The 144,179-nt window shown below is 41.2% G+C and overlaps 1 protein-coding gene across 12 annotated transcripts; it reads right to left on the bottom strand.

Moving 5' to 3' along the window:
• Positions 1-480: 480 nt before the first annotated feature.
• On the bottom strand, positions 481-113,007 carry UBE2H (ubiquitin conjugating enzyme E2 H). Of its 12 annotated transcripts, XM_069588375.1 has the most exons (12): positions 95,251-95,338; positions 94,665-94,688; positions 76,694-76,727; positions 75,042-75,111; positions 69,514-69,579; positions 51,964-52,062; positions 50,613-50,697; positions 44,083-44,157; positions 26,668-26,707; positions 25,318-25,370; positions 9,011-9,139; positions 481-4,792 (listed from the first exon to the last, which is right to left on the bottom strand). In XM_069588375.1, exons 9-12 carry the CDS (start codon positions 26,700-26,702, stop codon positions 4,668-4,670), a joined length of 342 nt encoding a protein of 113 aa, XP_069444476.1. In that variant the 5' UTR covers positions 26,703-26,707; positions 44,083-44,157; positions 50,613-50,697; positions 51,964-52,062; positions 69,514-69,579; positions 75,042-75,111; positions 76,694-76,727; positions 94,665-94,688; positions 95,251-95,338; the 3' UTR covers positions 481-4,667. The 12 variants fall into 12 exon arrangements, with proteins under 12 accessions (XP_069444476.1, XP_069444483.1, XP_069444477.1 ...); XM_069588382.1 differs by lacking the exons at positions 51,964-52,062; positions 69,514-69,579; positions 94,665-94,688; positions 95,251-95,338 and adding an exon at positions 78,093-78,153; XM_069588376.1 differs by lacking the exons at positions 51,964-52,062; positions 69,514-69,579; positions 94,665-94,688; positions 95,251-95,338 and adding an exon at positions 78,033-78,153.
• Between the last annotated feature and the right edge of the window lie 31,172 nt (positions 113,008-144,179).

The following is a 144,179-nucleotide window of genomic DNA, read 5'->3' on the forward strand; positions in this document are numbered from 1 at the left end:
CCACTGCTTCCTTCCTTCCTTGTTGAGGCAGATGAGCCCTGGCAGGAAGCTGTACTGCCTGTGAACCCCGGGCCAAGGGGGTGCCTTTTGCTCAGGATTAGCTAACAGGGTCTAGAGGTTTGGGTTGAAGATCAACATAGGAGCCACGCCTGCTGAATCACACGGGGTTAGGCCTACAGGACAGATGGGTTTTTCAAGTGGTTAGTAGAGAAACCGCAAAGACAGCCCTGTTTATAGCCAGCAGTCACCTGCCAGTCCAGGCGTAGGGACAGGGCTCTGTAGGCATTCTCTACTGCCTACACATGACCCTCCCTTCCCAAACTAACCCAGTCATCTGCCTTGTAAGAAATTCTCAGTTTAAAAAAAAAAAAAAGTCAATGTCTGCTGCTCAAAGGAGTCAGATGAACAGGGTGGGTGTTTTTTAAAAAATTGGGATCAGCAATCACAGGGGCTATTATCTTATTGATGAAGCTCCAGCCATTTGCCAAGGTATATACACATTTTATTTAAAAAAAGTTTACAGTTTTCATTATACACAACTATTAAGAGGTTATAGTCAGAAGAGGCATTTGTCCTGTTGACAGAAGTGCCCACTAGATCATCACAATGCAAGGAGAAAGGTGGAAGGGAGGACAGGGGGCAAGGAAAAAATAAGTGATAAAAAGCTTAGATTTCAATTAAGGGCTGGTAAATCCCTTTTATCTCTTCAAGTATCACACAATATGTACCAAATACAATCAGTAAATAACGGCCATTTCTTCCCAAGCCCACAGCCAAGACGATTATTTGCTGACTTAAGAGAGTCCTGGCCCTTCCTCAGGTGAGTGGAGAACCTGCACCCCTTCCCCAATGGGCCTCCACTCCATCCAGTCCCTAATGGAATCTCCAAGGTGTTCAGTGGCCAGAGAAAATATGAGCATGGATTCAGAAGTCCAAAGAAATGCAGGTCTGCGTCCAATCAGAAATGATTTGATTTCAGTAAGGCCGTGAACCCAGGCAGGAAGTTATGAGATGAATGAAACTCCTAACTTTTGTTAATGGCTTTCACTTTTCTGATTGAGTCCCTAGAACACAGAAGGGTCACATGCCACTTAAAAATCAAACACTAGTTCCCAGAAAGTTGGTGTCTAACACCTTCCCCATGGAGGCTAGCAGAGGCTCTGTCTCTCATGATTCTCAGCCATCCCAACAGGACGCCTAATAAAAAGCAAGCGTCAGGTCAAGGCCAACTAGGGCTTCTGGGAGCCTTGTGAGGGGGAAAGAAAGATTCCTTCGGAGGGAGACACTCTTCTGGAGCTTAGATCAGCCTGTTGGCAATTAGAACCGCTTTTGGAGTGGAAGAAAAATGTTAGGTACTGGAGAGATATATGGCAACTTCTGATAATTATCTCACTAATATGAAACGCTGGTAACCTGCACAGTAACCTCAAGGAGGACGATACAATTGAAGACAAAAACGCATAAATGCCAGTGTTTAGGTTGGCTACCATAAAAAGCAACCCATGAGGCCCCAGTGCTGGGGAGGTTGGAGGCCAGTGGGCCGTGGTGCAGCCATCTCGTTTGTTGTGTTTGGTAAGAGATGGAGCTCGGTCATTTGAACAGGGGCAAAATGCTTTGTGCTGATAAACCACAAGGTAGGATTTCAAAAGTGAGGGATACTAAAGAAGGGAAGGGAGACTGCCGGAAGCAGCTCTGATCTACCACTACCACCTTTAAAAATACGCAGCCTTTCTGAGGGGCTCTGGATGCTTCTCAAGAGTGTTGCGATGGGACAATGTGGAAAATAGCTTTTGGTGTCATACCACCCTTTGCTCCAGACTCACTCAACCATCTGTTATTGGGGGCCTAGAGTCCTCAGAATCACAGCGTGGCCCTCTTCCAGCTTCCTCTCCTACCTCTCTCAGCACAAAAGTTAGTGTAAAAAGGGAGTCTGTTCAGCTTACTAAAAGGCAGTTTCCCCGTGGAAAGGAAAAGCTCCACACAGAGCCTAGCACATGCATGGGACCAAGGTTAGTGCCCAGAAAGCACAGGCTTGAACAGAACGTGTGTGTGGGGGGGTGTTCCACGTGATGCGGGCAGCTATTCCAGGAGCTTCTAGTGCTCACAGAGAAGCCTAAAGGCACCGTCACCACACAGACTTGGGTGGGCACGCACACACACGTGCACACACACACTGCAGCCACACTCATATCAGCTTCTGAACCCCTGCAACTGCCCCCAACGAATCTCCAACTGGGAAATTCTGCACCACCAAGAGACTCCTAGCGCTGGTGCTCACGAGTGCAGGTGAGCGGGTGTCTTTTTGTTAGACCAACATGCATTTAAGCTGGGGAGTAGAGCTGCGGCACTGCTCACGAACCTTCCCTAAACTTGCTTCTACTAGTTTTGTTTGTTTGTTCTCTGACAAGATTAAAAGCAATTTTTACCCGGACATTATTTTTTTTGAAAGGTAATTAGAACACTATTATTTATACAATATTGAAAAAATACAATTTTTTATTGTTTGAACTCAAATCACCACCCAGCACTTTAAGCCTACCCTAAGTCGCACCTACAGATTACGGTTTTAGCACAAGCAAACTGCTAATTCAGCAGGTAAGCAAGTTAGACAGTGCCAGCAGAGACCCTCCCTCCCCCAAGTAATGAGAAGACAACGTGCTAGATAAGAGTTAAAGTACACCATTACATGTTAAATAGTTCATACTACCCTTCCAACAAGCCACAAATGCTAGAGAGAGAACTCAGTACATGAACTAACCACAGCCCTACTTAACTGCACTTTAAAATTTTTTTTTTTTAAAGAAAACCTTTTGCTTCATGCCCGTAATTAACATAAGTAAATTATTTGCTTTTTATTTAGGAAAATAATCATGCTAAAAGCAGGTTGTACTTTATATAGATTTTCAAAGAAAAGATTGATTGTGCTTTCTGAATAAAAAAGATAGGGTATCTTCCAACCTCAATGACTCATATCTTGTGGAATATAGCACTTCTAAACTAAAAACACACATCAAAAAGAAAGATTAAATTCTCCCAGTAGGACATTCAAAAGTCATCTTTAGAAGATTTTAGGATTGGCTAATTCTGCTATTGTCCTATTGGTTGTGGCAAAAAAACAAAAACAAAACTCCACAGAGCTACTGTCTGAAGTTCTCCAAATTCAGCAGGCAACACTCAGATCTGAAAGAAACTCTGCCAGCAACCTGGACACATGGTTAGCTGAGTAAACATTTGATTAGCAGGCATTGAAACTGTCTGATTTCCTTTTAACATATACAGGAGAGAAAATTCTCTTCCTTCAAAACCTGTTCTACATCGTATTTCTGAATCCTTTCCTCCTATTCAGTCTCAGGAAAAAAAAAAGCTGTTTTTCCCATGGAGAGTCACTTTGGGTACAAGAACCTTTATTTGTTCCAATTATTACTCATTATAAATTTAGAATGTGTGTTGGGTCTGCAATACCCATTTCCCCTTTCCACAGGCAGATGATGACCGGGCTGCTGTCAAGAGTGCCAGCAGAAGGGAACACACGATCACAACGTGAGTGAGAGGACCCAGGAGGCACAGCCGCCAGCTGGGTCTTCTTCCCGAGTCTAACGGTCCACTGAGTGGCTGTCCAAGGGGGAGGCCATCTCTTGGAAGGTGAAGATTAAATGTGCAACCTAAGCACGATACACACACACGCACACACACCAAAATTAAAAAAAAACAAACCACCACCACCACCACCACCCCGAAACCTTGAAACAAAACCCCCCACGAGCACCCTCAAAGTTAAAGCTCTCAGTCCAGGGCAGCGGTCTCACAGTGGCCAATAGCACGATGACGGCGGACTCTGCCGCGTGAGAGCAAACTTCTTCCCAGTCACTTTTCTCCTCCTGTCCTGTCCTCTCAAAAAATGGTCTGGAATATAAGTTCTAACCCCAAGAAAAAAGAATCAGATTCAGCAAAACCATTTCCAAAAGGTTCTCCAAAGCAAAAAAGAAACAAAACACTTGTGGCTGCAGGGCCTGGTAGCAAGAAGGGCAGAAATCTACATATAAAAATGTACTTAAAATCCAAGTCGAAAAAAATCGTTTTAAGTTTCAATACTCCAATGAGCTCCCTGTTTTATATTGTTACTCCACAGAAGTGGGGCCACCTGGGGTGCACAGGAAGGGGCAGCTCTGATCCTGATGTGGCTGGCTCTAAACGCTCCCACAGCAGGCCTTTTCCTCCCCAATTTTTTCCTTTCCGTTTTGAAAAAGCACTATTCTATCTTCACGTCGGAGAGCTGGTTGGTTTTGGTTTGTTTCTTTGGAACCATCAATAAAAGAAGCGACTTTTCCCTGTTATTTTGACTCAGGCCTATCTATCAGAGCGGCTATTCCTTTTGACAGTTCAGTAGCACACAGGCTGACTTGGCCAAATGGACTTATCAATGCATGCATTCGGACCGCATATTGCTACCAAAATGGAATGTGGGAATATGCTATGCACCTCAGGTTGAGAAATGACCAAGAAATCAAGATCTAAAGGGTGATATATAATATATATATATCAATGCTATTATTCATAAAAACCTTGTTTAGTAATAAAAAAAATTGCTTTGTTTAAATATGAATATTATAGTCTGCTTCTCATGGTTAGGAAATAATAGTCTTTCTGAAAAGCAGGTGCTTTTTCTACTACAACTCCATATCCTGGGCCTCGTCTTCCGAAAAGTCAGACATAGAACTCTCCGACGAGCTGTCTCCAGTGCCCTCTTCCTGCTCTTTCAGTGCCTCCTCCGTTGCATATTTCTGGATGTACTCTGCAGGGGGGTGGAGAAGAGAAAACACGGTAAGCGACAGGCATGTGCTTCGGTGGCCCCCAAAGCTGCCAAGTCCAAGGGAGCCTCACGCTGTCCCTGTGCTGCAGGCGTGGGGGACAGACTGACAAAGACGGCAGTCATTACAGTCACTAGACTATAAGCACAGGGGGAAGCTGCACACGGAGATGTCTCTGGATGTTATGCATTTTGCCCCCTTGGTAAGAGAGGCAGAGCTGAACACTTGATGGGCAGGGGAACAGATACTGCACCACCATCCTCAAGTCTCCCATGGGCACGTATGAGATAGCTGACCACCCCTGGCATCGGCAGCAAGGCTCAGGACAGCTGGCACACATCTGGGGCCCCGTCCTCCAGCCAAGGTGCTCTCCCTCTCTCCTTGCTGTCTACTGATATGGCTGCACTCCTCCAAACTTGATGGACCAGGGAAATGCAAACCCCACACTTTCTTTTTACTTCCTATATTCATAAACTATTCACCGCTCTCCCCCTCCCCAGACAGAACAGGGCTAATTATGATTTCATAGTCATGTATAAGGAAATCCCCCGTCATTTTTTAGGGTTGCAGTTATGTAATTATAGTCAGCCCAAATCTATTATTTTAGAAGTAGGTTTTAGTCTAAACAGATCCTGCCTGTCAGGTTTTGAAGCAGTGGGTGAAAACAGTCTCTCGATCTGCTCAGGAATGAGCTGCTATCTGGGGACACAGAGAGCCTGAGTGTGACTTCACCACCTATTCATTTATTTACCTGAAGATTTACGCCGTTGTAGCCTAGGCTGCGTCTGCTGGTTCAAAAAATGTTAAGAACTGCTGAATAAACAAACTTTTCCTAAAAGCTCCAGGTGCGGACGGTTTTCAAGTAAACAGCCTACGCATAATATGAAAGGACGGGACAGACTCCCACCCAGAAAAACACATCCTCACGTCCATATGCTGGTTGCTCCCCCTCTGGAGTGGTGGCGATGAGAAGAGAAGGTAAATGGGCCAAGTCTGAATGATTCGATGCAGGGCCAGGGAAAAGTTTTTTTTATATTTTCAAAGGATTGTTTTTAAAAAAAAGAAAAGAAGAGTATGTGACAGAGACCATATGTGACCAAATCTGGGCCTTAACAGAAGAAGTTTGCAAGCTTCTGACTTACACCCCTGCAGATTCACTATCATGAAATTTCATGCTGAAAACAGGATTTCAAAAGTCCCTGGCTAGGTAGGAATCTGCCTTAATTCTTAGTGTGAGAGAAACGTTTACTGAAGTCTTAGAAATTTTATTTTTACTCTCTGATGGGCTGGCTACTTTGTTTCTTTGCAGAAAGCAGTTGCTGCATAGTGACACTGCTCTCGGATGCTGTAATTCCACACTATCAGTGCATTCAAGGAGACCATCCTATATTAAGGGCTTACTGGGAGGAGGCTTTTCAGGAGACAGAGAAATGAAGAGCAAGGTCACTGATGAGCAGACGACACACAAAAAAGCAGTTAGGGGGTTAAGTGTCAGGCAAAGGGATGCGGGAGGAAGGGACTGTGGTCCTGGAGAGCCAGGAAGGCAGTATCTGCCCTGAACCTTCAAGCAGCTCCTTGAAGCAGCGTAGGAGATGCCACCCCAGGGGAAAGGCGTAGACAGCCCCGCCCCAAGCACTGGGGAGGAGGAAGTGGCTGGGATGTTGAGACTCATTCAGATAGAACTACGTTTTTCTTTTAAAAAATCTGAAGCAAAAAAGGCAAAAGGTACAGGTTTGCTACAGTTGGACAGTGGGTACCTAGTTAAGTTATTCTGCTTTTCTGCATGGTTGAAAACTCTCCCTGACCAACTAAGGAAGCAGATACAGTTGGGTATCTGAAACTTTGGAAAGCTCCAGTGGTACCCCATCCTATAAACAGTTCAATGTCTACAAGATAAAACAGCACCAACTAACTATGAATCATGCGCACGGTAAGAAAGGGTACACTTACCTACGCTGACACTGAAGCAGTAAGGGGTGAATTAGCTTCCTAATGGGTAGGTGGAGTGGGGCGGTGAAGGGAGAGACCGAACCGAAGTCTGGGACAGGAAAAGTTCTCAGAAAGGCAAGGGGTAAAAATACCACAGCTGCAGGGAGGAAAATGGGTCTTGAGAAAAACCCAAATGAAGAAGAGAGGAGGTCACGGATTCAGCAGAAGAGGGGAAAAGAAGCTAGACTCCATGAGTTTCAGGGAAGGAACAGAGAAGTTTGAGAATTAAGGGAAATAAACAGCAGGCCTCTAAAGGAGTCCACAGGAGCAGATGAAGGCTTTTGACACGGGGAGATCTCTGACAGTCTGGGGATGGTGGGGAACCAGGAGGAGGAAGAGAACTAACAATGCTAAGAGGAAGGGGATAAATGGAGAATAAGATCATGTTGGTGGGGGGACTGGGTCTGAGAAATAAGACAGGATCTCCTACTTCCTATAGGAGGAACCAGAAAAGATGGGGATATATATATATAAAGGTATATTCATATGCCTATAAATATATATATATAGCTTTAAATATATATATTTGTATAAAGGTACAGGAGGAAGCTGGGGTGCACTCAGATCTGGTAGTCATGATCTTCTCAGGTCACTAAGGAACACAAAGTGAAACTAATGTTTTGGATCTAGAGCCCCCTAAGCTGGAGCTCGCTGCCTGAAGATAGAAATGGAGGTTAGGTTCCTATAGCAGATATGTACTGAAACAGGAAAAGTGCCAGAGGCATGATGACTGTAAGAACTGTAGAAACATGCTCTGCATAGAGATATCTGTGGATTGCAGACACTAAGTGATTCTTATGTCAAAATAATACAGTCTCGTAACAGGATTTTATCTGGTTGAAAAGGAAATACATGTTTTCTTGAAATATATGTTTCTTTGGCTATGTCAATATTCTGGCTACATAAATTAGATATTAATTGGCAAAGCACTTGAGACTTAGGTTAAGTTAATTAGAATAGATTTATTTGTATTTTATTTCAACACAAAGTACCAAATACCCTAAGAGACTAGGGTAGAATGAGAAAACAAAGGAAAAATACTGTTCAACAAACAGCCCCAGAGACCCCATCTGTCTCATACTTTCACATTTGGGAGCGAAGACCCATGCATTCTGGGCTCTCAAATTATTTCTACTGCCATCTCTTGCAAATGTACTCGGAGGGGCTGGTCACTTTGCAGAAGCTCCTATTCTGAGTAGCTCTGCAGATGAACAAGTAAAGCTAAAAACTGGGTAAAAACCAATGCCTGCCGTTTGTTAAGAAGAGCCTGTTTTCATGGACTTTGAACGCCTCTTCTTTCTTGTAGAAATTATGTATCTAGACCTTCCACCATGACAGTTCTCAAACATGTACAGAGGTAAAAGAGTGTGACGAATGCCAGTAACCCTGTGTGTAGCTTTAGCGGCCCTTTCACAACCCCACTTTCATTTTAATGAGATTCGTGTCCCATTCGCACATACGCCTAAGAACGGGAAAACAGGATTCTAAATCCTAAAGGATGAGCTAACTAGCGCCACATATCTCAGCTTCAACAGCACATTTTCAAGCTTTAATAGAAAAATCCACAGCCCCAAAGCGCTGAGACAAATACCTGCAGCACAAGAGAAAAGTACCTTAGATGTAAGCTTCCCCAAATGCAAGCAAGCCAGCATGGGAACAAGAAAAGAGTTCTTGGGTAACTGGGTAATTTTTAATCAATGGGTAAAATGATATAATTATTTTAAAAATCTAATGATGAATTCAATAATTATTCCCCAACTCTCAAAGTTAACTGATGTCCTGAAAGGCCAAGATGAATTCATGTATTTAAAAAATGTGAGATTATGCCTTTCAATTAATACTTTACCCCCAAGTAAATTTTCTAATTTACAAGACAAGAGGAAGCAAGTGAAGGGAAAAGTTCTTTCCGATAGGGGGGGTCACAGGGATTTCTGGCAGGGTTACATCTGCTTCTACCCAGCTTCTACCCAACTCGTAAGTAAGTCTCCATTTCCTCATCCTTTGTTATTTTGCTTTCTCCTCTTTGTTGAAACCTTCAGCTTTCTAAAGGTGTCTCTGGCCCTTGAATCTATAGAGGCTAGTGAGCTCTGCTTCAGCCCAGGGCTGTCCTTTTTAGGCCTAAGAAAAATTACAAGTAACTAAGAAGGGTTTTAAATGATGAACACCTAACAGACTTAAGTTCTTTTGTCTCCAGGCTAAGCTATTTGCCTTACCTTTAATTTTCTGCTTGTATTCTTCTGGTCGATGGAGGTACATAGCTGCAGCGTCACCATTGAGAGGATCTATGGGGTTGGGATAGGCCAACAACTGGGGCAGGAAAGACTCAAATATATTGGTAAGATCTGAAAAACAAACAGAAGTATGTCACATGCGTCAAGTGTGCCAAGTTCACCTAAAATTCATTTGACTTCAGTAGTCAAAGCTTCTTACCTTCCAACATATTTAACTACATAGATATTTTTCCATAAAACTGTGGTCTATTACATGTGACTTATATTACATATCATTTCAACACCAATTTTAAAATTTAGTTTTAATTTGAAGAAACAGATAAAGGTACACTTGATATTCTCTATGAAAGGCAACTGTCCCAATTCTAATTCACTCTACTCTGTCAACTGTGAATTCAGAAATACCACAAGGTTTATTAAAACTTGTGCCCCAACACTGTATAAACACTCTACATTCTTACAAAGTGAACAGTTAATTTCTTAGCATCGACTTTTTCTATGATTTTGGAAATCCCCATTCTGAAAAGTATTCAAGCACCAGGTCTCATGAGAACCGAATACAATTTTAAGGGCCTTGACACTTAATCCAATTCTCCTAACTTCTAGTGGAGGTAAATACAATCAGTTTTTCAATTATTCTGGGCATTGAGGGTAGGAACCTATATGGACCATTTAAAATCATAAACCATTGTAAAACAGATAAGTAACAACTTACTCCTTTTATTAATACTCATTTAAATAAACATTAACTCCCTCCTTGCCAGATTCAGCATAAGGTGCTGAGTGTACAGAGATGACATCCACATACACAGAAAAAACAACAAAACCCTGCAGTTACCTAGCATTTTATGAAGGAAGTAGGCCTTGAAAACTTCTTAACACAGCCACATAACTTTAGAGATGCTCTAACTTCCATCCTATTTGCTGCTCAGTTAGCAGACAGTGAACTGTGGAACCTTAGCACTTCCATCTCTTTGCCCACTCTAAGTTACTCACCATGTTTTATAAAAAAACATTTCTGTTTCTGGAGGGAATGCTGAAGAATAGTAGCATAAGAACTACTTTTCAATTTATTCTGCTCTTTTCATGGACTTTGTTTTAGAGTGGGCACTTTCATGCAGTATTATAAGTGAATGTTTTGTCAAGCCACGTCATTTTAGTGATTCCCAGCCAGGGGTGATTTTGCTTCCCTGCGGCCACTGTAGCAAGGTCTAGAGAAATCTTTGGCTGTCACAGCTGTGTGGGGGAAGAAGTAGGGGAGGTTGGGGTGCCACTAGCATCTAGTGGACAGAGGCCGGGGATGCTGCTGAAACATCTTACAATACAGTGCACAGGACAGCCCTCCATGATAATTATCTGGGACCAAAATGTTAACAGTCAAACACCCTGGTCTAGATAAAAGGGGTCAGCAAACTTTCGTAAAAGCCCAGAGCAAACATTAATTTAGGCTTGGTGGGCCATACTTGGTCGGTCACAGCTACTCAACACTCAGCTCTGCCATGTAGCACAAAAGAAGCCATAGATAACTGATAAACAAATGTGTGTGGCTGTGTGCCTTTACATACAAAATCAGGCAGCCAAAGTTTGCTGACCTCTGCTCTAGAAAAATCCTACAAGAAGCAGATTGTCCTTGTCGCTGTAAGGTTAAAAAGCTGAGCACTCAAAAAACTCTATGACATCATGGATAGACCGGAACAGCATTATGTTAAGTGAAATAATTCAGACAAATACTGTATGGTCTCACATGTGGACTCTTAAAAGAAAAAAGAAGAAACAAATAGCAAACAGACTGGTGGATGCCAGAGATAGTGGAGTTGAGGAGGGCAAAACAGCAAAGGATGTAAAAGGCATACATTTTCAGCTATAGAATAAATAACTCCTGGGAATCTAATGTACAGCACGGTGACTACAGTTAATAACTGGACTGCATGTTTGAAAGTTGCTAAGAGAGGAGATCTTAGAAGTTCTCATCACAAAGAAGAAAAATGTTTTCCTTTAGTATGTATGGTGGCAGCCATTAACTAGGCTTAATGCAGTGATCATTTCTCAACATGTATAAAAACATTAAATCATGCTGTACATCTGAAATGTCATATCAATTATACTTCAATAAAACAAGAAACAGAAAAACAAAACAAAGCCTATGACTGCTCTGTTCATTAGAACTTTCTGCAATGATGACAATGTTCTGGATCTGCTACTAATATGGAAGCCACTAGAAACATGTGGCTACTGAGCATGTGAAATATAGCTGGTTTGACTGTGAGGACTTAGTTTTTCATTTTATTTAATTCTCCTTAATTTAAATAACATGTGGCTAGTAGATCCCATATTGGACAGCTCAGGTCTGGAGAGTGATCTATGGGGAATCCCACGATGGCCAAGTGTGTTAGTCGCACAGTTGGGTCCAACTCTTTGCAACCCCATGGACCCCGCCCCCCAGGCTCCTCTGTCCATGGAATTCTCCAGGCAAGAATTTTGGAGTGGGTAGCCATTCATCCCCTTCTCCAGGGCATCTTCCCCACCCAGGGATTGAACTTGGGGTCTCCTGCACTGCAGGCGGATTCTTTACCATCTGAGCCACCAGGGAAACCCCTAGCACAGTCCTGTTCTCACGTGCAGACACTGATGCAGAGCAGGTTTACCTTCAACCCCAAGTTAGGGACTTGGTGTTACTGATGAGGCTAACTTTCCAAAGAACCACATTACAGTAAAATTCTCACATACCAGAAAACAAATGTGGTATGTTAATCAAAAAAGAAAACAAAAATGACCCTCCAAGATAGCCCCAACCATCCAGCAGGACTTTTCACTGCTGTTTTATTTTTTTTTTTAAAGGAAGCAACATATTTAATAAACCAACTGATGGTACGAAATAATTGAAAACTGTTTGTAAAGCTAAGGGACAGAGAAAAATGCTTATGTTCTAATATTGAATAGAAAAAGTCTGTAGGATATTATGTTCTCTAGAGTTACAATGATGTACACAGTATGATGCATAAGAATATTTTTAAAGTTATGTCAAATTACAACAGGCTTGTAATTTCTACTTTTTATACTTCAAATAACACTTAACCTTTTTTTTAACTTTTAAAAATAGCCATTTGCCTATAAATGTGTACTTTCTACTTTAACTTATGTTTGAAACATTTAATAAAACATGACAAGTCTAAAAAATTTTTCCTCTCTTTATCTTTTAGTAGGTGGGTTATCAAGGCAATGGTAGAAAATGTTAAAAGGTAAGCAAATTAAGGGATTTTGTGGGTAGCTCAGTTGGTAAAGAATCCGCCTGCAATGCAGGAGACCCCGATTTGATTCCTAGAATGGGAAGATTCCCTGGAGAATGAATAGGCTACCCACTCCAGTATTCATGGGCTTCCCTGGTGGCTCAGATGGTAAAGAATCTGCCTGCAATGCAGTAGGTTGGGAAGATCCCCTGGACTGGGCTTCCCAGGAGGTGCTCGTGATAAAGAAGCCACCTGCCAATGCAGGTAGACATGAGATGAGAGTTTGATCCCTGGGTCAGGAAGATCCCCTGGAGGGAGGGCACCCACTCCAGTATTCTTGCCTGGAGAATCCCATTGACAAGAGGAGTCAGGCAGGCTGCAGCCCAATGGGTCGTACAGAGTCGGACACAACTGAAGTGACTAAGCACCAAGCAAATTGAGAAAAAAAACAAGGGGTGCAAACCCCGAGTTTCACAGCTTAAACAAGATCCCAGCACAGACAGAGTTACAATAACACTAACGATAGTGACGGTAATAGTACTGGCAGTAGGAGTGTACACTTACACAGCCCTTACTACAAGCCAGGCCCTGTGAACACCTTACATACATACTCGTTTCACTACAGCCAGTGAGGCAGGCACCATTACCATCTCCATTTTACATACAGGGGAAATGAGGCAGAGAGAGGGGTTAGGGGCCATGGGACTGGGTTTCAAACCTGGGCTTTTGCACTATGCTGCTTCTGTTAGTGGATAAAGGAACATTGTTCTCAACCATGATGGCACAAGATCCCTACATCTCTGGATATCCCCCTCCCCGAAGGGTTTCCTTCTCGTATGTTCAAGGCCAACAGGATGGTCTCTAAGCAGAGCATGTTCAGGAGTTTCTTGGTTGAACTGTCAGATGTTTCTTCACGTAGCCCAGCCCCAGGAAGGAGCTAAGGCCATCCCCAGATATACACGCATAGTAAACTGGGGCCTCTCCTGCCACATGAGCATTCCAGGTGCTGCCCCCAGAAGATTGACAGCTGAATGTTCCTATCAAATGGAAAAAAAAAAAAAACTTGAAGATTTTACTCTTTGTAAGTTCAAAAGTGTTTCAGGACTTGAGAAATATTGCAGACACCAGGTCTCATAACTAGGTGTTTCACGTGGTCCAGGAAAAAGACTTTATACCCTTCCCCACTACTTTTAAGTTTTTCAAGCTATCAATAGATGGCTTTGCCTATGTATTTGTTCCAAACAAATAAAACAACCCTCAATTATTGCTTTTTCCCTCTTGTGTCTGTTGTCTTCCTATATTAATATACTTTTGATCCATTTTACAGAGGTGCTGAGTCACGCCTCTGAAGACAGAACAGAAAAGAAAAGTATGCAGCCCAGTTTCGGGGAAGACGGCTGATTCTAGAGGCCAAGATGCTGCGGCCACAGCCACTGCAAAGCAGCGAAGCACTCCTGAGAGTGGCTGACAGAGCGGCTGGCCACTGAGCGGGCCCTCCCCAAAGAAACATCTCTCAAACAGGCAGATGTGCACAGTATCTTCTTTCAAGATAAACATTTTGGCAGGAGAGACATAAACCATAAACCAAGTATCAAATAAAGATACTCATCTTTGGAAAAATCCATCACAATAAAATTTTTTCCCCCTAGAACTGTAAATAATAAAAAAACTTTGATCAGTTCCAAAGTCTTTTAAAAAACACCGACCTTTCACTTTTTGAAAGGGAGAGAGCCAGACATGGATCACCCAATCTAGAGATTACAGTCAGCTGGCTCCATTACTGGATACCTTAATTTTTAAAGCAAGTCCCAAGATCCCTGAGAAGTATGGTTTATGATGAGCAAACAGCTTTCCTTTTCCCTTGAACTAAATCAGCACTTAACAAAATGTAGTCCATTAGGACTGAGTCTTCAGCCTGATCTTACAGTATTAATGTTAACAATATTACTACCCTCATAGCTCAGTTCTGTTGTTCAGTCGCTTAGTTGTGTCCGACTCTTGGTGACCCCATGGACTGGAGCACACGAGGCTTCCCTGTCCTTCACTATCTCCAGGAGTTTGCTCAAACTCATGTCTCTTAAGTTGATGCAAGAATACTGGAGTGTGTAGCCATTCCCTTTTCTAGGGGATGTTCCTGATCCAGGGACTGAACCCAGGTCTCCTATACTGCAGGCAGATTCTTTACCATCTGAGTCACCAGGGAAGCCATATAGCTCAGTTTAGGCATATACACTAATGGTTCATATCCATATTTAATTATAAGAAAGAGAGTTCTAGAAAAACATTCTACTTCTGCTTTATTGACTACACCAAAGCCTTTGACTGTGTGGATCACAACAAACTGTGGAAAATTCTTCAGGAGATGGGAATACCAGACCACCTGACCGGCCTCCTGAGAAACCTGTATGCAGGTCAGGAAGCAACAGTTAAAACCGGATATGGAACAACAGACTGGTTCCAAATAGGGAAAGGAGTACGTCAAGGTTGTATATTGTCACCCCGCTTATTTAACTTATATGCAGAGTATATCATGAGAAATGCCAGGCTGGATGAAGCACAAGCTGGAATCAAGATTGCTGGGAGAAATATCAATAACCTCAGATATGCAGATACATCACCCTTGTGGCAGAAAGTGAAAAAGAACTAAAGAGCCTCTTGAAAGTGAGAGAGAGAAAAACAGCTGGCTTAAAACTCAACATTCAGAAAACTAAGATCATGGCATCTGGTCCCATCACTTCACGGCAAATAGATGGAACAATGGAAACAGTAACAGACTTTATTTTCTTGGATCCAAAATCACTGTAGATGGTTACTGCAGCCATGAAATTAAAAGATGCTTGCTCCTTGGAAGAAAAGCTGTGACCAACCTAGACAGTATATTAAAAAGCAGAAACATTACTTTGCCCACAAAGGTCCATCTAGTCAAAGCTATGGTTTTTCCAGTAGTCATGTATGGTTGTGAGAGTTGGACAATAAAAAAAGCTGAGTGCTGAAGAATTGATGCTTTTGAACTGTGTTGTTGGAGAAGACTCTTGAGAGTCCCTTGGACTGCATGGAGATCAAACCAGTCCATCCTAAAGGAGATCAGTCCTGAATATTCATTGGAAGGACTGATGCTGAAGCTGAAGCTCCAATACTTTAGCCACCTGATGCGAAGAACTGACTCATTGGAAAAGACCTTGATGCTGGGAAAGATTGAAGGCGGGGGGAGAAGGGGATGACAGAGGATGAGATGGCTGGAGTGCATCACCGACTTGAAGGACAGACTTGAGTTTGAGCAAGCTCCCTGGGAGTTGGGATGAACAGGGAAGCCTGGCATGCTGCAGTCCATGGGGTCGAAAAGAGTCAGACATGACTGAGTGACTGAACTGAATTATTAAAAACACTCAAATCATATTGATCTCTTACCAAAAGCAGCAGTTACCCAACTCGGTCTAGAGCAATGGTTCTTCAGCGAGTCTAGGTCCTGGATGTTCATCCATTAGAATTACTCACGGAGTTTTTCCTATGTACCCTAGGGATTCTGATTTAGGATTGGTTGGCATCAGCATGCGTGTGATATGTGTACAGAAACGCACCACTTACCCTACCCACAACGACCAAATGAGAAGAGTTATGTGCTGGTGGGTTCTTTAGCTCAAGAAAATGTTTAGGTCTTGGCAGCTAAGCTGCTGCAGAGGCTCTAATTTAGGGGCACTCCCTGACCCTTTCATCATTTTTTTCTCCTGCACACTGCTATCACCATCACTTCCTCCAAGTGGAAGCATTCCAAACTATAAGTAGGAAAGGCAGGTCTCTTCCTCTCTGCATCTCAATTTCTTCATCTACAAAAAGAGAAGTACAATATACCACAACTCCTTACAAGAAATACACATCTCTAGAAATGATTCTAAAATAGTCTTTGAACTGAACCAAAATATTTAGATTAAAATATTACTACAAATATGCCATCTTCTCAGAAGAAATTTCAGGTTACCTGCATCCCTCTCAAGTGATACATATTAAAAATTAAAATGAATCACACGCACAAAAATGTACCAATTCTTAAAGTAAAACCACCCTACTCCAGGTGACTCACTAAAAGATGGGTATGTGGCTTAAGGGAGACGACACATAGGAGAGGATGAATCACGTTATCTCATGCTTTATTCTTGGCTGTTTATGAACCAGTGGCTGTAAGTTATTTCTTCTTCCTCTAGTTCCTTTGAACATTAAAATGGAAACTTTTGTAAAGCATGCTGCTATCTTCAGGTTAAAACCTTGTGGACGCCAAAGCTTGACGTGGTCAGCCCCACCAGGAACCACAACCACCAAGCAGGCAGTCCTCTTAGAGACCTAAACGTCATAATCTTTGTTTTTCATATTTAACATCCAAAATGCTGTGACTCAGAAAATACCACCACTGTCCAGCACAGTCATGGACAGGTACCACCAACCGTAAGAGCCCTCCTCCATTCTCCAATGCCACCTCTCATGCCCGCTTTTCTCACCATCCTTCAGATGCCCAAGGCCCTGGGTTCCTTCTTATTAAAGCTGAACAAACAACATACAGAAAAACTTGTTTGGAAAGACATCAGCCACCTGCACAGCAATGTGAATTCTGTGGTCTTTGTATTAATATAAAGAGTGTATTTTACACTCTTATTCCAGGGAGTTCATCATCTCACAGTTTTAAAGAAAATATGTCTATGATGATAACTACCAAACCAGTCTTTTACATTTCTGGTCTTAAACTTGACATGGCCTACAATTATTTCCCTGAATATTCCTTTCTCCTAACACCTACATTGACTGCTCTAAACCTCTGGAAGGACCTTGGTTAGGCTTTCCTCCTCTATTCCATGTACTCAATCAATTTTCCAGACTCACTATTTACCTTAGTGAAATGCCTTTAGTTCCTCTTCTATTTCCCCTGGCATGTAACTATATAAAATCCAATATATCTTTCTGGCCACACTACACAGTTTCGGGATCTTAATTCCCTTATCAGGGATTGAACCCGGGCCATGGCAGTGAAAGCGCCAAGTCCTAACCACTAGACCCCCAGGGAAGTCTCCCAGTCTATCTTTCTAGACCTGCATCAGGACAATCATCTCTGGCTTCAAGCTTCCAGTCTCTAAACGCTAGTCTTTGGAACCAGAGAACATGTCCTTAATACAATCACTCAGGTTATTTCCCATCAAGAGGAAGTTCCTCTTGTTTTTCCTACAGTACTTTGTATTCCAGAAGCATGTTATCCAAACAAACCTATATTTTACTGACTGTCTCCCTCCAAAGAGAAGGACCCTTGGCTTCCCAAGCTGAGAGTCACTGAGTTAGCTACAACTCCCTAACGTGTTTGACTGTTTTGTAATTCAATAGGAAGCAGGGCTAAAAGAAGAGTAAAAAAGGAAAAGTACTCCTTACAATCAGAGAGGTAAAAAGATGGGCAAAAGTCACAGGGAGTAGATTCTGGTGGCTTAGGACTCTTGACTCTGTGACCTCCTCTTTCCATGGCTTTAGGCCGTTATAGTTGAAGCTGATGGCTAAATATGCTGAGATCACTGGGGAATTAAAGCTATATTATCCTTGATTTAGCATTCCCTGGTGGCTCAGATGGTAAAAGCGTCTGCCTATGATGAGGGAGACCCGGGTTTGATCCCTGGGTCGGGAAGATCCCCTGGAGAAGGAAATAGCAACCCACTGCAGTACTCTTGCCTGGAGAATCCCATGGACAGAGGAGCCTGGTGGACTACAGTCCATGGGGTCGCAAAGAGTCGGACACGACTGAGCAACTTCACTTTCTTTCACTTTCTATCCTTGATTTGCCAGAAAAAATCAGCAGCTGACCTTTTAAAACCCAATGATTGACTCTGCTCATCTTATGAAGAATTAATTCAACATATTGCTAAGTAAGCTATGGATTTACAGTTTTATGTTCAAAATAAAGCCAACCATAAAATTCCATTTTGCTTACTCAGGTTTTTTTTTTGGGGGGGGGGGGGGTAGGCGGGTGGTATCTGTATGTATAAAAACACACTAACATACATGTAGTCAATGTTTGTAAGATTGAAACAGGCCAATACAATTTCCAGGTTTCCTCAGGTTATTGAATAATTTGGGGTTAATTAACAGATCTTTACTTTTCTACTCTTGTCAGCTCCTAAGAAGCTATACTACTAATGATGGATTTGAGTTTTTTTAAACTTTAATTTTCTTCTGCTTACAGTCTGTGAATACTAAAGCCAATCAGGAGGCATGCCCTCGGATAGGTAGGAGGACTTGAAAAGAGAAGTGGCTTTGAGATGGAATATTCTCTAACTAACACGAACCTAACTTAATATGGAAAGCCTATTTCTATAGCTGTTTGAGGGCACACATGTGGCAAACTGAAGCAGATTACTACGAAGACCTGCTGTGGTAACGTGATACAGAACCAGCTGGCAACAGAGTTTGTATTTAGTTTACCAAATGCTAACATGCTTTAACGGATTAATATATCCGGCACACCAAAATGCTAGACGACATACTCAAAAATGTATCCAATCACTTTACTGAGAGGGTCTTCTGTGTGGATAAAATATAAGAAAGGTCTGAACTCATTAGATTTATGCATATTCTCGTGTTAGACCATGAAAATGAAAGTCGCTCAGTCATGTCCAACTCTTTGCAACCCCATGGACTGCAGCCCACCAGGCTCCTCTGTCCATGGAATTCTCCAGGCCACAATACTGGAGTGGGTAGCTGTTCCCTTCTCCTGGGAATCTTCCCAAACCGGGGTCTCCTGCACTGCAGGCAGATTCTTTACCAGCTAAGCTACCAGGGAAGCCCATGTCAGTCCATGGGGATATTTTAAAGACAGAAAAGCAACTCTTCCCTCCTCACACTTTCTACACAGAATTAGTAGGAATTAGTAAGAATTAGTAAACACTTGAAGCATTTTTGCAATATTCATGATATACTTAATCTCACTATTGAAAGCATTACACTTTTAAGTATTCCAAGCTAAAAACAAGTATTCCTGTCATATGTGGGAAAGAGCAATGTCAAAGACATAGGGTGCTAATTAAAACCTGGAGGAATACCAGACACATTCTGCCAAGTGTCAGATCGCCAGGTCACCGATCAAAGGTGTAGTTTTATAACATGGAATGTTTTAAAGCATTCTGCCATCTTAGAAAATCATCTTTCATCCACTGCCTAACTGCATCCCCCTCCCAATAATGTCTTTAAACTGCAGAGATCTGCAGAATGAAATGAATGCTACTACACAGATCAGAAGGAATAAAAGAGACCCTTGTTCAACAAAAACATTTCCCTTGTTGTCATATCAATCTCGAAACACTTTCCACCTTACCCAGGTGTTCTTTAGAGGTCATTCATCCTAGTTTAAACCTGGCATGACCCTGCTTACCTTAAAAGATTGCAAGCTAAAACATGGTAATAGGATTTGTTATTAGCCTTCTAGAAATGAGGGCAGTTAATGTATAATTAGCTAGTTGCAGAAGGCAATGGCCACCCACTCCAGTACTCTTGCCTGGAAAATCCCATGGATGGAGGAGCCTGGTAGGCTGCAGTCCATGGGGTCACTAAGAGTAGGGCACGACTGAACAACTTCACTTTCACTTTTCACTTTCATGCACTGGAGAAGGAAACGGCAACCTACTCCAGTATTCTTACCTGGAGAATCCCAGGGACAGAGGAGCCTAGTGGGCTGCCATCTATGGGGTCACACAGAGTCGGACATGACTGAAGCGACTTAGCAGCAGCAGCTAGTTGGATATTCTTAAAGTCATACTAAAACTCATTTTTAAATTACTAGGCAATAATTTAGTTTGTCTTTAATGTCAGAAAAGAACAAGATAACTTCATGGAATTATAAGATAAGAGGCCATGGATGGGGAAACATTTTACCTAGACACAGTGATCACAAGCAAACAAAGAGAAAACAAATCTATAAAGTCACAATCACTTTCTTTGCAGTTATAGCCCCAAAGAAAGAAGAACATGGCTATGGCTGTCTTTTAGGACCATAGCCTGGTTCATGTCCCACGAACCACAAAGCCTGGACTACTCCATGGTTCTAATGCTGACCATCAGCAAATGTGAATGTGGTGTTTTTAATGAATTTCTGCTAAGTTGTTCAACCCAAGAAGGCCCCATTTTTCCATGCATAGCTAATTAAATTCTTGGGCCACAGGCCAACACCAAATCTAAATATCTACAAGCAAACAAAGGAGGTGGCTCATGAAGCTAGAGCACTGTAGAAACCATCAAATCCCAAACTCCAGCATATTTCTTTTTTGTCTGTTGCAGGTGACATCTCTCCCTTAGTCCGAGAAACTAAACTGTTCTACCTGGCCTCAGTCTAGGAGACTCATAATGAAATCCAGCTGCTCCAAAAGCAGGATGACATTTGTGATTCCAACATGGATCAATACTGAGCTCTCAAGCCTGTTCAAACAGTAGTTGCTGGCGAGTCAATCATCCATGCAGACAGATAAATGTATCTCTTATCTCTACAACAACACTAAAACGTCTAGAAATAAACCAAGCAAAACTCTAAAGCAGCCTAAAGCATTATTGTAAGATACAGTTACCCTCAGGTACAATCTGAGTTGTTTGGAAAGATTCACAGACTACTTGATTGAAAACAGGGGTGTAATAACAATGTATGTCCAATATGCAAAGGCTTAAATTCACTTAGCAGCTTAAAGCACAGTACTATTAAGTAAATTTATGACTTAAAATTTTTCTAAATGCCTCGTAAAAGAAGCATTGTTTCTTCTGCCTAATTCTAATCTCGGTCCCCGAAACACTCCTTTCATTGTAGTCAACTTCATTTGTCTGTTATTGACTTTCCAAATGACCCCAGGGGAAGTAATTTCCCAAATGTTGATTTTTCTCACCAGCAAAATAAGAGGAGTATCCAGTCCATTGGCTAGCAACCCTAAGGGTGAGAATAAAATTATAAAATGCCCAATTTTATAAGAAAACTGTCTTCTACATTACTTGTTCACACTTAATCCACAAATAAGTAATTTATCAAGTCAGTCCAAAAATGAGTAAAAGGAAGGCTAGAGACTGAAACATAATTTGCGAGGGTCAGGTACGCACGGCCCAGAAGAGTGAGAGAGAAACTCAAGTTGCATAATGCAGTGAAGGTACCTGACCTTCCAGGAGTGTGGGATGAAAATACAATGATGGATAAAATATATTTTGGAGTAAAAAGGAAGACTGGAAAACAGAAGAGGAGCTAAGAAAGCTATCTATGGCTTAATGAACTTTCCTTTCACCAGTCTTTAAAATTACAGTTGTTTTTGAAACTGAAATCCAGATTCCCTTGGCTGAATTGTAAGTTTTCCAAGCTTTTATCACTGCTGCCTGCAAGAGCAGAAAGAGATGTAAAAAAAGGATGCTATCATACAGGAAGCCAAAATGAAATCAATCTTGTGATGGCATCTGCTACTTTCCTTTTGATGTTGCAAACAGTAACAACAGTAACTCCAAACTCAACAGTAACTTCATATTGATGACAAACAGCATCTTTATAAAATTAACCATATTACCCACTATAATTCGTTCTCTGGTAAGGTACATAAAATTTAAAATTACTAGGTGATTGAACTACAATTATACCAATTTTGAGCTTCTGAATGAACAAACTGCATGTACACTCAGTAAAGGAAAAGCAGGAGAACAGAGGCAGTACATCAAATGGGCTGCCAGAAATCAATTTTCTTTTGCAGGGTTGCGTGCGGTAGTTAAGGGTGATAGAGGAATAAAGGACTAAATTTGCTACAAACATAAACACTGTTTATTATCAGGTAATGATGAGTATAAATCTGAAATTTCAACTAGGAACTGCCATTACAATAAAAATATGTATACATTTTGCACAGTACATACCCGAAGCAAAGTTAATTACAGGAAATTTCACAAGTACCTCCCTGCTCCTTACCATATTTTATAGTAGAGGTGCTGAAAGAAGTTTTGGTTACCAAGCTAAGCCTTTTGCTTTTCAGTTGAATATCCACGTTAACTTGCCAACTTTCTCCTATTAATTGAACTAAAATAAGAATCACAACAGGAGACTCAGTGATTCAGAATTTACCGATTATGAACTAACCTTCGGCCAGAGGATTTAGCAGTTTGTAATAAAAATTCAGTTCAGATCTCAAGATCAGATAAGTCTAAAAGAAACCTCAAGGTCACCTGAACCAATCCTTTCTACCAGTACTTATATTATTAAATATATAAATTGTAGTTACCTGCTCCTAATAAGACTTTTCATAGAAGAAATGCTGAATTTTCTTGAGGAATAGTTCGGATTTCAGCAAAATGTCAAAACAGTTCTCCCGTGATGAGTATCATTTTGACTGTACTCTAAAAATATTTTCTTCCTGGTTTCCTACACTTACCTATGTGTTTGTGTTCTTGTATTATGGAACACTTAAAGGTAACTCATACACATGTAATTGGGAAATCTAAATTTGCTTTGATCAATGTGGTTTAATTCTTGTTACTAAGTGCTTTGCAAGGTAATACAAGAACATATTCTAAAATTTTATAGATGTGATGAAACCTTAGTCATATTGGCCTTATGCTTGAAAGTCTATTATTAACCTCATATATTATGACTGTTGGTGGGAATCTAACATGGTACTATTTTGGAAAATAGTTCCTCAAATGGTTAAACGAAGTTACTATATCACCCTAGGTACATACCCAAGAGAAAGGAAAACATGTCCACAGAGACTATGGGTGGACAAATATTTATAGAGGCATTATTCATAATAGCTAAAGGGCATAAACAACTAAAATGTCTATCATCTGATAAATAAAAATGGTATCTGTGCTGTGGAATATTACTTGGCCATAAAAAGGAATGAAATACTGATACATGCTACAATATAGATGAATCCTGAAAACAGTGCAAGAAGTGAAAAAGCCAATCACAAAACACCATCTATTATATTAATATAATTCCATTTATAAGAAATGCCCAGAACAGGCAAATTCATACCAACAACAAGTAGGTTAATTGTTGCCTAGGGCTGGGGGAGGGGCTGAGAAATGAGGGGGTGATAGCTAAAGGGTACAGGACTGCCTTTTGAAGTGATGGAAATATTTTATGATAAAAATGTGGCAGTGCTATAGTGAATAATTGTGAATATACTAAAAACTATCAAATTATACACTTTAAATGTGTGTATTTTACGTATGTGAGTTAAAGTTCAATAAAACAGTCATTTAAAAAAATCTGTTCTGAGATGTGAGATGCTTGAGAATCAGCGAACCTCTTCCCCAAAGCTCCTCTGGTCAACAGTAAAAGAATTAGTCAAACTGAAGTCCAATTTACTTTACTGTAATTGGAACCAGCTTGCAATATTTAGTTATGTACATTTCTAAAATGTGAATGCAGTTTAAGACAACACATCATTACATCAGATATTCTAGGCAGCCTGCCACGAGACATTTTTACCAAAAAAACCATCTTTAAGGGAATTCATTTAATAAACCTCAGAGTATATGTTCTTTCCTGTTGCCTCATCTCCTTATAAGCTGCCGTTTCCCTAAACTCTCATGTTAAACAGTACTGGGCATGGTTAAGTCACTTACTAATTCAACAAATATTTGAACCCTTACTGTACACGAGGTACTGCCTTAGGCACTTGTACCTATATGCCTACACACGAGACAAAGTCCCTGGTCTTGTGGAGCTTACAATCTGATAGGACAAGATGAACAATAAACAAATTTTAAGGTTTTTAAAATAGAGGGTGCTGCACTATGGAGGGACGCTATTTTAGATGAAGTGGCCAGGAAAGGAGGCTTCTCTAAGGGAGCATATTTGAGATGGGAAAAGAAAGTGCCAACTACACAGAGATCAGGGAGGACAACTCCAGGCAGAGGCAATTATTTCTGAAAGAACTGGGAGGAGGGAAAAAGGAGGATTAACTGTGCTGCTGATGACCAACCTCTGTGGTTCTTATCACCAGGTCAGTGCAAGGTGACTCGCAGATGGAGGCTGGAATAAGGGGTCTTGTGTACCTTCAGACCACCAGCAGGTCTCATTATAAGAGGCAGCCATCTCTGCTTAACCCCTGCCTGATGTGATCTTTCCCTCTCTGCACCTCTCAGCAACTGTTTGCTGTCTGGACCATTCATTCTTACAAACACACTGGTTCGAGGCACTGTGCTAGGCATGCCAGGACTTAAAAGACCAATCGGATGGGTGCCCTGCCAGCCCTTAGGGCAGCAAATAATCCAGTAGCACGGACAACGTAGGGACAGACAACAAACATTAAGTAGAAAGCAAAAGCCACCGCCCCCCCCGCCCCGAAAAAAGAGCTGTAAAATTGAGCCATGTCCAGAGATTACTTCCAGCTGGAGCATCAGGGGTTGCTGATGAAGTGGGGGCATGAGAACAGGGAGACTCTGGGAAGCCTGAGAACTTGGACATGTGGGGAGAACACACAGACTGATTTGTTGTATCCCTAATTAGCTTTAAATATATTTTAAAATATTTTTAGCTCCCCAACCAAGTTACAAGCTCAGGGAAATAAGACCTGATACTCTCTCTCTGTGACCTCAATTTACGTGCAGATTCACTGAGAGATGTCAGTTTCAGCAATGAAGGTAAGGCTAAATGATTCTTTGCTTCATAACAAAGTTTTGATTTTTGAAACAGATGATCTCCCAAACCTCCTAATTACATCATTTCATTTCAAAGGGACATTCCTAAGAGTTTTTCCAAAACTAAAAGGCATTACAGATAAACATGTATACAGTGTGGTTCAGAGTAACACATATATGTTTCTGTTTGTATTTGTGTGTCTGCATGTGAGTATCAGTATACCTTCATTTCAGAATCTTAAAGATTATTTCAAACTTTCACTGCTAAACCAAGTCTGTACTCATGAGAAAATATGTTTTTTCACTGATTAAACTTTCCCACCAGGCCTTCAAAATCCCTTCACATTCCCAACAAAACATCTTAAACCAGAGAAGAAAATCCAAACAACATTTTTTTAGGCATTGTCTCAACATCTCTAAAAAATATTCCATGGCCAAACTCACCATAGAGAGCTGTCCAAGTTTGATTAATTACATCTAGACACACAGTTCCTGACCTGAAACAGATGGAAAGAATGGCATTAAAAAAAAAATCAGGAAGTTAGTTGCATGTATCAGACAATTTTATCATCAGAAATATTTTTAATAGATCATTCGGAAAAAAAAACTCCAAAGAATCCCAATTGGTAAAAACACGATGAGGAGCGGAATATACACAAAGTCTTAAGCGTCTCTGCAAACTGAAAGGGAAAACCAGTAACTATACAATGGAGAAACCAAACACCACCATAACCAGGTGATGAGAATTAACACTGTAATCAGGGTAGACAGACTGGTGTGCCTCCAAATGGAACACCCTGGGGAGGACACAATCTTATCTTTCTGTTTTCTGGTCTTAAGAGCATCCTCTGAACCTAATAAGGGAAAATCAGACAATCCCAAATTGAGGGATAGTCTATGACATAACTGGTCTTTATTCTTCCAAAATGTCAATTCTGTACAAATCTGAGGAATGGTTTCAGATGGAGCTACTTTAAAGAAACATGAAAACTAAATGTAGTAGATGATACTAGACTGGATCCTTTAATGAATGAAAAAAGTGCTAAAAAGTACATTACCAGATATGGCAGTAGATGAAAAAGTACTGCATTAATATTCATATTCCTGAATCTTATGACTATACTGCAGTTACACAAGAGACATCCTTATTAGGATGACTGACAGTTTTAAAAGACAATGGGGCATGATACAGACACACACACACATATACATACAACCTCTCAGAGTTCAGAATACCTCATATGTACACACGTGTGTATACATGTAATATCAAAATTTAATGGAAGGAAGGAAGGAAGGAAGGAAAAACTGTGGAACAAACAGTATTCTAAGTTGCCCTGAAGTACAAAATAGGAGGCACTTTTAGCACATTTTAAAATACCACTAAGAAAATTTTGGAAAGAAAGGGGTAATTGTGATTGATTAATTGTTTGCTTTACTCTCAAGAACTGAGAAATACTTCAGGGCTGAAAATAATACACTCTGTACACTGAAGACCAGTCTCTGGACTGTGTCTACACAAAGAGACGGAGGTGTGGAACAGCACAAATGTTAGCTGGATATCAAGGGAAATGAAGGACTCGTTCGTGACAATGGGAAAACCCAAATAGTCCAATAGCAGACTTTGAACTAAGCGGTTTAGAATTTCGTATTCTTGGATTCTGTAGTGTCAGCGACCTTTCTTACAGTCCTATCTGTTGATAAAATCCAAAGAGATAATTGAGACTTTTTACAATACATAAACTCTAATCAAGAGCAGTTGCTGCTAAGATTTAAACATTTTAAAATACTTACGCTTCATCAATGTTGGGATGGAAAATTTTATTCATGAATCCTGTAAAAAGAGATGTTAATTAGCAGCACAAAGTATCCAGAGAACAATTAAAGTATTTCAGTATTGGAAATAATTTCAGTATTAGGATAACTCATTACTTCCAATCTTAGATCTTTGCTTACTGATTAGACTATATTCTCCTGACAGTGTCAATTACTTAAAATATATCAGCGTTCTATTAGTCAAATGGGCAAACTTTGAGAGCATGAAGCTTCTAATAGTCATTAGATTATTAGAATAATCTAATGAAGCTTCTAATAATCATTAAAAGAATTATTTTCTGAGTTATGATGGTACTTGGCAAGAAAATTTATAGTATTAAATGGTTTATAACTAGTGCCATGATAAAAGTTAAGAAAGTTACTCTGACTTTCCTCCCCCAAAGTTTTATTGTTCAATTTCTAAATGTGGAGGTTCTGCATTTGAACTTCTCCTTCTGAAGCTCAGTTACTGGCATCATTGTGCTACACTCTGTGCGGAACATGAATGAAGCTGTTGAAACACTGAAGGAGTACCGCTTCCAAACCACAAAGGATTTCATAAGAACAGTGACCAAAATATTTCCTTTAACTTTAGTCTACTCATTCCAGGAAACCCAGTTTTGATTAAAATTGGGGCAACCAAGAAATTGGGCAAGGTGTTTAAAAAAATTCTGTAAGATGGCTATATTTGTTGGGGATTCAAGCTTTTTGATTTATTCCTAGAAAAACAAGTAGGTATAGACTTTTAAACAAACGTATTGGTATTTAACTTCTGAAAAGAAATTATTTTCTAACACAAAACCTGTGATTTCATCAATTTGTAGACAAGCAAATGACAGTCTTCTAAAGCAGAGATCCACTGTCAAAGCTGTCATTTTGTCATCTTTACCACCTAACTTCCTTTTAAGACTTCCTTATTCAGTTCCCTAGTTTCAATAAATTGAAGTTCCTTATTAAGGTGAGCATCACCACATCCCAATCCCACCCTCCCTCACCCCCATAGCTCACATTCACCTCTTTCATTCATTCAAAATATATTTGTTCAACATCTGTGTATCAGGCACTGTGCTTATTCAGGGTACAAAACCAAATAAAGACGGTACACTATTCTTGAGGAGGTCATGAGACAGGAGCAGTGGGACAGGAGACACGAAAAATAATTGCAAGATGCACAAAGAGGCGGCAGGGAAGCATGCATGAGGAGAGGAAGGTTTGAGGAAAGAGGCAGACAGTGGCATCAAAGGAGGATTCTCAAGGATGAGGAGCGACAGAGGTCAGCTCCAAAAATCTAAGAAGTTTCTCTAGACTCAGAAAATGAGGATTAGACTGTATGAAGTCCCAGGCATTCCAACCCTTACTTGCTCAAGCCACTCCAAGTACTAATCATGGTTCCGATTTTTGTTCTTTAATCTTTGGTGTCAAAATAGCTTAATGCTTTATCTACCTACCATTAAGAAAGTCCATGCAATCTTTAAATTACTATGATGCAAAAGGATTTGTGTCCAATTACTATGCCATATTAATTTTTCATTAAAGATGTCTCAAAGTCTAGATTCACAAGGTATGTGTTTATAAGGAGATTACAGTAAGCCAATGGAAATATTCATGCCTTAATGTTAAGAGAAGAAAAGGCAGGAGAGAAATTCTACCTAAACCTAGAAAAACACTAATACATGTATTCAACAAGACCCGTGAGGATACCTGTTGCTGTGATGTTTATAAAAACCAAGAACTAAGTTCAACCCCATCACCAAGGGGCTGGGGAGATGTTGCACATCCTTGTATTGGGAGTCCTGTACAGCTGAGGTAGTGAACTAGGTCAGTATGTATCAATTAGGACAGAGCTAAGGCTGAGGGGAAACAAAAAAACTGCAGGATGATATATATACGCATCATGACACCATTCAGATAAATGAAAACAAAGCAACACTGCACATTCTCCATAGTAACAACAACAGAAAACTCTACTGGACCAGCATATACCACATTTACAATAGTGGTTATTTTAGTGAGGGTGCAGGGTCAAGGTCATGGTGGGAGTGGGGAACAGTGATTTAAGGATGAATTTAATTTATAGAATTATATTCCTTTAAAAAAGAGATGGTGCTTGCTTTGGCAGCACATATACTAAAAAGAGATAATGTGCTTACATATTATTTGCTTTTTTTCTAAAGTGTGCACACAGATAAAAAAACTGGAAACAAAAATGTACAAATATTAACAGTGCTTCATTCTCAGTGGTGAGGATATTTTCTCCACAAGTTCCAGTGAGGTGGACGCACCCAGAGCCTGTTGCACAGAGTAAGTCAGAAAGAGGAAAACAAATACCATATATTAAGACATATATATGAAATCTAGAAAAGTGGTACTGATGAACCTATTAGTGGGGCAGGGATAGACACACAGACATAGACAACAGACTTGTGGGCACAGCAGAGGACAGATGAGGGTGGGACAAACTGCGAGAGAAAAACAGCTAGCTAATGACAAACTAGAGGGTGTGGGGTGGGATGGGGAGTGGGAGAGAGACTCCTGAGGGAGGGGACATATGTACACTTCTGGCTAACTCCTGCTGTTGTATGGCAGAAACCAACAGAACACCATAAGCAATTATCCTCCAATTAAAACTAAAAGAAAACAAACAAACAAAAAAAAACCCACCTCCACCTCTGTACCAGAAGCGGGACCGCAGCAATGCAAATGGGCTAGAAGGAATGAACCTTCAGAAAACGAAATAGAGCATCACCATTTAATCCAGGAACCCCACTCCTGGCTTATACCCAGACAAAACTATTAATTCAAAAAGACACAAGCTCCCCCAGGTTCACAGCAGCACTATTCCCAACAGTCAAGACATGCCGACAACCTAAATGTCCACTGACAGATGAAGCAATAAAGATGCAGTGTATATACAACGGAATACTGCTCAGCCATAAAAAAGAACAAAACAATGCCATATGTAGCAATATGGATGCAACTCGAGATTATCATATTAAGTGAGGTAAGACAGAAAGAGAAAGACAAATATATACCACATGATATCCCTTATATGTGGAATCCAAAATATGAACAAATGAGTCCATCTATGAAGCAGAAACAGAATCATGGATGTAGAGAGCATATGGGTGGTTGCCAAAGAGAGGCTGGGCTTAGCAGATGCAAGCTTTTATACACAGGATGGATAGCAACAAGGTCCTATTGTATAGGATAGGAAATTATATTCAATATCCTATGATAAGCCACAATGGAAAAGAATATTAAAAAAGGAAAAGATGTATAACTGAATCACTTGGTACAGTAGAAATTAATACCACTTTGTAAATTAACTATATTTCCATAATAAAAAGAATGAAGCTTCAATAATGTGATGTCACAGGGGACCTCAAAAGTATAAGCCAAGGAAACAGCCACGGTGAAACAAGCCTGAAACATTTATCCAAACTGTCTCTGAAAGAATATGGTGCCTGACTCCTTGTACAAGGTCTGGAGATTACATTTGGCATCAATACAGTTTCCACACTGTTTTCAATTAAATCTAGATTTTGGCTTGGTTGAGTCTAAAACTACATAAAAAAGAGAGCCAAAAAGGGCTCAGTAAACATATTCTTTAGTAACAAATAGGTTGGAGCCCAGTCCCCATTGTCCCTGCTGAACCCCATCTAGCTGTGAGGTGGAGAGCAGAACCTGCCTGGAAGGGTCAAAATGCTAATCGGGGCTTGGCTTCTGGTCCCAACTCTGCCTTTTAACTGCAGGTCTTGATCAGGTCACTACATTTCTGTGGGCCTGTTTCTTTACCTGCAAAGAGAGAAAGCTGGACAACATGATCTCCAAACCCCCTACTCTTATTCTGTTTGTAAAAGGGTGATCAGTTCTAAAATCTAGGATTTAATAACAATGGCCAGAGCTCTGAGAACAGAGAACTTAAGGAGAAATGGCCAATGGTTAAGTCCACTAAGGAAATTAACTCTGTGAGGGCACAGTTTAGGTACAGAAGTATTCTGGAGAATGTAATACAAAGCTGCTAACATGCTAAAATACCACAAAGAGACACAAAAATCTGCTAACTATTCCAAAGTAGGCAGAAATGGAGTTTATAACCTTGCCACTGAGAAACAAGCACAGCCAGACCAATTCTACCAAAAAAACAATTTCCACAGTACAGTCATCTCTTCCTACACCAGTCTTTTTCTATTGTTAGAAAAATTACCCAATGCAAATAAATGGAAAGGGGTATGTGTGTGTGTCTATATACACACACACACACACATATATATATACACACGTCCTTTACATTTGTTCTTGGACAAGCTGTGGGAAGCATTTCTGGCAAAGCTATTTACATTCTGGATAATGATGGCAACAGTGGAACTTCTGCATGAGGAGGGGAGGAGACGGATAAAGAATAAGCTAGGAATTCAGGGAAGGAACGTTCTCAGGACTGAGCGTGTTTGCCCTGGCACGTTTTCCTTCCTTTTGGCAAAGCTATCACCACCCTGATGAATTTGTCTGCAACAACAGAATTTTCCCAACACTTGTTTCCATTCGACCAGGAACTATTTTGAAGATATTTTAAGAGAACATGTTTTGAAAACTGCTTTTATGGAAACATGACAAGTGGAAGCAGCAAGTCATTTTTAATCCACATAAGATTTTATTCACTACCAGACATGTTCTAATGGTACATTTCAGTGATTTGTTCAGATAAAATTCAGAACTTGTTCCAATTTTTTGGACAGTTATTCTCTGGTATGGCTCAAGCACTTATAAAAAGGGGGACAACAGGTACAAACATTTAGCTGGACAGCTTACCCCCTCTGTCCTCTATCATTTATCAGAAGGAAATCAGGAGATTTGTAATTCTGGAGGAGGAATCCAAACCATGCTAAGCTGATGCAAAACTACACATCTTAGAAAATAAAAGCACAGATTATTAAAATAGGAAAATATGCCATGCTTTTGCTTGTTTCACTCACTCCAACACTCAACTGCTCTAGAGTAACAAATCTCTTGACCCACAGGCAAATAAGCAGAGAAAGTAAATAATACCATGCCAAGTCATGCTGGAAACTGTCTGTTTTTTTAATTTGAGACTGCTTCTGTATCTAATCCCAGGAGGGGACCTGTACAAAGTGTACACACTCTTGAATACCTGATACTGGATCAATATATAAATAAATAAAGGAGGCAGAAATTAACCATACTTTCCATCTTTGTTCCTTTTATTCGTGGGGATACTTTTAGTGATCAAATTTGTGGATAGAATGAAATACCAAGGGACAATCACCTATCCAGAAATTGCATCCAGAATAATCTTGAAGAAATGAGAGGTCAAACAAGGTGACCCATGAAACAAGGTAAATCCACCCTAAGGTATAGGTATATGGGTGAAATGCACAAAAGGCAGAAATGAGAACTTTATCCTAGAGAAGAAATGAACCTGGACTTCAGATGGTTGGGGCAGCTGTGGCTGATACAATTTAATTATAAGCTTATGAATCTCTGTGAGAAAGTATTAAATTACTCTGGTGTTCCATCTTCAGGACAAATACCCATATAAAGTAGACCATTCAGAATAAAAATGATCAATTCTCTATTTTTAAAGTAGATAGAATTATTTTAAATATATTTATTAAAGATTAAATCCTATCTTCCCTAGCAGTGTCTCAGACTATAAATTTTTAAGGGCAATAACTTGGGTCTTCATTCCTAGCGTGCAGGAGGTGACTGGAATTAGGATGCTCCAGCTGCAAAAGGGGGGTGGATGCTGCCAGCTTCATGGCGACAGCTCTGCTGCCAGCTTTGTGCACCAGCGCATCCTCAGATAGATTTTTCATCTTACCTCAGATAGCCAGGCCCAGCCCGTGGCAGCCTGCACCCGGGCAGAAGTCTCTTCCAAGAGCTGAGCCTTTCCTACTCAGGAGAGATGGACCTGGGCTGGTCTCTTCTTGGGTGAGGAACCAAGCAAGAAGCTCACTCACTGCCCTGTGTCATGGGAGCTTCTGCACTGATCTTGTGTGTGTTCAGGAGATCTAAACTCAACAAGGGGTCCTCTTTCCTGTTTCTTCCTTTCTCTCTGATAATATGGAATCTGAGGAATGGGCTGGATGGATAAGAAAAGTTTATTTATAACTAAGAAAAGGTGAAGTGTTATCCTTCAACAGAAAAACTCTTCTACCAGCCTAGTAGATTACCAAAACCTACTCTCTGGCAGTTCCATTTTTTGGAAGATCGCCTTCTCTTCCCTGTCTCCACAGTTTATCTTTCACTCTCCTGGTCACTCATATAACCACACTGACTCAATCAGACAGGATTTATTTTCACGGTCAGAGACAGGGGAGTATGAGCAGAACACCCTGGACGTGAAATTTCGAGACTTAATTTCAAGTCTCTGCCACTAACTATACAAAGTTGGGGTTAAAAAATCAGGCGCCAGTCAGGCTGCCTAAGTTCCACTTAGACCTACTGAATCTCTTAGCTTTTCTGTCTCCTTGTTCATAAAGCTGGGTTAAGTAATGGTATCCACACATCACAGGCGTGTCACCAAGATTTAATGAATATATGCAGAGCATGTGACCAGTAACTGGCACACAGTAAGTACTCAGTAATGTTACTATTAGCTGATAGAGTTCAGGCACATAATTTCACATCACTTTCCTCATCCTAAAAAGGAAAATATCTGCCCCAATATAACCTTCTCTTAATCCTTCAGGAATTGTCAAGCTCATTAGAAGGTATTTTGATTATGGGATATTAGCGTTTTTTTTTTAAATAACCTTATCACATTGGAAATGGAAAATACAGCCACTCTAACATTTATTATTAAAAAGACTGTTCTGATTGCATTGGCATATGGAAAAAACACTAGAATGGAAGCTAGAAGGCAGACTCTGCAACTAGTCAGCAGTTCTGTATCTCTGCCTTCCTAGGTCTCATTTTTATCATCTTTCAAATAAGGGAACTGGATGGTATAAAACACCAAAGTTCCTTCTAGGAATATGGTTTTCACCAACCATGGTATTCACAAGAATATGAACAAAATCTTCAACTGCGTGAACAAGTTTTTCCAAGGGAACTAAGATATTATTTAGTTTTTAAAGTTTTAAATGAATTTCATTTAACTAAAGAAAAATGAAGCTAAGAATATATGTTTTCATTAGACCACCAGTCCTAAAGGGAAAGTGAATTTTATGCCCAGAAAACGTCAGAATAACTAATCAGCTCTAAAGCTAGAGGTTATCTACTATAGTTAAAGTAGGAGCTAACCTAAACAGTGAGTGAGGTAGGATTTCTATGCAGCAAATGGAAAGACTGTATAATCATAAATTGCCAAAAGTAGAATTAAAACTGACATCAGCCAGCTTCAGGAAGGAAACGGGTGAATCTTCTCACAGAAGCAAGCATGAATAAAAGCAAAGCTACCCCTCAGAGGTGATATGGGGAAGGGAAATGAAACTGACTGCTATTTTCACTCTGGCTTTACAGCAAGATGAAGCTAAGTGGACTTAGATATTACAAACAGTGAACAACAGGTTTTTCAGTGAAAGGGCCAATTTGGCAACTGACTTCTTCCATCACTGAGAACTTCAGCACTTGGCCCCCAAGTTTCTCCCCCATCAACTCCTGTCATTTTTAGTGACATAACTGCCTATACAGACCATCCTCTTCACCTCTAGCCTTTCAGTTATCTCAGCTTCTCCTCAATGATCTTTCCTCAGTTCTATCTCATTCACACTCCCAGGACATGCTTTTGAAGTCTTTCATCTCTACAGACGGCTTCACTTTCAAAATCACAAATTCAGACATCCCCTCTCCGATGACAGTCACCTATACTTGTCAAAGTGCTTCCCACCCCCATGAACAATTCTTTGGCCTGTGAGCTCTAATCCACTGGCCCTCCCCCTTTCCTGCCTGTGTACCTGCGCTCATGCACACGCGCTCAGTCGTCTCCGACTCTTTGCAACCCTATGGATTGTAGCCTTCCTACCTACCACCCTACTTTCACTCCTTCTCCATACTAAGTCTAAGCGCTATCACCATCATCATTCTCTAGCACTCTATTAATTCCCTGCCCTCTCCCCTCCAAAATGCCCATCCACAACGGAAGGACACCAATCATTCACAATTCTCTATACTGGGACTTGAGGATGCCACTAAATAGGCATTCACTCACTGACTCAAACAATATTCTTCTGCTGAACAGGCAATGCACCAAGTCCTGAGTTGGGGAGATAGATTTTTAGTGAACCATACCCAGGGACTGTCTTCATAGAGTTTATATCTACTGGGTTGGCAGGGAGAAGAGATGTTAAGTAAACAAATGCACCAGTTTTTAAAAATATGCTCTCTAATCTTTTGTGGACTCAACATTCCCTACAATTTTCCTCTCTCCTTTCTGTAGTAGCTTGCTCCCCCATTCTCCAATGATTTGTACATTTTACCAGTATGCTGCAAATCTCTCCTTCCCTTTGGTCCTCCATTTCTCACTTAATAGGACTTAACAGCCCTGTGTGTTTTCCATGCGAAAATGGGTGCTAATCAGCAGGACCCCTCATTGTCCCCAACAACCCCCCCATGCTAATCTCTCCTGCCTGAACAGCTTGCTCATATGTCCATGGTCCTCTCAAGTACCAGTTCTATCTTGTCCCTTCCTACAGTGTCGAAGGCACCACTCCTTCACCCTCCTCCTGACCTCAAACATCACCAAGCTTTCCCTCTCTTCTAGACAACTCCCTACAATGAGCATATAAACGTCCTTTGAAATCTCCAAGAAATAGAAAGCAAAGCCTTCCTTTTCTCTTCCTCTAGGTATTAGCCTCCTTTGTATGCTCTCCTTAATACAGACAGATTTCTTCAAAGTAACGTGGACCTACACCACAGATTTTCAACCTTGGCACCTTGATCCAACCCACTAGTATCTCTACTATTTCCCCACAACAGCAGAGTGGTCACTGAACCTGTTTAAAACACTGCAATGATCTTTTCCATTGCATTAAAAATATAACTCAACCCTTTAACCTGGCCTACAAAGCCCTAATAGGGCCTTGCCCTGCCTACCATTTGGACCCTTTCTCATATCTCACTCTCTACCCAGCCTTCCAGCCTCATCTCTCTTCCCTGAGCATGCCAGCTAAGTTCCTGCCTTGGTGTCTTTGTCTTCACAGTTTTTCTGCCTAAAATGCTCTTATCCCTGACCTTGGAAGATCAGGGCTGGCTTTTTTCCCCTTTTCATTTAAACCCCAGCTTAAATTATTTTGTCAAAGATCCCCTTCCTGAAATCTAATCTAAGACAGCTGTCATGATTGTTAATTCTATTACATCAATTCTCTGAATAAACCTATCAAGACATTAAAATTTTTGCTTTATCAGCCCTCCATCTTCATTTACCCCAAAAGGATTTAAGGGTCAAGAAACCAATCTGCTCACTTCTGTGTCCCTAGCATCTAGACTAATGCCCTGCACATAGCTGGTAGCTGATAAATTTGTTGAGCTGATTTGAAGAAATAATATAAGCTGTATCCATTTTACAAGAAAGTAGGTTCTACCTCAGTTGCCAAACATAATCTTTCCAAAATCATATCCCCCAAAATTTCATTTTCAGAACACCAGTAAAAAGAGAGCTTTTAACAATGGCTTATGGTCTCATAGCATTATCTTAACTTTTTTTTAAGAAAACTCTTCTACTGCTACTGCTGCTGCTGCTGCTAAGTCACTTTAGTCGTGTCCGACTCTGTGCGACCCCATAGATGGCAGCCCACCAGGCTCCCTCGTCCCTGGGACTCTCCAGGCAAGAACACTGGAGTGGGTTGCCATTTCCTTCTCCAATGCATGAAAGTGAAAAGTGAAAGTGAAGTCACTCAGTCGTGTCCAACCCTTATGACCCCATGGACTGTAGCCTACCAGGCTCCTCCGTCCATGGGATTTTCCAGGCAAGAGTACTGGAGTGGGCTGCCATTGCCTTCTCCAAACTCTTCTACTAGAACCTTGTTTCTCTCTATTGGAATTCAAAAAATATAGATCATTACACAGTAGCATTTAACTATTTTTAAACAGGAACTACATTCAAACCCAAAGTTACAAAAGTAGAGAAGTATATTGGTGATCTTAATGGACTTTAGCTTCCTCAGTCTAAGAATTCATTCTATTTGTGGAAATACAATGGTTCAAATCAGTCTTTGTTAATTGACTGACCCCAAACCTCTCATGAATGACACTCCTCTCTATTCCAAATCCTGGTCCACTTCTGACTAAACATCACTCACTCAAAGTCACTCACACTAGTTCCTGAGGGAGTAACTATACAATGTTCCCAACCAGGAAGACACAAAGGAAAATGGTAAGTATTCTAAGCTCTAGAGTTAGTCATACACCATATTATAGAACTCCATCCCAAAAATACTGTGAGGTAATTTCTGGCCATGGTGAAATAAAAAGTGTATTATGCCAGAAGAGTCTGCTTAATCTGTCAATGAAAAAGGTGAAACCATTTCCCTTAATCACTGGCACAAATAAAAAGAATACGGTACACTGATCATCAGAATACCTTTTTAATTAAGAACTGGCAGCAGACTGGGAATTTCAGAACGAAGTCTGAGGTTATCTAGTCTAGTTTCCTTTTGGAACAGAATGACCTAAAACCATTCTATTTATGATAGTCTGAACTAGTAAAGGCCACTGGTATGGCTCAAAATAGCATTCTAATTTTTGTTATTGCCCATGACTTTCATTCTGTTTCTATTTACTTAAATGGATTTGACTACCTCCTGCCATATGCTACTGACATCAATTATACTGTGGAATGAGCTTGGTTTTCCCCTAGCCATTCTATCAACACTTGGCAAACCATGACGTGGTCTCTCCAGAATCTTGCTCTCAACCAACCACTCCTTTTACGCAGTCAGCTTTGGTATTATCAAATTACAGTCCAGACACACAGTGCGTGTAGCCTGCTCTTGGGAGAAGGTCCTCCTCACTGTTCACACGGAGATACACACATGTAGTACTTTGTAGTTAGTTTCTAGATTTGTTAGCTGGCTCTTACTACACAGTTTTCCATTTTAAGAAAGTATCAATGGTGACAGAGTTCTTGAGCTTGTCTTAAGGTTACTTATAAAAGATTCTGTAATACTCTATAGTTCTATCTGAAATCAGTAGAATGCATGTCTCTTAATATATTAGCCAGTAGTCATTTAAAAATAAGGTTCAATGACAACTTTAAAATATTCTCTTGGATGCTATTGTTCAAGTAACATAGGTAGATCTGATGGATACTACTGCAGATCTTGAAGCAACCTTTTCAAGACCTTTAAAGGCTGAAAGCCTTAAATCCAATACTTTATGTCATATTTTATTAAAGACATAATTTTTACCCCTTGGGTTAAAGAGAGAAAGAGAAAGATAAATATTGTATTCTAACACAATCAAAAGGATTTCTGTTGTTAATAGCTACAAAGGGGTCTTTTTGGTTCACATGAAGAGAAAAATGGAACAAAGGAGAACAAGCGGAAGAGTCAGACTGAAAAGAGCAGGTAAAGATTGCTCAAAGTAACAGGACAGGAGAAGGGAAAAGGGGAAGGCAAAAAGGAGAAGAGAGGAGTGGAGAATGGTTACATGTAAAGGTGCAAAGATGCTCCAAGATGGAGTAAACCAGACTGTAAGCAGAGAGACAAAGGACACAGTATGTACACTTACACACTGCTGCTGCTGCTAAGTCACTTCAGTGTGTCACACTTACATGCACAAGTAATTAAAACTGAAGGAAAAAAATTAAGGGGAGTGGTGGGAAACATGGGGGCCAGCAGGCCCTTAGCAAACTGAGAATTCTGACCAAGCACTGCCTGATGGCTTTCTGGAACAACAGATAGGAAAAGCATAGACTCCGACAAAGATGCAGACAGGACATCCAAAAGACACACACTTGCCATAAGTTTCTTAAATACTTACTTTTATAATAAAAGGGAACTTCCTATAGATTATTTGGGAATTACAGGAAAATGGCTTTAATTCCTTTAACAGCCATGGATAACTACAGCCAAAATTTGGCATTCAAACTTGGTATTTGCCTAGAAAAAAATTATAGTTACACTATTTTATCTTTTGGGGGGGCTGTGCTGTCCTGTGTGCAACTTGCAGGATCTTAGTTCCCTGACCTGAGCCCCTGGCAGTGAGAGTACCAAGTCCTAACCACTGGACCACCAGAGGATTCCCTCTTGTGTGTTCTTTTATTAAAGATGGTGTTAACTATTTACAACAGCTAGAACATGGAAGCAACCAGATGTCCACTGACAGATGAATGGATAAAGAAGTTGTGGTACAGATATACAATGGAATATTTCTCAGCCATAAAAAGGAATGCATCTGAGTCCTAATAAAGTAGATGAACCTAGAACCTATTATACAGAGTGAAGTCAGTCAGAAAGAGAAAGATAAACATTGTATTCTAACACATATACGGAATCTAGAAAAATGGTACTGAAGAATTCACTTACAGGGCAACAGTGGAGAAACAGACAGAGAATAGACTTATGGACATGGGGAGAGGGGAGGAGAGGGTGAGATGTATGGAAAGAGTAACATGGAAACTTACATTACCATATGTAAAATAGACAGCCAACGGGAATTTGCTGTATGGCTCAGGAAACTCAAACAGGGGCTCTGTATCAACCTAGAGGGGTGGGATGGGGAGGGAAATGGAGGGGGAGGTTCCAAAGGGAGGGAATATATGTATACCTATGGCTGATTCATGTTGAGGTTTGACAGAAGATGACAAAATTCTATAAAGCAATTATCCTTCAATTAAAAAATAAATTAAAAAATAAACATGGTGTTAAAATATTAAAATATGAGTAATGGCTGTAAAATATTTTGTCCATTAGTATGTACTGTAATTCGGACATTCCTGGCAGTATCCAGTGGTTAAGATTCCATGCTTCCACTGCAGGGAGCACAGGTTCTATCCTTTGTTGGGGAACTAAAGGTCCTACATGCTATGTGGCGTAAGAAAGGTGGGGGATAAAAGGAACCAAAATTTAACTACTTTATTTATCAACTGAGTCGTTAGGTTGCTTCCAACTTTTAAGTTTTAAAAATAACACTGCAATTTACATACTCCTGTGCATTAATCTTAGTGTACAGGTCTGAATATTTCCTTATTTTAAGTAAAATCATTCAAAGGATATGAAATTTTATCAACATATACTGCTAGGTTGGCTGTATCATAATACCTTTGCCAACAATGCTTAACTTGCCAATTTAGAAAGTCATATATTTTCTTATTTTTTAATCTTTGCATTCTTTGGATTGGATACAAAACTATTTTGTATTCTATGCTAATTGGTCATTTTTCATTTTTAGGAAAAAAATTGCTCTATGTGACCTCTTTATATACGGGATCACTCATCTTTATTTCCCCCCAGGCAGCAACTGCAAGTCTGTTTCCTTAGGTAAAAGCTTTTCCTTAGCTGGACACATGTATAATGACTGAAAAGCGTGAATCTAGAGTACGGACTATGACAGTCTCTGCAGCAACTTCTTTGCATAGCACAAAATCCTCATGGACTGGGCATTACTTGGGGTTTTGAAAGAGCATTTATAAAGTCCTTATGTTCACCTTCACCTCTCTGAAGCTTTGTAAAGACTCTATTCTCAAACATGAGACACAATTCGTGTAAACATCTATCTCCTCCATATATTCTCTTCCTCAATTGAGGTGCTGAGTCACACTTCTCCTAAAAAGCAATGAAATGCTGTCACTAGAGCAAATGCAGTATTTTAAATACACTGATATTTTTTTCCTCCCAACTGGTGAAAGCCTTTTACAGCCTTCCTAAGTATCTGGTGGAATGCCATATATCATATATCCAGAATATTTAATACACTGGTCAATATCAAACACGCACACAGTCCATTTAATTACATTATCTCATTTTCTAGAAGAGGAAACAATTCAGGTAAGTATCATCAGAGTCAAGGAGAACTGGGACCAGAACCATTCTTTCCTGATAATCAGTCCACTGACCAATCAGACCCTCCTAACTACGCGGTGACATGCCCAGGAGCATTGCTCTCATTCTAGTTTCTGAATGGGGAGAGAAAAGCCTGGACCTTCAAATAAATCAGAACTTAAGAGATTCAAATGTGATTTATATCAAAGCAGTCTCTCTGGAAGACGATGCAAATATTTCAATGATGTTACAACTGATTAAAGGAGTTTTAGAATTTCTTTCTGAAAGAGCCCAAAGGGCCAGTTTAAAAAGTAAATCATAACTCTTAAACTTCAGTCAGTTTCATAATCATGTATCATTAAAGACTTCAACTGATGTTACTCAGTTTTTCAGTTCATCTTATTCTCTGGAATTAAATGACCTTTAGCCATTTCAAAAATTTATATCCAGCTTCAAAGCATCAAGACTCGCCATCACTCATGATATTCAAAGAGAATGTAAAATTCCAAAAGATGAGCTTATTAAGATGTTTGGAACAATGATGGCTTTGTAAGAATAAGCTGGTAACTTCCCCAGGAGGCTGTTAATATTCCTTCTCTTTCCAAAGAGGAATTAAGATCTAAGTAAATTAAGGAGTTAATTTACTTACTTAAAGATGAAAATTGTTTTTAAAAGGACTTTTTCAGTTACATGTCAAGCAGTCAGGTAACTATTGAAAACTCCCTTAAACTGTGTTTGGAATTTACAGTTTGCCTGTAAAAGTACATTGCATATATACTTAAATATTTAGAGAAAAATGTTTTAAAGTACATTTTTATGTTCTTTATGTAAATAATAATATCCACTGAGGGACAGGATTATAAGACATTTTAATTTTTCTTTAGTTTTGCTCACCTGGACCTTCTTACACTCAAGGAGCATTTATATAATTAAAAAATATACCTAGCAACATTAAACAAAAAAGTATACATAGATATATATTTTAAAACCCCAAGACCTAATCATCAAAACACTTAATCTAAATTTACACATCTTAATATTTAAGAGATCAAAATTTGGCTCGGAAAGAAGGGTATGCTTGCTTACATACTATCGAGGCAGGGTTTAAAAAGAACAGTGAGGTTGGATTTATCTTATTTCCTCTTCTGTATAGTTCTGCAGCTATCTATTACAATTCAAAAACAAACCCTTGCCTACTCTGCAGGAGCAACTACCTCTCAAAATGTTTAAAGCACACTGCAACAGTAATTACATTGTTGATGACCTGAAAATGGGTCACCCCACACGACTGATTGAAATTCTTACCCAATCTTCCTCTGGAGGAAACAGGACAGCTTGTAAAATATTTCAACTATATCTACTTCCCTAAGAGAAGATGGTACATACACATTTGTAGGTATTATCAAGTTCTAAAAGCACACAGAAAGGGAAAGGAAACATTATCAAGAAGTTAAGTTAGCCTAGTCATTTGTCCTAACCAATTTCATGTTACATCATTAACTTAAGAAAGTACAGAGGCTTCTGTTGCATCATTAGTTAACAAACAATGTCTGAAGTTCAGATAGTTTTACTTTGAAAGTTATGATGAAATAATTGTTACCTGGAAACATGCTAAGATTTGACAAATGACTACGTTTCTGTAGGAAATGTAATTGCACTTCTTGGTTCATTGTTAGTTTCATCAAGCTATTCTGTTTCCTTTCTGACCAGGAATCTAGGTTTAGCAAGCAAATTTTTAGTTCTATAGGTAAACAGTTACTTATGAAATATACCTGAATGAATTTATATGGTTTGGATATTCTGTTTATAAAGGTTTAAAGATTCTATCTACATTCCACCACACTAGGAACTGAGAAACAGCTGCTGTCCCATCTGTGCTAAGGTATTAAGTCAGATACACTCATGAATTGTCTCAAAGATTCAACACCTCAGAGCACCCTTCCTATATCACCATCTGATAACTCTACAGTTTGCAGGTTCTTAAAGCAATGGGAGATTTCCAATTCAATTATCCATAAAGTATCTCCTCAACTGTTGTTTAGTTGCTAAGTCATGTTTGATTCTTTTGCGACCCCATGGACTACAGCTCGCCAGGCTTCTCTGTCCATGGGATTTTCCAGGTATGAATACTGCTGTGCACTGCCATTTCCTTCTCCAGGGAATCTTCCCAACCCAGGGACTGAGCCTGTGTCTCCTGCATTGGCAGGTAGATTCTTTACCACTGAGCCACCTGGGAGGCAAGCCCATCTTGTTAAATATCAAGTTTAAAACTCAGCTAAGGGCCCTTCAGAGGAAATTACCAGTTTATTCTTAAAATGAACATTAAGAGTTCCCAGGCTATAAAGGAATTATATAGATGCTCTATAGTATTTTTATAGCCTTAAACTGTAAAACATATAAAGTACCTAGATGTTAGGGGGACAAGTCACTGCATTTGATTGGAAATTACTAACATTTTCACATTATTTATCCCGGACAGAAATATGGGGGCTTAGAATTAAAACACAAAGCTCGGAATGTCTTTGGTTCACCTCTTTAAAAAAACCCTTTTTCGGGGGCAAGGGAGAAGTGTAAATTCCAAGAGTTTTAAGCATTAGCTCTGACAATTCTGAATAAGTGATTCACTGTGACAGAGAACGCTCTAAACATATTCCAATTTTATTTTCTTCCTCCTTAAAATTGGCCCATTCTTTGTAACATCTAAAAATCATCTACAGAATGAAAATTTTAAAAGCTGGCTTAAGTTAGCTAAGTTACTACCATTCTACAGTCTCAAAATAGTTAAAGGTATCAAGCTCAACCAAAATATACCCCCACAGCATCTGACGCTAATACCTAAACTGTTACTAAATGCCTTAATGGGGGTGATAAGTTAATATCACCAATTAGGGCAGAAGATGAAGGTGAGGAAAAAATACCCCACTGAGGTTATTTTATGTAACCCTACTGAGGTTTGTTTCTATTCTACTTTCTTTAGCCGTTTAGAGGGTTAAAAAGATTCGGAAAGAATGGAAAAAGGTACATAGAGTTGGAGTGAACAAAAGCAAACATAGGGTATAAGGAGAATTTTTAAATGACAGAACCAGAATAGGCACTATATAATATTCATTTCAATAATCTGGCATTTAAAATGAGATTTAAGATGTTTATTATTTTACTGCTAACAGCCTGAATGGACAGTGGGTCTTAAAATTATTTAATCTGACCCTAAAAGACAGAAAAATCTAGAGTTACAGTCATTACAAGCATGCAAAGGATATATTTAAACACCTTTTATCACACTATGGAAGACCCTCCTTAAAATTACTAAATAACCTAAGCCAAAATAAGGGGGAAAATTCAGTAGAGCAAATACTTCTGGAATTAATTAACTCCCATAAAATGTAGGCTTGTTTTTTTTTTCCCCCCCTCCATTTCAAAATTCTCTAAGGAAAGAAACTGGGTAGTTACATACCTATAGAAGGAGATTTGAAAGGGTATTTATCAGGAAGATCCACTCTAACTTTCCATACTCCGCCTTCATATGGTGCTGAAATAAAAGCAAAAATGTTAAAACATTAGAATTGTCTCCAAATTAGAAAAGAGAATCTGACTGTAAGTTAAACATTAAATTCTAATCTCTTTTGAGAATCTTGCAAATTAACTGCTTCAAAAGTCAGGGAACTCTTATAACTAGTAGGTACTCTATGTTCAAATGTAATACTTTCCTTAAAAAAAAAATCTAGAATTAGCATAGATTCATTTTCTCTTTCAAATTTACCTGATTCTTCAAACACTGTTCAATCATTTGGTAAGTAATAGCTTACTATCTCAGTCTATCCTGTGCCTAACCCACCCCTCCCCACAAACAACAAAAACATTTCTACAAAACCCAGAATTCACAATTTATGTTTAATACTGTCTCACAGGGCTTCCCTAGTGGCTCAGATGGTAAAGATCCACCTGCAATGCAAGAGACCCGGGTTTGATCCCTGGGTTGGGAAGACCCCTGTAGAAGGGAATGGCTACCCACTCCAGCATTCTTGCCTAGAGAATTCCAAGGACAGAGGAGTCTGGCAGGTTACAGTCCATAAGGTTGCAAAGAGTTGGACATGACTAAGTGACTAAGTCACACTAACACAGAGATAAGAGAAAAAGCATATAGAATATTTATCCTAACAGCAAGATTTCCTTACTGGTTCTAGAATTCAATTAAATTTGCTTTTCAAGAACTATACATATCACCATCTATCTTGATATTCACATTGTCTATTAAGAAATATAAATAAAATAGAAAAACACATACCAACACATATACTTACTTCCTTGTGGTCCATAAAACTTCACTACAAATTCATTGAGTCCTCCTAGGATAGTAACCTCATGCTTACTCTCAATACTAAGGTGGAAGGTAAAGGAAATTACACAAGCTTTATGTTACCCAGAACTAAAGATGGTACCCCCAAGATATGCCAATCAAAGTGTTACCAACATTTTATAAGAAACCAATAAAATATAAAATATGATAATAATTCTGGTAGTTTAAAAGGCAATATATACTCCTGTGAAAAGAATACGAATGAACTTTAGATTCAGGGAGATTGGTGCTCAAATCCCAGGACTGCCATTTGGTGGGTTTGAGCCTAGACAAAACAATGTAAACTCACTCCCTGAGCCTTTTGTTCTTGGCAAATCAGGAAAACACCATTTTACAGACCTCTGTGACGAATAAATGGGTTAAGTATGTAAGATGTGTAAGACTGCATTGTGTATGTAAGTAAATGAAAAACAGGAACTTAATTTTAGCTTTTCTCCCCTCTGTTTTCTCCCCACCCCAACCTCTCCCCAATGATCCTTTAACATAAATCCAGTGTCCCCTTTAGTCAAATTCAAGCATTCAGTAAAACACTGATTTTCTTGAACTGGAAATGCGTGCCTAAAATTACAGATTTTCTAAGGAAGTCCTGATAATTTTCTCCTGGCTTAGAGAATAATTGAAATGACTAGTGATACAACTGTGCTGTAAAAGTAGCACTGCCAAATGCAAAAGAAACAGCCAAAAAAAAATATATATATATATACTTTTAAACTTTGTCTGTAGTATTTATTTTCAGCTACTCTTCCTCACTCACAAGCCTCTATCCTCCTTAGGCTGGCCTCTAGCTCTGTATGTGTTTAGGGGCTCGAATCACAGAGCGCTGGCACTTCTGGGTTCTCTTCCTCATCGATTTTGTGTGTCCTGAGACTCATTCTTTTAAGGTGCTAAGATTCAATTACAGAAACCAAAACAACCCATTTCCAGATGATAGGGCTTCTGGTCTAATTTCTGTTTTGTCTCTGCTTTGTGGTCTAACCCAATAATGACTTCAGTGATAAAAATTTTAGGTGGCGGGGGCTTCGGAGAACTCTCAAATCCCACTGGAACATTAAAAAAAAAAAAAAACCACCATAAGAAGATATGACAGACTGGCCTCATCTTTCTCAATCAGAAGTACAAATTACATTTTAATTATGTGTACTATTATACAAAAAGAAAAATGCCAAATAAAATTTAAGTGATCTCTTAAATAGAGAAAAACGTTATTTTTTAAGGCTTGAAATTTGACTCTCCAAATCCTCTGTCCTGTAGGTCACCGAACAGAGGTCAGGTGTATTTTTGGCAAAGTCCTTGCTTAAGAGCAACTAGAGATATTAAGTAAGATAACGTAGTCTATTCGATCTCATTCTTTTCTAAACAAAAACTACTTTTAATAACATGCATATTGAAAGGATTCAAATAGCAACCACATTGGAAAACTGGCTTCATTTCTCTTGGTCAGATGACACATGAATGTAAGTTCTGGTGTACTAACTCCTTCCTGGCCAGCCACACTCTGACACCCCTCTACCAACATTCCAAAGCCAATGCTAATGTAGTAAGTTAAAGTAAGTGCTTGTTTTAAAATAAAAACAACCCAAAAAGCTCCCTTGCATTAGTGAAAGAAAAAGTCAAATCTAGTTTCAATAAACAAAATTAAATATAAACAATTACGTTCTCAAAGAAAACAAACAAAAAAATTTTGAAGATAAAAAAGGTTTAAGAATGACACCAAAGGCAGAAACCACACAGGGAAAAATTAGCAGATGCAAGCACACATACACATTTAAAACTTCTTCATTATAAAAAACAAAGGAGAAAGCACACACTAGGAAGAAAAGGCCAGAACAGCCAAGTTAAGAAAACTGAAATTAAGCTATAAAAAGCCCAACTCATTAGTTTAAAAATGAGATATTTTCCATTATTAATTGATAGAGATGAAGGAGCTAGATAAAACCCAGTGTTCAGTGGAGTATAAATTAGCATTCCTGAGACCAAATTTAAGCACTATACTCTAAAAATGAATTTACTCTTTCACTCAAATTTCACTTCTTTGAAGTTATTTTAAAAAATAAACAAAACACAACACTGCTGGCAGGAGTGTGATACAGTTTTGACCACTTGAACACTGTTGGCACGGTAAGCTGCACACAATATGCCCTATATCCATCAGCACTATTGCTGGTAGACAGGAAGAGCTATGTTCACCAAAATACATGTTTCAGAATGTGCATAAAAGGCCTCCCTGGTGGCTTAGTCAAAGGTAGAGAATCTGCCTGTCAATGCAGGAGACAGAGGTCCCATCTCTGGTGCAGAAGATCCCACATGCCTCAGGGCAACGAAGCCCATGCACCAAGATCATCGAGCCTGTGCTCTAGAGCCTAGGAACCGAAGCTACTGAAGCCCGAGTGTCCCGGAGCCTGTGCTCAGCAACAGTGAGAAGCCCTTGCCCTGCAACGGGAGAGGAGCCCCCACTTGCCACAACTAGAGAAAAGCCTGTGAGGCAGGAAATAACCAGCCCAGCCAATAAATTAAAAAAATTTAAAAAACAGTGTTCATGGGGGGTTCAGGATGGGGAACACGTGTATACCTGTGGCAGATTCATGTTGATGCATGGCAAAACCAATACAATATTGTAAAGTAATTAACCTCCAATTAAAATAAACAAATTTATATATATATATATATAAGTGTGTATATATATATATATATATATATATATATATATATAAAACGAATGTTCATATAGCACTATTTATAATATCCAAAAGTTAGGTCACAACCCAAAAGTTCATCAACAATAAAAAGAATAAATTATGGTACAGCTGGGCTTCTCTGGTGGCTCAGTGGGAGAGAATCTGCCTGTGAATGAAGGAGACATGGGTTTGATCTCTGGGTCAGGAAGATCCCCTGGAGAAGGAAACAGCAACCCACTCCAGTATTCTTGCCTGGGAAATCCCCAGGGACAGAGGAGCCTGGTGGCTTACAGTCCATGGGGTCCCAAAGGAATCAGCTACGACTTAGCGACTAAACAACAATGGTACAGTCACCCAACAGAGTATTACATAGCAATAAAAAATGAACCTGGAACTTCCCTGGTGGTCCGGTGGCTAAGACTCTATACTTCCAACGTAGGGGGTGAGGGGTTGATCCCTGCTGGGGGAACTAAGATCCCACATGCCGAACAGTATAGTCAGAAAAAAACAAAAACAACCACCACTACACGTAAACAGATGAACTCTCACAGACATTACAGTTAAGTAAAAGAAGCCAGATACCAAAGAGCACATACAGTATGATTCCATTTATACACAGTTCAAACAGGCTAAATGAATCAAGATGCTGGAAATTAGGACAGTTACCCCCTAGTGGGGACTGTGGTCATTGTAAAGGGGTTTGAAGGGGACTTCCAGAGTGTGGATTACAGGTTTACACTTCCATTTTATCAGTGAGCTACAAAAATGATTTGTGCACTTTCTGTATACCTATTAAAAAGTTTACTAAAAGTAAGACTATCTGATGCATGTATAATTTTTTTTACCATAAATTTTAAAATTGAAAATAATTTGAGTATTTTGAGTATTTTTTTGTCTTGGATTTTTCTTTTGGCCATGCCACGTGGCTTGTGGGATCTCAGTTCCCCAACCAGGGATCGAATCCAGGCCTTCAGCAGTGAAAGCAGAGTTCTAACCACTGGACTTCCAGGGAAGTCCATAATTTAAGTATTTATCACTAGGAAACTGGTTGAAAGAATTATAAGCCATTTATACAACAGGCTGTTATTAGTGTCCATTAGTGTATACTAGTGCCTTCTCACCATCTAGAGCTCCTCTAATATATGTTTCTGTTTAATTGGGAGGTATCCAGAAGTAGTCAAGATGAATATACTGTAGTGCCACATAAGATATCTCAGATATTCAACTCAAAAAACTGCAAGGATAATAATGGAGTAAGGTAGGGGATTAAATGAGTTTAACAAAAGTCAAACTAATTTTACAATATAAAATTCTGTAGAAGCAGCATTCCCTATCAGACCTAATTTGCTATGAATGACATTGATCTATAGCAATTAGTTAATTAATCATTTAAAAGTTTAAGTTATCTATATGAATGTCCCCTCTAGAAAATTGAAGATATCTTTTCTATCCTTTAGGTGGATGCAGTAAATGTGAGTTTCTTTCATTTTGTGATCTGTCTGGGATTAGTCCATGCTTTTATCTATTTTCCAAAGAAGATTCTCCTTTCGAAAACATCATGTTAAAATGAGATTAGAAATTAATGCTCCAAATCTCCTCTTTCTCAGGATCCCGGATATAACCCACATTCCAGATACACTGGATCTGTCTTTAATTATACTTATACTGTAAATTAAAGAGTTCTTATAGTCCACTTCATATGAAAAGCTAAAAGTAAACTGAAAGAAACCTTTAAACACTTCTACAAGTTGGTAAAATGAAGAAGCTGTGCTAAATTTATGCTGCCTTGCAATGGTACAGATACTAAATCAGATGGAAAAAAAAAATTTAAGTTTAGTTGAAAGAAAAACACTGCATTAAAAATAAGTCATTCCATCACCATGAATGAATGACTTGCCCCAAAAAACTATAAAATTACTTGACTACTGTTACCATGTGTATTTACGGTACAGGCCATGAGTTCCTTTCTGCTCTCTGCTGTAAAGTCAAGGGCAAGGAAAGCAAATGAGAAGGCAGGTTACAATGACAAAAATAATGATCTATTTTGGATATGTGCTGGTCAGACTAGTAGCCTGGCGGGAACTCACTAGAAGGTTCCTTCATTACTGTCTCACTTTCAAAGTCTGAAAATATAAGACACCCTTCAGATACTGTTCTGGTAAAAATAAGTTAGATCCATAAAACTCACATTTTACTCACTTCTAAGTTATTTGTAAAATACTGCTTTTTACTTACTTAGTGTTTCACTATTAAGGAATATCAGCATTTTCAGTAGAATAATGATCCACATTCCCAGGAACCCAAGTTCATTTCACTTTTAAAATGCCAGCCACCCACCACTGTATTTTCCTTGAATGGCACTATGATTACACAATCTAATATTTAAAGGTTAATGCCAAACTGTCAAGAGACAACTGACATTCTTGGCAAAACGTGTCTATTGGGATTTTAGAAATTATTTCTATGTAGTTCTGGGATGTTCCAGAAAGCGAGTCAAGGGCCAAGTCTGTTAAACAGGTCAAGGATTCAGACAGCATGGTTTCCTAAATTTTATTAAGATAAAAGATAGTGACCTCCCTGAGCTGCGTCCATGGCAGCAAGTGACCAGGATAAAGAATGGGCTTCTTCTGTGAAGAGGGTAAAAGCTATCTGCATGGCTTTCTATCTACATGTTCAGATCAGTCTGCTTCCAACTCTCCTTGCGATTAACTACATTACGAAAGTTGAAGAAACCAGGCAACTTTCTCTACCTAGCTTTCTTGATAAAAATATGGTATGTCTATTAATCCAGTAAGGTTCAAAAATAACAAAAATAATACTTTGGGGGTTATGTTTACAAAGAATCCTTCTCCTTTAGAGATATAAACTGAAATATTTATTAAAATGTATGTGTAGGATTTACTTCAAAATAACTCATTTAGGAGAGAGAGGTATAGAAGAAAGGACACTGACCTTGAGTCAACAATTACTGAATCTGATGATGAGTACATGGGGGTTCATTATGCGTTCTCTCTCGTTTGAAATTTTGTTGTAAATTCTGAAAAGTTAATGTAGTCAGTTATCAGAACTTTAGTATTTAACAAGCACAATTTAGAAGAACTTAGCTACTATACTCTCTTAAGGGCTTACAAAATAATTCAACATTTTCCTGAGGTCCAATATTTAGTTTGAGGAAGAAAAAAATTAGCAAATGATCAGGTCCAGTGGTAGTCCAGGTCCCTGGTAGCCCAGTGGTTAGGCTTCCATGCTTCCATTGCAGGGAGCACAGGCTGGATCCCTGGTCAAGGAACTAAGATGCTGAGTGCCGTGTGGTGTGGCCCAAAAACAAAAAATTTAGCAAGTGATCTAGTACTTAAGAAAAGAAGGACTCCATATTGAAAGAGAAAAATACTGTGCCAAGACAGACAAATTCTAGAAGAATCAAATTTAAGTGGATTCAAAAGGATGTCTAAGAAAAATCTAACTGCAATGAAGGAAGATGAGCATGGCTTTTGCATATTCATGACAAATAGCCTCTGGGCAAAATAATTACGATATGGCTTCGCTTAAATTATAAGAAAAAAACTGGTCATGTGTAATATCAAAGGCTCCTTGTTGAGATGAAAGTTTAAATTTTTTTAAAAAGTTTTTTAATGTTTGTGTTCTTTGTATTAAGAGGAAGGGAGACTTCTATTCAAAGGAGAAATAATAAAAATAGCAGAAATAAAAGCTACTGAGAACAAGCATAGGGCAAAAAAGAGCAAAAGTAGTAAGAGGGAAATATACACACACAATGTACAATACACTGTGTAATACAATGTCAAGAGGAATCACCAAAACAATATATTTGCACCTTATCTCTTAAGCTCAGCAGTTTTATTCCTTGTATTTCCCACCCCCCCATGAAATATTTATGCTTTCTACATGACTTAACAGAAATCTATAAGCTGGGCTTTGGGGAGTATAATGTTAGCATCTATTAAATTCACAAAGATCACAGGCTTAAATTTCTACTGAAAGTTATGCTACACATTTCCCACACACATACTACAAGGCAAACAAAAACCACTCTGAAACTAAATCTGCCTTCAAGAAGCTTAAATTTTAGCAAAAGAACGTAAGATCTGTATAAGTAAATGCAAAAAAAGTTTGCATAAAGTGTATTAGAGTTTAGAGTAGAAAGAGTGCAGCTAGGGGGAGAGAGAGAGAGAGAGAGAGAGATGGTTTGCTATGGAAAGGCAGGACTGCTGCTATACAGTACTACAAAATACAATGATGCCCTTTAAGAAATATACTTCTTTCCTGAAATAGAAATTTCCCATACTCTTAGGCTGAAGAGATTGGCATGTTCTTTTCCTAGTTTCTCTTCCTTCTTTAGCCACGTTTGAGAACTGTCACTGGGCTACCATTCCTTAAGATGGATCTATGGTAGAAATCAGAACCAAAGTTCATGAATTTTTTTTTTTTTAAACAGGGTAAGTAATTCTAAGTAAGACATTCTCCAATACATGATTTTTAGCTGTATGGTTTCAGGTTTAAAGCAAGCCAAACAACTCTGGAGGGAAGCGTGTGCTCAGTTGTGTCTGACTCTTTACAACCCCACGGACTGGCGCCCACCAGGCTCCTCAGCCCACGGGATTTTACAGGCAAGAACACTGGAATGGGTTGCCATTCCTTTCTCCAGGAGATCTTCTTAATTCAGGGATCGAACCCACATCTCTTGTGTCTCCTGCACTGACAGGTGGGTTGTTTACCATTAGTGCCACCTGGGAGGCCCAATGTGTGGTATCAGAGGGGACATGGCTTATTTTAAAATAGTCTCTTCAGGGAATTCCCTGGCAGCCCAGCGGTTAGGTCTCGATGTTTCCTGTGCAGGGGACACAAGTTTGATCCCCTGGTTGGGGAACTAAGATCCTACAAGGCACATGGTACAGCCAAAATTAAAAAAAAATAAAAAATAAAAACACCTTCTTCAAAGTAAATATGCACTGTCTGGAAGCAAGTAGAGAGAAAAATTTGACAACTTACTATGATATACTGAACACTGAAAGCCTCATTATCTAAGTGGTAAAAAGTAGCATGCATGATTTCTTAAATTTAACAAAGATAGTCCAAAAATTAAGTTAAAAACCAAGCATGTTCATTACCACCCAGCAGTCTATAAATTACACTATCCTTTGGAGTTTTTCTGTGTGTCGGTAATTTTTTCTTCTCAAGTTTATGCTTTTACTTAAAGCTTCCATGTCAGACACCAAAGCAAACACTGGCAAGACCTAAGTAAATGTTATTTTTTTTAATGGGAAAATCATTATAACTTAGCTCTTCCCTAGAAGCATTATTCTGCTACTCAGCTCAGTTCAGCCGCTTAGTCATGTTCGACTCTTTGCGAACCCATGAATTGCAGTACGCCAGGCCTCCCTGTCCATCACCAACTCCCAGAGTTCACTCAGACTCATGTTCATTGAGTCAGTGATGCCATCCAGCCATCTCATCGTCGGTCGTCCCCTTCTCCTCCTGCCCCCGACCCCTCCCAGCACAGAGTCTTTTCCAATGAGTCAACTCTTCTCATGAAGTGGCCAAAGTACTGGAGTTTCAGCTTTAGCATCATTCCTTCCAAAGAACACCCAGGACTGATCTCCTTTAGAATGGACTAGGTTCCCAAACAATAAAGACAAAAACTCAAAAGAAAAATTAAGAGTCATATGCTACGGAAAATAATTTTTTTGAGGAGGGTTTTAGAAAAAGGAAGTGTATCAGAAAGACACATAAGAAATCTAAGCCCCATTCCAACTCCACAAAATTTTTTATACAGTAGATTTACAAAGTCAAATAGTCAGAGATGACCCAGATGCAGAAATGAGAGAAAGCAAAGGGAAATATGGAAAAACAATGATACCATCTTGAGACCAAGAAAATATAGTCAAAACAGAAATAAGATTTACATTTTCTAAAAAGCTTTAAAAACTAGAAACTTTTCTAAAAAGTGCAAATTCAGGTTAACCACCTAAAAACATTTAGAAGGCTACTGATAAAATTGCAACAGCACTTTAATATACAAATTTTGATGCTTTGCTATTTTATGGCAACAACACATTGTTCATTATTAACTAAAAATGTATAAATCCACATACACAAAATAATAATGTATTACCTAATAGTATATTACTCTTAAATAACTCACAAAATTTTTCGTAGTTTGGTTTGTTACAGCTTGATTCACAGCATGTTAAAAATAAATCACTGATCTAGTGTGATAATGTTCTTACGGTTATTTAAGAAAATATTAGTATTTTTAAGAGGGGCCTACTGATAGATGCAGGTAACAATGTCTGGGATTTGCCCTAAAACATTTCAGAAAGAAGAGAAACAGATGTGGGAGAAAATACTGATAATTAACAAAATTTCAATTTGGGTAATGGGCATTAGCAAATTAAACCCTTAGTTTTGTGTACACCTGAACATCTTAATGAAATTATTTCTTTTAATATCCAATACTTATCATTTTTTTTTAATCAGAAGACTATACATATATTTAACTACTCTCTACTTCTGTGAAAAGGTGACACTCACTGTCAAAGAACTAAATCAGCTGGTCAAATGTCCAATTTAAATCTGCAAACTTGGAATACACCTTTGAACTGCAGAGAAAAAAGTAAAAGACTGGCAAGATTCTCAAGTCACAGAACATTCCTGTGACATCAAGTCCACAATGAAATCAAAACCAATGATCTAGATAAATTGGTAAAAAAAAAAAAAAGATCTGGGAAAAATTTTAGAGATAGGACACATTGAAAGATTGCTATTGTTGTAGTTTAGTCACTAAGTTGTATCTGAATCTTTGACCCCACGGACTGTAGCCCGGCAGGCTCCTCTGTCCATGGGATTTCCCAGCCAAGAATACTGAAGTGGGTTGCCATTTCCTTCTCCAGGGGATCTTCCCGACCCAAGGATTGAACCCACATCTCCTGCTTGGCAGGCACTGAAAGATACCAGTACTTAATTACAATCTCCAGTTCTCCTGTCCTCAGTATGGAGGTACATGAAACCATGCTCCACACGCCACGGAAGCAAACAGAAAGAACCCTGTCATTCCAAAGGCACACTACCTAATCACAGCAGGCCGGAAAAGAAACACGGGAATCTCGGCCTGACAGACGACAGCAGTACCTGAAAACGTCAGAGTCACAGGCAATGTATGATTTCCCCAGAGATGATCAAGAAACATGAGTGGTCATCTGCAAAATCTTAACAGAAACATCTATTTAAAACATACTCTGCCCTCTCTTCTGTGATGCACGCTACTTCACCAAGCCATCCACAGTGCAGGGCAATGCACATCACGAAGCAACTTCTTAATGAGAAGCTAATACGGATTTACGGCATATCTATGCAGTGTATTTGTATTCATACTTCCAGCATTCTTCTCTTCTCAGAAAATCCTTGACAACCTACTTCCTCTGTTGGTTTTAAATGTAGCAGAGCAGTTTTTACCCTAATACCTGACATATAGCTACAATGCCAATCAATGAAAATAAAATTATGTGTTTGATAATCAAGGCATATTCATTCACAGTAAGCAGTGACATTTTAAAGGAAATATTTCCTCTGCACTCTACAAGTGACATATAGTATATTACAACTGCAAAGTGATGTGCAAAAATTAATAAATACTGAGCAGTGGTACCCATTCAGGAGATGAAGATTATGGACAAGTGAAAAACAACGGATCACAGAAATGAGAAGATCTTAGGTATCAATGTACAGTCAGTCATCCTCTTAAAAAGAAAAAAAGAACAGTCAACACATCTTGAGGTCATGGAGCCACAGATGGAAAGACCTAGATGTGCAACCCAGGCCATGGCTCTTCTTCCTTCCCTCTCGGCACTGGCTAATTACGAGCTTGTGTCTCTGGAGACCAGTTTTTCCCCATCATAATTTTATGACTTCAATAATCTCAAGGAAAATTTCTTAAGGCAAGCTCTTTAAAATGAAAACAAATGCCTGTAAACCCAGATGAAAGAGGGGAAGATAACAACTGGCCTGCTCTTACAAATCACTGCTCCATAGCCCTGGTCTCAGGGCCTCCTCACCCCATGGTTCTTTCCCAGATCATGAATGACCAATACCTGCCATTCCCTTTACTTCTCCACCATGTTCACTGGGCAAAGCGGGTGTCAAGTGTTAACAACAACCTTGATTTCATAAAAATTGTAAGTTGGAAGTGAGCAGCACAGACTCAGGCTTTTTAAAGCAATATATGTACAAAGGAATAAGTAACAGGTTCAAGACCATTGTCAAGATTTTACACTGAAAAAGGCAGAACTACAGATAAATACACTGGGCAGGACGCTAAATTAAAGTGCAATCCACTATGTAGAGAACTCTGCATTCCAAAACAAATGAATGTGCCTTCATTCAGTGGAGCCCAGTCTCCATTACCCATTTGGAAGACTTATGAGAGGTAATAGCTCTGTTGGAAATTTAATAAAGGCCTGGATAAAGTATGGGGGAAGAAAAGGATTAAAAAGTAATCTAAAGTGATATAGAAAATAGCATTGTCTTCTCGACTGAAATTCTGCTTAAAAACTATAGTATATAAAAGGATATTGAGTAGGCAAATGTCCTATGTGATATGATCAAGTAGCTGTTACAAGCTGCCTTCATTTATTACCTTTATACATAATTAAAATGAAAAAAACTCGGATAAAAAATTTCAACAGAAACTGGACTGTTGCTTTAAAAAAAAGTCCATACTGAAAATAAGCAAAAGAAACTTTAAAATGGTGGTGGGGGTGCGTTGGGGGGAACAGCTTTTAGAGAAAAAACCTACCATAAGAAAATAACCCCAATATGATTGAACAGTAGAAAACCCTGGAAAGTCAAGAGATGTGAGGTGAAACTGAACTGTAAACTAGGTATGCAATGCGATACAACCACAAGGGAGCCTGCAGCTATTTAAAGCAGCATATAAGTAACAGGTGACAGAGCTGAGAAAGGAAGCTTTCCTCTCATGCTAGTGAGCTTGCTAGCTTGAGACCAACAGAAATGGTTAGTGCATAGTAAGAAATGGGTTGTTGGGTACAATGAAGAGCCATGGGAATGATAAGTAAGTGATATGGAAGCTAGCTTAATAATAATTTAAACAGAAGTTTGACATTTAACTATATACAAACAGTAAATAGAATAAAGGCTGTATTGCTATGAGTCATTGCTAGGAAATTTTAAAAAATCAAGGTTCTCACAAGGATTACTTCCTGAATAATTAAAGAATGTGGAAAAAAATCAAGTTATTTAGCAAAACAAGAAAAAATAAACCCAGACATACAAACAGTGGGTGTATATATAGTAAGAAAACCTGGTACCGAAAAGGTGACAAAACTATTAGGTTTCCCGCTCCCGTGTTTATACCACGGGGACAAGGAAGATTGATAGGCTCAGATGCCACTGAGCGAGACAGTTTTCTGGGCCCACAATCATAGGGCAGAGTGCAGCTCTGAGAACACCTTACGGTATGACTAAATAATCTCTTACGGTGGAGCACTGAGTTTCAGGCTTTTAAAAAATTGTCTTTTAAAATGTGATGGGGGCATAAAGCAGCGTTCCCATTCCTCTCTCTAATCCCACTTGCCCGGATGTTACTATTGTTTATATTAATGCTTATATTAATGTGTATATACACACATTAACATCATCATGTACACCCAGACACACAGGTGTAAACCCTTCTGTAAACACCTTTCTTTGGGTTATTCACAGAGAACATCTTTATTAGTACATATAGACCTAAGGTCCCTTAAAAAAATGCCTGTGAAATATCCCTGTACTATAAATTAAATAACTAAGCATCCATTAGTGAACAGTAGGTTGTTGCTAGTATTTTGCTATTGCAATGTTATAATGAACATCTCAGTACATGAATCTTGTTGTACTTTTGATGGTGCCTAAATGTCCTTCAAGAAAGGTTGCATACAATCATTTTATAACACTGTCATATGAGCCAACCTGTTTTCCTGATACTCTCACCAGAATTGGCACTCAAGCTTTTAAAGTGAAACAAAGTTAATCTTTAAAAACTACCCCAACTGCCATCTCGCTTCAAATTGGCCAGTGCTCTTTCTCCGTGTGGCCCTGGCTGGGTCACCCAGAGGAAAAGGATCCCACCATGTTGGACAAAAAAAGCTGAAAACAAGGCAAGTTTAGTCTGACATCATCACTCAGTTAAACAACTGGAGTAGTATCTTACTTATTTCTGTAAATACTTAGATCATTTATATTTTTACTTATCCCCTCAAGTAGAATGTTAACTTCTTATTTCTTGGGTGCTTCTGATATTTTAAATAGCTCCCCTTAGACCAAACTACTTTTGCTGTTACAGCATACAAAATAATGAATTCTCACAAAAGAATTATAGAACTGAATCCCTCAACAACAGATATTCAACATTTAAAGAACTGTTAGTCTCCAACTTACTAAAAGACACAGTTAACCCCTGACTACAGAAAACAAAAGAAAGATCTCGTAATAATGGGCATATAAATATTCACTGCTAAGCCAAATATCAATAACCTCAGATATGCAGGTGACACCACCCTTATGGCAGAAAGTGAAGAAGAACTAAAGAGCCTCTTGATGAAAGTGAAAGAGGAGAGTGAAAAAGTTGGCTTAAAGCTCAACATTCAGAAAACTAAGATCACGGCATCTGGTCCCATCACTTCATGGCAAATAGATGGGGAAAGAGTGTCAGACTTTACTTTTGGGGGCTCCAAAATCACTGCAGTTGGTGACTGCAGCCATGAAATTAAAAGAAGCTTACTCTTTGGAAGGAAAGTTATGACCAACCTAGATAGCATATTAAAAAGCAGAGACACTACTTTGCCAACCAAGGTCCATCTAGTCAAGGCTATGGTTTTTCCAGTAGTCATGTATGGATGTGAGAGTTGGACTGTAAAGAAAGCTGAGCACCAAAGAATTGTTGCTTTTGTTGGAGAAGACTCTTGAGATCCCTTGGACTGCAAGGAGATCCAACCAGTCCATCCTAAAGAAGATCAGTCCTGGGTGTTCACTGGAAGGACTGATGCTGAAGCTGAAACTCCAATACTTTGGCCACCTGATACGAAGAGCTGACTCATTTGAAAAGACCCTGATGCTGGGAAAGATTGAGGGCAGGAGGAGAAGGGGACGACAGAGGATGAGATGGCTGGATGGCATCACCGACTCGATGGACATGGGTTTGGGTGGACTCCAGGAGTTGGTTAATGACAGGGAGGCCTGGTGTGCTGAGGTTCATGGGGCCGCAAAGAGTCGGACATGACTGAGCGACTGAACTGAACTGAAGCCACACAGTACTATAAGATTTTTCCTTTTCAGAATTTTTTTTTTCCCAAAGAAATAATCACCACCCTAAAAAAACTAAGCAAACAAAGAAATAAATGTATCTAACATTATTTGTCCTTCAACTGTGACAGACTGTCTCTTGATGCTTAAACCCATCAAGATGAGTATCTGAGTATCTGCATTTGAATGTCTTCCCTCAAAAACTTACCTTCCTCACTCTTCAGGCTTGATCAGGTGGCATATGTTCCCCAAGTATACGCTGGCTAGACAGCCAAGGAAGGTGACTTATGAATATTCCAGCTGACAGAAGGGAAGCCGCCCAGGGATCAATACCTGACTACTGTGCTGAGTGTAATGAACAATTTTTCTGTTAAAACCACTATGATCACTCTAACAGCAAGAGACAATATCCAGCATCGGCATTATTCAGACAGTAAAATCCAGGGCTGCATAGACACAGGCTGGAGACTGACAGGATGGCAGAGAATTTGTACCAATCCCTGCCACTCAGTTTCACCACATCCCTGGGTTGCAGAGTTCCGGTTCCCCAAAGGAATAGGGCTCTTTTCCAGGAACAGAGATCTCACAATAATACTGTCTGGAATTCTAGTGGTTAGAGAGTGGGCTCATTAGTGTCAATCTCGAGATGCCACATGGGTCTTGGGCAGGCCACTTAACCTCTCCATGCCTTCATTTCCCTCAATGCACAAAGGAGGCAACAGTAAATATATCGTAGGATTAAGGTTAAGGCTCAGTACTTCCTATTATCATGAATACTTCCAAGACAGTAACCTCAGATTTAACAAGGTACATCTATTCATCTAATCTACCTTAGTTACTAACCTACAAAGCTGAAATTACAGCTCTTCAATCTTGAGAAGAGTTAAGCACATAATGACTTTTTACCTTTAATATGCCTAGGTCCTTAATAATATTGATGTTAGCAATTGCTAATGAGGGGATAATTAACCTATAATTTGTTCCAAAGATAGCATTCAGCCCAATTTCTCTGCCGGTGCAGCCCCTCCCCAATTTAAGAAATTGCTACTTCCCCTTCAGTCACAAATATTAACAGCTAGCCCTTTCAACACTTAACAATGCCCTGAGCACCATTCTAAGCCTTTTGTACTGACTTACAACCCTCACAACAGCCCAGGGAGACAAGTTGTTATTACAAAGACAGGCTAAGTAACCCTCTCAGGCTCACGCAGCCAGCAAGTTGTAGAGCTGGGGCTGAAACCCAGGCAGCCTAGTTCAAGTCAGTACCCTTAGCCGCTCAACACTGTCTATATAGACCAGAGCTTTTGGAGAAGGGTGGAATATGCTCAGTCTTGTCTTGATTTAGGAAGATTAACTCCAGCGAGGCTGCAGAGCTGTCTGGGAGCCAGTGATGGGAAGGCCAGCTGGGATCTGATCAGCAAGAACAGGGAGGAGCTGACAGGGAGCAGGAAGACAGAGAGGAAGCCAGTTTCTACGAGATTACTAAGAGCTGAATGAACTTTATGACAAATTATACTTGAGGGGAGAGAAGACTTGGTGCTGAAATAGTAGGTGGACCAGCAGAAAATAATGATGGTCAGTAAGACTAAGCGAAAAATTCTCAATGATACAGAAGGCTAAACTGGCTGTATTACAGGTTCCTAGGGAGATAAATTTAGGCATAAAAAGGAACTTCTTATGAGTGTCTGGCCAATTGTAAGCTATGTTTCACACATAAGACAAATTCTCAGTTCTCTTCCAATCATTATTTGTGAAAATTATCTTTCCAGAAAAGAATACACAAAAAGAACATCTAGAATCACAAGTTCTAACAAATAATGATGAATCCAGTTGCAAACAAATCTTAACCTGTGTGAATCACCGTATCAACCGTTGTCTTATTTTACTTATCTGAACCCATAACATAACCGACACATTCATGCCCTACTCTGCCTCCCTTTCGAGCTATGCTGGTCTTTCATTTCCCTGCAATACAAGCTCTTGCCCTTCTCAGCGCCTCTGCGATGGCTGCTTCTGGCTAGCCTTGCCTTCCCTGTTTCTACAGATAGCTTGCTTCTTCTTATCCTTTATGTTGTGTCTTAAATGCCACTTCCTCACTAATCTTTCTCATCACTTGGAGTATATACCCCAACAGACCCCCAACTATTCTTTACTTCAGCCTAAGGTCTGTCTCCTTCTAGGTCTTACTGTAGTACTATTTTGTCTAATCTCATTCTCCCTAACCTCCAGAAAATGTAAGTTCCAAGATGGCAGGGAACCTAGTATCTGACTTATTCTTTGTCTGGAGTATGGTGGGTGCTCAATAAACACTGGTTACAGTAAATAAAGTGAGTGCCAGGCACCATGGCTACAGAGTGGGATATGCTCTCAGAGAGCTCAAGTTCTTGTAGGGAAATAGGCAACCAACTGCCAGGCAGCGAAATAAGTGAGTGTTATGCTAAGGGTTACCCAGAAGTGCTACAGAGGAGTACAGAGGATGCTCTAAAGTCAGAAGGGTGGGGAATGGAGAGGGTGTTTTCAGGAGGTAATGATGCCAGCTGAACCCTAGGGGAGATGGGCCTTTTCTCTTGGCAGCTACAATGAAGTTTTCTCTCAACATAAAAAATAAGAAGGCCCTCAAAGTTCAACTCAAGATCAATACATAATGGCTAATGAGAGAGAGGCACAAGCCATCTAAAGCAGAAAGCCTGGTTTGCTGCAAACAAGATTCAAGCAGAGCCAGAAAGAACGTACTTATATATGTAAAGAAACATTCAGTGACTTCCCTGGGGGTCCGGTGGCTAAAACTCCTTGCTCCCAATGCTGGGGGGCCCAGTTCAACCACTGGTCTAGGAACTAGATCTCACATGCTGCAACTAAGACCCAGCAAGGCCAAATAAATAAAGTAAATATTTTTTTTAAAAAGAAAGAAAGAAACAAGGTATTTAACAACAAGGGTCTGCTCTGCAAGCACTGAAGAACAATGGAAAAGGGAAAGGCTGGCAGGGGCCACTGAACTAAGTGGGCAGGAGAGGAGGACCTTTTGCTCACGGATGAGTTTTTTGGTCACAAAGGATCTCCCTGTTTGTTAAGAGACGGACGGTAGCATCATTTGATCATGACAAGCCATTAAATACTTGATTCATCGCATCACTTTTGTTCTGACTCCTTCTCAGATAACATTCTAATTATGGTATGGGCTTCTAGCTATGTCTAGGAGAGAATACACTGAAAATTATATACTAGCTTTCCAATTTCAGACTCACGAGTTTGGTTAGTCTGAGGCCAGGGAAATGGATCTGCTCTTAGTTCACCCCCCAATTAAAAACTCCCAACAAAGCATGAGGTTAGCCTATCTTTAAACAGAGTTAAGGAAAAGGATTTAAGGAAAATGTTTGAGGTGGATCTGACTGATAGGGAAGGTGAGGGAAAAGGGACATGCCAAGGATGAGTCCAAGGTTTTAGGCTTCAGTTATCTGGGGATGGTTGATACCATTCAGCAAGAAAGCAACCGCCTGAGAGTGGGCATAAGACTTACAGACGATGTACCACTGAGGACATGTTGAATCTGTAGTCTCTGAAGGGTAGGTAACTGGAGATGTCCAGTAGGCACTTGGCTATCCAAGACTGGAACTCCAGAGACACGAAATTTTTTAAATTTGGAGACATTTGTATTTGAGCAATCATAGATGAAAGCACCCAAGAAAGGCATGCCAACTACCAAAAGATGAGGAACCTGAATACATCCATTATTTAAAGGATGGAAGAAAAGATATCTGCAAGGTAGGCTGTGAAACGGAGAAAGGCACCTATAATTGTCCTAAATATTTGTTAGGTTATCTTTCAATGTCAGATTTCAACAAGCACATCTGCAATTTTTTTTTTTAAACAGAGAAAGTAAAACAAATTGCTTATAGTACAGTCGCTAAAAAAGACACAAAAGTTATTTCAGAATACCATAATATGGCTTCCTGAACAGGAAGGAAATCAATGAGATACACCCTACTGACTTCTTACTAGGACTTGAAAAAGTGAAATAAGGCTGGTTGAAAGGAACAAAGGCTTTTCTTTTGGGACCTACTTTAAATGTTTAAGTCTTGCCAAGAGTTCAAAGTCCATGATGCTAACCACCTTTGGATGAATGTGTGAGGCAGAGATAAAAGCGCCAATGTGCATCTTAATAACTAACACTGGTTTGGAGAAACTTGACTGTCCATTTATACATTTTTTTTCACTGTGATGATCAAACTTTCATCCCCTAAGAGATCTATAATACAGCACAGTACTATTCACCCCAACAGTGTCACTGAGCTGGTGACTGGTTTTGAAGAGCCACTGAAAATTTTACTGTCAACAAGAACAATTTATTGTCTTTTTTTTTTAAGCAAAGCCATGTGCTGAAATTTGAGCTGTACAACATTTTCTACCCTATTGCAGTTAACAAGTTTGCTAGACAAGACCAAATTACTCCATAAAAAACCTGAGATTTCAATATAGACTGCAAAGTTAAAAGGCCGAACAGCAGTACACTCAGTCAGATGAGGGCATAATTACTCAAGACCTGATTGTGTAAGAAGAAAATGGGGACTAAGCCAGATTTACGGAAAGGCAAGACAGTCAAGAAAAGAGGCAAAGTGAAGTTACAGCAGTGCTACAAGCAGAGTACAGATATAAGCAACGGGATGGATGCAGGAACTGTGCCAGAATTAGCTGAACAGGTTTTGTTTGGTTCTGTTTTTTTTTTTTTGAATAAGAGATTCATGTAGTTGAGCCGTAATAACCAAGGCCGGAGAAGCCACCGAGCGGCAAGACAGCTGAGCACAAGGCCATGGAGTTCTGTCCTTCATCCTATGGACAGTATATGGCCAGTGGTTTTATGCACAGATGGGTGGTGGATGCAGAGCAAGATTTTTGGAAAAACCAGGGTGGTGGATGCAAAGCAAGATTTTTGGAAAAATCAATCTGGCAACTGCATGCAGAAGAGGCAGAAGGTAACAAGATTGTGGTGTGTTATATATTATGGCAACCCACTCCAGAACTCTTGCCTGAAAAATTCCATGGACTGAGAAGCCTGGTAGGCTACAGTCCACAGGGTCACAAAGAGTCGGACACGACCGAGTGAATTCACCAGCTCGCTAGCTATACATTTGTCAAAACTCACCAAATCTACACTAGAAATTGCCAAATTTTATTGTATTTATTAATACATTATACATCCCCAATGCTAATTTTTGGAAAGAAAGGACAATCGCCAAGTCAGGAATGAGACAAGTATTAAAAGTACAGGCTGTAAAACTCCAAAGGTTTAGTGACTGAGGTGAATTCAGCAGTGTGCTGAAGCCTGCTGATCACATGCATCTCTTCCCAAGTTCAGTGACCTCCCATCTGTAGTCTAAAATCAGGCATGGTGGAGTACTTAGACCTCAAAAATCAGTAACTGCTACAAATAAGGGCTTTATCCCCCCATGGGTGGTTGTTCAGCATTCACCAGCACACCACTGTGTCAATTCTACACAAGGTCTCGTATGAATATGGCGCTAAATGAAGAGTCCCTCGACACTTTTGTCTAATTCAAAATAATCACATTGTTCTGAAGCACCATTTCTTAATCTTACCATCGACAGATGGTTACCAAAAAAGTATTAAGATTTTAAGAGCCTAACATTTATTTAGTTTCAAGAACTAAAGCATGCCTATGAGTAAGACAGAAACCTTTGTCTGCATCTCTCAATCAAGGTTTTATAGCTATTATGTGGTTGCCCTGGGACTAACACCAATTGATGATGATAATACACAAAAAATTCCAGCATTCACTCCAATATAGTAGAGGCTAATTGCATGGGCCTATTATTGGAATATGCTTTCCAAGTTCAAACTAGTTGCATTTCAATAAAGTTCAGAGGGTTTTCTGGGGAAACCCTACTGTGAAAAGATGAACTTTGTCTTAACAACTTTAGTTTCAAAAACCATTCACTTATAGATGCCTATTTCACATCTCTGAAGCAAAATGGCTCATTTGTTATGTAGATTACTGAGCAGTCACTTAGGAATAAAGAGATTTTTTTCTTTAGAGGCTCCAGCTAACTATCTGCATAGGCTCACATTCAAAATGAGCAAAGTGTACTCTAAATATGACAGCAAATAACTGTTTGAACCTTTCTGATTTAACTGCAGAAAGTACAAACATGCACCTCCTTCCTATTTTCCAACCCACCTTCCAGGGGCCAACCTGGAGTTCCTCCCAAGAAAGGCTGCCTTTCTACAGAGCCCCTAGTGAAAGTGAAAGTTGTTCAGTCGTGTCTGACTCTTTACAACCCCATGGACTATACAGTCCATGGTATTCTCCAGGCCGGAATATTGGAGTGGGTAGCCTTTCCCTTCTTCAGGGGATCTTCCCAGCCCAGGTCTCCCGAATTGCAGACGGATTCTTTACCAGCTGAGCCACAAGGGAAGCCCAAGAATACTGGAGTGGGTAGCCGATCCCTTCTCCAGCAGATCTTCCCGACCCAGGAATCAAACTGGGGTCTCCTGCATTGCAGGCAGATTCTTTACCAACTGAGCAATAAGGGAAGCCCCATAGAGCCCCTAGGTCACCTGCAAAACTAAGCAATCAGGGTCCACAAAGAGGTGGGGTACAACAAAGGACAAAGGATGATGTTCACCACAGCAGGCAAGCCCTTAGCGAACAGACAAGTTTTGTTTCAAAAGTTCTTTAGTTCATTACTTAAAACTCAGAATGTTCATGTCTCACAAATAAAAGCCAATTAAACTCATCTTTATTTTCTTGGGCTCCAAAATCACTGCAGATGGTGACTGCAGCCATGAAATTGAAAAGATGCTTGCTTCTTGGAAGAAAAGCTATGAACAATCTAGACAGCATATTAAAAAGCAGCGACGTTATTTTGCCAACAAAGGTCCATTTAGTCAAAGCTATGGTTTTTCTAGTAATCATGTACAGATGTGAGTGCTGGACTATAAAGAAAGCTGAGCATTAAAGAATTGATGCTTTTTTTATTTTTTGTTTTTATCTTTATTTTTAAAATTATTTACTTTACAATATTTTATTGGTTTTATTGGTTTTGCCATACATTGACTTGAATCCGCCATGGGTGTACATGTGTTCCCCCTCCTGAACCCCACTCCCTCCTCCCTCCCCTTCCCATCTCTCTGGGTCATCCCAGTGCACCAGCCCCGAGCACCTGTATCATGCATCGAACCTGGACTGGCAATTCGTTTCACATATGATAATTCAAGTTTCAATGCCATTCTCCCAAATCATCCCACCCTTGCCCTCTCCCACAGAGTCCAAAAGATCGTTCACTACATCTCTGTCTTGCATACAAGGTTATCGTTACCTTCTTTCTAAATTCATATATATGCGTTAGTATACTGTGGGGTGTTTTTCCTTCTGGCTTACTTCACTCCGTGTAATAGGCTCCAGTTTCATCCACCTCATTAGAACTGATTCAAATGTATTCTTTCTAATGGCTGAGTAATATTCCATTGTGTATATGTACCACAGCTTTCTTATCCATTCGTCTGCTGATGGCCATCTAGGTTGCTTCCATGTCCTGGCTATTATAAACAGTGCTGTGATGAACACTGGGGTACATGTGTCTCTTTCGATTCTGGCTTCCTCAATGTATATGCCCAGCAGTGGGATTGCTGGGTCATTATGGCAGTTCTATTTCCAGTTTTTTAAGGAATCTCCACACTGTTCTCCATAGTGGCTGTACTAGTTTGCAGTCTCACCAACAGTGTAAGAGGGTTCCCTTTTCTCCATACAACAATTGATGCTTTTGAACTGTGGTGTTGGAGAAGACTCTGGAGAGTCTCATGGACTGTAAGGAGATCCAACCAGTCCATCTTAAAGGAAACCAGTCCTGAATATTCATTGAAAGGACTGATGCTGAAGCTGAAACTCTAATACTCTGGCCACCTGATGCAAAGAACTGACTCATTGGAAAAGACCCTGATGCTGGGAAAGATTGAAGGTGGGAGGAGAAGGAGACAACAGAGGATGAGATGGATGGATGGCATCACCGACTTGATGGACATGAGTGAGCAAGCTCCGGGAGACGATGATGGACAGGGAAGCCTGGCGTGCTACAGTCCATGGGGTCACAAAGAGTCAGACACAACTGAGCGACTGAACTGAGCTGAAACTCATCTCTGAAGTATATTATTTTACTTCGAATTGTTAATCCTCATCTATACCAACATTTCTATTAGAAAGTACACGTGCATCCATACTAAGATGCTAACATCATTATTTGAACCTCACTGTGTCTAGAGCCCCTCTCTCAGAAGGGAAGCAGGATATAGAATCATCATCATGAAGAACTCTGAAATGGAAGGAGCAGGGAGAAAACATCAGGTGGGAGAAATAACAATTACCAGGATACTACCATCCCCTGCCCTTACTGATAACTGGGTGGGGACAGTGGGTGGCAGGGATTCATCAGAGTGTGCCCACACTCCTTGAAGCTCCACTGCTCTAGGAAGTGAGCTGCCAGGCCATGAAGAGCATACAAGGGGATGGTTCTAAGTCCCAGGCCTGTTCACTGAGCATTCTTTGTACCACAGACCCTAGCCAAAACTTTCCTTTTGACACTCTCCTTAGGCTTTTAATTCCCTTAGAAGAGTAGAAATAAAAACTCCCCAAAAAGGAAAGAAAAACATACATGTGTCCCTACCTCTTTATTAATGAACATTAACATTCTTCAAAATGTCCAAGCCCAGGTGTACCAGGTACAGTTCTAGCAGCAGGGGACAAAGTATAAAAGATTCAGGATCTATTCTCCAAGGAGCAGCGTGAAAGAGGTGGGAGTTGGATACACAAGCACAAACTGATTATAAAGTGGTAACTGCTTGACTAAGGGGAACACAAAGGGTGCTATTAAAATAATGCAGAAGGCAGGAAAGCATCTAAGGCAAATACGGAGATGGGGCGTCTGAGGACGAGGCAAGACTTGAGGAGTGCAAATTGACAGCAAAGGACTTCTTAGTAAAGATATAAGAATTCATACACTGGATCATTTTTGAGAGAATATCGAGGAAAAAAAAAAGATTAGTCATTACAATAAAAATTCAAAGAAAAAAAAAGAATAAACAAAGTTAGCCAAAAGAAGAGAAAGGGAACTACATAGATAGGCTAGTAACTGTCCTCTCCAAAGGCTCATGTCCTGCCAAGTGGGTGCAGCACTGCACCTCAGATTCTCACAGGAGGAAGGCAATGCCTCTCTACTGAAATGACCTTTACACCAAGGGCAGGCTTTAGAACACAGGGACTGAAGAACCACCGAGGCTTTTTAAGCAGGAAGTGGTATGATCAGATGTAATACTAGAAACAGGATCACTCTAGCAGCAAAATGAAAGGCAGACCGGAAGGAGACAGAGGCTAGACACAGGGAGCCCTGAAGTGAGGTGATTTGCCATAGTCCAGGGAGATGATGGGAGGCTGAATACAGCAGCGGTGGTACAGATGGGGAGAAGCGGGGGAGTAAAGATTTCAAGGGGGGGCAGAATAAACAGGATGAGGGAGGAGTTAAGGGAACATTCCGGTTTCCCACTTGGAAACAGATGACTGACCACACATAAAAAGACTACAGTCTGACTTTGAAGAATACAGTGTTAAAATCAGTACCAGAAATGTTAAGGGGCTTGTTGGGATAGGTGTTCTTGGAGAGAAGTTGGAAGGCAGGCAGCTATGCTAATCTAGAGTCTGGGAAACAATTCAGCTGCAGGTGTGTGTGCGCCTGTGCATGGATTTCCCAGGGAAGAACACCGGAGTGGGTTGCCACTTTCTTCCTTAGGGTATCTTCCCAACCCAGGGATCGAACCCATGTCTCCTGCACTGGTATATTCTGTACTGCTGAGCCACCAGAGAAGCCCAATGTGTGTGTATATATGAATCATTTTATGGTAAGGAAAGTTATGTGAAAAGAAGAATGAGGATCAAGCCCACAGGCAAACCAACCTTTAAAAAATCTACATCAACCTTCAAAGAGAGATGTAGGACCAAGACAGGGCTTCAAAATGAGACTGAACCAAGCATTTCTGTTTAGTCCAGGTGTCCACAAACCATGAAAGAGGTGGGAGTTACAAATATAATTTGACTCTACCATGCCAAGCCTATCCACTTATAAATAGCTGATGGCGGCTTCTGTGCTGCAACAGCAGAGTCGAGCAGAGTTGCAAAAAAAGACTGTATGGTTGACAAAGCCTAAAATATTTACTATTTGATTCTTTACAGAGTATTTACTATTTGGCCCATCCCTGTTTTAGTTAATAGCCCTTCAGCAAGAGTCCATCCCTACTTCCTACCTCAGTTTCTCCATTTGAAAAAAGTACATTATGTTTTCAAATGCAGCAAAAACTTAAAAAGCTCATGGAAGTTGTTAATATCAAAGCCTTTCATCAACTAATGTATTTTCAGTTAAAATCAAGGTTTTAAAGTATATAAAAATTTACAACACATAATTTAAGAACACAGTATTTAAACTACAAAGCAATTTACTGATTCCCATGACTACAAAATAAATGGAATCCCAAACTGTACCTTAAATCCAATTCAGGAGGTTACAGCACAGTCTACTCCAGAAAGCATTCACCGCTACAAAAACCTCTGGTAACAGAAGAGACGGTAACAGAAGCAGAATAAAAACACCCCCCTCTCCATCACCACCGCCATCATTTCCAGAACACCTTTCACATTCAGTCATTATGCTGAGCACTCAGTGCCTGTTTGTCTCTCATTTCAGTGCTACGATGATGGTACCCATCCATCTTACAGATGAGGAAACTCAGCCTGAGGAATGTTAAAAGCCTCATCTCAGTCACCTAGTGGAGAGTGGGTGGAACCGGTAACTAGTGCAGCCACAGTCAGAACCAGGTCTGACCTCAGAGGCTCTGGACTTATCCTAAAACCCATTCTTTTTAGTTTGTTACCCACACCAAGGGAGATAAAATCTGTAAAGGGACAAACGGAACCTGGAAACAACCAGGAACACATACCTATCTGCTTCTCTTACTCTCTTGAAACTCAAAGATCTTAGAACCCAGGTTGGTATCACAGGCATAAGAAGGTGAAATGTATCGATTGCTCTAAGGGGCTATGGCCTTGGAACGACAACCAGGTACGCTTGTTGCCAGAAGACAACGTACTCTGAGTTCCAAACTACCATCTCACAAATGAACTTTTTAAGCAACTCTCTGTGTAAACTGAGGGCAGCCAACACAAGAAATAAAAAGATCTCAGTAAATCAGATATTATAATGTACTCTAAGAAGTAATACAATACACTTAATGGAAAGAACATGGGTGTTCCCTTTAAACTGGTTTGAAATCTTGTTTCAACACCAGCCTCATGACAGTAAACTACTTATCTTTTCTGAGTCCACTCCCTCGGGGAAATAAGACCATCTATTTCTCCATGTGGTCGGGGGTAATACCGGTACTACAGAATTGAGTGACTGGGTTTATCATCCAGCTCTGCAACTTAACTTGGCATAAGGGGTATAGTCGCTAAGTCATGTCCGACTCTTTTGAGACCCCATGGACTATAGCCCACCAGGCTCCTCTGTCCGTGGGATTCTCCAGGCAAGAACCCTGGAGTGGGTGCCATTTCCTTCTCCAGAGGATCAAATCTGTATCTACCGCACTGCACGTAGATTCTTCACCACTGAGCCACCAGGGAAGCCTGTAGCCTAAACCTCAGGTTTCTCAGCTGTGTAACAGGAAAAATGACAATAGGATTTCCTTCTGGGGGTTATTTTGAGGACTAAGATATCAAAAGTGCCAAAGGCACAATGCCTGACATGTAGTAAACACTAAAAAAAAAAAAAAAACCAAACAAACCAAAACCCCACATTTTATCACTTTAAGTTACCAAATGACAAGTCAGCTTCCAACCCTCCTAAAACAGATCTCTAAGGGAGGCAACATCTTTTCCTGAGGATATGACATTAACTTTTATAGCTTTAAAGGAGTCATAGAAAAAACACTGCCACCCCACCCTCACCCCCCCCCCAAAAAAAAAACAAACGATGGCTTGGCTCCATTTTGTTAAATGTCGAGAAGTTTTCTTCATCTCTTGCCTCAAACCTTAAAATAAATATTAAATAATACTACTGGTGCTTTCAGGAGGGCAACGCCCTTAACCTTTAAACAGAACAAGACTCTCTTCCCCCCACATATGGTTTTCAGAGCACCAGGAAGAAACAGTGGAAAGGCATCTGTTAGAAGCAGAACTTTAACTCTTTGTAAAACAGTCTGCGTGCACCTGTGGCCAGAGCAGAAGCACCGGATGAGTGGGCCACGAGCCCTGCCCAGAACTCCCCCCACCCTAACACGCAGTACCCTTTAAGCCCCACCCCATCTCAAAAGCCATAAAAATACTGAGTTCCACAGATTTTTCTTTCAATCATTAGCTCAAGATACAGAAACAGATCAAAGGAACTGCAAAGATAATCTATAATTTTAAAAAATTCCTTGTCCTTTACCAGTCTTGTAAGTCCATCCAGCTAAAATATGTCTTTCACACCAAGTTCAATTATTAATGACAAGACAAGAAATCCATAAAGCATTCTGACTCTCAGAAGGCTTTCTCAGATGCACTTTACATTTTCAAATGGCTTACAGTGCTGCACCTGTTCATTTTTCTTCAAATGACTTCTGCCTTTTTTTTTTTTAAGGACTCTCATACTCTAAACATAAAGTTTCAATGGGCACTATAACTGGCTTAACATAGTAATCCTCTGCCATTAAATATATCCAATTCCAAATGGATCTAAGAAAAATGGGAAAACAGTCTTCAGATATAGCACTGGCTTTATCTAACACAGAAATCAACAAGCTCAGCCTTTACAGCTCTCAACAGATTTGGTTTATATTTCTCAGCCATTTTCTACAGAATATGCACAGTGATTAAGTCCTGGGCTTTCCTCTCATTCTTCCAAAACCATTTATCTGTGCTCAAGTTCTAACAGAATTTTTTAAAAAGAGAAATCCTCCCCCAAAATCAAACCCAGGACCAGAGCCATCATGTCCACCACTAAGCAAATAGTAACCTGACTTTTGTTTTGAAAACTACAGGGAAGTAGCTTTTCTGTTTTAGATTTCATTCCTGGGGAAATGGAAATAGATGCAAGATTTCAAGGTTATACAGTACACACAGGGAACATCCTGTCCACTTGCCTAACATACTCCTAGCATGCTTACAGTTAATGGCCAAACCATCTGCAAAAGTCTCCTCTGCTCAGTCTCACATGTTGCCCACAAAGTCAAGATTACACTGTTTCATTTTGTTTATTTTAGAACAGTCACCTTGTATCCAACTGATCCAGCCTACTTCTGCTGCCAAGGTGTTAACATGTATTATACTTGCTAAAGGCAGTAAGTAATACGACAGGCCCAGCTCCCATCTTGAGGACCCTCACACCCCTCTCTTCCCTCACCTATTGAACTGTGTGTATTTGTGTGTGTGTGTGTGTGCACGTGCGTGTGTTACAGGCTGGGTGGGTGATAGGAGGATGAGGCTGAGAGAATCAACACTGTGGGGGGGGGGGCAGTTTGAGATGAAAGACACAGGCAGGATAACTGGGCAACACAAACTTCTGTCTAGTTCTTTTAATACCAGGTATGATTCCCTCAATTAGAGCTCTCCCTGGATTAAGTCCTAAACTAATAAAAAGCCTTTTTTAGAGATCTCATGGAGGAAAATCGGTATTTTTAGGGTATCAAGTAGCTAGGAAAAACAACAAAGACTTTGCACGGCAAAGTTTAGAAAAGTTATTTTAGGTATCTACTTGCATATGATTTTCCTAAATTAAAAATAACATCTATGCAATAGCCAGTGTTGACCCAGCATCTCAAAGAACATACCTCTACTTAAAACAAACGCAAGTGTGACATTTATTATGAGTGCTAACTGTTCTGTGCTAGATTTTTAACATTTATTCTTTTAAGGCATGGAGAATTTCAAAATACATTTGGTGTCTCCAACCTGGTCTCTAAAATTGTCCTATTTAAATTAGGTGCTGGCAGGCCTCAACTTTCACGCCTTAAAGCAAGACAAATGCTCCTATGAAAAAGAACTGGCAGCTGAGGGATGCCAAAAGCAGACAGGACCTCAGAAAGACCTCTCATATCATTTATACACACACAGAGTCGATTGACAGAAAACACTCAAGCTTTCTTAAGGAAGTTCTTTCAACTACACTCGTATTTGCTATGAAGCAGCGAAAGAGATGAAGACTGAAAATATCACCATGAAAGACTGTCCAGAACCACAAATTCCTAAAGTCACCAATTCTATGCAAACCTATACCCATTTGACGATAGAAAAAAAATACCATGAAGACCGTTTGCTGTCCCACTTAAAACCAAGCAGTGTGGATGAGAGCAAATGCATCACATGCAAGGCTACAAATATTTCTATTTTGGAAAGCAAATGACCAATCCCAGTTTGGAGGAGAAATATCGCTTTCTATCATCTGTTTCAAAAGGCAGTAATAAATAAAGAGCCAAGCTAATGAGCCTGAAACTGAAATTAAAAACAAAAACTAGATTAACTTTTAAAATACAAAAAATTCATTTTTAGACTGAAAAAAAAACAACAACTCCTGTTTACATACCCTGCTTAAAATTTCCACTGAGGCCTGTGAATGCAGGCAGTGCTCAATTCCTTCAGCCTGCCCACATGTCCACAGCTTCTCTCACTCAGCCACCCAATCCTGGGATTCTCCACAGTCATGAACACTCAGTTAATTCTTTGAATGATTGGTTTTACACCTCTATGTCTTTGCCTAGTTCCCTCCTCTCCACCTGGAATGTCCTTCAACTTTTATGTGCTGTCTGAAAATGCCTGCTCATCTTTCAAGACCAAGGTCAAACTTCTTCAAGACCATGCAAACTGTTGTACTGCAACAACAGTACCCAGTGGGCTGCATGCTGCTCCTTCCTCTGTGCACCTCTGCCACTCATAGGCTGGCAAAGTTCACCTCTCTCTCTTAGAACAGAGAAGTCATGTCTCTTCTTTTGGTAGCATCTCTACTGCTTTGCAAAGGGTCTGACAGAAAAGGCACTCAAAATATTTGATTAGAAAACAGGCTGAGAAAACCCTGGGATACCATTTCACATCCAGTAGACTGGCAAATGTTAGACAGCTAGACAAATGCTGGTGTGGGTATGAATAAACAGGAAGTCTCACAGGCTGCTGCAAATGTCAAGTTTGGTACAACCACTTCCAAGAGCAATTTTTTCATGTCTATCAAAGCTGAAGATGTGCACCATTAAGAGCAGCAATTCTGCTTCAAGTTATATACACTGAGCCATTATCTGTCAAATATAGAGCCTGATTAGCACTTTTTAAGAGAGGTATCTCAAGGGTTTATGAGTAATCACTTTTTCAGGGTAAATATTATTATTACAAAAGTAAAGTTTCTATTTTACATATATGTATACATATATACATTTTATTTATATACATGCTGCATCTCATTGTAAAATACATTTCTTATTGTGTTCGATAAACAAAAAAGCCTGATAAACAGTGCCCTAGAGAAACGTATGCGGTCAAAAAGATTTTCACGAATGTTCTTTACAGCACTATATACAGTAGTGAAAAACTGGAAATAACCTAAATGTACATTAACAAAATGGATAAGTAAAATATGGTAAATGCATGCAACTTTTACAAATGAGTTACCGGAGACCACCAAAGATGCATGCCTCTCCCTGACCACTGCAACAGCAGTAAAAGTACCAATCATGAGAACGATGATTTGTAATAAATATTATGATGGAAAAAAAATGAGTTACAAATGAAGTAGATCTACTCCTGTCAAAATCAAATCTCAAAAGTAGTAAGTACTGATATCATTTAAACATGCAAGATAATGCTACATATTTATGGACATATACATGTATTAGAAAGTCTTTTAAAATGATTGGAAAGATAATTCAAGAAAGTTGCTACCTCTACTTCATGAAGAGAGAGAGGGAAGTGAAATACAGGAGGATTCCAAGGGGGAGTGAAAGTAATCAGATCTTATTTCTTTTTTAAAAACAGATTTTCTGGGGAATTACCTGGCGGTCCAATGGTTAGGACTCTGCGCTTCCAATGCAAGGGCACAAGTTCAATCCCTGGTCAGGGAAACTAAGAACCCGCAAGTTATCAATCAATCAACCTTCTGAAGCAGTAAGGCAAAATGTTAAGACCAGACAAAACTGGGTAACAGATTCTCTTTTACTGTCATTCTCTTATTCCTCATATTTGTTGTGGTGCTCAAAAAATTTCATCATTTCAAAAACATTCTTAAATGAGCAAATAAATAGAATACATCAAAAGGGAAAAAAAAGGCAATCTTGTAAATGTCCTGGTGTTTACAGCTTCAGATCAATACACATTCCACATTTTTCCTTAAATTTGAATGCTTACAGATCAGACACTGCAGTAAGCCTTAAGTACACCGTCTCACTTAACTGATTCAATGGCCTCTGTGGCAGTCACTATTATTTTTTATTAGGATGACTGCATTACTGGCTCTGGTCTTTAATCTTGAGGGTCCAACTGTACTTACCATTCCACATTTTCTGAGGGCAGAAAAATGGATTAATCTATTTTTTAAAGATTTTAATATATATTCAAATCAAAAGGGTTCCTTCTGCTCAACTTTCAGTTAATTCAAAGAATCTACTCCAAAATCATACACAACTGAAAATTTACTAAAATGTATCCTACCTTTGCAGCTTTTTGTAAAAAATAAATATATGTACAATGAATGAATGCTAATCTAGGCTCCATTTGGTTGCTTTGCTTTAAAAAAATCAATTCAATGAACATAGGTACATGTCAAGTTCATTCGATGTAAATTGCTAAATGGTTAGAAGATTAGCAGCTGTAACAGCTAATTTAAATTATAATTTAAATGCTGAATTTATAAATTATTAGAATGTGTGAAAAGTATTTTCCTTACTAGGATAGCATTGATTTTAAAGTAATCTTTTGGTACTTTGTCTTTTTAATACTGTTAAATTATTTAAAGAAAAAAGAAAATATGCTTTCTTACTCTGAAAATGAATAAATAGTCTCATCACTTGAATATTTCCTCCATGGAAGTTACATGATTTAAGTGCAATTATTGTTAAAATTATTTGATGTGATAATGGTTCGATGGTTATATAGGAAAAGTCCTGACTCTTTGAAGATGTATGTTAAAAGTAGTTAAGCTAAAATGCCATTATTTTTGCAACTTAGAAATGATTCAACCAAATATATATAATTACATGCTGCTCCCATTGCTGCTAAGTCGCTTCAGTCGTGATCGACTCTGTGCAGACCCCATAGACGACAGCCCACCAGGCGCCCCGTCCTTGGGATTCTCCAGGCAAGAACACTGGAATGGGTTGCCATTTCCTACTCCAATAATTACATATTTATATATGAATATATTTTTATAAAATGTTATATATCTATATTAAATATATAATTCTATATGTATTAGTTATAAATATATAATTAAGCAAATATGGCAAAACACTTATTTTGAGTCTAGTGGGAAGGTATACAGAATTTATTTATATTCTTCCCACCCTTGTTTATCTGAAATTTTTCATAGTAAACTACAATGAAAAATTTCCAGTCAATATCTGCTGTGCAAACTTAATACTGCCAACATCATGCAATTCTATCTGAATTACCCTTATCAATTAACAACCAGAATATAATGAAGTTTTACCTGCTTTTGTAGTTTTTTTCATAAAAATGTATAGCTGAAAGAAAAAAAATCTACAATGTAGCCAAATTCAAGGCATACCAGTATATTTTAACCAGTAAGTATTATTGACAACCTAGAATTGGTTCCATAGCATTATCAGTCATAATTTAAGGCAGCGTGGACAAGCTTAGACTCTTTTCATGTGATTAGAAGTTCTATAGCAATTTAGAAAAATCATAAAACTGACAACCAATTTTCTCAATCACATTTCCAATAAGCCAAAATTTGGTAAAAGGATCTATAATTTAATACCTTGGTTTCATCTATCAGTGAAAATATCCCTTAAAGCAATTACAGATATCTGAGTTGATTTATATTAGATAGGACTGGTTCTAAAACATGGCTGCATTCTCAAATATTGTTCATAATGCCAAGGATCAGAGAACAAAAATGAAAGAAATTTACTGATTGAAATTACATTTATTTCAAGAAATTCTAACACAGGCCTTCTCCCATCTACTATACCATACTGCCTCTCAAAACATACTCTACACAAAAAACAAAACTGAAACAAGACATGAGGTAACCACAAGCTTCTCTCTCCTAAAACATACGATGAGACATACTCACTCCCTGGACAAAATCAGAGTGTATTCTTAACTTGGCTGCTCCCCATTATCAATGAAGGACCATAACATCTTGCCTCAGTTTCATCATCTACAATAATGCTAATAGCTGCTTCATTCAGAGAGTTGGTCAAAATTTGACCTAAACATGGTAAACAAAGCACTTGTATTCTCAGGTAAATAGGTGATGAGTTAACACTGAAAACAGTCTGAATAATAATTACACTTTCTTAATACTTCAACTAATTCCAAGGATCCATTTTTAGAAATGAAAGAGCATTTAACAGGCTTTTCCTACACAAACTTAACATTAATGCAGGTTTCTAAATATTAAGCAACATTTTACTACCATATTTCAGAGTCAGAAATGAAGATGTCAGGGTTTCCTACTTCATACTTATAAAAGCCTTAGTAAAAATTCATACCAAGAAAGTACTAAACTGCAAAAACGTACTTATTTTTGCTACCCATATCTGCAAAAATAGTAAGATTCAAAATAAGATTTTAAATTTATGCTATAAAGCTATTTTCAACTCTTTAGTCCCTAGAAGGCAATGCCAGGTATACATATGGCTGTGAAGGTCTTTCACTTCCTTTACATATATATACATACATACATACACAATTAAGAGTTATATACAAAATGCCTTCAGAGAAAATAAAAATATTCAAGTTGCAAAGACTCAAAATATCTAAGCCAACTCCTTATTTGATAGGTGAGGAAACAGATATACCCCAGAAGAACACGAAAGGTACATTTCACAGCAAGAAGCAGCAGAGCCAAGGGCAAAAACCTTTCAGGGAGTCCTCCTTCTCAATAACGCGCTGCCTCTCCTCCACCAACCTCCCATGACCAAACTCCCAAATTAGGTCCTCTGAGTTAAAGTTTGAAGATACCAGCTAAATTATAAATGAAAAGTGCCAACTGAACGGTTTTCCTTCTCCTTTAATGCCCAAGTAAATAATTTATCATACAATCCCAGTCCCCCAACAAAGCAGAACCTAGAAGACATGGAATAAGGGTTGAAAGATCAATTTTTGTGAGCCAACATTCAAGGCATGGAAAACCAAGCCTAAAATGATAATGCTCTCAAATATGTATGAAAGAAAAAAAAAAACAAAACAGCATTCACTGTGGCAAACAACTGCTGGTTTCTCAACCCAATACCTATTTCTCCCCTTCTTTCTTATTAATAAAATTCTGACTATTAAGGGTAGTCAAAAAGCAATGTTTCCAAGCCTCCCTTGCAGCTAAGGTTGGTCAGTTGACATTTCGTGCCTGGGATATAAGAAGTGCAATTTGTAGGAAAGGATGCTCAGAAAATCTCCTTAGAAGTTGAGGGAAGGGGAAGGGCTGTCTTAGCTAGTTCATATCCCTTTCACCTTACTCACCCCTTTCTTCCTGCTCTTGCATGAAACATTATTGTGATGACAGGAAAGACCCCTTAAGGAAGTGAGCCACACACAAAGACGGTTGGGGAAAAAAAACAGAAGGAAGCTGGGTCCTTGCCAACATCAATCCTGTCCTTATCTGCCAACCTGCTAACTCTATGTTACAAACACATTATTTCAGATCTTTTACTAGTGTGCATGCGTGCAACATCACTTTAGTCATGTCTGACTCTGTGCAACCCTAGGCAATGTAGCCTACCAGGCTCCTCTGGACATGGGATTCTCCAGGCAAGAATACTGGAGTGGGTTACCGTGCACTTCTCCAGGGAATCTTCCAGACTCAGGGATCGAACCTGCATCTGGCAGGCACGTTCTTTACCACTAGTGCCACCTTAGCCAACTATAATTCCTGAGTTAACTAAGCAAATACATAGTAAACGCATTTACAAACATTATTTCAAATAATCCTTCACGCAATTCTACAATGTGGTATTTTGTTCATTTTTTGGATAAGGAAACCAAATGCAGATGCAAATCCAAGTATGTCACTGAAACTTACAGTCATCCCACTGTAATTTTTCAAAAGTAGTACATATCTGGAAAAGTATATGCATTTCAAAACATTACCTTAATCATTCTCATGTAACATGCCATAAAATCCATGCATTCCCTTCTACTAACACCATTAAAATCCTGCCAATTCACGATCAGATTTCAACAACCTATGTGTGTAAATTCTTTTTACCAAGAGTCCTTCTTTGGTTGACTAAGGATGAGAGATCATACCTCTAGCAAATATCAGGTGTGCCCTACTGGTTCTACAGTGTCCATTAAATGATAAAAAGGTAAAAAAAGCTCAGCCTATTCACCTTATAGCAACTCATATAATCCTGATCACACACACTGCACTCTAATATACACATATTTACAGTGACAAATGTACAGCCTCTGGTCCTTTCATCAACCTAAGCCACCAACCACCTCCATCACCACAGGCGCCTTTTTGCTTATTTACCTCTGGTCTCTATGACATTCAGCTTCCTCCTTCTCTAACAGACTTAACTCCTCACTTTTCCAGGCTCTAACTCTCTTTTTAAACTTATTTTTAAGGATACCTATTTCTACAATATCTTTATATCTTCATATCATGGTCCTATTCATTATTTATAGACATAGAATTAAATAGAGGCACTGGAGAAGGAAATGGCAATCTACTCCAGTATTCTTGCCTGAGAAAGCCCTTGGACAGAAGAGTATGGCAGGCTGCAGTCCACGGGGTCGCAGAGTCAGACACAACTTAGCAACGAAACCACCACAAACAGAGGCACAAGGTTAATAATAGAACCTAGTAATTTATCTTTTACTAGAATTATTTAACAGAACAGCAAATGCTCTAAAGATGAAGAAACAAGCATCTGTACCTCGTAGGTCCTCATGAAATCACGCAGAATACACAGTAACAGTCTTCAGACTTAGAGTAACAGAGGCCAGGGCTTCCCTTGTGGTCCAGTGGTGGCTAAGGAACTGCCTTGCAATGTAGGGGACACTGGTTCAATCCCTGGTCCAGGAAAATCCCACATGCCGAGGAGCAACTAAGTCCATAACTAAGTGCCATAACTACTGAAGCCCACGCTCTAGAGCCTGTGCTCTGCAACAAGAGAAGCCACAGAAATGAGAAGTCTGTGCATGGCAACCAGATAGTAGCCTTTGCTCATAGCAACTAGAGAAAGCCCAAGCAGCAACAAAGACCCAGCATAGCCAATAAATAAATAAATATGTAGATTAAAAAAAAAAAAAAAACCAGATGCCAAAAGTAAACTTGTAAATCTCAAGCTTCAGTAAATAGATTAAAATTTTTTAATTAAAAGAAAAAATTTAAAAAAAGAACCTTAATTCTGCTACTCTCCTTCATTCATTTTCTAAGAACTACACAGTAAAACCTTCCAAAGCCTGCTTTACAACAGAAATGGAAATAACTCAATACTCACCACTGTGGTCCAACATTATGATTAAATTGAAAAACAAAAAGCTTTATATATTAAAAAAACACAAAATTAACATCATGTCTTACATTTTATTTTAAAAGCCTGAATTCCAGGATTATAGTCTTCCAGCTTGGAATGAAGATACTTGCTTTGTGAATGGAATATTCTGACAATGGACCCATTGTCAACTGCCCATAGTCAACTCAGTGCCTGATAAAAACACTTAATGCATCATACCCTGAAGCCCAAGAAGTAAACTGCTATCCAATGTGTTTTCTCATCTCCACACAAGCACTACCTTATTTCATGACATCTATGACACGCCAAGAAAGGAAAGAGCTGACAAACTGACTCACAACCAATTCTAAGACATCTCAAAGATGTTAAGGGGAAAAAAATGCCTTAGAATCTATGAAATATGGTGTAAACCTGGCATTCTTTACTAATATAAAAACACTTGCCATCTTCACACACCTATTTTCCTTCTTGGGTAAATGTGTATTTACATGGTTTACTGTATAATTCAATTCAATCTGATTCAAATATGTTATTAAAGAACCTACTATTTCGCCAATGCTATGCTAGGTACAAATAAAGCGCATCCTAGGCTTTATAATAACATGACAACTTCTCTATTGACACACGTTTGTTAGAGCAGCAGTGGTCTTAGAACCCTTTTCACTTATAAAATTGATGACCCTGGACTTCACTGGTGGTTCAGTGTCAAGAATCTGCCTGCCAAAGCAGGGGATACAAGTTTGATCCCTGGTCCCAGAAAATTTCACATGCCACAGAGCAACTAAGCCTGTGTGCCACAACTACTGAGCCTGCCTGATGCAAATACTAACGTCTGTGCACCCCAGAGCTCATGCTCTGCAACAAGAGAAGCTACCACAAGGAGAAGCCCATGTAACGCAACTCGAAAAAGCCTGTGTACAGCAACAAAGACTCAGCACAGGCAAGGAATTGAAAAAATTGAATTATACAGTAAACCATGTAAATACACATTTACCCAAGAAGGAAAATAGGTGTGTGAAGATTAAAAAAAAACTTCTCATTTCTGTGGCTTCTCTTGTTGCAGAGTACAGGCTCTAGAGTGTGGGCTTCAGTAGTTATGGCGCATGGACTTAGTTGCCCAAAGAGCTTTTTTGGTATATATATCTATTGACATTTATCATTGAAAAATGTTTAAACATTAATTCATTTAAAAGTACTAATAAATCTTATGCATGTTAACATATCATGTTTATGGAAAAAAATTTCAAAAAAAGCAATTTAGCAAATCTCTTTAATGTCTGGCTTAATAGAAGTGAGCTGGATTCTCAAATTTGCTTCTGCATTCAACCTGGTACAATATGTTTCAAATGTAGTTAGGAGAAGAAGAGTAGTTTAACAGATTTTTCAGAAAATTCTGAACATTCTTCTGGTATTACGTCGAAACTTAACAAGTGGTAGATTCCTAAAGGCTACCTGCAATGTGGAATCTGAAATACTACAAATGAAATGTTCATAGTTACATTAAAATTCACTGCTCTACCTTGTATTTTAAACAAGTCTTTTACCCAACACATGACTTTCTATCATGCACTGGCCATTTAGAAAATAAAACAAGTTTACTGACTTCTATAAATCTTCCCAACACTGACACATTTCATCACACAACAACAAAAAAATCACGTTACTATCACTACTGATCTCATCAGAAATGTCTAAGTATTAGACAACTGTCAAGCATGTGGTGCAGATACAAGCTTTTCCAAATTCTGATATTCATTTTAAAGCTTATATTATTATCACTGACAACATACATTATCAGTTTTGCTTAAAGTGATGGGCTCACTTTGTTCCTTTCTGAGGAAACATCTGCCACACATCCAAGTCTGAATAACCAGTTTGTCAGCCGGTCACACTTTCAAGTTCAAATGGTGTTCCATTTAAAAAAAAAAAAAAAAAAAGCAGCTAGTTTGGCTGGCAAGTCACCTATGTGCTTTTTCTGGAAACCACCACCATACTTTCAGTATGCAGGAAAAGTGCTCCCCATTTTAACACACAGAATATAGTAAGGAAACAGGTACTTTAGAGTTAAAATTCTGAGTAATTGTCAAAATTTCAAGTACCTGTCTTGATAAGTTACTCCTTAGCAAGAGCATGTTCAAGTGAAATTGCCTTTTTTTAAAAACTTTAGATGTATGGTGGCAAAAAATATGACAACCACTAATACGGTTTTGGTGTGCTATGCATTCAATGGTGTATTTTGTGGCAGGGTGGGGGGCCGGTGGCGTGTGGCCTCCAAGATCTTAGTTTCTCCACCAGGGACTGAATCTGCGCCCCACCTGATCGCTAGAGAAGTCCCAAGGCTTTCATAGTTTAATCCATTATTGGTTTTGGCCTTGTATCATCAGTACAAAACATCACTACTGAAAAAAAAAACAGAAAAAGGCAAAAAAATTAATTAATGTAACTATGAAACAAGTTTTTACTTTATCATCTCCCTGAAAGTATCTTAGGGATCCCCAGGGGCCTGCAGGCAACTCTGGAACCTCTGTGTTAGAGAATTCAAATGACTGAAGAACTTACCAAAAAACTAAGGAGCAAAAATATGTTCTTCCCTAAGAGACTGTGCGTGCACACAGAAAGAAAAAACAGTATACTCATGTGTATATACAGTTTAAACATATCATTAAAGTTCTGCATTTGTAAAATGAGATTTTAAATATCTCACTATAACAAAGACATGGAAGCAAACGCCCAGTGACAGATGAATGGATAAAGAAGATATGGCATACATAATACAATGCTGCTGCTGCTAAGTCGCTTCAGTCGTGTCCGACTCAGAGACGGCAGCCCACCAGGCTCCCCCGTCCACGGGATTTTCCAGGCAAGAGTACTGGAGTGGGGTGCCATTGCCTTCTCCAATACACTACTACTCAGCCACAAAAAAGAATGGAATGACATTTGCAACGACATGGCTGGACCTAGGGATCAGCATACAAAAGAAGAATGATCCTAATACATGTACTCATGCGTGATATCACCTAACAGGTGGAATCTAAAATATGACACAAACGAACTTACTTCCAAAACAGAAACAGACTCACAGACACAGAGACCAAGGTTACCAAAGGGGAAAGGGTGTGAGAGAGGGACAAATTAGGAGTTTGGGATTAGCAGATACAAACTGCCATATCAATATATAGTATGGATAAACAACAAGGTTCTACGTAGAGCATGGAAAACTATATTCAGGATCCTGGGATAAACCATAATGGAAACAAATATGAAAAAGTACACACACACATATATGTAACTGAATCACTCTGCTGTATAACAGAAACTAACACAACATTTTAAATCAACTATACTTCAGTAAAAAGTATTCTTTTAAAATCCAACTATTACAAAGTATTCCTTCCATGATTCTGCCTAACTAAAAATAAGCCACGTATAACTTTTACAGCATGCATGAGCTGTCAAAGCACTTCTTAAAATCTTCTCTTTCCTCACAGAGTATGGGTAAAAGGTAAAAGTAAATACAAAATAAAAGTCCTCAATGAAATCCTGAACAGACCAACAAGTTCACAGGATCAAATATTAAGACAGTAAAAGTCATCTCTAGAACTACTAATTTGTAAGGGAGAACTTGAAACAGTTAATAAAGTATAAATTAAGAGTACTAATAAGCTAAATGATATGATGAGTTTAAGGTATTCAATTTTACAAATGGAATAACCCAAGTTTCAGCTGTTTCTTTTCCCAATCTTAAAAATTTCCTTTGATCTTAAATAAAACCAGCAATCAAAGAATCTTTAAAAAGAACTCCCCTGAAAATGCCATTTAATAAACTAAAGTATTACCATTTGGGACAATTTCAGAACACAAATACATATTATATGTGGAAAAATGAACAATGCACAGAAATGGCAGATGGCAGCTGCACATTAAAGGACTTCAGTCCTCTTGCCTCTCTCCTGTGAGATTTCCATATTGTTTCTATATAGAAACAATGTTTAGTCTAAAACTGATCTAACTAAGGGCTTGGTGGAAACCTGTGGCATACTATTTATCAGAATTCATTGAACAGGTGTTTCCTGAGCACCTACTTCATATGCAAAGCTGAATATGTGCTAGAAGGGATGAAAGCATGAGAAACTCTCATAGGCTCCAGACCTGTCACTAGAAGGACTTAATGCTATCATCTCAGCACTCTCAACCAATCTGTGCAGCTCATAAAAAGTGGGTCATAACATCTCAATGCAAGGCTTCTAACAGACTAAATGTGAAATATATTAGAATGAGAAGTAGCACATTATAAAACAAATATCAGGGGATAAGAAAGGTAGAACTGAGGCTAGAACAGGGCAGCTGTATAAAATTCAGCTACTTGTCACTTAGAGTTTTTTGTTGTTTTTTTTTTAAGTACAAAAGCAAATCTGGAAAAACAATTAAGAGTTATTATTAGCTCTGGTCACAAAAAAATGGCTCACCAAGGTGAACGGATAAACTGTGGTACATCTAGACAACAGATTATTATTCACCTCTAAAAAGAAATGGTTATTGGCCCAAAAAAAGACATGAAGGAAACTTAAATGCAAATTGCTAAGTGAAATAAGCCAATCTGAAAAGCCTACCTACTGTATGATTCTAGAAAAGATAAAACTAAGACTGTAAAAAAGATTAGGACTTGCCAGGGGCTGGGATAGGGAAGAGTGAACAGGAAGAGCACAGAGAATTTTTAGGACAGTGCAAATACTCTGTATGATACCACAGTGACAGATACATGTTGTTATACACATGTCCAAACCCACAGATGTACAACACTGAGTGCACCCTAGTATAAACTTTGGACTCTGGGTGATAATGATGTGTCAGTGTAGGCGAATCAACTGTAACAAATGCCCTACTCTGGAAGGGGATACTGATAAGAGGGGAGGCTGTTTATGAGTGGGGCAAGGGGATACAGGAAATCTTTGTCCCTTCCCTTCAATTTTGCTGTGAACCTAAAACTGCTCTAAAAAAATATTCTTGGGAATTCCCTGCTGGTCCACTGGTTAGGACTCTGCACCTTCACTGCCAAGGGCGAGGGTTCAATTCCTGGTCAGGAAACTAAGATCCCACAAGCCACTCAGCATGACCAAAATGAATGAATAAACAAACAAACAAACTTTAAAAAAAAAGGCCTTCCAAGGTACTCAAACTTAAGAAAGTGAGCAAAGATAAAAGGAGTACAAAAGAAAGAACCAGCTGAACATCTGCCCAGAGTCATCAAACCAGTAAGATGTCACTAAGTGCTACACCACTGACTCTCAGCACTGACATGACAAGCAGGTGCTGGCGTTAAGGTCAAAGGTCTAAAAATGCACAACCAGTTACTAAAACAATAAACAGCTGGCTACAAACACTTCTGACTTACATACCAAAAACCCAGGTGTCCTCATGAGTTGAAAACATAAATTCTGACTATTCTCTACAGTCTTAAAATAATTTATTACCACTACAAATATTATAATATTTATAACTAGCAAGATATTTACCATTAACATTCAGTTTCTACCGTTCTTCCTCACTATCTTCAAGGAAGCCTCTGAGAGCTAAATACTTTACCTTAACTTTTGAGCCTAGAAATCAAATGGGTTTGGTCAAATTTTAATATATCATTATTACTTTTTCAGAAGTCACCTACCCAATAACCTCAACTATAAATATATTCTGCTCAAGAAAACAATGTATTGTAAATACTTTAAGACTTTTATCATATGAAAATCAGTGTTATTCCTAGGGAGAAAGGAGAAAACAGCAACAAAAAAAGAAAAACAGTCAAAATAAAATACACCAAAAACTGTCAGAGTAAACAAGTTCTCTTAATTAAAGAAGAATTACTTGGAAAATTCTCAGGAAGTTCTACGCAGTTTATTTTTCCATAATAATTGAATTTCTGGGTTAAAACTGCCAACTATAATTATATCAAAGTTTTCATTGAAACTACAAATAGAACTGCCAAAAACAAGAGAAAAAGATATCGAAATGGTGAAAAGTACACCCCTTTAAGATAGAATAAAATGTTTCAATGGGTCAAAATAAGGACCCTTTGCTAGAATTCACAGCTAATAATATATTTTTTTCTGTTTTAAGTTAACTATATAACTAGTTAATAACAGAAAGATACAGAATGTAATAACATTTTATCACTATCTCACACCCAAGTTCTCTTTCTGATCTAAAACTCAAGATGACAGAATTTCTTGAGCTATAAGGTTTTTAACTAACACCTTTGCAACTCATCCTAAGTTTATCTTCATTTCCACATGTTATTCTAGATCTAAAAACAGCCAAATGCTGAAAGATAAATTTGCCATGCAAATTGCTAAATAACCAAACCCACTAAATCTGTGTGCTCCAAGACCACATTCTCATATATCTACATCCCATTTTATTTTTTTAAAGAGACAGTACCATTTACACTCCACTCAAGAGTAAGTTCTGTATAAAATCCACTAATAACTAAGATTAATGCACTACTGTGTTACAATCAGAAGTAAAAAACAATTACTCCCTCTGGGAGGTGAAGCCTACCTCCTCTGGCCTCCTTGACAGTCAGCTAACACTTGGTAAAGAATCCGCCTGCAATGCAGGAGACCCTGGTTCAATTCCTGGGTCGGGAAGACCAGCTGGAGAAGGGATAGGCTACCCACTCCAATATTCCTGGGCTTCCCTTGTGGCTTAGCTGGTAAAGAATCAGCCTGCAATGCGGGAGACCTGAGTTCGATCCCTGGGTTGGGAAGATCCCCTGGAGAAGAGAAAGACCGCCCACTCCAGTATCTGGCCCGGAGATTTCCATGGATTGCATACTCCACGGGGTCACAAGACATGGCTGAACAACTTTCACTTTCACACTTGGTGACTAGCTTCTGAAGGATAGAACACAGAAGGGAAAAACAGTAACTTCACAGTGGAGAAATTTGGCAAGTGCAACCTAAGCCAAGTGGATCAAAGTTAACATCACCAGTGAGGCCATGAGGACATAGGCACTCCCCCCATACACACCCTACTTGTGATAAAACGGGCACTTCACCTCTGCAGTATTCTTTCCAAAACCCACAAGAAGTTTGGCTAAATTTTAATACCTCACTATTATGAGGTCTAATCATGAGGGGGAAAAAATCAGATAGACTGGAATTGAGCACTCCAAAAACTGCCTGACCAGTGCTCCAAAACAGTCAGGGTCATGCAAAACAAAGAGAAACTGTCACAGACCAGAGAAGGCTAAGGAGACATGATCACTAATACGGAAAACCTGCAACAGAAAAAAACATGTTCATGGAAAAACTGGTGAAATCTGAATAAAGCCTGGAGTTTATAGTAACATACCAACATTGATTTCTTAGTTTTGAAACACGTACCTCAGTAGTATAAATAACAGAGGTAACGAGAACTAGTTGGGGCATAAGAACTCTCTGATTTTGCAACTTCTCTGTAAATCTAAAATTATGAGTTTATCTTTAAAATAAAAGCTATCAAAACATTAAGGCAAATCAGTAGAAAATAAGAAGGGCAGCTTACATCCCAAGCCTTCCGTTAAAATCACCCCAACTTTTAAAAAATTAAGCATCTAAAGTGTTTGTACATCCTTGACAGTCTTAAGACTAATTAAAATCACCATAACACAAAGCAAAACTGAATCACTACAGACATTCAGTTTAAATATCAATAAAAATGCTGGCAACTAAATTTTCTTCAACAGATATATCTTCAATACCTGGAGAGTATTAAGACATAAAGGTGTCTAAGCACTATTATTTCCACTTCATGATTTTGCAGAATGCAAGGTATTTCAGTAACGTATTTGTGGCATTATAACAGAAATAGCTCTATGTCAAAATTTAAACTATGATCTGAAAAAAAAAAGGACAAAGGTAAAAAAATATTTAGATGCTTAAATACTGAACTGTCTCAAACTCTTATGGGATCCTATTGTGGCTGGGCATATTCTTTTACTCAATTATATCCACATTGCCTAACTTTACCTTTTAAAACATGAAATATAATTCAGGTAATTAAATACATAAAATTTTGAAAGGAACAGCATGCTGCCATTCTATCTGGATAAAAGCTTCCATAAATCAGGTACTTTTTTTATAAGGCTTACTTTCTTCTAAAATTATTGACAGGGCACATACAATTCAGACATCTCAAGAATACCAGATACAATGCCATCTAATCTACTGTTATAAAGAGATATCAGAACACTTACATTAAAACCTATTTAAGTCAATTTTTTCTTTATGATATTATTCAGAAATAGGATTAACTGAGGCATTGGGCTATATACTGCTTTAAATCTATTTTTCATGTAATAAATGTGACTATAAGCAAAACTGATTTTATAAGTCACAAATGAAAAGCAGATTCCTTATATCAACATTGGCTTCTATTTTTTCTATCAATAACAAAAACAAAGTTACCAGAGTTTACTCTCCAAATATGAAGTAGTACACCCAAGCATTAGTATTTCTCAAAGTGTTACCTAAGGCCACAAATGATATTGCTTAAAAAGAATACAATTATTACTTTCAACTTTCAATTACAAGGAGCCCTCATATTTAAAAAGGGCTTTGTAATACTATTATCTGCATTCCAAGTTTACTCAAAGTAGAAAAACAGGTTAAAATATCTATGAAAGTGTAACATCTACTAAAATTTAACTTCAAATAATAAAATGCCATCAGAACTTCATCAGAGCTGACAAAACACTCTAAGAATGACATTTGAGAACTAAAACAGCCAGAACTGATAGACTAAAATTGTTATATTTTACCCAATTCTTTCAAATAATAAGCCCCAATTTAAAAGCATAAATCAAACACTAATTTTTGATTCTATAAAAAAGATTTCTATTTCCTATTAAGCAGAAAGATAAGACATGTATCTGTCAATTAAGATAATCCAGTTCAAAGGCTTAAGCACATAGATCAGATCAACCCCCAAAATGGAGAATAAGCACAAGTAGATATGGTATTTTGTTAGTCATTCTTTGAGTTACAAGATGCAAAGGGGGGAATCCCCTGGAGGTTCAGCGGTTAGGATTCCATGCTTTCACTGCGTGGGGCCTGGGTTTGATCCCTGGTTGAGGAACTAAGGTCCTGCATGTCTGTGTGGTGTGGCCAAAAGAGAAAAAATGTAACAGGGCTAAAATTTAATCCTGGGAGTAAGCTCCCAAAGGGCAGGAGACTCCCATTTACCTTGCCTGAAGAGCACAGGAGGATGCTGAGAGAAGACCTCTAGACTCCCTACCTTGAGGACTTAAAGAAAATAGAGATGAAGATCTTTAAAGTGTAAGAACTCAAGATTCAGGTGCCAAGTTCCACCATGTCTCACTTCACTGAACAGAGTTAGGGCAAATCTAAGGCACAGCCTATTTTTATCTTTGGAGAATGGGTATCAAAGTTGTAAACTACTACTATATGTTTTTAGCATAAGTAAGTTCAAGTTTGATAAATAAATGCCAAATTGCACAAAGTGAAATAGGCCAAGCATATTCTGATTTTCCAACTTCTAGAAAAAAGAACCTGACTTTACTTCTACTTTTAATTAAGGAAATACCTTCTCTCCAAAGGTTTATTTGTGTACTTTCCTGCCAGTAAATTCAACTCTCTTGTCTGATTTCTAGAAATTAGTCACAGTATAAGAGAGGCACACTAATAGAAAACAGACATACAGAATGAAATATATGAAAAGAATGTAGTCTTTTTGAGTCACCAATAGTCTTCCTGATATGTCACTGTTAATATACTATAAAACTCTTGGCTAAAACTCAAACAAAGGAAAAGCCACATTAATTACTCAAAGATTGATAGAATCTGTCTATTCTACTTTAAGAGCCTGTAGAAAGAAAAAAGCAAGTAAATGTTCACAAGAAGGTGAATGACTCAATACAGGTATACTCAAATATACGTCTTTGATAATCAAAGACAGCATTCAAGGGTGGCCCTTCTTCACTACCAGAAGAAATGGGCAGGAATCCAGGTAATTAGACTAAGGAACACACTTAAAGGTCTACTTCCTCTCCTCCTTCCGTTCATAAAATAAACCTGACTTAAAAGAAAAGTATTTTGTTTTTTAATTTCTGAGGATACAAATGAATAGAAAAGCAAAATACAGGGTTTGTTTTTTTCTTATTATCAAGATGGTGGCTCTGGTGAACTGAATGAATTAATTGGTAAAATCAACAGATGCTAATAATGCCAAAATAGAGTTGCCAAGATCAGTGATTCTGTTATCAAATACACATTATGCTCTACATTTTAATACACTTAATTAAATATACTCAGAAGCAACATTGAGATGGGTCACCAAATTAAGATAAACAGTTAAAACTCCTCTCATAAGAAAACACCACAAGCATTTAAAATGCATTTCCCTTCTGGGTTTATCCATTTCATGTAAGTTTGTAATAAAGACCCAAAATGTACAAGAAATTCATGGGATGATTTCATTGTAGGAGCCTTAATCTTCGTTAACAATGTGCCCAAGTTCCAAATCCCACTTGTAGGACTCTCTAGGTGACCATTTGTTAGTGAAAAAAGCAAATTCAGTCTCTTTCCTTTGGAATGAAATAAAAACTATGACCTAGTTTCAAGCTTTGTTGCCAAGGAGACTTATTAATTTATTTACAGATTTAGATTAATAGATTAGCAAAAGGGTACTAAACATTCAGTAGTCTGTAAAACCATAAAACAATGTATCTTACTATATTATACCTGCTGCTGCTGCTGCAGCTGCTAAGTCGCTTCAGCAGTGTCAAACTCTGTGCGACCTCAGAGACGGCAGCCCATCAGGCTCCTCCGTCCCTGGGATTCTCCAGGCAAGAGTACTGGAGTGGGTTGCCATTTCCTTCTCCAATGCATGAAACTGGAAAGTGAACAGGAAGTCGCTCAGTCATGTCCGTCTCTTGGCGACCCCATGGACTGCAGCCTACCAGGCTCCTCTGTCCATGGGATTTTCCAGGCAAGAGTACTGGAGTGGATATTATACCTAGTGATCTCTTATGAACACAGTTCTAACCAAGTCAACTTTCTACAGACAGACACTACAATGGAGATGTTTACTGAAATCTTTGAATTAATCAATCCTTCAAAACTATCTAAACAACAGAAAGTCAACTGATTAAAAAGCAAAATTCAGATAACCAAAGTTATACTAAACCATCTGAATGAAACAACTAAATCTATATTCACTAAGCTGAGTAGTAACCCAAATGCTTCTGAAGTAACATGAACCAGGCACACACTATATCTAATTTTCTGTTTATATTACTAATCAACTAAGATTTTATCATCCAAGAAGCCTTGAAAAGTATGCATGATAAAAATATAATACACAGAACAATTTACAATATTAATAACAATTTCTCATATAGGCAGTATCTCTTACTCTGATACATAATGCCTTCTTAAAAGTGGTTTACAAGTTGGAAACCAGCAAGTTGAACAAAAGCCATTGCATTTCCTATCAATTAAATAATATTCTGAATCCCTAAATATGGTTCCTCCAAGTGCAACAGCCCAGGTATCTTCTGACAGAGCCCAAAGACAGACCCACCAGTCATGCCTGTCCTGACAAAGTGCAGCCAAGCCTTTCCACATCACATGGCTTTCCTACGCCTTCCTGGCTGCTCTGCTGGACAGGTCAAAAGATCAGTAAGCACCTATTCAAACCACCCACTTGATGCCCTTGATGCCTAAAAGGCAGGGTTAAGGCAGAAGGGATCCTTCACCCCTCATGAGCATGTAACTGCCCCGTGGGACTTCCCACCACGTGGGACTTCCCACCACCTGGGTCTTAAGGATTTGGGTTCTGTCGGGCATGGGCAAGTGCCACCACAAGCACCAGCCTTCGAACAACCTGCCAGCTTCCCAAGGATCCGATGAGGTACAGAGAAGAAACAATAACCATAGCACCCCCATAAAAATACAACAATTCTTCTCATACCCCACCTGAGAATTACCAAGGTAACAACAGCCTATCAACAGTATACACTGACTTGCCTGTGTTTCCAAAGATTTCTACATTGCACGTAAATTACACTTTGGCAATCTGGAAACAATACTAACACATATGCTCAGAGCACCATCCTCATGTTTGAGGACTGAACCAAAGTCCACCCAGTGAATAAACTGTCACTGACTCCAACATAAAACAGGTTGTTTTTATTTTTGTTAGCCAAGCTAAAAATTCCAGTTGTGAGTAGCTAAGATGTTAATTTTTTGAGCAACATGCATATAAACTAGTATACATTCAAATGTTTGTAATGTATAAAAATGTGATAGTAAAGCAACATCTGATTTATTATTATAGCAATGTCTATTAATTATCAAATCACAAAGCAAAACAAAAAACCCCACTATTTTGCTAAATATTAACTTTTTAAAAAAAGATTCCAGGAAAACATATTTAGGGATACCCTCTTAGAATGTGTTTCCAGTTCTGCCACTGGGTTCCTGTTGTTTCTTTTTATCTGAGTTTAGTCCATAGGAAGGGGCTTCCCAGGTGGCGCTAGTGGTAAAGAATCCACTTGCCAATGCAGGAGGTGCGGGTTGGATCCCTGGGTCGGATCCCTGGCTCGAGAAGGTCTCCTGGAGTAGGAAATGGTAACCCACTCCAGTATTCTTGCCTGGAAAAGTTCATGGACAGAGAAGCCTGGTGGGCTACAGTCCATGCAGCCACAAAGAGTCGGACGCCACTGAGCGACTAAATGCATACACAGTCCATATGACAATTTAGACCTTAACAGAGTCCTACGTAATCATTTGTAAACTGGAGGTGCTAAGTAAAACTAATGTTAAAAAAATTATTATCAATACTTTACAAAAAGCAAGAAAAAGGTACCATCAACAAAGAGGGTGTTTACCATCTCACAAAAATACAGTCTTATTAGCAAATGCAAAAATAAAATTTATTTGTAGCCATATTTCTTGAAGTACCATTTCAAAGGGCCACAAAACAAAAATATTTCACAACGAAAATTTAACTAACTTTGAATGGGGGAAAGGGAAGGGCAGCCACAGAACTAGCTTTGACAGAGTTAGGTTAGAAATCAGTGTTTAGGCTTATGTTATTTAATGGGACTCCTTTAAAACACACAACTGAAACAAGAGTTCAATGCCACAACCATCCTCATTTAACTTTTTAAATTCAAGCAACCTATTATAAAGTTAAATCTGTATCTACCACATGATCCAGTTATTCCACTCCAATATATTTACCCAAAAGAAAAGGAAGCATATGTCCATAGCAGCTTTACTTGTAATAACCCCAAACAGAAAACAACCCAAATGTCCACAAAGGGGTGAACGCATAAACAAATTATGGTACAGCCATACAATGAAATACTACTCAGTGGTTTAAAAAAAAAAAAGAACTACATGATAACAAGGGGGGCTCTAAAAAATATGAAGAAAGAATTCACACAGAAAAGAATATACAGTATATGATTCCATTCATATAAAATTCTAGAAAATGCAAAATAATCTACAGCGGGAAAATAAGTATGTTCACTCTCTTGACTGTGGCAATAGGCTTCATGAGTGACAGTTATGTGAAAACCTACCAAATCTATCACTTTAAACATGTATAGTTCTTTTATGTCAATTATACCTCAATAAAAAACAAAAGGAAAAATAATCAAGTCACTAACACTCTAAAGCTCTTACCAATCAGACAGCTGATGAATATATTATGTGCAACCTACCAACTCCGAGAAGGCACTTTGAGAAGTACAAAACTATCCCTAATGTAAGAATCACTATTTTTAAACACACACAAAAAAACATGAAAGTTTAAACAAAGAGATCAGAACTCATTTTTCATTGCTATGCCAGGCTGGCTGCTTCAGTGCTGAAATGACACCAACTAAGACACAATATAACAAAGTGAGAATCCACTGAGTGCGGGACCCCAAGATTTTTAATTAAATATTTTAATTCAAAAGCTTACCTTCTCTGATCTAGAATATCATTTCTAGAAAAGAGAAATAATCCAAAAATGTAAGATAAGCCTTATGCATGTTAATTTCAATCTTATTTATCACAGGAAAAAGGCAAAGAATTAAATCAATGGCACAGGCATGCTTTAAGCCATGGTTTAGCTCTTGTAATAGCTTATTACATGAGCTATTATATCTGATATTTATAAATAGGAAAAACAGCTGCAAAAATATTAAGCAAAAACACGGCATGTACAATATGATCAACAGATTGAAAATAATATATCTTGGGTCGGGGGGAAGCACTGATAAGAAAAAACTACATCATGTTAACATTTCAGGACAATGGTTCTCAAACTGTGGTTGCTAGACAGAACAGCATCACCATCATCTGGGAACTTCTCAGAAATGCACGTTCACAGGCCCCACTCTAGATTGAGTGAATCACACTATTTCAGGGGTGGGACCCATTTTAACAAACCCTCCAAGTAGGGTTCCCCCATGGCTCAGTTGGTAAAGAATCTGCCTGCAGTGCAGGAGACCTGGGTTTGATTCCTGGGTCAGGAAGATCCCCTGGAGAAGGAAATGGCAACATACTCATTTTCTTGCCTGGAGAATCCCATGAACAGAGGAGACTGGCAGGCTACAATCCATGAGGTCGCAAGAGTCGGACACGACCTAGCGACTACACCACCACCACCACCACCAAGTAGTGAAGATCACACTGAAGCTTGAGAACCAGTATTTAAAGGACAGGCTTATGGGAGATGGTTTTCTTTCCCTTTTTGTAACCTATACTTTCCTCAATTATCTTACTACTGGTATAATCCAATTAAAGTTTTTTCATTTAAGTATTTTACTAAAATGTACACTGCAGGTCTACAGTTAAAAAGCTATTTCACTATAAGCACTTTCGCAGGTCTGAATCATATGCCAAAAAATCCAGTGATTCTTGGAACCATTAAAATCTGGTAAGATTGAAACAAGATACTAAATTACATATAATTATATATCTATAATATATGTAGATATGTACAGGTCAAGGTGCTGGGGAAACTGCACAATACTAGAAAACCAACAAATCCAGGTTCCTTTAACACACACACGAAAACAGATAAGGGATTTTTACAGGCCACATCTGCAAAGATTGTTTTCCCCTAAAAGCTGAATTTTTAGGCTTATGTGTAATTTACTAGAACTGCAGTGCAGGAATCAGATGTTCTGAAGCTGTGAATGCTTACTTATGTAGGTTCCTGCTTAACCAAAATAAGTGCCAGTATGTTATATTTGTCACCAAAATCTAGGCAGAGAAGACAAATTCAGAACACTGAGAGTTGCCAAAGCTTTAACTTTTAGCTTGAAGACCATAAAACTGTTCCACCTTCCATCTTTTCATCTCACTAAAACAGAGATCACAGGAAATAAAAGGCAAACCACACTTTCCCAATGACACTGGAGTTAGTTAAAAGATAATAGAACCGTCTACACTTTTAGCACAAATAAAAGAGCAACAAAAACTACTAACTTAGGGATAGACTAACTACGGATCAACAGCAAAACATCCAAGTTGAAGGCAAATGACTACACATTTTAATATTTTTCAGTTTTTAACATCAATCTTTTAAATAACAGGAAGAGAGATTCCCATATATCCCATCACATAAAATTCACTTTAAACTTTCTATTCCTTGAAAAGTCAATTCTGAAAGTAAATATGTTATTTTTTTTTTTAAAAAAAAAAAAGGTAATACATACAGCCCTCACTTGCTATAACACAACACGTACTTTGATTTTTTTTGTTTTAGTTACATAAGCACACACCAAATTTTTCACTACGAAACCCCCAGCATCTAGCCCCAAGCCTGGCATGAGACGGGTGCAGAAATGACTGAGGGGATGAACCTGTTACTGAAAGCTTCTGAAACCCTAAGGCAGACAACTAGGATTCTAAGATTCACTAATGCTGATAACGAATTTAGCATAAGACACTGGCCCGTTCTGATCACTGCTCTTAAAGCTTTTATAAGGGAAGCTTACCTTTCTACCATACTTTTGAATCCCTGCAGGAGTCAGTTAAATACATTTAAAGTGGTGGCTATCTGGTTTCAAGCTACCACAACTCCCTCTGAAAAAGGGACTCTTTGAAAACTCTTGGTATTATAAAATTAAGTTCCAAAATTTCACACCAATAACAAACACAGTGCTTGCCAAGTTCTCGTTAGCATCAGATCCACTTTTCTGATTTAACCCTGAATAATTCTTATACTCTTAACAGGTCAGGTTTTCCTCTCCTCTTTTTACCCCTTGAAAATACACTTGTTCCTGTGACACCACTCACGAGGCCTCCCCAGCCCCAATTTCTTTTGTATATAAACACACTGGTCACACATTCCCATCAGCTGTTTGGTAGCTCCGCCCCTCCTCCTTTTCCGGGTAGTAACAGAGCAGCCAATAAGCTGTGAGGAGCTGTGCCTACGGCCTTTTGCCTGCATAGGCTTTTCCAAAACAAGCAGTTCCAGCCTTCAGCAGGGGCCACTGGTTCACAGATAAAAGGATCACCAGGCTGTGCAACAGGGTGAGACGAGTAACCCCCACCAACAAGGAAACCCGTGTAATCTGAGCTTGTTTGTTCCTCCACCCAGGAGAACTTAAACCGATATTCCTTTAGGGCAAATCACGCTTTAAGGTCACCAGAGTCCCAGTTCTCAGACAAACTAAATAATCAGCCGGTTTGAGATAGAAACCTCAAAGCTTGCCAGGCTGAGAACAGCACAGTATCACCCACCCACCTCACTTTGCAAAACAAATGGCAACACTATTATTCAACCACCATTCCACAGGATTTGGGCTTTTTGCAAGTTTTTTGATTGGGACACATTCCTACAGGGCCCAAGTCATGTACATCAGTTTCTAGGCTCCTGGAGAGGTTTGCACAACCCTCAGCAAAGGATCAGAAGAGAAACAATGAATGAGTCAGAGTTTCAGAACATAATCGCCCAGCAGACTATTAAGTGCATTGGTGCAAAACACTCACTCCCTCCATAACTTGGAAGTCAGCTCTCCTCCTACCAACCCGTCACAAAAGAAATATCACCGACTCCAAACAACAACCAGAGACGGTGTCTCTGAAAGGACCTAACGAGGTGCTGGAAGGCAGTGGCCAATTAGTTACACATCCTCTTCTTTCCCTACCCCCACGCACTACTTTCCTACTATATAGATTCCCTGCCAGGCTGTAAATCCTGGTGGCATAATTACGCTCAGGAGACATCCAAAAATGGGCTGAAACAGGAGATTTCAACAAAACCAGCTATCAGCCTACACACCAAAGAAATCAAGGGGGCACTGAGGGGCAAAAAGCAAGTACATTCCTCCAGACCTTTCCTACTTCCTCCACACCATCTTTCATTTTCAACCCTCGACTGTTTCACACAATTGTATTCATTTTAGCAGTGTCCTGGTAAATAAGCCTTGCTTAAATTTCATGGTAAATATACCTTGCTCAAAAACTGTTGTCTCCATTTGGGCCTACTAATGTGAATTCAACAGAGAAACGAGGCCACAAAATCTCTCACACACCCACCCCAACACACATGCACAACAAAAGGAAATACAAAAATTTAACTCAGACCAGAAAATAACAAACATGAAACAAAGATAACCTCTGGCTTTTAAATCCCGAGACTGTTGTCCTCCTATCTCAGACATGTACAATTTTAAAGCGCCTCTGCTTTCTTTTGTCAGAAAGGAGGAAGGTGGGGAAAGAACAGAAGGCCAATGCATCTTTGCCTTTCTTCATCTTCTACTAAAAATAAGCTATGAAATAAGCCACTTAGGGGAAGAAAAAAAAAGAAAGACACCCTGCTGTTCTTTGTCTGTTTTCTTCCCCCTCTCCACCCCCCACACCCCACTCCTAAATACGGTAATCATTCTAGATGCCACAACTACTAAATGAACAAAAGGCACTGTATGGAAAAGGCATCAGGTCAAGTAAGGCCTCACCCTCTTTATCCTCAGCCTTCTAAAAAAATATATGTAAGTATATAATTTGAGAATCTGACATTGATCAAAGACAGCTGGAATTCTCTCACCCCCATCCCAATTAAACATTAGGTAGAAATTTGCATTAGGTGTGACAGTAAGTCTCAATTCAAGATAAAAATAACTCAAGATTCTGCCACCATGTCATTTCCTAGTTTCTAAACAAAAATAAAACCCGAAACTGCTTTATGTAAAATGTACACACAGCCATAGTTACAAGTTTTCCTGCCACCTTATGAAAAGCCAACATTACTGGTATTATTCACACATTTACAAAACTCAATCACAGCCACAAACAGCTCATAAAGAGTCAATTTCACTTGTGCCTAAACATATATTTGGTACATAATATATACTTTATTACTTGCTCCTCTAATTCCCACTCCCACCTCCCCCAAATTCTAAACTTCTAACCCTAAACTGAGACGTTCATGTACTGTTCCTAATTTCTAATCAAGTTTTCCTGAGTGAAGAGAAAAACATCTTATTCCTGAAAAGATTATGGGGTGGGGGGGGCAGAGAAGAATCACTTGCCCAGGCAACTTCCCTTCCATCCCCCACTTCTAAACCAAATGAAAAAAACTACTTTTTTAAAACTTCAGCGAATTCTTTAAGTGAGTGTTCAACAATAACCATTGATCTCTACAAACTGGTAAAACATCCAATCAAAAACAGTAACAATAAAAGGAAGAAAGAAGGAATTCACCTGAAGAATCTAGCCAAACAACTTGAGTTATATAAACAAAACCCAGCAACAGGGGGAAATGGTGGGGGGATGGGGGTGAAGGAGAAACAGAAGCAGGAGACAGGACTTTTTAAACTGCGTTTCACACACTACCACTCTCCAGCCCCGGGTTCCCCCTCTCCCCAGGGATTCAGTCTTTCAGAACCCTGGGCTCCTCTCTCTCATCTCTCTCTAAATTACCCCTCAAAAAATGTCTCGATTTGTCACAGGAACCTTCGCGAATTTCTCTAGCTGGTCATGAAATAATCGGTCTGGACTCCAACCAAAACCACTGCCTGAAGGGCTCTTATCAGTTAGAGCTTTCCCACTGCTACCTCCAAAGTACATAAAGTTGGGGTGGGGGGAGTAGGAAAATAAAGGGTGTCACTTGGCAAGAACAGGGCAGTTATTATGAGCACCTTATTCTCATACAGGGAGTTTGCTTAACTGGCTAGTGCAGGGGCTATTTGGTCAAGGAGATCCCCTTTTTCTCCTTCCCCCTCAGCTGTCATAGCCACAATATGGAGGGTGGCTTGCTGGAGGGCCTGGGGGTCCTCACCACATACTATGGGTGGGATAGGCTTTGTCGGTAGGAAGAAAAGAGTGAGGTTCTTCTAAGGACCAGAAAGCTTAATAGGGGTAGCTGATCTAAAATATTCAGAGCTCTTTAATACAAGAGGGGGGCACTGAGCAGACTACTCTCTTCCTAATATAGAAAGGAATTAGGGATAAAGGAGGTCACTTGAGTTACCCCAGTTCAAGAAGCACTGTGAGAGGCGGGAATGGAGGCATCTCAAGAAAAGGAGAAAGGCTTCGCTCTAGGGAATTTCTATCTCGAATCCCCAAATTCAGAGCGAGCAAACAGGAAAAAGAAGGTGGGCTTGGTGGTGAAGAGAGAGGGCTGGTACTGCAAAAAAAAAAAAAAAAAGGCCCATTTGGGAGTCCAAATGTCGTGGAGAAAAGTCACGGGGGCTGAAGGTGCGGAAAGAGCGTGAACAACGCACATTTCGGGGTGCTGCAGATAAAGGGGGAGCTGAGAAGGATCTCGGCTCCTGGGAGGTGCCAAAGAGCCTCCGTAGGCACTGGGAGGAGGGAGGGGTGGGAGGAAGCCTTGGACAGTGGGCTGGAGTGCCCCTGGGCCCCTGATTAGGTTTCAGGGGGTGCCCCGGGCATCCCCATATCGTCCCCCACGTAGAACCCGAATTCCCCACCCCCCGCCCCGCTCCACGAAGGATACAGCTTGACCACGTCCGTGTCCATCCGCCTCTTGCCCGGACTAGGGGATGACATGGTGTCGCCGCTGCCTCCCCGTCGCCTGCGCCGCCGCCGCCTCTCGCCCTTCCTCAGCCCGCCTGTCACGGGCCCCGGGCCCCGGCTCTGAGGAGCCCGCGGCCGCGCCGGCTCCTCGATGGAGGTGGCAACACCCCCGCGGTCCTGTTTGGTCCCGTCAGCCGCCGCCGCCGCCGCCGCCCCCCGCACGGGGGGGAACACCGGGCACTGTCCGGCCGAGTGGGGGTGGGGACCCCGCGGCGCACGGCTCGGGCTGCCCCTCTCCGGCTGTGGGTTCCGCCGCGGCCCGGACCTGGCGCTCCTCTGCGCCGCGCGTCGCTCCCTCCTGCCTGCTCTAGCTCTCTCGCCTGCTCGCCCGCTCACCCTCTCGCCGGCTCCCAAGCTGCCTCCACGACAAGCGGACGACTCCTGCTCAATCGGCCTCTCTACCCCAGCCTCGCTCTGGGCGCCGTGACGTCACCTCTGTGACGTCATTGGAGGGGCGGGCCCAGCTGGCGAAAGGGGTGGGGTGCCGCGGCGGCGGCGTGAGTTTAGCAGGGGATTCTGGGAGTTGTAGTTCCTCTTTTTCCTGCCCGTCCAGCTTTCTGCCCCCCCTCCCCCAACTCCCTCACACTTAATCGCTCAACTGTCAGCGTCGTTGTCATCATCAAAAACGATAATGATTAAATAATGGCAGTATCATCATATTCATGTGTTTTAGGGTAATGAACCTCCTTCCCATATACACTGTTTAAAAGTCTGTTTATTTGATTTAAGGAAGCCAAGGTGGAAATTAACCCAGACAGTTACCAAAATCTAGAAATTCCTAAACCAGCAGGTCCCCTGCCCTCTGCTCCCACCTTGAAAGGAGAGAATAGCCAGGCTTCTTCAAGCTTGCAAATCAGGGTTTGCTATCCTTCATATGTATAGGGTCATTTTTTCAAGGATTAGAATTGAGACAGCATGATGGCAATTTAGTTGTAACATCTTTACACAGTTATGTGGTGATTTCACAAAGTGAATGACTGAAAGAAGCAGAAGTACCCCAAATATGCTGCTGTTTAGGACAAAGTTTGTTCTGCCTTCCAAACGTCTAGAGCAGGCCTATAACTTCATCATTCATTCAGTAAGCATTTATTGATCACCCATTGTGTGGTAATCACTGCTGGACATGAGGATATCATGGTGAACTAAGAAAGACTTTAAATTTACACAGCCCTCCCAATGTGGTCTAGATCTAGACTGTCAGCATCACCTGGGAACTTGTTAGAAATGCAGGCTAGAGCTTCACCTCAGACCTACTAAATTAGAATTTGCAGTTTAACAAGGTCCCCCGGTGATTCCTTTGTGCACTAAAGTTTGAGAGACACTGCTCTACAAGGCACTCCAAAAGAAGTGATGTGGAATCCAGGAGTCAACCAGGCAAAGAGGGCAGGAAGGAGTGTTCCAGGCAGCTCCTGTATTTATATCACATTTTCACTGCCATCTATTTTCAAAATTTTTATCTATTCCTTTGTCCCCATGAATACACTTGTAGTCTGTCAAACCACGTGCTGTGAGTTGGGTCCCCTTATGTAACCTCCTATGCATGCACATACACAGAAACACACACACACACACATGAACCTGGAGCAGCAGTAATCACCTAAAATTAAATGTTGTTTGCGCCTATCATGTCATCCCCCAAAAGACCCGTTATTGTTGCATGTGTGTGTTAATTATACATAGCACAAAATTTGCCATTTTAAAATGTAAAATTCAGTGGTATTAACTACATTCACAGTGTTCTACAATCATCATTACTACTTATTTCTAGAACTTTTTCATCACTCTAAACAGAAACTCTGTACCCATCAAACAATCCATTTCTTATTTCTCACTCTCCGCAGTTCCTGGTCACCTCTATTCTGTCTGACAAATACAGGCTATTTTAACTGCTTCTAAAAGGGCTGTATTGCTCTTTCCTATTGCACATAGCAGTTCTGTCAGAAGGAACACGTGTTTGAATGACCAGATTTCTAACCCCCTTTATTTGACCACTGTGTTAAAGGGAGATAAGGCCAGAGCAGGGAATCATTCATGACTGTGTCTCCTTTAGGCTCTCCAGGCTCCCGTTGCTGCTCCCTCTCCTCCCCAGCCTGGCTCCCTGTTCCCCTTCACCTGAGTGATTCCCAAGCTTTGGTGTGCTTCAGAATCACCTGGGGAGCTTGTTAAGCTCACAAATGTCCAGAGCCCACCCATGGGGATTCTGATTCCAAAGGTCTGGGATGGGGCTTGGACATCCAAGTCTTTAACAGTCTCCCCAGATGATGCTGATGCAGGCCAAAGTTTGAGAATCACTGCTGGAAGATTCCAATAGGCATCAGCACTATCAAAACACCTGCCTGACCCCTGTAGGTGGGTCCTGTGCTTCAATAATGTCCTATGTAAATAAGGATGTTTCCTTCCCCACCTGAGAGCAAGTTAGCAAGCTTATAGAGGACCCGCAGGTATTTTTCCTAAGAGCTGGTCAAGGTTGGAACATTGAGCATAGGGTGGATCTAGACATTTTCCCTGATGCTTTAATCTTCACAGATGTTATGCTGCTGTGATCTAAGTACTAAGCAAAAATCATCAGGGGAGTGATTAGAGAGGCTTGCTCTGGATCACTCTAGGGAAGGTGGGGCTGCTCTACCTAAGAATGCATTTAGCCTCTGAGCAATCCTTGGAAAGGAATCACCCTTCCTAGTAAGCATCTTAGCTCTGGGTTACTTAGGACAAACCTGCCCCTCCCCAGACCATAATTATGCCTCAGTTAATTGCTTATATCCTCCCTGAGCCTCAGTTTTCTCATCTGTAAGATGTGGCTCATAATGCCCTACCCACCTGAGTGGGTTGGTGGAATCAATGGAAAAGATTAATGTGAAAGCCCTTTGTAAACTATAAATTGCTTTTCATGATTATAAGTGTGACGATATTACTGGTGCTATTATTAATATCAGTCCCCCATTGCCCCACTCCTTATATGCTGTAAGTCATATAAGAAGAAAAGCAACCACTTTCAGGGGGTATTTTTAATTTTATTAATATTTATTTATTTATTTGGTCATGCATGGCATGCAGGATCTTAGTTCCCCAACCAGTGATCAAAACTGTGGCCCCTACAGTGGAAGCATGGAGTTCTAACCACTGGGTCGCCAGGGAATTCTCTTTTCTGGTATTTTTTTTTAAGGATGTCATAGGGTCCATCTTTGAGGCGAAGGTATGTTCACATTTTTACTGAGTTTCTCTCTGAGCATTTTGCCATCTGCTCCTTCATAAATCCACCGCCCCCTTTCCGACTTCTCCATTCCCTCCTCTTTCTGGAGCTTCAGAGGGCTTCTGAACCCGCCCTTGACCAGGTTGGTTCAAAAGGTGGCTCCAAAGTGGTGCCAAATGACAGCCCTGGTTTGACATCTTTTTGGCTTCTGGACCTGGAGCTCCTCTTGAGCAGAGTAAGTTTGTGCTCACCTTTCCCCCCAAGGTTTCAGCTATTCAGAATGTCAATAATTTACTCTAAAACAACACTAGGGCCTGGGAGTGTCTGTTTATATGTGTGCACTCACACCAGGACGCTAGAATGAGCCGTGTTCTTCCTTATCAGGGACAACCAGTGGCGCTACGAGGGCACAGCTGTTTAGCCCTGACTGACTCGCCAGTGTTGCAATCTGGGAAATGTATTCAGGCCTGTTTATCTCTCCCCAGGGCAGGGCCAAGCTTGACCAAAGGAGCCTCTGATCTAAGTAGCAGCTTCTCAAAGGCAAGAAAACAAGTTTGCAGAGAATATACTGCTTTGAGCAAGACATTCAGACAGAGTAAGATGAACCCATCATTCAGTGGAGTGTGTAAAAGAGCCTAGCCCAGAAGCTTCTCTATCTCGGAAGGTCCCTACTAACACAATGGCCCTAAAACTAAAGTGAATTTATCACTGTCCCCACCAGATGTGAAAGTCCCCCAGTAAGGCCTTTTGATTCTGTTTGACCATTTCTGTTGAGAAATGTCTCATTTTTAGTCTGGAGCTCTTCGTATCAGAGATCACAGATCCAGAGCCCTCAAGAGGGCAATAATATCAGCAGTTTTCTTGCTGCCAGGAAATAAAAGCTTAAAACTCATTTCAAGTCTCCTCCGTGTAACCCTGTTACAACTTGTCCCCTCAGAAGCAGTCAGTAGGGCTCGAATAGCCAGCAGTGGCCAGGATGGAAAGATTGCGTCTCCTATACTGCTGTCATTCCCTTGGGATTCTCTGCATACTCCCTCTGACAGCAGGCCCCCTGGGGAAACACCAGCACCGCCCCCCCACCTGCACCAAACAAGCATGATTCAATGAGAATGTGGAACTTGGAGACAGATACTTTGATGTAATTTGGGCAAGAAACCTAATATTTATGTCCCAGTTTACTCATCTGTAAAATGGGATGATAGCACCTGCATTACCCTTGCCTGAATCAAACAGAAGAAGAGATGCTGTAATCTCTAAAGATCTAGCCTTGGATAAGATATTACCATGCCCCTCTTACACACACACACACACACACACACACACACACACACACAAGCACCCCCATAGTGCCAAGGCTCAAGGAGAGAGCGAGGTTGGAAATTATTCACACCTACATTATGCATTGAGGCCAGTTCCCTGTTTGGAACCCTTGTTTTGCCAGTCATGGCTTCATGTGTTTCCTTTGCTGCTTCCTCATCTCTCCGATCTGGAAATGCTAGAGGCCCCTGGCCTGCTCCCCAGGCCTCTGGGGAGCAGAGGCCTCTGTTCTCCTTTGTCTATGTTTAATCCCTATGTGACTTCATCCAGTCTCAGAGCTGTAACTGCCCTCTGTGCTCTAACTCCCTAATGTACATTTCTGATTGGGACCTCGCTCCTGAACTCCAGACATGTATATATGGCTGCCTGTTCAACATCTTTTCATGTCCAAAAATAAACTGCTGATACCCTCCCCACCACTTCCTCACATAGTTTTTCCCTTCTCAGTAAATGGCCATTATTAAGTTGGATACATGAAATGGTCACTTTTTAAGGCCAAGAACAATCAAATATCAGCAACTTCATTTGGTTCAACTAAATACATCCTTCCAGCTGCTGAGGTCAAAGGCCATGGACTTTACAATCCTTGACCCTTCCTTCTAATACTGAAACCTCATCCTTGCTAGAATTGCTTCCCAACAGGTCTCCTCTCTTTAACCACTGAATTCATACAGATAGAAGCCAGTGATCCTTTAAAACCCTAAACCAGATACCCACTGTTCAAAATCCTCTGAGGACTTCCCATTTAACTCCATGCTAAAGCCAAAACCATTGCAGGCTTCCCATGCCATATAGGAGCTGCTCCTGCCTTCTTCCCTCACTCACACTTTTCTAGCCATACTGGCCTTCTAGCTGTTCCTCAGACATACCAAGTATGCTCCTGTCTCAGGGCCTTTGCAGCTGCCACTTTTGGTCTAAAACATTCTACATTTAGTTAAAAAACTTGGCTTCCTCCCTTCTCTCATTCAGGGCTTTGTAGAGATGTCACCTTCTCAGTAGAGTCTTCTCTGGGCATCCTATTTAAAATTGCAGTTCCAGCTCTACCCCAGCGTCTCCTCTTCCCCTTCCCTGTTTTGTTTTCTCCCTAGGACTTAGCAGCATCTCATATATACGTTACACACTGTCTATTACTTAGTTATGTTTGTCTTCTCCCTCCACCAGAATGTAAGCTGCAAGAAGGCAGGGATTTTGTCTGTTTCATTCACTGCAATTCATGCAATGCCTAGAACTGCATGTGGCACACAGTGTTCAAATATCATATAAATAAAAGGAAGAAAGGACGACTCTAGCTAAAAAGGCAACCAAAAATAAGCAGCTTAAAGCAGTTCTTCAGATGCTCACAAAGTTACTCCTTCCTAATGCTCTCTACAGAGTAGCAGGAAACCCTGTATGTTGAGCACCTTCTCTGTGCCAGGCACTGTGCCAAGGTGTGTTACAACCTAACACCTGAAAGGACAGATGTGATTTTGCCTATTTTATGGATGAAGAACCTCGAGTTCAAAGAAGGTAAGTAATTGGCCCACAGTGACATAGCCAGTAAATGTCAGCACCAGGATTCAGATCAGCTGGGCAACCCTGTTTTTTAACTCACATGAAAATCTTCATTTGCTGACATTGATGAACTCCTTATTCTGAAGGCCCAACCCCGATTCCACTTCCTCCATGACCATGAAGCCTTCCAGTCCATTCTAAGCCCAACTAATGTTTCCCTGTAAAGGAAGAGTCTGTGACTCCGGTCCAGAGTTCTCCATCTCAGCAGACAGCACCACCATTTGGCCAGAGGCTCAGACTGTCCTTGGAGTCTCCCTTACCTGGTTTTTCCTTCATTCCCACACCCATCAGCAAACTCCATAAGAACTCGCCTTCTGGGACATACCTGGCAAAACTAAGTCCTTTGCCCTGTGCCATCACCTAATCTGAGATGCCATGATGTGAAGTGAAGTGAAGTCGCTCAGTCGTGTCCAACTCTTTGCAACCCCACAGGCTGTAGCCTACCAGGTTCCTCCATCCATGGGATTTTCCAAGCAAGAATACTGGAGTGGGTTGCTATTTCCTTCTCCAGGAGATCTTCCCAACCCAGGGATTGAACCCAGGTCTCCCACATTGTAGATAGGTGCTTTACCATCTGAGCCATCAGGGAAGCTCTGCAATAAATCCTACTTTTCAGCCTCTCTTGTTCCTTCTGACCACCACACTCACCACCCAGGAGCCAGAGAGATGTTTTAAAATATAACTTGATGCAAGGAACTCCTCACTCATGGTTCATTAGTTCAGTTCAGTTCAGTTCAGTTCAGTCGCTCAGTCGTGTCCGACTCTTTGTGACCCCATGAATCACAGCATGCCAGGCCTCCCTGTCCATCACCAACTCCCAGAGTTCACTCAGACTCACGTCCATCGAGTTGGTGATGCCATCCAGCCATCTCATCCTCTGTCGTCCCCTTCTCCTCCTGCCCCCAATCCCTCTCAGCATCAGAGTCTTTTCCAATGAGTCAACTCTTCGCATGAGTTTCATTAGTAGGTCATCCTTACATGTAGACTAAAATCTCAATTCTGTGATGCTATAAATCTGGATTTAGGCTACCTTTTCAACCTCATTTCCTGCCTTGATGACACGCCCTCAGCCTCTCTCAGTGCTTGTGTCCAGGGTCACACCAAGCCTGTTTCCACATCAGGGCCTCTGAGCTGGCTGTTCCTTCTTGCTGGAATGCCCTTTCCTGGATCCTTGTGGCCAACTCCCTCCTTCCTGCATTTAGTCAATGTCTGTCTTCAGAGAGGCCTTCTCTGACCCCCTTTTGTAAAAAGATATACCCCTGGGATTTCCCTGCTGGTCCAGGGATTAAGACTCTATGCTCCCAGTGCAGGAGGCATGGGTTCTGGGTGTGCAGGTTCTATCTATCCCTAGTCAGGGAACTATAATAGATCCCACATGGCCTGCATGCCCCAATGAAGGTCTGGTGCAATTAAGACATGGCACAGCCAAATACATAAAAAATAAATTTTAAAAAGATACACCCCTAACTTTTAGCTCACCTTGCTTCAGATTTTTTGCTTTGTAATTATTTTAGATTTTTATTTTGGAAATGTTCAAATATGCTGAAAATATGAGAAAACACAACAATGACCACCCAAATACCCTCCATCCAAATTTAACAACTGTTAACATTTTGCCATATTTGTTTTACTTGCATGTAGAAGGCAGTGGCACCCCACTCCAGGACTCTTGACTGGAGAATCCCATGGATGGAGGAGCCTGGTGGGCTGCAGTCCATGGGGTCGCTAAGAGTCGGACATCACTGAGCGACTTCATTTTCACTTTTCACTTTCATGCATTGAAGAAGGAAATGGCAGCCCACTCCAGTGTTCTTGCCTGGAGAACCCCAAGGACGGGGGAGCCTGGTGGGCTGCCGTCTATGGAGTTGCACAGAGTTGGACACAATTGAAGTGACTTAGCAGCAGCAGCAGCAGCAGCAGCACCAGCAGCAGGCATGTATGTATATGTACATTTTTTGGCTAAACTTTTTAAAAATAATCTTCAGACACCATGACACTTCAGCCCTGCATACATCAGCATGCATACCTTGCAAACAAGGACATTTTCCTTTATAACCATATCATTATCACACATAAGAAAATAAGCAACTAGTCTCTGTTGTTGTTGTTCAGTCACCCAGTCATATACAGTTCTTTGCAACCCATAGACTGCAGCACGCCAGGCCTCCCTGTCCCTCACCACCTCCCGGAGTTTGCCCAAGTTCATGTCCATCGCATTTGTGATGCCATCCAAACATCTCAACCTCTGACATCTCCTTCTCCTTCTGCCCTCAATCTTTCCCAGCATCAGAGATGTCTAAAGAGTCATCTGTTAGCATCAGATGACCAAAATACTGGATCTTTATCTTCAGCATCAGTCCTTCCAGTGAATATTCAGGATTGATCTCCCTTAAGATTGACTGGTTTGATCTCCTTGCTGTCCAAGGGACTTTCAGGAGTCTTCTCCAGCACCACGGTTCAAAGGCATCAATTCTTTGGTGTTCTACCTTACTTACAGTCCAGCTCTCACAACCATACATGATCATATATGGACCTTTGTCGGCAGAATGATGTCGCTACTTTTCAACACACTGAAAGGTTTGTCATCACTTTCCTGCCAAGAAGCAACGTCTTCTGATTTCATGGCTGCAGTCACTGCCCACAGTGATTTTCAGTACAGTTCAGTTCAGTCGCTCATTCGTGTCCGACTCTTTGTGACCCCATGGACTGCAGCACACCAGGCCTTCCTGTCCATCACCAGCTCCTGGAGTTTACTCAAACTCGTGTCCATTGAGTCAGTGACGCCATCCAACCACCTCATCCTCTGTCAGCCCCTTCTCCTCCTGCCTTCAATCTTTCCCAGCATCAGGGTCTTTTCAGATGAATTAGTTCTTCGCATGAGGTGGCCAAAGTATTGGAGTTTCAGCTTCAACATCAGTCCTTCCAGTGAATATTCAGGAATGATTTCCTTTAGGATGGACTGGTTGGACCTTCTTGCAGTCCAAGGGACTCTCAAGAGTCTTCTCCAACACCACAGTTTAACACCATCAGTTCTTCGGCAGACAGCTTTCTTTATAGTCCAACTCTCACATCCATACATGACCACTGGAAAAACCATAGCCTTGACTAGACAGACCTTTGCTGGCAAAGTAATGTCTCTGCTTTTTAATATGCTGTCTAGCAACAACTTTTCTTCCAAGGAGCAAGTGTCTTTTAATTTCATGGATGCAGTCACTCTCTTGCAGTGATTTTGGAGCCCCCCAAAATAATGTCTGTCACTGTTTCCACTGTTTCCCCATCTATTTGCCATGAAGTGATGGGACCAGATGCCATGATCTTGCTTTTCTGAATGTTGAGGTTTTTTTTTTTTGGAGGGGAGGGGCTGGTTCTCAGCAGCCCGGCAGCCAGCAGCCCCGTCTGGCCCGCACCACGGTAGGCTCTGTGGGGATGCGCAGCAGCGAAGGACCGCCCGGCCCTGAATGTTGAGTTTTAAGCCAACTTTTTCACTCTCCTTTTTCACTTTCATCAAGAGGCTCTTTAGTTCTTCTTCACTTTCTGCCATAAGAGTGATATCATCTGCATATCTGAGGTTATTGATATTTCTCCTGACATTCTTCATTCCAGCTTGTGCAGTGATTTTAGAGCCCAAGAAGAGGAAACCTGTCATTGTGTCCACCTTTTCCCCTTCTATTTGCCATGCAGTAGTGGGGCCGGATGCCTTGATTTCAGTTTATTTTAGTACTCTTAAGCCGGCTCTTTCACTTTACTCCTTCACCCTCATCAAGAGGCTCTTTAGTTCCTCTTTGCTTTCTGCCATTAGAGTGGTATCATCTGCATATCTGAGTATCTGAGATTGTTGATGTTTCTCCTGCCTATCTTGATTCCAGCTTGTAACTCTTTGAGCCTGGCATTTCTCATGATGTGCTAAGGGTATAGGTCAAACAATCAAGGTTACAGCAGACAGCCCTGTTGTACTGGTTTCTCAATCTTAAACCAATCATGTGTTCCATACAGAGTTCTAACTGTTGCTTCTTGACCCGCATACAGGTTTCTCAGGAGAAGGGTAAGATGGTCTGGTATTCCCATCTCTCTAAGAGTTTTCCACAGTTTGTCATGATCCACACAGTCAAAGGCTTTATTGTAGTCAATGAAACAGAGATAGATGTTTTTCTGAAATTCCCTTGTTTCTCTCTAATCCAGAGAATGTTGACAATTTAGCTCCTCTTCCTTTTCTGAGCCCAGCTCAGACATCTGGAAGTTGTTGGTTCACATAATGCTGAAGCCTAACATGCAAGATTTTAAACATGACCTTTCTAGGATGTGGAGATGAGTGCAGCTTCGATGGTTAGCACATTCTTTGGTACTACCGTTCTTGGGAATTGGGATGAGGACTGACCTTTTCCAGTCCTGTGACCACTGCTGGGCCTTCCAGATTTGCTGACATATTGAGTGCAACACGTTGATGGCATCATCCTTTAGGGATTTGAAATTTCTTTGCATCCGCTAGCTTTATTAACAGCAGTACTTCTTAAGGCCCACTTGACTTCACACTCCAGAGTATCTGGCTCTGGGTGACTAACCACACTATCACAGTAATCTGGTTCATTAAGATCTTTTTTATACAGTTCTGTGAATCCTTTCCATCTCTTCTTGATCTTTTCAGCGTCTACTAGGTCTCTACCATTTTTATCCTTTATTGTGCCCATTTTGGAGTGGAATCCTCCCTTGATGTTTCTGATTTTCCTAAACAGATCTCTAGTCTTTACTCTTTTGTTGTTTTCTTCTATTATTAAGCGCTGTTCACTAAAGAAGGCCTTTTTGTCTCTCCTAGCTATTCTTTGGAACTCTGCATTTAATGTGATGTACCTTTCTCTCTCTCCCTTGCTTTTGGTTCTCTTCTTTCTTCCACTATTTATAAAGCCTCCTCAGATAACCACTTTGCCTTCTTGCTTTCCCTTTTCTTTGGGATGCTTTTATTCACTGCCTCTAATATCGTCTAATTTTCAGTTCATAATCAGATGTTCCTAACTGTTCCCTCTATGGCTTTTTTTTTTTTTGAGCCAGAATCCATTGAAGAGTCACATGATGTATTTTGATTTCATATCTCTTTAGTCAGAGGACATTTGGGGAATTATATTTATAGTTCTTGGGGGATTTCCATGGTGGTCCAGTGGTTAAGACTCCACACTTCCACTGCAGGGGGTGCAGGTATGATCGCTAGTCAGTGAAAAAAGATCCAACATGCAGCATAACATGGCCAAAGAATAGAAAAAAACATTTTTTTTAATAAGTAAAATAAAAATAGTTATTTGGGTTTCAACCCTCCTACATCTGTTCTCTCACCCCTACAGCTATCACTATGCTATATACACAGAGGCAGTCAATAAATAATTGATAAGGACTAATTGAAAAGTCCTACTGTTTCATATAAATCTTGTCCATGAATGTTTATAAGCACCATTATTCTTAATGGTAGAAACAACCCAAATGTCAATCAACTGATGAATGAATAAGTAAAATGGTATAACCATACAATGGGATATTATTCAGCAGTGAAGAGAAATGAAATGCTAACTCACCCTGGTTGAGCCTCGCAGATATGATGCAAACAGAAATAAGCCAGTCACAAAAACATTGTAAAATTTCTTTCATATCAGATGTCAGAATAGAATTATGTACAGAGACGGAAAGTAGATTGATAGTCGCCTAGCATTTGGGGAAATAGGAAGAATGGGGGGAATGACCACTGATGGGAAGAGGTGTCTTTTCAAGGTGATGAAAATGTTCTAAAAATATGGTGATGATCGTAAAACTCTGTAAATATACTAAACAACATTGAATTTCACACTTTGAGTGGATGGTATGGTATGTGACTTACACCTCAACAAAGATATTACTATAAAAAAAAAAAAAGCAAAACCCTACTCTTCCTTGTTGCTCTGGGTCACAGCAGAAACAACTGTTGACCAAACATCCTCTTCCCTCCTCTCTCAACTTCTCCTATCCTCTCTGTTCTCTGCTTTACTTAAAGAGCCACAACTTTTCTCTTCACTGAATGTCCTACTTCGCCCTCTCTGGGGCAGAACTCCCCATTTTTATCCCACCAAATGTGGGGCTTACCCTTTCCTCCAGTGTGTGGGGCTGTGGGAGGCACAGGTCCCCTGCAAGGGCACACACAGCTGCCCATCTGAGACCATCTGCTGGAATCACAGGCAGCTGGCCAGGTTCCGTGTGTGCCCAGCACTTCTAACTTGTGGGTGTCACGTGGTTGGCATAGCTACTTGTTTCTGGTGCAGCTTCCCTACTGCACTGTGTGCAGGAGTTGTCTTATTCCTCTTTATATGTTTTGTGCCTAAAACCGACATTTGCACTTAAAAGGCAGGACATGTGGAGACAAGGCTTCCACACCCAGTGCCCTGACCTGGCTGTCTGGGAAGGGAGGAAGAGGCTCTGGTTCTGAGGCGTGTGTGTGTGTCTGTGTATGTGTGCGTGTGCGTGTGCTCAGTCACTCAGTCACGTCGGACTCTTTGCAACCTCATGGACTGTAGCCCGCCAGGCTCTGCTGTACATGGAATTTTCCAGGCAAGAATACCAGAGTGGGTTGCCATTTTCTCCTCCAGGGGATCTCCCCAAGCCAGGGATCAAACCCACATCTCCTATGTCTCCCGCATTGGCAGGTAGATTCTTTACCACTGCGCCACCTGGGAAGCCCTGCCCTGAGGCAGATGGTTTCAGAATCTGAGGTTCTGAATTCCAGTCCCAGCTGTCACAGGGCACCTTGGGAATTCATCTGCTGGACCCTGATAGACTAGGGGGAAATGGCCTAATACCAGGAAGGTTACACACACTTTGAATCAGGACCTTTAAAATTTTAAGTCTGAAAGGACTTAACCAAATTTTTCTTATTCCTCTCAGTGCCAGCCAAGTCTCTTTTGCTATACAAGAAGAGAAATGGAATTGTCTTAGGGAAAAGTGAGATGTGAGAATCTGCTGAGTTGATCAGAGAAAAAGATAAAAGTGAGAGAATAGGACTCCTGGTTCCTTCTCCTTCCTAAATTTTCCTCCTCTGACTTTCTCCCAATGTCTCAAGAGGCAGTTTGGTTTTCCCCAGGCACTCTGGTTGCTTGGGTCTTATTCCAGTGGTCATGTGGCAAAGGGGTGCCCTCAGCTGGCTGGCCCATAAAGGCAGATGGTGGAGTGTGGGGGTGGGTGCGGGGATAGAGGTGAAGGGAATGTTACCAAACTTTATGATGATAGCTTTAATTCAATCAGCATTTTTCTTGGTTAAAAATGATCATATTGAAATATATACATATATCAAATCACTATGTTGCGCATCTGAAGTGAATATAATCTTATGTCAATTATAATTGAGTTCTTTTAAACAGTACACTGATATATGCATACACAGAGTAATAAAAAGATGTGCCTCAAAATATTTTTTAATTTCAAAGTTTTGTACTTCAAAGGACATATTAAGACAGCAGAAGGAGAATCCAGAGAGTGGAGAAAGAATTTGCAAACACATATCTGACAAAATCTATGTAAATGCCTTTCTTAAATTTTGCATAAGGGTGGAATTGGTGGTGGCTGTGGTTTAATCAGTAGGTCATAACTGACTCTTGGTGACCCCATGGACTGTAAACCACCAGGCTCCTCTGTCCATGGGATTTCCCAGGCAAGAATATTGGAGTGGGTTGGTGTTTCCTTCTCAAGGGAATCTTCCCAACCCAGATACTGAAACTGGGTCTTATGTCTCCTGCATTGCAGGCCAATTCTTTACTGACTGAGTTACCATGGAATTCCAGCTGAGTCATCTAAAACCCTAAAAGATAATGCTGTTAAAGTGCTGCATTCAATATGTCAGCAAATTTGGAAAACTCAGCCATGGCCACAGGACTGGAAAAGGTCAGTTTTCATCCCAATCCCAAAGAAGGGCAATGCCAAAGAATGTTTAAACTACTGCACAATTGTGCTCACTTCACATGCTAGTAAATCAAAATCCTTCAAACTAGGCTTCACCAATATGTGAACCAAGAATTTCCAGTTGTACTAGCTGGGCTTAGAAAAGGCAGAGGAACCAGAGATCAAATTGCCAGCATTCATTGGATCATAGAGAAAGTAAAGGAATTCCAGAAAAGCATCTACCTCTGTTTCATTGACTACATTAAAGCCTTTGACTGTGTGGATCACAACAAACTAGAAAATTCTTAAAAAGGTGGGAATACCAGACCACTTTACCTGTCTCCTAAGAGACCTGGAATATGTCAATATGTCAGCAAATTTGGAAAACTCAGCAGTGGCCACAGGACGGGAAAAGGTCAGTTTTCATTCCAATCCCGAAGAAAGGCAATGCCAAAGAAAAGCTCAAACTACCGCACAACTGCACTTATCTCACACGCTAATAAAGTAATGCTCAAGATTCTCCAAGCCAGGCTTCAACAGCATGTGAACCGTGAACTTCCTGATGTTCGAGCTGGTTTTAGAAAAGGCAGAGGAACCAGAGACCAAATTGTCAATGTCCGTTGGATCATCAAAAAAGTAAGAGAATTCCAGAAAAACATCTACTTCTGCTTTATTGAGTATGCCAAAGCCTTTGACTGTGTGGATCACAACAAACTGTGGAAAATTCTTCAAGAGATGGGAATATCAGATCACCTGACCTGCCTCTTGAGAAATCTGTATGCAGGTCAGGAAGCAACAGTTAGGACTGGACATGGAACAACAGACTGGTTCCAAATAGGAAAAGGAGTTCATCAAGGCTGTATATTGTCACCCTGCTTAGTTAACTTTTATGTCGAGTACATCATGAGAAGCACTGGGCTGGATGAAGCACAAGCTGGAATGAAGATTGCCAGGGGAAATATCAATAACCTCAGATATGCAGATGATATCACCCTTATGGCAGAAAGTGAAAACTAAAGAGCCTCTTGATGAGGGTGAAAGAGGAGAGTGAAGAAAGCTGGCTTAAAACTCAACATTCAGAAAAGTAAGATCATGGTATCTGGTCCTATCACTTCATGGCAAATAGATGGGGAAACAATGGAAATAGTGACAGACTTTATTTTGGGGGGCTCCGAAATCACTGCAGAGGGTGACTGCAGCCATGAAATTAAAAGACACTTGCTCCTTGGAAGAAAAGTTATGACCAACCTGGATAGCATATTGAAAAGCAGAGACATTACTTTGCCAACAAATGTCCGTCTAGTCAAGGCTATGGTTTTTCCAGTGGTCATGTATGGATGTAAGAGTTGGACAATAAAGAAAGCTGAACACCAAAGAATTGATGGTTTAGAACTGTGGTGTTGGAGAAGACTCTTGAGAGTCCCTTGGACTGCAAGGAGATTCAACCAGTCCATCCTAAAAGAAATCAGTCCTGAATATTCCTTGGAAGGACTGATGCTGAAGCTGGAACCCCAGTACTTTGGCCACCTGATGCGAAGAACTGGCTCATTTTAAAGACCCTGATGCTGGGAAAGATTGAAGGTGGGAGGAGAGGGGACGACAGAGGGTGAGATGGTTGGAGGGCATCACCAACTCAATGAACATGAGTTTGAGTAAACTCTAGGAGTTGGTGATGGATGGGGAGGCCTTGCGTGCTGCAGTCCATGGGGACACAAAGAGTCAGAGATGACTGAGTGACTGAACTGAACTGAACTGAAGAAACCTGTATGCGAGTCAAGAAGCAACACTTAGAACCAGAAATGGAAAAACAGACTGGTTCAAAATAGGGAAAGGAGTATGTCAAGGCTGTATATTGCCACCCTGCTTATTTAACATATATGCAGATTACATCATGTGAAATGCCACCCTGGATGAATCACAAGCTGGAATCAAGATTTCCAGGAGAAATATCAACAACCTCAGATATGCAGATGATACCATTCTGATGGCAGAAATTGAAAAGGAACTAAAGACCCTCTTGATGAGGGTGGAAGAGGACAGTGAAGAAAGCTGGCTTAAAACTCAGCATTCAAAAACCAAAGATCATGGCATCTGGTCTCATCACTTCATAGCAAATAGAAGGGGGAAAAGTGGAAGCAGTGACAGATTTTATTTTCTTGAGCTCCAAAATCACTGCAGATGGTGATTGCAGCCTTGAAATTAAAAGACACTTGCTCCTCGGAAGGAAAGCTGTGACAAACCTAGACAGCATATTAAAAAGCAGAGAAACCACTTTGCCTACAAAGTTTCATATAGTCAAAGCTATGGTTTTTCCAGTAGTTGTGTACACATGTGAGAGTTGGACCGTAAAGAAGGCTGAGCACCAAAGAATTGATGATTTTGAATTGTAGTGCTGGAGAAGACTCTTGAGAGTCCCTTAGACTGCAAGGAGATCAAACCAGTCAATCCTAAAGGAAATTAACTCTGAATATTCATTGGAAGGACTGATGCTGAAGCTGAAGTTCCAATACTTTGGCCACTTGATACGAAGAGCCAACTCACTGGAAAAGACCTGATGCTGGAAAATATTGAAGACAAAAGGAAAAAAGGGCAGCAGAGGATGAGATGGTTAGGTAGCAACACTAATGAAATGGATGTGATTTTGAGCATAGTCCAGGAGATAGAGGACAGAAGAGCCTAGTGTGGTGGAGTCCATGGGGCTGCAAAGAATCGGACATGACTTAGCAACTGAACAACAACAGCAAACACTTCTCACCCACTTGGATGGCTATAATAAAGAAGACAGACAATAAGTGTTGGTGAGGATATGTAGAAATTAGAAGATAGCCAGTAGGAAAGTAAAATGGTGCAACCACTTGGAAAACAGTCTGGCAGTTCCTCAAAAAATTAAACATGTAGTTTATGTATGACCCAGCAGTTCCATTTTTAGGTATGTACCCAAGAGAAATTAAAACACAAAATGCTTGCAGGAGATATAAGAGACGAAGTTTTGATCCCTGGGTTGAGATGATTCCCTGGAGCCTGCCAGGCTCCTCTGTCCATGGAACTCTTCAGACAAGAATACCGGAGTGGGTTGCCATGCCCTCCTCCAGGGGATCTTCCTGACCCAGGGATCAAAACTGTGTCTCTTATGTCTCCTGCATTGGCAGGTGGTTCTTTACCACTGCACCACCTGGGAAGCCCATGATGGACTATTAATCAGGCATTAAATGTACTGAAGTTCTGATACATGCCACAACATGCATGAACACTGAAAACAGACTCAATAAAGAAGCCAGTCACAACAGGCCACATACTGTATGATTCTACTCTGATGAAATGTCCAAAATAGGCAAATTCACAAAGAAAGTCAATTAGTGATTTCCTGGGGGGAATGGGAAATGGAAAGAGATGGCTGATGGGTATGGGATTTCTTTTGGGGTTAATGATAATGTTCTAAAATTAATTGTGTTGCTGGTTGCACAATCTTGTGAATGATCTAAAACAACTGAACTGTATATTTTAAAAGAATTAATTTTAAACTGTGAGAATTCTATCTAAAAAAACAATAAGCCATACACAGCTTGAAATAAATAAGTAACTTAAAATGATGCTGTACCCATATGTTAAATAGATAGTGAGTGGATAGTTGGGAAGCCCAGGTGGCTCAGATGGTAAAGAATCTGCCTGCCAATTCAAGAGATGCAAGTTTGATCCCTGGGTCAGGAAGATCCTCTGGAGAAGGAAATGGCACCCCACTCCAGTATTCTTGCCTGGAGAATCCCATGGACAGAGGAGCCTGGTGGGCTACAGTCCATGGGGTCACAAAGAGTTGGAATGACTGGACAACTAAACTCAGTGAGAAGTTGCTGTATAACAGGAGGAGCTCCACCCCGTGGTCTGTAACAACCTAGAGGGGTGGGATGGTGGAGGGGAAGAGGAAGGTTCAAGAGAGAGGGGGACATATGTATAGTTCTGGCAGATTCACACTACTCTATGGCAGAAACCAACACAGCATCTGTAAAGCAAAGGTCCTCTAAAAAAAATCATCATATTCTGATGACACAATAAAGCAGATTCTCCTTCCACTTTAACAAAAATGATGCCATACCAATGCCAAGTTCTCGGCTACCTGGTCAGCAGTTGGACCCCGGTCCAGGCTCCTGTGTTGTTGTGGGCTCAAATGTGCAAGGTTCTGGGGCCTTGCAGACAGTTGCATCATTTCATCATGAGGAGAGAGCACAGCTTTTTCTTTCAGCCGGTGCTTACCAAAGTTGCCGTCAAAAGACATCTGACTGCCCAGAGCATCAGGGGCCTGAAAGAATTCACAATCAGGGGCCCAAAACGAATTTTCCTAAGGGACTGTCTGGACCCAGTTTATATACCTTCCCAGACTGACTAAGCCCCACCTTTTTTTTTCCCTTCAGTCTCATCTTGCCCTGCCTTGCAGCCAGAGAAGTGCTGGCTTCTTTCTGTGGCCCTGCAGTCACAGCTGCTGTCTTGTCAGGTGTGACCTCAGCCGCCCCGGAGGAGCCAGGGGACAGCATCCAAGTCCAACCCAGCTGGCCACCGGGACCTCTGGCTGCCCAGCTGCTGCTCGGAGGGCTTATACCACCCAGATGAGGGGAGTTAACAGCCAGGGGGTAAACTTGGACCAGAAAAGGAGAGGAGACTAGGAGGGGCTGGCCGTTGGTAGCCCTGCTTCTTTCTCCCCAAATCCCAAGTGAGGGAGTGAGCTGCTCAGTGTATTTTCTTGTGAGGCCGCTGCCAGTTTGATAACGCATGACCTTGTGTTTGCTTCCCCTCCTTTCCGGCCTCACCTCTCTTCCTCACTCTTGCTGCTCAGGGCTGACAACCTCTGCACTGAAACATTAACCCTTCGGCTCTGCCCAAGCTTTGTTTTCCAGGAAGCCAAGCCACACTAAGCATGTACTTGAGGGTAAAGCGTTTATAAACCCTCAAAGGGCTCTTTGGGCTGTTTTCATCACCCTGCATTCCTATCCTGCCCCATTAAATAGAAACTTCTGCTGGTTTCTCTGGGAGGGAATGGTATTGGAAAAATAACTTGAATTCTCAAGACCTCCCGCACTCCATGGGGTAAGCAGCCAGTCCTGGCAGGAAGGATGGGGGGTTGTTTGCCCTGTGGTGATCCAGCTGCTTGGCTGAAGACTTGTGTGGGTAAGCTTAAATCTGAGTGGAAAAAGTAGGAAGCCCGTTTGAATGGAGGGATTAGCCACATTTTTCCAATCTAGCTTTATCAGAAAAAAGTTATATTTTCATTTCAATTTTTCACATTCCTAAGATTTGTTCTCTTTTGGTTCAGAACCAGTAGTGGTTAAAAGGATATTGCTATGGATATTACAATAATGATGATAAGCCCTTAGTTCTCCCCCCAGGTTAGAACAAACATCTAGACCACCAGGGTTCTCCCAACATAGTCCAGGCATAGCCTACAGGTGGGGGCTTCAGCATCCTATTAAAACGTCCTTATTTTCTTCTGGGCATAAATTGAAAATGTGTGCCCAGGTGGCGCAGCAGTGAAGAATTTGCCTGCCAATGCAAGAGACTCAGGAGACTTGGGTTTGATCCCAAGATTGGGAGAGTCCCCTGGAGTAGGAAATGGCAATCCATTCCAGTATCCTTCTCTGGAGAATCTCACGGGCAGAGGAGCCTGGTGGGCTACAGTTCATGGAGTTGCAAAGAGTCGGACACAACTGAGCACACATAGACCCAATACTTAAGACATATAGTTTAGGTCATTGTGTCTCTGACAGACGTGTCTTCCATTTATTAATTCTAGGGATTCTATTTTTTAGTGGCCAGGCTCCAAGTGTTAGACTGGGGGTTCCCAATAGTGCGCCAAGATGTGGTTTACAGGCATGTAGAGGAGATGAACCCATGCAACCCTGGAGCAGCTGGCTCCTGGTGACAGCTTCCAGCCTTACACAATCAATTTATCCTTCCTGTCATATGAATATTAAAGTTTACCATGACGTGTGCTGTGACGCAGAAAAATCTGGCCAGCGCTGAGATAAATCACACTTCCATAGGGGCTATTTTGCCTTTCCTGAAGTGGCCTGCTAATGGAAAATATTTGGGTATTATTGATATATAAGAAGCAGGTCAGAGGAATAGTTGCTGAATAAATCAGAGAGGCAGTGACACAAAATGAAGACAACCTGTGTCTTCCTATGATCCCCTCTGGGGAAACAAACCGGATTAACCTGCACAGAGAGGTGATTTGGAAAAGTGGGGTGGGTAGAACTGGAGGACTTGCAGGAGGAAGGAGGGAAGGCTGTCTGGAGTTTCCCCCTCAAGCCTTTCCACTCCAGCCCTAAGAGATCTCTCTTCCCTTCCTTCTTTATTTGCATCTCTGGACACAAATAGAGGCTCTGACTCCACCTCCCTTGAAGTTAATGGTAGACTTTCTGGTCCCCTGAGGCCAGCGTCTTTTCCCTCCTACCTCTAAATAGATTATCCTGGTTTCCCCAGGAGGCTCTGGTGCTCACCTTTCTCCTCCTCCTCCCATCAGAGGTTGGCTGTGCCTTTGTTTGCAGCCCTGTTCATCCCTGGGCTGCTTGAATTTTGAACTCCTGAAAAGAAAACCTTCTGGTATTCACTGGCACTGATTAAAGACAGGAAACACTCCTGCACTGTGGAAGGATCCCAGAATGTGCTGCATTGTCTAAAGTGCCTCCTCACCCAGGATTTTCCACCAGCGCATAAACAGGGGATAAAGCTCCCTCATCCAGTACCCAGGAGCTTCTGAAACACACTGAAGGTCTCAGAATCACCGGCCTGGCCTCTTCCACTGAGAAGGCTGGTTACTGGTTTACCAATGCTTACCATGTGGGTGAAATTATTAGTCACTCAGTCGTGTCCAACACTTTGTGACCCCATGGACTGCAGCCTGCCAGGCTCCTCTGCCCATGGAATTCTCCAGGTAAGGATACTGGAATGGGTAGCCATTCCTTTCTCCAGGGGATCTTCCTGATCCAGGGATGAAACCGAGGTCTCCTGCGTTGCAGGCAGATCCCCTGGAGAAAGGGATGGCTACCCGTTCCAGTATCCTTACCTGGAGAATTCCATGGACAAGAGGAACCTAGCGGGCTTCGTGGGGTCACAAAGAGTTGGACACAACAGAGCGACTAACATTTTCTCCAGTTGGGTACAACAGTTCACCCAGCCCAGACTCAGCTAGAATTTATCTAACATACTTGATACTTCCCTTGTTTCATTCCTGATTTCTAGGTTTTACCTCAAACTTGCAAATGTTCCTTTCTCACCTTGAAAAGGAGGAAAATGAACACAGTTAGTAGCTGCTGGGATTGCTTGTCTTTAGTGTAAGGAAGTGAAGTAAAGTGAAAGTCGCTCCGTCGTTCCAATTCTTTGGGACCCCATGGACTGTACAGTCCGTGGAATTCTCCAGGAGAGAATACTGGAGTGGGTAGCCTTTCCCTTCTCCAGGGGATCTTCCCAACCCAGGGATCAAACCCAGGTCTCGCATATTGCAAGCAAATTCTTTACCGGCTGAGCCACAAAGGTGCTAGGCAAAGTCCCCAGAGCAGTCTCTGCCTCTCCCACCCCAGACACTTCATTGCCCAGCCCCAGCTGCCCTGCCCCCTCCCCTTCCCCTCCTCTTCCTTCCCCCTCCCCTTCCCTCTCCCCCTCCCTTTCCCTCTCCCCCTCCCCTTCCCTCTCCCCTTCCCTCTCCCCCTCCCCTTCCCTCTCCCCTTCCCTCTCCCCTTCCCTCTCCCCTTCCCTCTCCCACTGCCCCTCCATCTCCTCCCCTCCCCCCTCCCCCTCCCTCTCCCCCTCCTCTTCCTCCCTCCCTCTCCTCCTCCCCCAACCAGTGGGGTGTGGAGTCACTTGCTCTCCTTCCTCAGAAGACAGCCAAGCCCTGGGTAGTGGCTGTTTTCCAGGGGTGCCAGGAGGCCCCTCAAAACTTACTAAATCAAATACTCACCCCCACCTTGCAGGCCCTTCGTTCCTCAAATGGAAACAAAGTGAAGAGGGAGGCAGCAGGAAAACAGAGGAAAAACTTAGAATTCCAAATTCAACTACAGCTGCTTATAGGCCTGAAATTATTCTTTTTCACTGGTAATAACCCTTTTCTGATTTTAAAAGTGATTTCCTCCCCATGGGCAAAGCTTAGAACACGTGGGGGAAAAAAATAGCAGTCATCTGTAATCTCACTTCCCAGAGCAAACTTCCTTAATATTTGCCATATTTTCATTTCTATGTTCACATATTTTTACATAGTTGGAGTATATTGTATATAAGAATTTGTATCAGTTTTTTTTTCACTTACTAGTTCATGACTAATTCCCTGGTAACTCAGACGGTAAAGTGTCTGTCTACAATGTGAGAGACCTGGCTTCGATCCCTGGGTTCGATCCCTGGGTTGGGAAGATTCTCTGGAGAAGGAAATGGCAACCCACTCCAATACTCTTGCCTTGAAAATCCCATGGACGGAGGAGCTTGGTGCAGGCTACTATTCATGGGGTCGCAAAGAGTCGGGCACGACTGAGTGACTTCAATTCTTTCATGACTACCTGCTCCAGTTGTTTTTAGCTGTTGCAAACTATTCCACCATGTGGATGCATTTAACTGTTGAGAGGTTCCTGGGCACTTGTATGCTTTGTTATTGCTGTTATTATTACAACAAGGAGATCAAGGAGATCAAACCAGTTAATCCTAAGGGAAGTCAACCCTGAATATTCATTGGAAGCACTGATGCTGAAGCTGCAATACTTTGGCCACCTGATGTGAAGAGCCAACTCGTTGGAAAAGACCCTGATGTTGGGAAAGATGGAGGACAGGAGGAGAAGGGGTCAACAGAGGATGAGATAGTTGGATGGCATCACTGACTCAATGGATGAGAGTTTGAGCAAACTCTAGGAGATGTTTGGGAAGATAGACAGGGAAGCCTGGCATGCTGCAGTTCATGGGGTCACAAAGAGTTGGACACGACTTAGCCACTGAACAACAGCAACAACAAACTGTAATTAACACTGCATGCTTATGCATGCAACTAATTTTTAAGAATTTCTCAAGTTACATTTTAAATAAAGTGGAGCCCCTGGGCATAACTCTGTGTTTGTGTGTGTTAGTTGCTTGCTCAGTAGTATCCAGCTTTTTGTGATCCCGTGGACTGCAGGCCGATAGGCTCCTCTGTCCATGGGATTTCCCAGGCAAGAACACTGGAGTGGGTTGCCATTCCCTTCTCCAGGGGATCTTCTCAACCCAGGGATCAGACTCGGATCTCCTGCATCACAGGCAGATTCTTTACCATCTAAGCCACCAGGGAGAGTCTTGATTTTCAGAAATAAAGTGGCTGCTTTACAGCCACCAGCAATAACATTTATACCAATAATTGACATCCATCTCCATCCCAAATGAGCTTAATTTTGTTCATGAACAATTCGCCTCTCTGGGGCATTGAGAGAAGAAAGGAGATATCCTGTGAGATCTTCAGAATGTTGCACTTGAGCTGAATCTGTCTTTGGTCATAGTTGGAGAAAGCAGCTGGTGGCAAGTGGCCAGTACCAGGAGACTAGAATTATTTGTGGAATGTCAAAGTTCATGACTGTCTCTGTGGAATTAATTAACTGATGTCCAGCTCTCTCACAGTACAGGAAGCTCCATGAGGGTGTAACCAGATCTCTCTTACAATCTATTCTTGGTGCCCAGCAGAGTCATTGGCCTTTATAATCATGTGCTCAATAATTAGTAGTTAACTGGTGCTTAGATGGAGTCCTTCACCTTCTTTTGTATTTCACCAGGCCCTTTTCCCCAGTTCTCTCAGGAGGCCACTGCTCAGGTTTACACGGAGAATTTTTCTCAACTTCCTTACCATCTAAGGAAGCCTTTGGGGATTTCTGTAGCAGAGAGGGGAGTCATTCAATCCACCAGTGACTCCCCATCCTCTTCATTTCCCCATTCTGCTCCGTGCACTCCTTGTTGGATTCTTTTTGTTTTTTAAGTTTTTTTTTGATAGGGACAATTTTTAAAGCCGTTATTGAATTTGTTACAATACTGCATTTGTTTCATGTTTTGGATTTTTGGCCAAAAGGCATGTCTAGCTCCCTGACGAAGGACTGAACTTGCACCCATTGGAAAGTGAAGCCTCAACCACTGGACCAGCAGAGAAATCCCCTCCGTTAGATTCTGTGTGTGGCAGATACACATTGTCCCCACCGGGCACGGGTTTCCCACGGGCCCCTTTCCACAAGGGCGTTCCACTTCCCCCAGCTGGTGCCCTGGTGCTTCCCCCCCTCAACCACCTACCTGGTGTCACCCAGGTACAACAACCTCACGTCTAACCTGAGTGCAGCTGCTTTAGCATCGCTTTAGTGTCTACCAGATCGGTAATTAAGTCAAGAAAAAGAGAAAAGAGTCTATAAATGTGTTTGGTATGACTTGTTTTGGAGAAATAACCAACTTGTTTATTGGTTACTAGATACCTTACTCTCTCAACCCAGCTGGGTTTTGATTGGTATCCCTTGAGCTCTCACACACAAATCACTGGAATTAAATTTCTCTCACTGAGGGATAACAGTTTGCCTGTTATTGAGATAACTAAGTGCCTTCTGGAGCCCTTCTCTGTTTCCAGGGGGAGGGTGGAGGTCTTGAGTCACGGGTGCCAAGAAGAGTGTGCCAAGGAGCCCTCCTTAGGCTGCGTACCTTCTGGAATGAAAACTCTGCTTGCTGTGGTCATTTGGGCTTATTATGTTCTTTTTCAACACAGGTGGAAACATTTCATCCCATGGCACCTTGGTTTCTGGGGCACTGCTTATTCAACAGTTTATTATTAATATTTGTTCTGTTTTATTAACACCCTGAAGCCAAGGTTTTGATGGAGCAAGTCCAAAACAAAGCACAACAAAAACAAAACAACCGCCCCCCCAACACACTTACACAAACACACGAACAAACAAAAAACTTGCCCAAGCACATGAATGCCCTTCCAGTGCTTTCCTCAGATGAAACTGTTCTCAAGTTTTGCTAAATAATTTGCTAAATTATTGACACTGGGTATTAACTGCCTGGAATTAGGAAGGTCAAGTCTATTGACTGACCATGGAACTGATGTTCACAAGCTGGCAAAGACTTGGCCACATATGATATAAAATTCCTATACAAACATTCTGTCTCAGACAAACTTGCTCCCCAGTCTAGGAGACAAGCTACTGTCAAGCTCTGAAAAGCAGTTGTTCTCTGTCAGTAAAAGAGAATGCCAAATAGACCTTGATGTTTAAGGCGTGTAACATGGCTGGTGAGTACAAGATTGCACTGAGTTCTGAATTCCACAGGCAATTCATTTGTTCACCCAACATTTATTTATTAAGCACTCATCTTGGGAATAGAAAGATTTGGGGTATCTGTCCTCAAGATAGTTATAAAACTATTTTTAGGGAGACTGAAACACATAATTACAATACAAGTGAGCCTTCTTTTTCTTGTTTTCTTTTCTTTTTGGTTTGGATGAGGTGTAAATGTGCAACATTTGAAGCAGAGTAATCTCTTAAGAATTGGATTTTGCTTCTGTGGATGCCCTAGAAGAAAATGGAAGACATTTCCCCCTTTCAGGATGGTAAGCAGGCCTCTATTCAGATTCCTTGGTGGCTCAGTGGTAAAAAATCTGCCTGTGATGCGGAAGACGCAGGGGACGCAGGTTCAATCCCTGGATTGGGAAGATCCCCTGGAGGAAGAAATGGCAACCACTCCAGTATTCTTGCCTGGGAAATACCATGGACAGAGGAGCCCACAAACTAGAGCCTGTGGGGTCCCCAAGAGTCGGACACAATTGAGCACATATGCAATCTGTTCAGATTCCTGAGAAATCTTTACCTCCAGAAGGTGACCATAGAAAGTGGTGAGGGTCATTTGTGTGTAATCACCTATGAGTGAAATTAGATTTCATTGTCTGAGAAAAGGGTGGAGGTTCAGGGAGTAGGAAAGTGGCAGCAGCCAGAACCCAGGAGAGCCTCAGTTCAGTTCAGTTCAGTCTGTCAGTCGTGTCTGACTCTTTTTGACCCCATGGACTGCAGCACGCCAAGCTTCCCTGTTCATCACCAACTCCCGGAGCTTACTCAAATTCATGTCCATCGAGTTGGAGATACCATCCAACAATCTCATCCTATGTTGTTCCCTTCCCCTCCTGCTTTCAATCTTTCTCAGCATTAGGGTCGTTTCCAATGACTCAGTTCTTCTTATCCAGTGGCCAAAGTATTGGAGTTTCAGCCTCAACATCAGTCCTTCCAATGAATATTCAGGACTGATTTCCTTTAGGATGGACTGGTTGGATCTTGTAATCCAAGGGACTCTCAAGAGTCTTCTCCAACACCACAGTTCAAAAGCATCAGTTCTTTGACACTCAGCTTTCTTTATAGTCCTAATCTCACATCCATATATGACTACTGGAAAAACCATAGTCTTGACTAGACGGACCTTTGTTGGCAAAGTAATGTCTCTGCTTTTGAATATGCTGTCTAGATTTGTCATAGCTTTTCTTCCAAGGAGCAAGTGTCTTTTAATTTCATGGCTGCAATCACCATCTGCAGTGATTTTGGAGCCCAAGAAAATAAACTCTCACTGTTTCCACACCTATTTGCCATGAAGTGATGGGACTGGATGCCATGATCTTCGTTTTCTGAATGTTGAGCTTTAAGCCAACTTTTTCACTCTCGTCTTTCACTTTCATCAAGAGGCTCTTTAGTTCTTCTTTGCTTTCTGCCATAAGGGTGATGTCATCTGCTTATCTGAGGTTATTAATATTTCTAATGGCAATCTTCATTCCAGCTTGTGTTTCATCCAGCCTGGCATTTCGCATGATGTACTCTACATATAAGTTAAAAAAGCAGGGTGACAATATACAGCCTTGACATACTCCTTTCCCTATTTGGAACCAGTCTGTTGTTCCATGTCCAGTTCTAATGTTGCTTCCTGACCTGCCTACAGATTTCTTGGGAGGCAGGTAAAGTGGTCTGGTATTCCCATCTCTTTAAGAATTTTCCAGTTTGTCGTCATTCACACAGTCAAAGGCTTTGGTGTAGTCAACAAAGCAGAATGTTGACTGCATTCTCTCTGGATACTCCTCTGGCTCATGCTTTTTCAATGATCCAACAGATGTTGGCAATTCGATCTCTGGTTCCTCTGCCTTTTATAAATCCAGCTTGAACATCTGGACTTTCATGGTTCACATACTGTTAAAGCCTGGCTTGGAGAATTTTGAGCATTACTTTGCTATTATGTGAGATGAATGCAATTGTGAGGTAGTTTGAACATTCTTTGGCATTGCCGTTCTTTGGGATTGGAATGAAAACTGACCTTTTCCAGTCCTGTGACCACTCCTTTTTCCCAAATTTGCTGGCATATTGAGTGCAGCACTTTCACAGCATCATCTTTCAGGATTTGAAACAGCTCAACTGGAATCTCCACTAGCTTTGTTCATAGCGATGCTTCCTTAGGCCCACTTGACTTCTCATTCTAGGATGTCTGGCTCTAGGTGAGTGATCACACCATCGTGGTTATCTGGGTCATGAAGATCTTTTTGTATAGTTCTATGTATTCTTACCACCTCTTCTTAATATCTTCTGCTTCTGTTAGGTCCACACGATTTCTGTCCTTTATTGTGCCCATCTCTGAGGAGAGCCTCAGGCACTAGGAGGAACTGGGTGGGAGAGCTCTCAGAGTCTAGAGAAGGGTGGAGACGCTGTGGAGCCAGCCTCCACGGGGGACATCCTTCAGGTCTGAGCAGGGAGCTGGAGCAGGAGGCTGTAGGATCCACGGACAGCAGTGACAGCCAGCCAGTGGGGAACAGGGCTTGAAGCAGCAGGGCCAACCAGGCCTCTTCCGGCTGGAGCATGAGGGGTCTGGGCGACCCCTTCTAAGCACTCCAGGGGTGACCGATGAGCCAAGGGAGTGGAACCCATCTCCGGAACAACTGGTATCGCATTTCTCTTCAATTTAGGTGGATGGGCTTGAGGTAGTTCTAGTTAATGTCAAGAACATTTTTAAAGTACCATAATTTGTACCTCATTGTTGAACAGTTCATATCTGCTACCTGTGTGGGATGCTCAGTCTGGACCCCTAATCCAAAGTGAGGAATTCAGGGCGGCTTCCTGGAGGAGGTGACCCTTTGGCCAAAGCCTAAGAACAGGTAAGTGAGCCAGGTTAAGGCAGGATTTGGGGCATGGGAAGAGGTGTTTAGGGAAGAAGGAGAAGAAACACAATGAAAGAGCAGGAGAGGGGAGAGGGATAAATTGGGAGACTGGGATTGACATATACACACTACTATATATATATATGTATGTATATATAGTATACATATATATATATATATATATATATATATATATATATATATAGTGCCGTGCTGTGCTCCGTTGTGTCTGACTCTTTTGTAGACTGTCCGCCAGGCTCCTCTGTCCATGGGTTATTCTAGGCAAGAACACTGGAGTAGGTTGCCATTTCCTTCTCCAGGGGATCTTCCCTACCCAGGGAACGAAACCAAGTATCTTGTGTTTCTTACATTGATAGGTGGATTCATTATCACTGAGCCACCTGAGAAGTTTCACTATATATATAATAGATAACTAATAAGGACCTACTGTATGGCACAGGGAATTCTACTCAACTGTAATGACCTATATGGGCAAAAAAATCTAAAAAAGAGTAGATATATGTGTAGGTGAAACTGATTTACTTTGCGGTACAACAGAAACTAACACAACACTGTAAATTATATTCCAATAAAAATAATTTTTAAATTAAAAACGTGTATATTTAAAAAGCGGGAGCAGGAAGGAGATAGTAGTGTCAAAGCCTAAAGAGCCCAGGATGTTAGATGAATTTCTTTTTTTTTTTTTTTTTGGTCAAAGGACATATGGGATCTTAGTTCCCCAACCAGGGGTTGAACTCATACTTCCTGCATTGGAAGGGTAGAGTCTTAACCCTTGCCTACCAGGGAAGTTCTGTTAAAGGAGTTCCTGATAGTTTAATGTGGCTGGAGTACAGGGAAGGAAGAGCGAGAGAGGTTCCACAGCCCATATTCCACAGAGTCTGCAGGCATGTCAGTTCGCTATGCACTCTCTCTGTGTGAACTCAGACCCAAACCCTGACAGCCATTTTTTGTTGAATGAAGAAGGGTAAGAAAGTCTTGTGATACACACCCTGGAAAATCCCAGCCCGTCCTGAAGCCAGGTGAGTTCTGCCCATTTACCTCTGCTTCCAGCGTCACTCATTCTCCCTGGCTCTTGTCTCTCTTAACCTCCCAGCCAAACCCTAGCCAAGCTGGTACGGCTTTGGATCACTAGTAAGCTGAGAAAATAGGCAAACAGACACTCCGGACAGAGTCAGGACCAAGTCACACAGGATAGCTATACAATCCTGTCTATACAGAACCCTGTATCTAGCTATAGAGCTCTCGCCTTTCCAGTGCCCCACATAATCACAATATCTCACACTGTATAGGATTTTTCTGCACTTCGCACAGGGCTTTTACAAGTGTTTCCATATTTGATTTGATTTTCACAGGAATCCTGTAAAAAAAAAAAGGCATGCTGGGTGTTATTTATTCTAATTTTTTAGAAGAGAGAAGTGGATTGCTCACCACATACAGTGAGTGGGAAAGCTGATTTGAAACTCTGTTTGCTCACTGCAGACCACCTCTGACTCAGTGAGGCAAGCAAGGCCATGACCCAGATTTCAATTCACTTACGTGTCAGGATTCCCGAAGAGAGATGATTGTATATCAGGCTCTTCAGATGTATTTAATTTAGAGGTATTACCTGTGTTCAAGGAGTTTGCAATCTAGTGGTGACAAAGGAAGGCAGGTCATGGGATGGTTTTAGAAACATATACAGAGATAAAATTCAGAAGCAGAATGTAACAGGGCCAAAAATATTAGAGCGCAAGTACTTGCAACCCTACTCTTCTCCCATGCTCAACCTGAGAGCCTGGGTACTAGGAGCTGAAAGCTTGTGTCCACCCCAGGTCCGTATTGAAGACCTCACCCTTAAAGTGATAGTAACTGGAGGCAGAACCTTTGGGTGGTAACTAGGTTCAGATGAGGTCATGAGGATAGAGCCTACTAATTCCATGTTGGGATTAGTGCCCTTGTAAGCAGAGAGAGAGACCAGAACATTCTCTCCCAATTATGTGAGGACACGCAAGAAGGTGACCAGGAAGACAACCCTCACCAGACACCTTAATCTGCCAGTGCCTTGATCTTGGACTTCGTAGCCTCCACAACTGTGAGAAATGAATGTTGTTTAAGCCACCCCATCTATGTTCTTGTTACAGCAGCCTGAGCTAAGACATCCAGCCTTTTCAGGTGTGTGGCGTGGTGCTCTAGGATTGGAAGACACTTGGAGAAGGCAAGGAAAGAGGAGAGGACAGGAAGATGGAGAGTGTCTCTGCCACAGGGAGGCTCCAAAGGTAGAACCCACAGAAGCAAGAGATTTAATAGGTAGCTGGGGGCAGGGTGAGAGCAGTGCTCATTTCCATCTCCCAAACTTGACTGGAGAACCTGATCTAAGAGGCGCAACATCTTCCAGAGTGTGTGTGTGTGTGTGTGTGTGTGTGTGTGTGTGTGTGTGTTTGAATTCCTTGGGGGGCAGGAGAGGTGGTAGAGTAAAGCCTTTCAAGGTGGAACTTCTGCTCAAGCATCAGGGACAGCCCCACCATGGGCCTAAGGAAGGCAAGGGAATCCACACACAGGTTGCAAGACCATCCGGAGGGAGAGAAAACCAGAGCTTCAGCCACTCCTACTTGCCACCCTTTCCATCGGCTCCTTCCTTTCCTTTCTACCAGGGCTGGGTGAGACTGATTCTCTGCACCCGGGCTGCAAGACTGTTTCTGAAGAAGAGGGTCACAGGAAGGAGAGGCGCTGAGGCAGTTTGGGAGGATGTTCTCTGAGCTGACTGAACGGAAAAGACTCAAAGATGGGGGCAGATTTTGAAAGATAAGTTACAGAACCAAAGCCTGCCTGGGCAGAGGCCACAGTTTCAGGTCCAGACATCAGCTTGAGTGAAGGATCCGAAGTGACATCAAAACCAGCCAGCGGTTACACTGATGGAACAGATGACTTACAACATCTTTGCTAAACACGTAGAATAGATTGATGTGCGGAGGAAGTGCGAAGGTAAAAACTTTTCTCTTGAGCTCCAGGTCCACATTTCCAACTGCCTACTTGAAATCTCCAAATAGCAGGCTCAAAACCTTATCCAGTGTCTACCTCGCAAGCCTGCTGGTGTGTTCTAAGCCCCTTCTCTTCCCACTCACCCACGTTAGATGCCTCCTCTCTCTGCCTCATCCTCACCCCAGAGATTATCAAGGGCCATGGATGATCCCACCGGAGAATGTCTCTCACAATGCCCCCACCCCCATCTCCTGCTAGCCTGGATCAGGTCTTCCTAACCTCTGATTAGATCTCGCCCTCGCTGATTAGGACAGTTGCCTAACAGACCCCTCGTCTAAGCTCTCCTCTAATCTAACCCTTAGCTTAGCTATAGCTGTGCTGTGCTGAGTTTTGTCCAACTCTTTGCCACCCCATGGACCGCAGCCTGCCAGGCTCCTTTGTCCATGGAATTTTCCAGGCGAGGATATTGGAGTAAGTTACCATTTCCTCCTCCAGGGGATCTTCCTGCCCCAGGATTGAACATGGGTCTCCTGCATCTCCTACGTTAGCAGGCAGTTACTTTACCACTAGCACCACCTGAAAGCCCTAGCTAGTTACCATTGTCCTAAAGACGGGGTGCCCATTCCCATGAAACTCCCAGCTATCTACTTGAACCCCCACTCACAATTGGAGACATATTTCTGGTGAGTTTGGAAATAGGGGGACAGAAGGCCCCCCACCCCAAAAGAAAGACCATTCCCCCATAGGAAAAAGAACCCCATGCAGTAGCCCTGATATTGTATCAGAGCCCAACAATGGCAGGAAGTGGTGATCCTATGAGCAACGTGGAGCCTGAGTCCAGGAAACAATAGTTCATGTTACCTCCCTGCTTAATAAATGTGGTCTGGCTCCCATTGCCCGTTGGATGAAGCCCAGCTCCACAAAGTCGTTTGCCGTCTGATCCTGCCTAGCCTCCCTCCCATCTCTGCCACCCCAGTCTTACTTTGGTCTCCCTGCACTTGTCTCCCTGCTCTGAGCAGGCCATGACCTCTGACAACAGTTTCCACTTGCCCACACAGTCCTCTCCTGGAATGCCTGCTTCCCATATTTCCCTGGCAAACACCTGCTCCTCCTTCAGATGACCTTTTCCTCTGGGAACTTTCCCTGACTCCCAGCCCTGGGTTCACCTAGACCTTGGCTCATTGGTACCAACTGTAGTCAACTATAATTTACATGCTTACTTGTTTCCCTCTACACTTGGCATATTTTAAGGACCCACCCTCATGTTCCCTTCTGGGAACATGCCTGCTCTCACAGGCGCTGAAGGAGCCATCAGTTCAGTTCAGTTCAGTCACTCAGTCGTGTCCGACTCTCTGCGACCCCATGGACTGCAGCACGCCAGGCCTCCCTGTCCATCACCAACTCCAAGAAGGAGCCATACTTTGTTCTTTTTTTAAATTGAAATATGGCTGATATACAATGTCATATTAGTTTCTGGTATATGGCAAAGTGATTCAGATATGTGTGTGTGTGTGTGTGTGTGTGTGTATACATGTGTGTATATATATATACATGGGCTTCCCAGGTTGTGCTAGTGGTAAAAACCTGCCTGCCAGTGCAGGAGACATAAGAGATGTGGGTTCAATCCCTAGGTGGGAAAGATGCCCTGGAGGGGATCCAGACTTTTTAGTTATAGTGGTGGAAGGAATGGGTAAAATGTTGTCTATTCATCTTGCCAAAAGCAGAATTTCCTTAAAGAACAATTTTAGGGACTTCCCTGGTGATCCAACGGAGAAGGCAATGGCAACCCACTCCAGTACTCTTGCCTGGGAAATCCCATGGACAGAGGAGCCTGGTAGGCTACGGTCCACAGGGTCTCAAAGAGTCGGACATGACTGAGCGACTTCACTTTCACTTTTCACTTTCATGCACTGGAGAAGGAAATGGCAACCCACTCCAGTATTCTTGCCTGGAGAATCCCAGGGATGGGAGCCTGTGGGCTGCCGTCTATGGGGTCTCACAGAGTCGGACACGACTGACATGATTTAGCAGCAGCAGCAGCTGGTGATCCAAACCTAAGACTCTGAGTTTCCACCACAGGGGTCATGGGATCAATCCCTGGTCTAGGAACTAAGATTCGACATGTTGCATGGTGTGGCCAAAAAGGAAAAAAGAAAAAGAACAATTTTACAAAATGACTACCAATGCACCTTCCACCCCACCTACCAAAGGGCACACCATGCATGGCTTTGTGCCCCTTTTCCTCCACCCAGTGAGAACCTCTTTCCTCTACTTTCTTTAGTTTCCCGTATATGCAGGAGACCTGGGTTCGATCCCTGGGTCAGGAAGATCCCCTGGAGGAGGGCATGGCAACCCACTTCAGTATTCTTGCCTGGACAATTCCCATGGACAGAGGAGCCTGGCAGGCTACAGTCCACAGGGTCACAAAGAGTCAGACATGATTGAAGTGATTTAGCACGTACACTGTATGGTGTTTCTTGACTTCCTACTTTGACCTAAATCAAATCCCTTATAATTATACAGTGGAAGTGAGAAATAGATGTAATGGTCTAGATCTGATAGATAGAGTGCCTGATGATGGAATGAGGTTCTTGACATTGTACAGGAGACAGGGATCAAGACCATCCCCATGGAAAAGATATGCAAAAAAGTAAAATGGCTATCTGGGGAGGCCTTACAAACATCTGTGAAAAGAAGAGAGGCGAAAAGCAAAGGAGAAAAGGAAAGATATAAGCATCTGAATGCAGAGTACCAAAGAATAGCAAGAAGAGATAAGAAAGCCTTCTTCAGCGATCAGTGCAAAGATATAGAGGAAAACAACAGAATGGGAAAGGCTAGAGATCTCTTCAAGAAAATTAGAGATACCAAGGGAACATTTCATGCAAAGATGGGCTTGATAAAGGACAGAAATGGTCTGGACCTAACAGAAGCAGAAGATATTAAGAAGAGGTGGCAAGAATACTCAGAAGAACTGTACAAAAAAGATCTTCACGACCCAGATAATCATGATGATGTGATCACTAATCTAGAGCCAGACATCTTGGAATGTGAAGTCAAGTGGGCCTTAGAAAGCATCACTATGAACAAAGCTAGTGGAGGTGATGGAATTCCAGTTGAGCTGTTTCAAATCCTGAAAGATGATGCTGTGAAAGTGCTGCACTCAATATGCCAGCAAATTTGGAAAACTCAGCAGTGGCCACAGGACTGGAAAAGGTCAGTTTTCATTCCAATTCCAAAGAAAGGCAATGTCAAAGAAAGCTCAAACTACCACACAATTGCACTCATCTCACATGTTAGTAAAGTAATGCTGAAAATTCTCCAAGCTGGGCTTCAGCAATACGTGAACCGTGAACTCCCTGATTTTCAAGCTGGTTTTAGAAAAGGCAGGGGAACCAGAGATCAAATTGCCAACATCTGCTGGATCATGGAAAAAGCAAGAGAGTTCCAGAAAAACATCTATTTCTGCTTTATTGACTATGCCAAAGCCTTTAACTGTGTGGATCACAATAAACTGTGGGAAATTCTGAAAGAGATGGGAATACCAGACCACCTAACCTGCCTCTTGAGGAATCTGTATGCAGGTCAGGAAGCAACAGTTAGAGCTGGACATGGAACAATAGACTGGTTCCAAATAGGAAAAGGAGTATCTCAAGGCTGTATATTGTCACCCTGCTTATTTAACTTCTATGCAGAGTACATCATGAGAAACACTGGACTGGAAGAAACACAAGCTGGAATCAAGATTGCCGGGAGAAATATCAATAACCTTTGCTTTTCGCCTCAGATATGCACATAACACCACCCTTATGGCAGAAAGTGAAGAGGAGCTAAAAAGCCTCTTGATGAAAGTGAAAGAGGAGAGTGAAAAAGTTGGCTTAAAGCTCAACATTCAGAAAACGAAGATCATGGCATCTGGTCCCATCACTTCATGGGAAATAGATGGGGAAACAGTGGAAACAGTGTCAGACTTTGTTTTTTGGGGCTCCAAAATCACTGCAGATGGTGACTGCAGCCATGAAATTAAAAGACGCTTACTCCTTGGAAGAAAAGTTATGACCAAGCTAGATAGTATATTCAAAAGCAGAGACATTACTTTACCGACTAAGGTCCGTCTAGCAAAGGCTATGGTTTTTCCTGTGGTCATGCATGGATGTGAGAGTTGGACTGTGAAGAAGGCTGAGCGCTGAAGAATAGATGCTTTTGAACTGTGGTGTTGGAGAAGACTCTTGAGAGTCCCTTGGACTGCAAGGAGATCCAACCAGTCCATTCTGAAGGAGATCAGCCCTGGGATTTCTTTGGAAGGAATGATGCTAAAGCTGAAGCTCCAGTACTTTGGCCACCTCATGCGAAGAGTTGACTCATTGGAAAAGACTCTGATGCTGAGAGAGATTGGGGGCAGGAGGAGAAGGGGATGACCGAGGATGAGATGGCTGGATGGCATCACTGACTCGATGGACATGAGTCTGAGTGACCGCCGGGAGTTGGTGATGGACAGGGAGGCCTGGCATGCTGCGATTCATGGGGTCCCAAAGAGTCAGACACGACTGAGCGACTGAACTGAATGAACTGATTGTATGGTGGCCAGTTTTGCGCTCCTACCAACAATACTGCCACAAACATCCCTGCACACATCTTCTGCAAGCACATGAGTTTCTTTGGGAGCACACCTAGGAGAGGGATTGCTGGGCCACAGGATACGGACACACCCAACTTGATGAAGTAAGGTTAACTTCCAAAGTGGCCGCAGCAATGTGACAATGGGACTTTACCTTTTTTATTCTGTGTATGACTGCTTTATGCTCACTGTTTAAGAAAGAGAATATAAAGACATTTTATTAGTGAAAAAAAGAAAAACAGCAGATGAAGCAGGCAGAGAGACGACACCAGACGTCCCTTCCAGCCTGACATCTGTGAGGCCATGCCTTTTGCCTGATGCTGGATGCACAGCCCTGAGTTCTGAGAGACTGGGGTCTGCTCCCCACACTCTCCCCTGCTCCCTGCCTAGGCAGAAGTGATGTGAATGAGACGGAGGGGGATGTGAACAGCTGGCACATGAAATTTACCTTCCTGGAGGACCAGCACACACATTTCTCAAAGGACCCAAGCATATGCCTTTTTCTCCATCAAACTCTGCAAATTCTCCTCCAGTAGGAAAGCTCAAAACTCCAGGTCCTCACCCACAAGGATCCTTGGACTGGCTTCCATTTTTGGAGTTTTCCCATCCTCCTTGGAAGAAAACACCCATGCGGTTTTTACTGGGCTTTCTGCTCTTGTGACATCAGAGACAATAGCCAGAATGCAGTCCACCCCAGTGATGACTCAGGCACGTGGTGATAATCTTCATTCAACTCCCTCTTCAGGTAGATAGACTGAGGCAGAAAGGGAGGAGAGGAGGGAAGGGAAGGTCTTGCTGGAGGTAGTGCAATCCTACTTCTTACCGCTGCTGGAACACAGCCAGCTTATTTACACTCCCAGGCCTCTGCAGTCCCTTTCAGAGTTCCGATGCTCTGAATCCTGGGTTTTGCTGCTGGCTCCTTCCTTTCAACTGGAAATCAGCTGACACATCTTCTCAGAGAGGCCTCGCCCGACCTCCTGGTCTAACCCTGTCACCTTCAACCCTTACCTCCATCGCTGTTTATCACATCAGGCTGCTTTTGGGGCTTTCCCGATGGTCCAGTGGTTGAGAATCCGGCTTGCAATTCAGGAGACGTGGGTTTGATCCCTGATGGGGGAACTAGGATCTCAGATGCTGTAGAGCAGTAACTAAGCCCATGCACCAAAACTAGAGACTCCGAGTGCCAAAACAAAAAGTCCCACATGACGCCAGGAAGATCCTGAGTGCCTCAATCAAGGCTCGATGAAGTCAAGTAAATAATAAAGGAATAAAAATGTTAGAAAAGTCTGCTCTCCTTTTCTGCAGAGCACTTCGTAGCAGGCACTGCTAACTACCTCCCCAAGGCTTATTTCTCCTTCCACCTTGCCCACAGAGCTCTGACTTGTTCAGGTGATAATTCCTGCCCTCACTCTCATCTCAGACTTGTGTTCACGTGTGTTCAGTCATGTCTGATTCTTTGCGACCCCATGGACTGCAAGGATCCTCTGTCCATGAGATTTTCCAGGCAAGGATATTGGAGTGGGTTGCCATTTCCTTCTCTAGGGGATCTTCCCCACCCAGGGATCGAACCTGAGTCTTCTGAATCTCCTGCATTGGCATGCAGATTCTTTACCACTGATCCGCTTAGGAAGCCCTCTCATCTCAGGAGTAAATCCTAATTCATCTAAGCCAATTACACTGCTTCCCATCCCATTGCCAGTGCTTGGTTTGGGACTGAGCACAGGATGACATTCTGGCCAATGAAATGTGAGGGGCGTCTACAGGGAGCTGCTGGAAAATGCTTTATTTTTCTGCAGGGGAGACACATGGCTTGGAAGAGTTTCTCTTTCCTTCCAGGGAGTGTTGTCCTGAGTGTGATGCCTGGAAATTTACCAGCCAGCTTACAACCCTGTGAGGAGCTGAGGGCCAGGCAGAGAGACAGAGCTGAAGGATGAAAGGGATAAAGGCTCTGAGCCCCTGCATTTTTCAAGCCCGAAGCTGTCTGACCTCAGCTGCTCTTGTTGGGTGGGTGTATTAGTCTGTCAGGGCTGCCATAATAAAGTAACACAGACTGGGTGGCTTAAACAAATGGGAATTTATTTTCTCACAGCTCTGGAGGCTTGAAGCCTGAGATCAAAGTGTCAGCAGGGTTGGTCCTTCTGAGGCCTCTCTCCTTGACTTGCAGACAGTGCCTTGTCTCTGTGTCCTCACGTGGGCTTCCCCTGCACTTGTCTGTCCCAATCTCCTCCACTGATAAAGACACCAGTCACATGGGATCAGGACCTGCCCCAGAGACCTCATTTTAGCTCAGTCAGTCATCTCTTTAAAGGCCTTACCTCTAAATACAGTCACATTCTGAGGTGCTGGGGGTTAGGATTTGGGGCAGGGGCCAATTCAGTCCCTAACAGTAGGGTAAGAAGGCACCCTTATTTTTTTTTTTTAAGATTTTTTAATGTGGATTGTTTTTCAAGTCTTTATCAAGTTGGTTACAATACTGTTTCTATTTTATGTTTTTGGTTTTTTGGCCACAAGGCATGTGGTATCTTAGCCCTTCAACAGGGATCGAGCCCCACCCTCTGCATTAGAAGGTGAAGTCTTCCCCTCCAGGGAAGTTCCAGAAATCACCCTTATTGTTTAAGCCCGGTCCTTTGAGATGGTCCTTTGGGATCTTCTGTTACTTATGCTGGAGAACAACCTGATTTAATGATTGCCTGACATTATCTTGCTTACGTATTTGCTCATTTATTATTGACTGTCTCTCTCACTAGGATGTCAGCTTCATGAGGGTAGGGATCCAGCCTGGCCTGTTCAATGCTGGATCCCTGGTTCATAGAATCATGTCTGGCTTAGAAAAGCCTCTCAAGCTACACTCGTGGTACACGTGAATCAGACAAGGCCACCTCTCCTGACTCTGTCACTCTTGTCAATCACCCTCATGTTTTATATTTAAAAAGTAGAGTCTGATATGCAGGAAATGCCAGTCCTAGGCAATCAGGAAGTTCTTCATGTTGGAGACCTGGTGTCTGCACAATCTCAACAGAAAACCTTACTTTTTAGAGAGGCAGAAATCATATGTGGGTCCAGTCAGGGGTTTCCAGTTTCAGTCAAACAAGGAAGTGAGGATCAAAGAGAACCTGATGGATGCAGGCACTGACTCTGGTGTGAATCAGAATCACCTGGAACCTTGTTTCAATAATTCAGACGCCTGGCTCCACCGCTGAGACTCTGATTTAATGGGTTAACCATGGGGCCCAGGCCTCTGAATTGTTAACAAGCCACCCAAGTGATTTTAACAAGCCACCTGTGTTTTGAGAACGACCTGCCTTGGACCTGTGGGAGGAGTCTGAATTGAGGAAGACGGCTAGATTCAACTGCCCTGAGGCCTGGAGCCGGGAGGGACAGAGGCCTGGGAGATGGTGGCCAGTCTCTGTTCAGGTACAGTTGCACCAGATCAAGCATGAAGAGCAAGCAGTCAGGCTTCACCGGTGGCTCAGTGGTAAAGAATCCACCTCCCGCTGCAGGAGACATGGGTTCCATCCCTGATCTGGAAAGATCCCACAGGCCTCGGAGCAACTAAGCCTTAGCACCACAACTACTGAATCCGTTCTCTAGAGCCCGGGAGCCGTGACTGCTGAAACCCTCTTGCCCAGAGCCCATGCTCTGCCAGCAAGAGGAACCACCGCAGTGAGAAGCCCCTGAACGGCAACAAAGAGTAGCCCCCGCTCTCCCGCAGCTAGAGTAGAGCACTTGCAGCAACGAAGGCCCAGCACAGCCAAAAATAAATAAAATTACTAAAAGAAAAAAGAGGAAACCATCACCGCAGTTTAGGACCCGCACCCTCCAAGAGGAAGCTGAACATTTGACCTTTCACCCTGGGCTGTGACCTTTATGGTAATTTCTGGTCATTTCTGGGAGAAAAGATGGCTGTGCTGTGAACTTTACGGTCATTTCTGGGAGAAAAGATGGACGTGGCCTGAGTTGCTATAAGTTCTGCTGTGGCTGGGGAGAATGTTCAGAAAAGGAGATAGTCTGGCCTACTGCAAGTGTCTAAAAATAGAGCCAAGCCATTGAGAAGCCACCTGGTTAGGGACCCAGAGGCCCTTCCAGGTGATGGAGAGGCCTCTGAGGCATTGCAGAGACAACAGAGAGGCCTCGGAGGCAAGGAGTCCTCTGGAAGTCACAGCTCCCTTTCCACACTGCCTCTGGCAGTGCCCATCACGTCAGGCAGCTTCACCACTTGACCCCAAGAAAAAGCCACTCTCCTCCAGAGCAGCCAGCCAGGCTGGCAGGGTTCGGTCTCACTGCTGTGAGTTGGGCCCCAGTGGTCCTTGGGAGGGTCCCCTGGCACACCAGGAGGGCTTTGTTTTCAGTCCTAATAGGATGGGCCCCATGGAATAGCTGAAGCAAGTGCTTAAAACAGAGGGCCCTGTTTCCTGCTCCCACGCTGCCCCTGGCTCACCCTGCTTTCAGCCCCACCTGCTGTCGGCCTGCCAGGGAGCAGACAGCTGACTGCACCTGGGCAGAAGGGGAGACATCATTGCAGCGAAAGTACCCGAGACGGAAGGAGCTTAAGTAGATGTGTATGTCAGAAAACAGAGTTCTTGGAGGCGTGGCTGTGAGTGTGTGTGTGTGTATGCACGCATACATGCACTTTATCCTGGAGTAAGTTTTTATTGAGTGTGTACCACGTTGATGAGGAGGAAATGGCAACCCACTCCAGTATTCTTGCCTGGAAAATCCCATGGACAGAGGAGCCTGATGGGCTACAGTCCATGGGGTTTCAAAGAGTTGAACATGACAGCATGCACACACACACTATGTTGATAGTTCCACGCTAGGAACCATTTGAGTCCTCAAAGAGCATGCCTGGTCCCTACTCCTGAAGAACTAACAACGGAAATCACCCGTTCACTTACTGAGCCTGACTGTGTGCCAGGCACCATTCTCAGTGTCTGACAATGTCCTAACTCATTTCTTTTTCACAGCTATCTTCTGCAGTGGTTACAAGGTAGTCTCAATTATTATTACTCCTATTCTAAAGATGACACTGGGGTAGAGAGAGACTAAGCTATTTGCCCTGGGTCACAACTTGCAAGGGATTGAGCTGGGATTTGAACTGGCACCTGGGCCTGGGCCATCACCCTGGCACTAAACTGTCCTCAAGGTGGTTGCCACAGCCTGGGGGCTAGGAAGATGCTGCTTAAGGCCCCTTCCTCCTCCTGGGAGTTCATGAAGTAATGAGATTGTTTTTGGTATAAAAATAGAGCCATAGGCTCTCAAGTTTAAAGGGAACTCAAATGTTGCGGCATGGACGACCCAGCCATTCTCTGAAGCTTCGTGTCCAAGTAAGTCTCACCCTTTCCCCTTTGGAAGCGATGCTGTCATGGCTCCAAACATTCTTGGCTTTCCAGTTTTGGAGTTGCTTCCAGATGCAGTTTTTGAGCATGACAAGAAGTCTCCAGAGAGTTATATTAAAAAAAAACAAAACAAAACAAAAAATTTTTTTTTCCTCAAACACAGTGTTATTCCCTACTTTATCGTACAAATTATTTCCCAGACTTAACTCTGAATACCTTTGAACTATCTCTGAAAGTCAGATCTGCTGTAAACTGTTCAGGGCTTTGCCACCACTGAGGTTACTCAAAAGAAGACACCAGAGGCTCTAAAAGCTATTTCATGGGAAAAGTTAAACAAAATCAAACCCTCTGAGCAGTGGCAGCTTGGTTAGAGGTGGGCAGAAAGGTATCGTCTCCTGCTGGGACCGTTGGAGGAGGTCTGGATGCCTCAAATACCCTTGCTGGTTAGAAAATCAATCTCACTGCCTTATGGTCATCTTTCGTCCACTCCTAGCAGACTAGGTTGTCTGCTCTGTAGGCACATGTCCATTTTGCCCACTAGTGTTGTTCCAGCACCTAGCACAATGCCTGATATACAGTAGATAATCAATAAATGCTTGTCAGATGAATGAATGAATTGATGCACCAAGTAATAATAGGAGTTGGGCTTCCCTGGTGGCTCAGAGGTTAAAGCGTCTGCCTCCAATGTGGGAGACCCGGGTTTGATCCCTGGGTCGGGAAGATCCCTTGGAGAAGGAAATGGCAATCCACTCCAGTATTCTTGCCTGGAGAATTCCATGGACAGAGAAGCCTAGTAGGTTACAGTCCATGGGGTCGCAAAGAGTCGAACACGACTGAGCGACTTCACCTCCACCTCACCTAACCAGCAAGCAAGATTGTAGGCAGTGTATGTCTGTCGGGTATCATCAGAATTTGGAGATGGTTACCTTCCCAGAGAAATGAAAAAGAACACACTTGCCAGATGCAAAAGTATTTCCCCTCAAAGTGGCTTCAGGGGTTCAGTGTGTTGCTGATGAAGATTCGGGAAGCCCTGAGGGCCATTCAAGGGTGTACTATCAGATTTAGAACTAAAAGGGCTTATAAGTGAATTAATAATTTTGTAATTTGGTTAAGGGCTTCCCAGGTGGCTCAGTGGTGGAAATGTGGGTTTGATCCCTGGGTCAGAAAGATCCCCTGGAGAAGAAAACAGAAACCCACTTCAGTATTCTTGCCTGGGAAATCTCATGGACAGAGGAGCCCAGTGCGCTACAGTCCACGGAGTCACAAAAGAGTCAGACATGACTTAGCGACTAAAGAACGATGATAACTTGGCTAAAGACAGAATGGGCAACAGAGTGCAGGTGTGGGGAAATCCACCTGCAATTTGGAAAACAAAGGCAGTTGAAGGGCAAAAAACTAGTTGGTGTGATCTCTAGTGAAGGATCCCAGGGAAATTGTTTTTCAAGGAGTCTTTCTGAGCATGTGCATCTGACAGTCTAGTTGAGTTTCTAGGGCATTGACTTAACGAGTCTATTTTCCTAAGCATGATCAACTCCAGAGGCATTGATAATGTCATACTATTGGATCCATGTGGTCCAGCCATGGTGAGCTCCAAACTGTTGCCACCTTCTCGCTTTGACATCTGTTAAGTTTTAACAAAGGCAGAAATATGAGAGATAATATTTATTTATTAACATTTATTTATTATTATAAATGTTAACAGCTAACAAATGTTAAGCATTTATATATGCCAAGTATTGTTCTAAGCATTTGGGAAGGGCTAAATTGTGGTAAAATACACATAAAATAAAATTTTCCATTTTAACCATTTTTAAGTTTACAATTTAGTGCTTCCCAGGTGGCGCTAGTGGTAAAGACCCCACCTGCCAATGCAGGAGACGTAAGAGACGTGGGTTCAATCCCTGGGTTGGGAAGATCCTCTGGAAAAGGTCATGGCAACCCACTCCAGTATCCTTGCCTAGAGAAGCCCATAGACCAAGGAGCCTGGCGAGCTACACAGTCCATGGGATCTCGAAGAGTCGGACATGACTGAAGCGACTTACCATGCGCCATTAATTACTTTCACAGTGTCGTTCCCTATTCATTTTCAAAAGTTTTTCATCTTCCCAAACAGAAATTCTATGTCCGTTAAATAGTAACTCCCCGTTTCTCCTTCCTGGAATCTCTATTCTACTTTTCCATCTCTGCAAATTTGCCTGGTCCAGGTACCTCCCATAAGAGGAATCATACAATATTTTTCCTTTTGTATCTATGTCTTTCACTTAGCATAATTTTTTGAGGTTTATACATATTATAAGAATTTCAGTCCTTTTTAAGGCTGAATAATATTCCATTGTATGTGATATCATATTTTGTCTATCCATTCATTAACCGAAGGATGTTTGGGTTGTTCCAACCTTTCGATCACCGTGAGAATGCTGCTACAG

This window comes from Ovis canadensis, chromosome 4 (genome assembly GCF_042477335.2).
Source record: "Ovis canadensis isolate MfBH-ARS-UI-01 breed Bighorn chromosome 4, ARS-UI_OviCan_v2, whole genome shotgun sequence".
Lineage (NCBI taxonomy): Eukaryota > Metazoa > Chordata > Mammalia > Artiodactyla > Bovidae > Ovis > Ovis canadensis.

Bases quoted from the DNA above. Each gene is read 5' to 3' on its own strand.
- UBE2H (XM_069588372.1), bottom strand. From the start codon at position 100,708: ATGTCATCCCCTAGTCCGGGCAAGAGGCGGATGGACACGGACGTGGTC. The intron at 44,158-44,929 runs GTAAGTATATGT...CTTTTATTTCAG, and splicing joins GTTTTATGGACCACAAGGAA to CACCATATGAAGGCGGAGTA. The intron at 9,140-25,317 runs GTGAGTTTGGCC...TTTGTTTTTCAG, and splicing joins AACTTGGACAGCTCTCTATG to ATCTTACCAATATATTTGAG.